Below are 144,179 nucleotides of genomic sequence, written 5' to 3'. Positions count from 1 at the left end.
TCGTAGGATTTGAAACAACAAAATCCCTCTTGCTTTATTTTGTTAGATTTCAGATAAATAGTCTAATCTCTATGGATACGACTCTACTTGCCCTATCTACAAGTTTTCATTGACAGAGTAGAAAATTTTATTTTTGGTGGATTCGACACCCATCACATATCATCAACATAAACTACTACAATAACAGATCTTAATTTTGATCTTTAGATAAAGACACATTGGCATATAGGGTCATTCATATAGCCCTTTTTTTCAAATATTCATTGAGGTGTTTCTACCACATTCTTTCAAATTGTTTTTAGTTCATATGATGATCTTTGTAATTTAATTGGGTACATATCTCTTACATTGACCATTTTTTGCTTCAAGTAATTTAAATACTTTAGAGAATTTCATATAAATTTCAGTATCTAAATTTCTATATAAATAAGCAATAACTACGTTTATTAGATGCATATCTAGTCTTTTAGACACTATTAAGTTGATCAAATACCTGAATGTGATTATATCCATCACAAGTGCATATGTTTCATCAAAGTCTATACTTGGTCTTTGAGAAAGTCTCGAGTTACAAGTCTTTCTTAATATCTAACAATCATATTTTTCTCATTTTTTCTCACAAATATCCATTTATATCCAACTGGTTGTACATCCTAAGACGTTAGGACTATAGGCCTAAACACTTAATGTTTTACAAATAAAGCTAATTTTGTTTGAATTGTTTCTTCCCATTTAAGCTGATCATTTCTTTGTCTACACTTGTCCATAATACATGATTCAAAATCATTATCATTCATAATTATAGTAGCTACTATAAACAAGAATACATTATTAATGTTAACTGTTTCACAATTCTATATCGCTTTTATATACACATAGTTTATAGATATTTAAATATTCTCATTTTCTTGTTCTTCAGGAGTTTGTGCCACTTCAGAGGCTCAAGTCTTTTTAAGCACCATAACCTATTTTAGAAGAATATTAGTGAGTGTGGATTTTTCAATCATTTTAGAATCATCATGATTGATATCTATTTGATTCTTTATCCTTTGTTTTCAAGGAATAATGTCCTTCGATCTAGTAGATCTACCACGCTTCTAGCATACAGCAGATTGATTAGTCATGGCTCGAATAGACTATTCAATAGTCACATTAATTCTAATTGGTATGTTGGCAGCTAGTACATGTGATCTTATCACTTTTGTCGTATCTACAAATGCATCAATCATTTGATTTATAAATGCATTATCCTCTGTATTTCAATTTCAATTTAGGATGTGCAAGGATATATATGAGACATAGTAGGTAAGTGCCAAGTTGGCTTATATCTAACTTTCAAAAGCGTTTTCTTTTCTCCCAAATATGGGAATGTTGTCTCATCAAAGTGACAATCTGTAAAGCATGTAATAAAAAGATAGTCTATTAATAGTTCTAGATACTTGATAATAGACGGTAAATTATATCCAATATAAATTTTTAAATGACATTAAGGTCCTATTTTTGTGTATTAAAGAGATGCAATAAAGACATATATAACACAACCAAATATCTTTAAATGAGATATACCAAGCTAGTAAGTAAGAATCAATTGTTGAAGAGAATTTTTACGATAAGAAGAAGGTTGCAAGTGAATTAACACTGCAGCATATAATATAACATATCCTTACATAGAAGTTGGTAATTGGGTTCTTAGTAATAAAGTAATGCAATTACTTGGAGTCGTTTGATAAAAGACTTAGCTAATTCATTCTGAATATGTACATGTGGGACTGGATGCTCAACATCAATCCCCATAGACATGTAATAATTATCAAATATCTTGGATATAAATTCACCAGTATTAACTAGTTGTATTGACTTAATCGGATAATCTGAGAAAAATGTAACATTTTAAGTTGACAATAAACAAATATGAGACCATCGTATAGATGCATCAATTAAGACTATAAAAAATGAAATGACCTACTTGATGAATGAATAGGTCCACATATGTCCCATTGAATCCTTTGTAAGAATGATGAGAATTCAACTCCAACTTTAGAGAGAGATGCTCTAACTACAAATTTTCCTTGTGAACAAGTAGTGCATAATTTTTCACTAGACAAAAAAATCTTATAAATCTTTAGTGTATGTCCATGTAATTTTTCAATAATTCTACATGTCATTGTTGATCTTAAATAACCTAAATAGTCATACCAAAACATAAACACTTTTGAATCAGAGAACTTTTAATTCGATACTGCGTAGGTTTTAATTGTCTTTATAATTGTATAATACAATCCAGATAATAAAGCGGACAATTTTTCTAGTACAAGCGTTCTTCTGGAGGCATTAGCAGTTATACAGAGGAACTATACACCATTTTTACTTATGGTTTCAATGTGATAACCATTATTTCTTATATCTTTAAAACTAAGTAAATTTATTCTAGATCTAACTGAATATAATGCATTATGTATATTTAATTTGGTCTCATTTTTCAATAAAATTATGGGTCTTCTAAAGCCTTCAATTAAGTTTATTGACCTTAAAATTGTGTTTATTTTAGTTTCAATCGGTACTAAAGTTAAGAAAAAAAATTTTCTTTAAGAATTGTGTGTGTCGTTGCACTATCCACCAAACGCATATATTTATCATCAACTTTTGAAATTAATGCTTTAATTTTGGAGTTCATTTTCTTTCATTTAAAAATTATGTTAGTTAGAATGCACACAAAATAGTGAAAAAAATGAGAATATGATAATAAAATACAAAATAATATTCATGACTCCAAAACAAGCATATATGATGAATTTTAATTATGAAATTTTTTTGGGGCATTCACGTCACCATTCAAATGATTTATATTCTTGCTTTTGAAAAACGTTTTGAAACATCAAAATTCATTAGATAAACAAGATCTAAATCATCAACAAATTTGACTTTATCTTTATGGAAGCTTAATATAAATCCATCGAATGTTTGTGCATATTACACGTATGCAACCGATGACATTTATGACTATGTATATTATTTTGTGGTTTACTCTACATTATTCTATATTTTGCTTCAATCTTAGTGCACTTCTAGTGGTATGATTGAAATTTTCTTATTTTAACCATATTTGAGTCGAAATTATTTCATCCATGACTTTACTCACTCCCACGATAGCTACTACTAGTACTCACACTCACTTTAGGGAACGGTATTGTGCTTGTGGGGTAAGTTTAATGGTTTTTTATCAACAAGTAAATATAGCATTAATTTAGATTTTCCTTTCTCGATATTACTACTATAGGAACATATTATAAAAATGAAAGATAGAGAATATTTTTTCTTCCACACTAATTAAATCAGAGAAAAATTCTTAACATCACAGAATTGTACTAAATTATAGACCCATTAGAAGTATTATGAATCTAATGTTCAAATCTATCTTTCAAATTTCTCTACGAATCTAGTGGATTTACCACTATATCCAGATATACAGCTCATAATCCTTCAGAACATTTTATTTAATTACTTTTTCAAGACTCATAAAATCCTAAGTAGAGAATTGCATTAAAAACTCATTTAATGTTATCCATCCAATTTTAAAAACTTCATATTCAAATATTATCTCATATTCACAAAACTTTTAGTTTTGTAGAGAATATACTAAGATTAATCTTTGAAACTTCATGTTCAAATATTATCTCATATTTACAAAACTTTTGGTTTTGTAATTAATATTCAAAATATTATAGTATTTAAAACTTTAATTCTGATTATATTTTAGACTTTAAATCCATATTTTTCACAGTTTATATAAACTTTATGTTACAAATGAGATATAGTTAAAATAAAATAAATAAATATTTTAATGAAATTTTGGACTTCAACCCCTTACATAAATATATATTTTCACGATTTTGCAAACTTCATATTGTAAATCAAATACAATTACTATAATACAAATAACTATTCTAATAATATTTAAGACTTCAGGTGCATATTCGTGATTTTGCAAATTTTGGGTTATAAATAAGATACAATTATAATTTGTATTTACAATTAAAACAATTATAAAGATTAATATAACTATAATTTGCTTTTGCAAATAAGAAAATAAACAGAATATAAAGATTAAATAGAATAATAATAATTGAAACAGTTATAGTTTGCATTTTGTAAATAAGACAATATTATAATTAAAATATTTATATCTATATTATACAAATAAGATAATAATATAAATAAATAATAATTAATATTAAGATATATCTAAATGGATAGCGTTGATAACATTTTATAAATTTAAATAATTGAAAAAAAAAAAAGACGAAAGAATTGGAGATAGACCACCGGGCAAATGAAAGGTTAGTATGTCTATTATTGAAGGAGAGAATGATGTGAATGCATTATTAATAAAATTATACATTGAATACATAAATAAGTATATATTTTATATATATTATCAACTGATTATGTGATTTTGAATTATAGATAAACTAATATATAATTATATGATGACATATCATTTATGTATTTAAAAGTAGGTACACATAGCATTACTCTTTTAAAAATAAAAAATTTATAATTTATGAAACCTTGACATTACTATTGAGAAATTTATAGTAAACCACAAATGCTTTAACATTAAATGATTAACGTTATATGCACAAATAATGAGCACAGTTTTGTACACAAATAATGATATATCATTATGTGACTTGACGTTATTTTATCTCTAATTCAAAATCACCCAAAATGTGTATGATTTCTTAAAGTGTGTTAAAAGTTTGAAATATGCAAGTGTACTAGTTGTTTGAAACCACAAAAGTAGATATGTTAAAAGGGTTAGATTGACTCATGATGTGGTCCTCGCCTTCTTTTTTTTGGCACAACCTGAGAGACACGATCTATAAATTTGTGCATTGTGTCGAGGGACTTGGGTATAGCCTGATAAAAAATAAAAAATAATTATAATAATTAAAAAATAAGCAAAATATAAAATGGCAGACTAGCGTGCAAAAACACACGAACCAATTCACTAAGAGTTTGCAAAGGCATAACCTAAGGGGCTCTAGATTGTGTCACAAGTTTTGTCATGCTTGTAGTCGACCCAACCCATAAGGCCCATCAATTAGTAGGTCTTGACACAATACGACCCTTGGGCACAATAGGTTATGCTAGATTCAGTCCAATACAACCCATTGTTATCTACTTATAGGTAAAATAAATTTCCTTATATAAAACTTACTAGAAAGCACAAAAACTTTTTATTATATCTTTATATAATAAAATGTCAAATGATTATTTTCCACCCAAGATTTGATGAAACAATAACTTTTCATCTTTTAAGTTTTAAAAAATCATATACAACCATTTTCTTACTTATGAATGACTTCTATTAATGAATATGTTAAGTTTTCCTTAAAATGATTGTTTTGTTATTTTATAAAAAATTACAAAATTATCATTAACACTCAAAATAAATATCAAATTATCAATATATATTTATCAATTTAAAAATTTATCACTTAAACTCTTAAAAATTATCAAAACTCTTAACAAATTTAAAAATGTTGTATTTTGGTTAATTATTTGGGATGTAACTAGTATTTTTGAAACTACAGAAGATTATATTAACTTTTAAAATTTTCAAAAACACCCTTACACTTTTTCATATTTGTTAATGGCCCCTAAAAATTTTCATTAAAACACCTAATATTTAAAATTGTAGTTTGGGCCCTATATATATGAAAAGGGAAAATAGGAAAAAATAAAAAAGAGTAATAGAAAATGAGAAAATAGAAAAAAATAATGAGGATAGAAAAATTTGTGTAAAATGATTTTACTACCCTTTTACCAGACATACTTTACTAATAGAAGTGGATAATACGTGAAAATTTGATTTTTTAAAACATAAAAAATGAAAATTTGACAATTCAGTAAACTTTGGGTGGGAAATAGTTTTTCTAGCCTATAATAAAATTAGTGATATTAATTAAAGCAACAAAAAATTATGAGGTCTATATGAGAATATACTCACACCTCAAGCTTTTACAGTCATATAAGTTGTTAACTGAATTAAATACAATTTTATCTTTATTCGTAAACTTCCAACAATATCCAAAACGTGTTGTAAAATGTTAACATGATTCATGAAATAAATGTGAAAAAATGTTAAAAAGTTGTATTAGTTTAGATTTTACGTAACCCTGTAAAAATTTACTCGATCTTATTGGAATCGAGATTTTACATAACTTGTGTAAAAATTACACGTCATGTAAAATTTACTCGATCTTATTGTAATTTTGATTTTATTATAATTATATTATTATTTATTAATATTTTGAGACAAAAATAAATTTATTTTTAATTAATATGACAAATAATATAAAAAATATTTAAAAATAATTATATTCAAAAGCATTTAAGTAAAATAATTTACTAATAATCTTTTATTACTTTTAACCAAACACAATAATTATTTATAATTATCAAATTTTATCAAACATAGTAATCATTTATACCCAGTAATTTTTTAAGTAATTTATCTTTAAGGTAATCTTTCTATTTTGATAATAAAATATTACCCAAACCAAACGTCCCCTTAAGGTATAATTCAATAACCCTTTTTTTCTAAAGCTTTGAAAGTAACATGATTTCTCTATGCATTAAGTTTTAGGTATTAAACAATCAACTATGTACGCTTACCATAGACATCAATTTGAGTAGGTGATTTTAATTTAAAAATAAATTAATACTCAATCACATGATGACACATTATCATTTGTGTTTATATCAGTACTCATTATCCTAATTAGTAAATTTGTGTTTTATTAGTGTATTATACTCATTTGTCGTATTTTACAGTTTTAAACACGTTCGATCATATCTTTAAACCTAAAATGTATAAACTACATATATTATATATTTATTGTATTAAACCCGTATAAATATCCTTAATATACATTATCGTATTTTTAATTGTTTTTCTTTAACAAAGAATAAAATGATATCGTTTTACAAGACACAAAATAATGTCATTTTACATAAAGTATATAGTTGCCAACCCAAACAATGACACATTGCATTATATTTATTTCAAATTGAAAATCTCTTACAATTCCATATATTTTCTTTTTTATTTTTGTTTTTCACCATCAACTCATCATTTTATTCTTCAATTTGTTAATTCTTGGTGTTGAAATATATTAGACGTATAAGTGTGGAGATTGAAACTCATATTACACAAAACTGATTGACTTATGTTAAGGTCCAATCTACAATACTTATATACTACTTACTTATATTGTTTTTATTAAATATATGACTCTTTTTAGTCTCCAACGCTTTCTCTCAAGTGTAACAACTATAAGCTATTAGAGCTATCATTTGGCTAAGTGTGTTATCACTTGATACTTAGATCAAGTTAGACTATTAGACCCACGCATTCGGCTTTTGTACCACTCATTTATATTGTTTTTATTAGATGTAGGACAACCAATTAGCTTGTGTTAAACCTCAATCTACCACATTTATATATCTCACACTTATATTGTTTTCATTAGATGTATAACTCATTTTAATCTTCAATATTTTCCCTCAAATGCAATCTTTATAGGTTGTTAGACTCACCATTTGGTTAGATGTGTTGCCACTTAATACTTGGATCAAGTTAGAATGTCAGACCCACCTATTAGGTTTTTGTACCACTCATGTATATTGTTTTTATTAGATATATGACTATTTGTGCAACCACTATAGGTTGTTAGGCTTGCACATTTGACTAGGTGAGTTGCTACTTAGTACCAAGCTATTAGGTCCACCCATTTGGTTTTTGGACTCTAACACTATATCGAAATATACTGGGCGTATAAATGTGGAGATTGAAACTTATATTACACAAAATCAATTCACTTGTATTAAAGTTCAATCTACCACACTTATATACAACTCACTTATATTGTTTTTATTATATGTAAGACTTTTTTACTCTATAACACTTGGAAATGAGAATTCATATCGAGGACCTAAGTATGGTGAAAAAATACTTTGTTAGATTTATACTATAACAATCTTGCAACAATAAATTTTACATTTTTATTGTTCTAGATATAAAGAAAATTTAAACTTGATTGAGAATAGTGCGATAAATCATTCTTTGTCTCTATCATTTGACATTACAACACAATCTTGATCTATATATGAAAATAATAAAAAGCCTAATTAATCCTATTTTGTAACTCAATTACTAGAACTTAAAGTTCTTTTCAATTAGAACAAATGATGCAGGACATTATAGAAATTTTGTAGATATAATATAATTTCTTTAGGTTTTTTTAATTTAGAGTTTCAGAGTTTTTTTTTAATTAATATTTACTCTTTTTTTTTTTAATTTGTTGAAGAACATCTTGAATCTGGCTTGATTATAAATAATAAAGGTGGTATATAAATAATCTATTATTGCTAAACCTTTCATATAAAATAGCAAAATCATCTATTATGATTCATTATTTAGCCATTTTATATGTTTAAAGACTATAATTGAATTTCGGTTATATATTATGTTTGAAAATGTTAAGAGTATAATTTGAAAACTGATTATTTATTGTGATATATTAGATCTAATGACCAGTTAAATAATTTGATTTGAAATATTATATTGACTTTAATTAATTATTTAATAAAAAGTGTTAAAAGTATTATTGATATTATTGTATTTGGAAAAAAGTATTATTGACGATGTGTCAAATTAAATTCATATATATATGTTCTATATTTTTTATCTGAATTTTTTGATTATATTTTTACAAATGTATTTTTCATAATTTGTTATGTCATATTTGTATAATTCCTATACATTTTCTTTTTATTCTCATATTTACTAATTAGACTCGTTATAAGTGTACATAACATTACACTAAAATCAATTCTATACAAAAAAATTTGTTATTTTCTAAGAGTGATGTTATGTGTTTTTTTGACTTCTACTAATTTGAAAATAAATTTATTCAATCATATAGTGATGTATCAATTATAATAATACTTGATTTATTATTTAATTATAATTTATGCCTGAGATTATTGTCAATTAACTCTATAATATAATAAAATATATAAAATTTTCCTTATTTTATCACTATATCTAATATATTTTAAATTTGAGGTAATACTTTGAATAAAATAAAATAAAAATAAAAATTGAGAAATAGAAGAAAGTCAAAACTAGAGGGGTTAATTCGGTCGAATCGAATGGAAATCCGATCTAAAACTTGGGAATAAGGTTGGTTCAAAAGAGTCGGCCGGACACTATAGCGTGTTTAGCCCTACCAATAGGCCTTTTGAGTTAGGTCATGGGCTAAGGTGTTAGCCCATGCACCAACCGATACGGTTTATTACTATTCATAATATTTTTAAAAAATTATAATTAATTAATAATTATACTATAAAAATTATAAATATTTATAAGAAATAAAAAAATTTAGACTTAAAAAAATGAGTTTGAGTTCTTTGTATTAATTTCACATGTATGAGATAACCCACTTTTATTTATAGTAAGTGAATGAAGTGAAAGATTTTATTCTTTCAGATGTGAGACTTTTTGTAAAGTGCAAAAATATAAGTATAAAAATTCCACATTTAAAAAAATACAATTGTTCATTCCTTTCATGCATTTTAAATAAATGTTAAGTAAAGTGTAACATCCCTCCCTAGTAGTACTACCCACCGAAGGAGAAATGTTACGAATTAATATTCGTAGCGTCTATTTTTTTTTTCTTTTTAAAAATATTTTACAATAAACGCATCATTAAAAGTGTTTAGAAAGTATTCCAAGAAAACTGAAAATCTGGAAGCGAACAAAAGATGTATATACTCATATGAAAACTCATCTGAAAGTATCTGAAAACAAAGAGTAATCATATGCAACTGTACCATAATCTCAAAAAGTCAAAAGTTGATAAAAACATGCCACTGTATGCATGTAATATAAATCAGAGATAACCTGCTCCAGTCGGATCTACCTATGCTGACCTGACCCTGCCTCGCAGCTACCTCGATCACCTGTACCTGCAATCAGGAAAGAAAAGGGAGTGAGTGATAAGAACACTCAGTAAGGGGAAAGAATCAAGTAAACTATCCTCTTTTTTTTTCTGTTCTAACTCACTTTTGAGACTCAACCTCACATCTTAACTTCTACAAGAAATTGAGGGGATAATTTAATTCACTCTTTACTATTTGGGTCATACTTTGTCCCATCTGGTGTCTATTTAATACTTTCTGGAAGTTAACTATAAAGATTTGGCACTTTTCTAAGCTCAAGCTCTTTTTCTTTTACTACACTATTTCTGAATCTGAATTGAGCTCTACTGCGAGCATGCTCTACTGCGAGCGGACCCTACTAGGGGTCTATGTCCTACTACGGACGTGTCCTACTGCGGACATGCCCTACTGTGGGCGGTGTAGTGTAAAGTGCCCCCTCATAGTTTATAGCATGCATGCGGGTCTTATATCTTACAAATTTTGCTTCCATTTAAATTTATTCATAACTCACCAGACATTACTCTTGGGACGACTCCTAAATCTTGAGCTCCAAATTCTTTTTCTTGCTTTTCTTTCTTTTTCTTTTCTTCTTTTCTTTCCTTTCCTTTCCTTTCTTTCCTTTCTTCTTCCTTTTCTCTCTTTCTTTCTTTCTTTCTTTCTTTCTTTCTTGCCCAGAATTAAGAAACACTGTTCACAGAACAGTCATTTAGCAGGGCAGCCTTCTTTTCATACAATTTAACATCTCAAACGGTTTCTAATTCATACAAGCTATATATCGTTGAAAAGAGGATTCAAAGATCTTTCCAACGAGCTATAATAGCACTCATGATTCAATAGATAAGACAGTCAAAACGTAAGCTAAATTCAGTGATAAAATTACGAAATACTGTTCACAGAACAGACATTTGGCAGGGCATCCTTCTTTTCATACAATTTAACTGCCCAAACGGTTTCTAATTCATACAAGCTATATATCATTGGAAAGAGGATTCAAAGAGCTTTCCAACAAGAAATAATAGCGCTCATAATTCAATAGATAAAGCAGTCAAAACGTAAGCTAAATTCAGTGATAAAATTACGAAATACTGTTCACAGAACAGACATTTAGCAGGGCAGCCTTCTTTTCATACAATTTAACCGCCCAAACGGTTTCTAATTCATACAAGCTATATATCATTGGAAAGAGGATTCAAAGAGCTTTCCAACAAGATATAATAGAGCTCATAATTCAATAGATAAGGCAGCCAAAACATGGGACGAACTCAGTGGCAAAAACTGTAAATATCATACAACTTTCTGCCTTAAACCAAATCACACACATAGACATCCCAGATGGCAAAACAACATTCCTCAACTTTCAAAATCAACATTTATAACATAGATCCAAGGAATCAAAAGCTTAAAACATGCAACATATCAATAATGATTCCCCTTACCTTGTTTCAAGTCAGATCTTTGCAAATTGGTTTCATTCTCTTTGTTTTGCTTCCTTTATCACCAAGACCACTTTAAATCAATACCAAAACACACTAGCATAATCACATAATATGCATATAAACATAGATAAAAGGGAAAAGAAGGAGATCTTTGGTTACCAAAACTTCCAAGTGCTTCCTTTTCTTTTTCTTTCCTTATTTATCTTCCAAAAGCCTTCCAAATTACTCACTGTGCAGTAAAGAAAGGAAGAAGATTGTCTTCTTCTCTGGAAGAGACAAAAGAACGATGGAAAAAGGAAAAGGAAAGCAAAAGGTGAAGGGAGCAGGTTATTGACTTTTCTCCTCCTTTTCTTTTTTTCAATATATTATTATTATATTATTATTTTACTTTTATATATATCTCAAAACACACATATAATTGGAAATATCTCCAAACAGGGTCAAAAGACGTAATTATCCCTGAAACATATCTGAGGGTATTACATAAAGTAGATAGTTCAACTAATCTCATATTTTAAATCTTACATTGATAAAATTAATCATGAAAACTCAACTCACCTATTATAAATAAGTTTATTTTTTAATCACAATTTAATTTTTTAACATGTTTTTTAATTAAAGAAAATGTGATTAAAAAAATTATTTAATAAATTTTTTTTGTTAAAGTTAATGGAATACCCTGATCTGAATATCCATTATTGTATAGATCTAAGATCTGGCCTATGAACTTGATGCGTTTAGCTAGAGCCAATTTGACCAATTGCCTCTTTTAGTTGAAACTAGATATAACAATTGGGTCGAGCCAAATAAAGGTCTGATCCAAAATTCAAAATTCGAACTTAACCCAAAAGAGCCCACTTAGTACTATCGCATAATGGGCAGAGCTCATGGTCCTTTAGAACCAGACTATAAACTTTAATATTAAACCTATGTCTAATACTGCTTGTAAATTTAAAAAAAAAAAAGAAAAAAGAAGGGCAGAAGTCTTCAGCTTCTATGGCTTCTGTGGCTTTGCTTGCGGGAATTATTGTTTTTTTTTTATTTTCAATTTTATTTACAAATTTCTCAATCTCAATTCTTTCATTATATTTTTAATCTCATTTTATCTTATCAATTCTCTTTCAGAAACTGTCTGAATTTGTAAATAATAATTTCATTTTAATTTTAATTTTATCATTACAAAACATTACAAATAGATTCAATATCAAATAAATCTAATACCAAATAAATTCAAAAATTTAGATATTGAATACGAGTAAATAAATAGTATGGTATATATATTTTATTTATATTTATAATTATACATGATATAAATTAATTTATTTGTACTATGTTATAAACTTATAATATTTTTGAGCGTAAAACCATGGTATTCCTCCGTCGTAAGTGAGAAATTATAAATAAAATGTTTGAGATATTGTTATCAGTTTTAATAATTAAAAAATAATTTATGTTTAAAAATTTAAATTAAAATTAAAAATTGTGTTTAAATAGATCGATCCAATTAAAGCCGATGGGCCAGTTTGATTAAAGCTTGCCGGGCTTGACCTTATATATACGACCGCAGCTTGGGCTTTCAAAAATTCATAAGCCCGTCCAATCCGAAGGTTTCTTACTGTATAAACCTAAGACTTGATCCAGTTCATGAGTCCGATGTGCTGTGCCGGACCCAATCCGGCCCATTCACTCTCCAGCCGGGACTGTAGAATACCAGGAAATTCTGCGACATTGATTGCAGATATAAAAGATAAAAGTTAAAGATTTCATTTGAAAATCATTTTTCTTAAGCCAGACCAACAATCAGACCGGAGAGAGAGGGGGCAATTATCTTTACAGCACACCCCTCTCCCTCTTCTTCCATAGTCACTTCCTCTCCAATTCCCAATTTCAAACTCATTCTTTAATTGTCTTTGTTTTGATTTTTTATTTGGAAAATAATTCATACTATTGATGATTTATCTTTGTATTCCGCTAATTTCTCCTTATTTTTGATGCGACGTTCGCATGCCCGTATACGGAACAATTCCAAACCAGACAAAATGGATCCGATCAAGCTTCATATCCGATCCAACGCTAGATCCACCAATCTCTTCTCCCGAACTCCGAAGAACGCCAAATCAAATCTCCTTTTAACCCTCACCCTTACTTTAACCGCTGTTTTTCTCACTTTTATTCCCTGTTATTACTTATTCATCTATACCCCCAAAACGTCAAATCCCAATTCAGACAAGTACGGCGTCGTTATTGACGGAGGGAGCACCGGCACCAGAGTCCATGTTTTTCGGTACAAAAGAGAGAGTAAGGAATTTGATTTTGAGTTGGGAAGCATGAGGGTTAACCCGGGATTGTCTTCGTATGCGGAGAATCCAGAATTTGCGGGAGAGTCGTTGAAAGAGTTGATTGATTTCGGGAAGGGGAAAGTGCCCGCTGGGCTTTGGGATGAAACCGAAATTAGGTTAATGGCGACAGCTGGGTTGCGTTTACTGGATATGAAGGTTCAAGAAATGATTATAAGGGCCTGTAGGAACGTGCTTAGGGCATCTGGGTTTAGGTTCAGAGATGAATGGGCCACGGTCATCACAGGTGAGAATGTAATGCTAATTATCTTCTGAAATGTAATGTAGGGAATTTTTAAGTTAGAAAAATGAAAATCGGGGTTACTATCTTGCAGATGAGAATTTAAACTTGATAACGTGTTTGTGTATGTTTTCTAAACTGTGGAAATTGATTGTTGGATACTGACCCATTTAGGTTCTGATGAGGGTGTTTATGCTTGGGTTGTTGCAAACTACGCACTTGGTACTCTTGGAGGTGATCCTTTTAAAACAACTGGGATTATTGAACTTGGGGGAGCTTCTGCTCAGGTTTAGTTCGTTCTTTCTATTTTATTTACTTGATTTTTCCCACAGTAGGATTGCAAATGATGAATCTTTCGAGGTTGTTAACTGGGAGTTCTTGTTGTGGATTGCAATTGCTTTCCACTGGAGGTTCTCACCATTTAATCTGTTCATCAAGAGATAGGATTTGACAATGTCTTCAGAATATGATCTCACAGAACAATTAAATATCCTCTTGAACCTTCTGACTTGTAAAAATCTAGTTATTGGATTCTGGAAAGTGAGGTATCTAATTCAAAGAATTAGAAACATAAAATTTGTGGGTCAACTATGAATCGATTTGATAATTATTGTTGATCTATGACCTTTGTTTACTGTATTTGTGCTTCTACAATTGGTGCAGTTTGGACTCAGAGCACGTGAATTTGTATTTTAAATAGCTGCTATACTTTTGTTTCAGGTAACCTTTGTTTCAAATGAGCCTATGCCCCCTAAGTTTTCACGTACTATCAAATTTGGGAATGCCACTTACAATCTCTACAGCCACAGCTTTCTTAATTTTGGCCAGGTAATCATCATTTGAGTTGTTAATTTTCTTTTCGTGGTAGTATCATTTTTGTTTGTTCTGCTTCTGATACCTGTTTGCTGGCATGGAACTTAGCAAATTACACTTCATTATTTAAGTTTTCATTGATCTATGCACAGTGTTGGTGTGTTTGTCATGAAGACAGATTGAAGCACTGCCCTAGTGCCTTACTTATACAACTCTTACGTTTTTGCATATCGTTCAGTTTGTAAATGAACGTTAGCCAGCTTAACATTCTTCTTCCAGAGCTCAGCATCGAGAATTATAATTCTGCCAATGTATTGAAAGTTTGAGGTACTCTTGGATGATGACAAGAGAATTAATTCTAATGCTGAATTCCACTAAATTTAACTGATTTGTGAGTTTTGCTGCTTAAATGATCTTGTTGAACTAGGGGATTGTGAAATTCCATTTAGGTTACTTATTGGCACTTTTATAGCAGTTGTGAACAATTATATATATATCTCTGTTGGCTAGAATGAAAACTAGAAGAATGGCTTTCATCTCTTGAGTTTGCCTTTAACAATATATAATTTGTTATCTTAATTGTCTGTATAAACTCCTTTTTATTTTTGATTTTTAAAACTGTAAAGTAAACCATTCCACATTTCAGTGTGTAACTTGTGTCATTTTGCAGAATGTAGCATTTGAATCATTGAGGGAATTACTCACCTCAGGTGGCTTTAACTCGAGTATGTATACTTTAGTTTCTGCATGGTTTAAAATGAACTTTTAAATATAGTTTACTGTCGTGAAACAATCCATGCTGAGGTACTTAATCATCTTTTATAGTCTTGCAATGTTGCCCTGATATTAAATATTTTATGACTAGAGGAATGAAGTAGTGCCACTGCTTATGTAATGTGCTCTGTTGAGAATTTTGAGTCATTTTGGCTTTCCTCAGTCATGCATATTGGGTTAACATTAGATGAAGATTGTTTTTACTTTCTCAGTTTTGCTACACTTGACACTAGAATTTGGCATGCATAAAATGTCAATGAGGTGAAGCACCCTATTTGGCGGTCAGGTTTCCATGGGTTGTGCTTGATATTTTATTGTTGCCACAAAATAAAATGTCTGCATTTATAGTATGTGTTAGATCTAAAGATCATTGTTGCGGCCTTACCTAATAACTTAAGAGTTTGGGGTCAAATGATTACTTATATGGAATCGAAGCCAATATTTTTGGTCAGTGTTACTCAACATGTTCCTATCTATTTAGATAGTTCAGATTTTGGAGAACTTTTACTTAAAATCTCTTGTGGAAATGTGATATTCTTTTATTGTTATTTAATAATTTCCACTATTGCAGCTGTAGAGTCACTGCAGAAGAGAATGCATATAGATCCTTGCTCTCCTAAAGGATACTCCCATGATATGCAATCATGGAAGCTCTCAGCTGATTCTTTGGATGAAAATAATAATTATATATCTGCTCTTCAAGCTGGGGGTAACTTTTCAGAATGTAGATCTGCTGCATTAATGTTGTTACAAAAAGGAAAAGGTTAAAAATTCTCTCGGGAAAACCACTTCCAAGAGTTTATTCTGACTTCTTTTAAGCAGCAATAATGGCATTTATATTATTTTTTGTGTGCAGACAAATGTTCCTATAAAAACTGCTATCTGGGATCAACTTTCATGCCAAAGCTTCAGGGAACATTTTTGGCCACGGAAAATTTCTTCCATACGTCCAAGGTAATCCTTTTATTTGATATTTGAACATGTTCTGGCGTCATTTGATTTCTGTTTTAAATGTATTTGCATGATCCACTTGGAAGAAAGCATTGTTCTTTTCCATGATCAGATTGAGCATGGTCATGGAATTTTTACACTGTTTTTTAAAGCCTTTATGCTTACACTTTGCCATTCTGCTTGATTAGTTCTTCAGGTTGCATGAAAGGGCATTTCTTTCTGATTTGCTGATAGCTGGAGAACAATTTTGTGGAGAGGATTGGTCAAAGTTGAAGAGCAAGTATCCATCAGTTGATGATGAGGATCTGCTGCGCTATTGCTTCTCATCTGCATATATTGTTGGTTTACTGCATGACAGTCTTGGAATTTCCTTGGATGATGAAAGGTATGTTTACAATGTTACTTGTTAACATGGTAGTATTGTTCAATAAAAATACCTTTTTGATTGTAATTTTTTTGTACTTTAATAAATCAAACTTTTGCATAACTACTAACGAATTGTATTACTAGTTACCAATATTTGATAATCAGTTACTTTAGTTTTATTTTCTCAGTCATCTCTCTCTTTCCTTTCTAACCGTGGGCACTTGAAGTCAGTGAAATATTATTGACTAGAATTATTATTGACAGGATTGGGTTTGCAAACCATGTTAGGAATATCCCACTTGATTGGGCGTTGGGAGCTTTCATCTTGCAGAGTAAATCAGAATTGGATTTACATAACTCTGGCTGGCTTGCTGCCGTTGTTAGTGATGACTCACCTACACTGCTCTCCCTAATTGCCATTTCAATACTGTTAATGTTTATAGCATGGTCTGTATCGAAGTGGAGGAAACCCCAATTAAAGACAATTTATGATCTAGAAAAAGGACGGTATATAGTTAGCCGTGTTAGTAGGTCATAGCTTGGAAAAGATGAACCAATTCCCTTGGCCTTGCAGACGAGGAAGTGAGGACTTACAGCTGGGAGCCATGTCATAGTACTTGCATATTTGTATGCTTCCTTAATTTGCTACCGAAAGTTACCCACTTAATGCTGCGATTGTGCTGGAATGGTTTGAGCACAGAATGCAGTGTAAAATTTTTGTGGGGGAATTAGGTCAAGAAGATTGTTGTCTTATGCACTCAGTTTTGATTACCCAATTGGATATTAAAATGATATATTATTATGTGATTGAGTAATTTTAAATTAAAGATAAAGTTTATTCAATCATATGATAATATATCATCTAATTATTTAATTGAATACTCAAACTAGATGCACGCAAGATTGCTCATTTGTATTTAGTGTGAATACTGATGTGTTGACCAACTGCTTCTCATAGGAAGCGAACCTGGTTGAGCGTGGGAAATTATATTATTGTTTGGTTCCAGATGTTTTGATCACTCACTTAATGGCACTGGCGGTCTGTTTTCAGTATGTAATTTATTTTTTATTTGATTTTTGTGTAGTAAACTGGGGAAATGACTATAATTCATCACGGTTTGTCCAGGAATTTATGTGATATGATTATGGGTGTGTACCTAGGGTTGGATTCGAGCCGAGTTCGAGCTCGGGAAAATGTGGTTTGATTCAATTCTAATTATGGTTTAAACCTATTAAAATGATATACTTTTAAATATATGTTATTAAATAAAATTAAGTTTTAATTTTTTATACAATACTATAAGCATGTAAAATAAGTATGATATATATGCAACATACATGTAAAAAAAGATAAAATTAGTATAAAAAAACAAGTTAAACATCTAATTATTTATTAAAAAATTTTGTTAAATATATTTATATATATATTTAAAAAAATACCATTTACGGTTTAGTTTGAAAATCACCTAAATCACATCTAAGCTAAAAACTATTTTTCAAAAATTTATTAATCTAAATAAAATCATTTTACAAATTAAATCAAATCAAATCATAATTTTTAAATTATTCAATCCGATTTTATAGTTTAGATCAAATTAAGTACCCCTCTAGATGAGACCTTTCTTTCTTAGTTACTATTGGGCTATCTTTCATCCTAAAAGCGACTTCTAAGGGCTATGATTTTTCTTCACATTTATATGATAACACTTTTCTCTTAATCAATGTGAGACACTCCAGAGTTACTTTAAGGCTTTGATAACACTATTAGGGGTTGTTTGGTTAAAGGTAATAAAAAATTATTTTAATAATCTACTTTTATTAGTAAATTTACTTTGTTTGATTTACAAATAATATTATGGTAATATTCTACTATTAATGGGGATGTGATATGCAATATAAAAGACAATCTAATTATCAAAATAATATTAAATTTATTACAGTTATATCTTTTCGCATTAATTTTTAGGATTAAAAAAAAAATTATTTTTAATTAATATAACAAGTAACATAAAAAATATTTAAATAAAATAATATTTTAATTTTTTTTTACAATATTTAATCAAACATAATAATTATTTATACATATTAATTTTTATCAAATATAAATATACAATATTGAAATAAATTGAAAAGGCTCAAATGACCAAAGAAGAGTAAATAGAATGGAAGAGATCGTTGTTCATGGCAATTCATCCATTTTCATTTATAAGAGCAAAATGTATGAATCCCCATGAACACCATCCATTTATTGTAATATTATAACCATGCCTCCACCAAAATCATTGTTTTATTTTATGAATCCCCAAAGCTTATTTATAGGCCAAGGCAATTGGTTTTTTACCAATGAAATGTTTGTATTAATTTAGTTTCTTTTTATGAAATATTTTGAGATATTGTTGATACACTCATTTATTTGTGATTACAAATTGGATCAGCCACCTTCCTATTTACTCTTTAACAAAATCTGCAATTAATACTTACCCAAAAAAAAAAAAAAAAATCTACAATTAACAAATCACCAAATCTTACGTCCAGATATGCCACTGAATTTGTCATGATTAAACAAAGAAAGTAAAAGGCCATTGACAACCCTTCCCACTTTTCAATACAATTTAGACCCAATGTCTTTAGTTGAGCAGGATGTCAGAGTGATGCTTTGACCATTTTGCACTGGTTTTTAAAACATGTTTGCACGCATTTGCCTTTTAAAATTAATATTACGTTTAAACAATATATATATATATATGAAAATTAAAATTTTTATCACTATTTTAATCTATGTATATAAAAATATCACATAATTTAAAGCTTAAATAAATATACCATAACAGTAATTAACTTTTTCAAAATACCCCTCTTTAATCTTTCTTGCAGATATTCTCTTTCTTCTTTTCTGTAATTTTTTTTTCTCTTCTTCCTCTTCTTTCAAAGTAATAAAAAAATCATGCAGAGAGATCTTTACTTTCTTCATCCTCATCTTCAAAAATAAAAAAAATGAAGGAAAAAACTGAATTCTTCAGATTAAAAATTCTTCAAAGTGAGGATATAAAAAAAAAAGAACAACCCATAAAAACTCAATCACATCCACTTTAAACCCTAGAAGAAATAACCATCGAATAAGATCATTTAATAGGATTTAACTGAAAAAAAAAATTAGCATTTAAGGATTTAAACTGAAAAAAAAAAATCGTTGGCGTGAAAGTTGCTAGGTAATAAGGGTTGGCGCTGTACATCAGGGTTGGCGACGACAACCCTTATATGTATATAATATTATAATATATAATATTAATATTATAATATATTATATTAATATTATAATATTAAATAATATTATAATATTAATATAATATAATATATTAATATATTAATATTATATATTATAATATTATATAATATATAATATTATAATAACCGAGGTTGGCGTTGACGCCAACCATGACATTATTGTCCATAATATATATTATATAATTATATAATTATAATTATATTATATATATAATTATAATATATAATATATTATATATAATATAATATATATAATATAATATATTATAATTAATATAACACTATCTTATATTATATTATAACATTATATTATAATTATAATTATATTATAGTATAATTATAATTAAATGGTGGACGACAACCATAATTTTACTATTATTAATAATTTTTTGGATATAAAATATATTATATTATATCAATATAGAGTTCAACATTTTCATAATTTAGACATGAAATTCAATTACTACGACCAACTTCCGAACCATCATTGGCTTGAGATTTGTACGATCTAAAACAAGGCATCTTGATAATCAAACGCTCTCCATATTTATAAGGATTCGATTTCCACCAATCAGATTGAGAAAAGACATTTTCTCTATCTCTAACAATATTAAGAGTAACTTTATATAAGATAAAGTTATTATAATGCTTGCAATAGCCTACATGCGTCGCACTTCGTTAATTTGGGAAAATAGAGAGATGTTGACTTTCTTATATTCATTACAATTCTGTGTTCTTCAGCGAGCTGTAATTCATTCACACATTGCCAATAATTCTTGAATTTCTTATCTCGGACAAGATCAGAAATTATTGAAGTCCAATAATCTGGTAATGACCTTAGTAATCTAGATATCCTCTCATTTTCAGTTAATTTTATGCCCTTGTCTTTTAAATCATAATATCTCTCATGCATGACACTAAAATGAGTGAAAAGGTTGTGCACCGGATTCATCTTATAGTTTAGATAGTAGTCCTTAGTCAACATGTTCACTTTATATATGACCACTAAATAGAGAACAATAATTAATACATGCATAACAATATAAATATTTACTTTAATCAAAATATATATTTTTATTTAAATATAAAAAAATTAAGCCAAAATAAAAATTGTATTTTTAAAATATAAATAATTTATTTATTAAGCCAAAATTCAATAATAAGGTGGCGCCAACCCCTTATTTTTTCCAAATCATTCAAGCCAAAATCAGTTTTCTAACAGTTTTTTCTATTTTAAAATTTAACCAATAGGCTAATCAACAATATTATGAAAATTGTAATATTTTACAATATGTTGATTTACTTAATTGAATTCCGATAGAATTAATTGAAGTGATTTAGAATGAATCCAAATTGATATAATTTTGGTACAATACAATACACATACATTTATGCTAAGGTTTTTATAACTTACCTGTTGTCCTGCCATTATTTCGTCTCTGCAAATCCAACAAGTTTCGTCCGTCGATTGCTCAATGAAAATTTTTCTCGTGTAAAGAATAGATCTCTCTTTCTTTTGTGGTATACTTAAGATAGATGTGATATATATATATATATATATATATATATATATATATATATATATATATATATATATATATATATATATATATATATAATATTAAGACATGTTTCACGTGAATACTATTGCTAAAATGCATCCCTGCAAGTCAATTTATTCTCTGCAAGATTCTTCTGCAGAGAATCCCTCATGCGTCTGCAATAAATCTTAACAAGGATTTAGGGTGGGCTCACCTTTGTATAAAGTAAAAGAAAATTGGTATAAAAAAATGCTTGTTAGCATTAATTTAGGGTGGGCCCAACCTTTATAAACTAAAAGGTTGGTGTAGGAAAGGGTTGACGTTAACTTCAATCCTTTTTTTATTTTATATTGCAGGTCGCTAGCTCCCTTTTCCCACCCTTTAATTATTCTTCTGAATTTTTACTATTATGCAGAGTTTTTTAAAAAACTTTTTCTAGATGAAATAATGAACCCGAGCATAAAGTTGAATTATTGGCATAAATAGTACGCAATTTTATTAAGGAATGCATGAATGTGGAGTATCCTAAAGAATATATATGAATAATTTACTGACATGAATAGTACCCATACTTTAATAATTCACTGGCTGCCATGTCTCAATAATTCACTAGAACGTTTTGCTTGATTGGAAATATATATGTGCAAGTGTTTTCATTTTTTTCCCACAAAAGTGTTTAGTTGCTTGCTTCGGGTTATTTTCTCGTTCAGAAGAAAATCCAGCAAATAGCTTCATCGACCATCGATACTATCAACGTAATGACAGGAAGACAGGTTAGGTTTTATTATATCAAATTTAATAAAATATATTTGCAAAGGTTTTAATTTTTTGGGTTGGATTAATATGATCAAAGATTTTTGTGGGTTAGATAATGTATTTTAGCATAATTTAGCCATCACGTTGGGTTGGATTATAGCATAATTTTGTGGGTTAGGTTTTATTATAACAAATTTAATAAAATATATTTGCAAAGGTTTTATTTTTTTGGGTTGGATTAATATGATCAAAGATTTTTGTGGGTTAGATTATGTAGTTTAGTATAATTTAGTAATTTTGTCCTTTTTCATTTTTTTGGGTTAAATTCGCTGCAGAAGTAAATTGTGGGTTGATGGTTTAAGCTAAGGAAACAATTTTATAATTTTGTCTATGCTTGCTGAGAATGAAGTCGAGTTGATTGGAAGGGTTCGAATTTTGCATTTAGTTAGCTTTTATTTTTCTTCTAGAATTCAATTATTCTTTCTCTCTGTAATGTGAATGTAAATTATTTCTTAATTGACTTTAGTTGTATGAAATTTAAGTTCGTTCAACGTGCATTTTCTAAAGATACGTATATTTAATTATGACTAATTTAGTTTAGCGTGAAATTTACAGTTTTTTTAAAATGTAGAAGAAAGATATAAAAAATTAAAACAGATAAAAAATTAAATTGATAACAAAATTGATAAATTTGTTGTTTTATAGGAAATTAACTAAAATAACCTTCCCCCTTTTTCTTGTGTAAAACATTTTTGCCCATTTTTTAATTATTATTATTTTTTTGGTTATATATTTCTATCTATATAGTTTGTGCATAATTGATTATTGTAGTGATGTGAAGAAGAAATTGTGTTATGGTAAAGCGGTACATTAATTTTTATACATGAATCTCGTGAGTTATTGCTTTTGAAATTTTTAAGACATGTTTGTTTAGTTTACGTTGTTTGCATTCATGCTATGTTTAATTTACTAATAATAATACAATTTCTTTCATTATTGTAATTTAAGGAATTAATATATTTTTTCAGGCATTTGCAATCAACCATCAAGAGGGGGCGTACAGATTCCATGATGCATACAGATTCCGTGTGCATATGACACTTCAGACAAAAATGGGCACTCTGACTATAATTAGGAATAAACTAACGTTTAGTCAACGAGCCATTTTTCAGACAACTTGTTTTGGACATTTATTAGATTTGGCGGAGCCACGGTTCAGTGTCGTTTTTATTCAAGCAATGTTATTACGTATGATCAACCGTGGGAACCTAGACAAAGAAATGTGGTTCAGAATAAATGGTGTTGAATTCTGATTTAGCCCTGTTGAGTTTGCACTCGTGACTAGTTTGATTTTTGGGGAGAACATAGACGTGTCCAATTACATTGATTGCATGGATACGCCTCGATTGAGAGAGGAATATTCTCGAACATTCACAGGTTGTTGTCTCATGGGGAGATCGAGCAAGCATTTGACAATGAAGTTTGGGGAGACAATGATGACGACGCAGTGAAGTTTACGGTATTGTATTATGCATTTGCAGGATTATTAGGGGCGGACAATAGAACCAAAGTACTTGATCATTTTTTGCATTTAACGAATAATTTAGATGCATTTAGTCGATACCCATGGGGAACACTGACATGGAATAAAACAGTTGACTCCATACGAAAAAGTATACATAACAAATATCAATATTGTGTTGAACATTACCCGCCGTACACAAGTCCGCTCCCACTTCTCAGTTACAGTATTTTGGGATACCCGATTACTTTTCAAGTAAGTATCATATAATAGATAAAGTTTACATTCATATTGAGTATTGTAAATACTAACCATAAATGGTGTACATTGTGTAATATTGGATTTATGAGACAATTCAGAATCTATCGCCTTATATCCGTTTGGAAGCAAATGATCCAATCCCCTGTATCCTAAAATGGAAAACAGTTGTACTGCCTACATAGGATGACATATCGATACTTTGGGTCGCTTCTTCGATATGTTGCTCATTTATATTTTATTATTCCGTTTTGTATTTCAATAATTTTTATAAATTTCTTTCATGTTGTAGGAAGAGATTACAACTACATTACATCCGACCGAGATTGAGCGTTACTCTGAGTGGTATATTCGAGCTTTGGAGTTTATGGGAGAATACGCACCATCTACGTATTCAGATGATGATAATGCCACCCAATCGAACCGTCCTATTACCTTTCAGACAGCCCCCAGAGGGTCTTCTTTGTCTTCCACTACTTTCGTACGAATTTCTTCATCACGAGGTGCTAGACCTGTGGTTCCTAGGACATCTCCTATTGGACATACATCTCTTCCACAGGTGTCATCCTCCCGCACAACATACCCCCGAGAGTCACATGGGGACACACCTAATGTACCTGCTTCCCTACCACAGAGGTCTACTTCCCGTGCCTCCCATTCTCGAGAGCATCCGGTAAACAAGCCTGCAAGACACTCGATCCATGGGACATCATATAATGGTGTTTCATACGACCGTCTTCAACAAATATTAATGGAACATGGAAGAGGCATCAGCTCTCAGATGTAGCAGTAATTGGACTAGCACGCTGTAATGATACACGCAGAGTGGGAGCGACAGTCATCAGCGTTTCGTGAGGAGATGCAATCCTATTGGCAACAACAGACATCGACGTATTGGGGGGAGATGTAGGACCAATGGCAACAACAATAATCGATGTTTCGGGGGGAGTTACAAGACCAATGGCAACAACAAACATCAATGTTTCGAGGGGAGTTACATGACCAATGACAACAACAAACATCGATGTTTCGGGGGGAGATACAAGACCAATTGCAACAATAAACATCGATGCTTCGGGGGGAGATGTAGGAAAAAATGTCATCATTAAATAATCGTATTGCAGGACTTGAGGATTCTTATGTTTAGGCATCAGAATCAGTATAGGTTATTAGCCACCATACTTAATTTTTATTTTCAATTGCTTAATTAAAAAATAATGATAAAAATAAATTTGTTAACTTTTTCCAGTTAGACGAATCATCAGACGATGATGTCCAACAACAAGTGCAAGACCAACCAACAATTGTTCAAAAGCCGACGACAACTAAAAAAGTGTCAGCTTTCGGACGTGTACTACGAAAAGGGAAACAGTTGGTAAGTCCATTCACAAATCCAGATAAGGAAAAAAAGAACAAATAGCTAGTAACTAAAGGTCGTCATTCAGACTCGCGATTGGCTGAGTCATATTCAGAGTTCACATTATGGTACTATCAAGCGTCTGATAAAGACACTTGACGTGTCTTCCTCAGGGGACCATCCGGAATGACCGCCTATATGCCCAAACCATGGTGGACCCAAATTGTAACACTATGACAATGGTTGGAAAACACGGTATGTACCATTCCTTTGTATTTGTTCATATTAGTTATCACGTTCAACTTATGATGTGATTTATCTGTGTACATATCATATCAAAACTTTTATGGGTATACTCCGTAAATCTTATCCAGATGGTAACTGGACGACTGTTTCGACCCAATTTGTTGGACTTCTCCCACAGTGTTATAGTGAGTTTAAACAATTGGGTGCAAATATGGAGTGACCCATGTTTTTTCTAGATCAAATCAATGACATCTCACACTTTCGGATAAAAGAATTCTTTCGGCTATGCAGTAGTGTTGACAAGGTGGTGTACAACTGTTAGTTATTTATGATAAAATTGATTATTGATACTTATTTCTCTTCATTGGTCTGCAGGTATTCATTCCGCTCAACTTTGATAACCAACATTGGGTGTGTGGCGTATTGGATATCAATGATTGGAGGATGTATATATACAACTCTACCCAATATACTAATAGCATAGAGAGGGTGAAGAAGTTATTGATGCCATTTAGGACACTACCACACCTAATGAAGGCGAGTAACTTCTATATCAAAGGGAATTCCATCGCCAGATACTCCACCGACATTACAATACAGGTGTGTTCGTGATGTGCCAAAATAGGATATTGGAAGCGGAGACTGTGGCATTTTTTTACTCATATTTATGGAATACCTTGCCCAAAATCAACCATTTAATTTCACATCGACACATTCCATGAGGTTAAGAAAGCGCGTGGCTACAACCATATTCCAAGGAAGGGCCCTCAGTAAGTATTTAGTGTTTATTTATATGTCAGTAAACTTTACTAAATTAGTTGTATTTATTCAATTCAATTGGGACGTCATACAATGCAGGCTTCGAGGATTTCGATTAAGGCATGGATGGACGGGCATGCATATGAATTGGATGTCATTTTATTATTGTTTGAAAGATGTATTTTATTATTGATTGAAAGGTGTATTTTATTATTATTTGAATGATGTCATTTTATTATTGTTTGTATGGTGTATTTTATTATTGTTCGAATGATGTCAATATATTATTGTTTGTATGGTGTACTTTCCATATTGTTTTATTGAAATACAGTATGGGAAAAAATTCAAATATATTCATAATAAAAAATGATAGGCTAACAAAAACAATAATAAAATGCAATACATTAAAAATTGTATAAAACCTAATAGATAAATTACATTAAATTAAACATGCAATACATTAAAATCCATTGTCATCGCGTACATGTACAAAACCCAATAGAAGATTCAACATGATAACCTAGTCGGCCGTATGGGTTGCACCGTGAGTACGACGACCTCGGGTTTGTGTGTTACTGGGTGTGCGGGACGAGCTAACCACAGACACTAGTGTTGGACTCTGACATTTCAAACGAGTATGACCAGATTGATGACATCGACTACAGTATTGTTGTCGAACTTCCTCTCCTTGTGAAGGTCTTCTTGCATGATTGGAAGGGCGATCGAACCTTCGTTGCTTTATCACTGGAGGATAAATCGTAGACATATTTGATGGTGCCCAAGTTGATTGATCCCCTAGTGGATTAATATCTTCCTCGTATACCCTACATAAATATTCAGTAGAGTAGTATGTACTGACCCAGCCTACACAATCCGATAGGTTATTATACCTTGCGATAGCAGCAGCGTGTGCACATAGAATCTGGGATTGTTGAAATTTTCCACAATCATACGTTCGATATAGAAGATTCACGATGAACACTTGTTGTCGTGAATCATGAGCTTCGTATTGTTGCATGTTGATTGGTTTAACAACCATGTTGGCAGATTTGAACACATGTCGAACAAGCTTGTCCTCAGCCCATGGTGTTAATGGGTGAGATCTCTCACCTACAAAAAAACAACTAAAATAAATGCGTTGAAAAAACAGAAACATCAGAATAAATTTTAGTCATACGCACCAGCCATGTTTCGTCTATTGAAAAACCAATGTTGTAACGTGCTTCGAAGAAACTCTACCAATATAGTGATAGACAAAGTGCGAATAGTCCGTGTCAAAGCATTGAAGGACTCAGTAATATTGGTCATCATAATATTGTACCGCTATCCTCCAAAGTGGGCATGTGCCCATCTGTCATACCCAATGTCAGTCAAATAGGCTACTGCAGTGGGATTTACTCTAGCAATTCTACTCATAGCAGTTTGAAAGTCCGTGAGACGATATGCCTTAGCAGCTTTCCAAAATAGTCCTTCAATATGTTTAGTTTTTTTGAACAACGAATGCATGTTACCCTTTATGTGGTAATTACAAAACCCATGACGAGCGTGAGGCATTACGTTCGCGACCAACATAATTATTGAATGATGACGATCAGAAATAATGGCCAAATTTGGTAAATCACCAATACACATGCGAAGGTATGTCAAAAACGGCATCCATGTATCTATTCCCTCTTTGTGCCCAATACCGAATGCGAGTGGGTAAATTTGATTATTACCGTCCTTCGCAACAACAATGAAAAGAGACTCAAGATACTTTCCTTTTAAGTGTGAAGCATCAATGCATATTACCGAATGACAAAATTGTTGGAACTCTTGTATAGAACACCTCATACACATGAAAAAAACTTGAACCTATTTTTCAGATCGACATCAATACATGTCATAGTTCCTGGGTTCTTAAGCTCCAAATTATGACAGTACTCACGTAATATACCTAAAGACTCTTTCGGAGATCCTCGTAATGCATTTATTGCATATGTTTTGGCACGCCATGCTTGTGTGTAGGATATGTCAATTCGGTACCTATCTACCATGTCTGAAATAATTTTGTTTGGTCGATAAATACGATCAACCACGAACATGAACTTAAGTATGTTACCTAACGATTCGGCACCAGCTTGTCTGTGATGTGGCAATATTTGATCCCGCGGACAAGTGTTGGTCTCATCCATATGTCGTAAGACCCAATAGTCTCTGTCTTCCTCTCTTGTCGCTCGTGCCCACCATTTACATTGTGGGTGTATGCACTTAAGCTCATACCATATGTTATCAGAGTGACCAACCTTCTATTGAATTCCTATCTCTAAGACATACGTTCGAAATAATGCTCTTAATTCAGCCTTGAAGTTATAAAAACCCATTACTTGTAAATTGTTGCCTCTTTGTGTTGCTCAGTTAGTAATACCTGCATTCTCAACATCAATAGCAGACTCAAGAACCCATTGAAATAGATTTGGATTATGGATGTGACTTGGATATGCTCTAATATTCATAAAACCATGACGTCTTGTGCTACATTCAGCCCCATCGTAGCAAACATGACTTTGACTTCTACCAACGTCTTGGCTCTGAACACCGTATATGTCGTCATCAAACCCCGAGAATTCTTCGTCTTCATCATCATCATCCTCCTCCTCCTCATTACCTTCTACTTCATAATCCTCATCCATGTTGTCGTCATTATCATCATCAATACCATAATTCCCTCCAAACTCTTGAAAACTTTGTGGATGTGCCCACTCATCTGTCGGATGATTTTCCCTTTCTTCATCATGAACATCTTCGCCTTGTTGATTGGCCCTTCCGTCAATTTGACTTTCGGTAACAAAATTTTTTGTGTAACCTTGTAAACTTCTTGCTACAACCATCAAAAACTTCACATCATCATCGTCTACAATCTCCATTGGACCTATATCACCTATTGTAAATACACGCGCAGTTGACTGTCTTTGATCGAATCTTAGACGATAGCTGATTCTTGTAATGAATCCATCAAAATCAACATTTGTGTCAATACAAATCCCTCTCTCATTCCCACCAACATATCTTATGACATTATCATCACCTTCAACCCATTGGCCTCCATATCGAATCTTAAATGCAACTTTTTCCATCATAACTAAAAATAAACCTAAAAAACATAAAAACTTCAAATTACACTATGCTTCCATTTTTTCAAATTAAGCCCCAAATGCAATACCAATGCAATCAAACTTCATATATATGTATTTAACTATCATATCATCAACTGATGTACAAAAATTTATCAAGGCAAAACAATAAAAAATATGAAAAAAATAACAGTGGCAATTTTGTAATAATTATGTAACTATCTATCAAGACAAGGAAAACAACACACACATGAGCTCCAAATTGGAATAAACAAACATAAAAAATAAAAAACATTCCGTGCAATAGAAGAAAACAGGAAAAAATAAATAAATTCAGTGGAGTACATCTGGTTGGCGTTAACGCCAACCTGTTCATCATCTGAAATTTTTTTTTGGTTGTATTTTGGTTTTTTATAGCCATCACAATATCATTAAACAATAATAAGAACTTTGAACAATAGAAACAACATGAAATAATAGCATTAAACAATCTAACAACATGAAATCATAATAAAGTTAAATTTTACATGAACATAAATATACCATACTTATTTCATTTTCAATTATTTATAAAGAAAACACATAACATACGGGGTTAAGTCAACACTCACCTAGACGTGGATGATTTTGCTATGAAGTCTTTATAGTAGATGTTAATTCTCTTAATAAATTTAGCAATTTTCGTCTCTCCCTCCCTTTTGTCCAATTTGAATCTTTTATAATGGATTCTCATGAGTTTTATTGTTCGATCATATATCTTCTTCCTTCCATTAATACTAATATTTTATTGTCATGCTGCTGGGATTCCTTCCTAAGTTAAGGAAGAAGAGAGAAAAAGTTACAAAGATTCTCTGCATGGGTCATTTCAAGAGCGTTAACCATTTAATTATACTATAATATAATTATAATATTATAATTAAAAATATAATATAAATATAATAATATATTATTATATTATATATAATATATTATAATATATAATATTATATAATATTATAATATTAAGAATTCTTCAGATTAATATATTATGATATAACATATTATATATATTTAACATATTATATATATTTTATTATATATAATTATATAATATATTATAATGTATAATTATATTATAATGTATAATATAATTATAATTATATAATATTATAATATATAATATATAATATTATATTATATATAATATATTATAATATTATTAATAATATATATAATATATTATATATATAATATAATATAATATAATATAATATATTATATTATTATAATATTATATACATATAAGGGTTGGCGTTATTACCCAGCAACTTTCACGCCAACGATTTTTTTTTTCAGTTAAATGCAAATTTTTTTTTTTTTAGTTTAAATCCTTAAATGCTAATTTTTTTTTTAAGTTAAATCCTACTAAATGATCTTCTTCGATGGTCATTTCTTCCAGGGTATAAAGTGGATGTAGTTGAGTTTTTGTGGGTTGCTTTTTTTTTTTTATATCCTCACTTTGAAGAATTTTTAATCTGAAGAATTCAGTTTTTTCCTTCCTCTTTTTGTTTTTGAAGATGAGGATGAAGAGAGTAAGGATCTTTCTGTATGATTTCTTTATCACTTTGAAAGAAGAGGAAGAAGAGAGAAAAAAAGTTGCAGAGAAGAAGAGAGAGAATATCCGCATGAAAGATTAAAGAGAGGTATTTTGGGGAAGTTGATTACTGTTGTGGTATATTTGTTTAAGCTTTAGAATATGTGGCATTTTTGTATACACAGATTAAAATAGTGGTAAAAATTTCAATTTCCCATATATATATATATATATATGTGTGTGTGTGTGTGTGTGTGTGTGTGTGTGTGTGTGTGTGTGTGTATCTTTGTAAAATGATTATGTGTAGTGGCAATCTATTTTTTTTTAGATATCTTTTTACTTTCTATAATCAATAATTACTAAATGCTCCTAATAAAAAATTTCAATAAAAGAGATTAATTAATAGAAAAGAAAAGTTGAACATTAAATCCAAATATAGAGAATTTTGATTTAGAGGCCATTCTTAACACAAGAATAGTTCTCCAACAAAATGAAAACTTGAGTCGTGATCTCGTGACGTGACAAGGCTTAGTGGATTGTGAAACAAATTGGTAATTCGAATATTCACTAGGGCATATTCGAATAATTAAGTGAGTAAAATGTCACGTGTGATTCAAGCCCATGTCCATTCAAAGTCCTAAGCAAAGGATTGACCTAAATTTGACCCAAAAACATTAAAGAACATACTAAACAATCTTTCTAGAAGTTTTTACAATATTTTCTCCTAAAAAGGAAAGTATACCTTTTGTAACACTCTAAGACACAATCACGCTAGTGTTAGGAATCCTACTTTTGTAAGGCAAATTCTAGTCGTCCATTAATGAACGTGTAAATTTTTGGACCATTGAATCTATTTGTAGACTTGTATGCATAACTATCTCTAGTTGATGCATTTTCGTTCATTCCAAGCATTGAGAGAAATATTATAGAATTTTCTCTCTATTTGTTTTTGGTGTTCTTAAAATTTCTTTTGAGAGTTATGGGTTTGGAGACTTAATTAGTCTTTGAGCTTGAGCTTGTCCACTAATGCCGCATGATGAAAATAGGTATATTTCCTTCATTGTGATAAAATTTGAGTTAAATATTAATTCAAATAACTAATCTTGGATATTAGATTCAATAGCTACATTTCACACACACATATATATATATATATATCATTGTAGGACTTGTAAAATAGTTTAACACTATCTAAGAATGAAGTTGTTTTGAAGATGGTAAATAGGGCAAGGGTTGTAGCTGAAGCCATGGAAAATTATTCTCTTATGCTTCCATTTGGACATATTTTGAGATTGTACAGAGTTTTGTATTTTGTCAAAGTTACTAGAAATATTATTTTTGTATCTGTTATTTATAAAAATGGTAATAATGTGCAGTTTAATGGAAATAAATATTTGATTCATTTTGGAAATGTTTTAATTGGCAAAACAATAAATACAAATGGTTTATATGTTTTAAAACTAAATGATCTGAGTATTATGAATGTGGTCATAAATAAAAGATTTCGAGAAAAAATCAACCCAAGGTTACTTTAGCATAATCGATTAGGTCATATAGGAGATAATGACATAATGAATGAGGTCAAGATTTGGTTATCCAAAACTTTCTCAATGAAAGATTTGGGAGATGTTATATACGTACTTGAAATTCGTATCTAAAAAGATAGAATGAAAAAGACAATGAGATTATTCGATAAGTTGTACATAGAAAAATTGTTAAAGAGATTTAACATGTAAAACTCAAAATAAGGACTTTTGCCCTTCATTCACGATCTTCATCTTTTTAAATATATAAGTCCAAAGACTGATGAAGAGTGACAATGGATGCATAATATGCCTTATGCTTCAGTTGTAGGTGGACTTATGTTCGCAATACTATATACAAGACTTGATATAACTTATGTTGTAAGTGTTATGAGCAGATATTAGGTCAATCTAGGAGAAAAACATTGGTTGACTGTAAAATCAATCATTAAGTACTTAAGAAGAACTAAGGGTATTGTTTTAAGTTATAAATGTTTAGAGTTAAACATTTAAAGATACTCAAACTCTGATTTTTAGTCGAACATTGATGATAGAAAATCTACATTGGGTTCATTTTTATTTGTAATAGGGGTACGGTTAGTTAAAAGAGTTTCAAACAATCAACCACCTATAACTCCACTATAGAGACTGAATATATCATTGCTTCAAAAGCAACAAAAGAGGTCGTATGGATGTGCAAGTTTGTATTCGAACTTGGTGTGGTTCCAAATATGGCTTATTCGATAATTATATTATGTGACAATATTGATGTTATTACATAAGAGTATTAATATAGAAGTGTCACATTTTGAGAGAATCCATTGGAACTAGAGAGATATTAATACAGAAGATATCGTTAGCAAAAAATTTTGCTGACCCACTAATTAAGGCAATGACATTGAAACAGTTGGACCATCATCTTGAGAAAATGGGTATGAGATATAACAACGAATGACTCTAATGCAAGTGGGAGTTTTATTAGTATATGCCTTAGGAACCATTTGTGTTAGTGGTTTCAGGACATTTTATCTTATATAAATATGTAATGATTTATTAATAAAAGAAAGAGCTCTTTTGTTCATATAAGTAAATTGTTTCCTTTATTTGCATTAATATGATGTATGTGAACTGTTTGAATGATTCACTTAATATATATAAACTAAATCATCGAATTGTTTCCTATGAACATACCATAAGTTGGGCAATAATATCACATAGTAGACATTGAATGTCATCGTTGAATATAATGAAATGATATTAGTACGAGTGATAATAATAGTTATGCCATTAGAGCATTAATGTATATCAACAGTTAGTAAACTGTTTTTCGAACAAAACCAATAACGATAAGTTACATGGTCATTAAATCTTAATCAATGACTTATCGTGTGATTATACTGGTGTATGAAGTAATTCTTTGACTTGAGACTTTATGGTCGAATCTGATATGGATGTGTATGCTTAATATGGTGTACAAACATGTGACTAATCATATTCTATACAAAAGACCATATTGGTTATACATTGTTCGTATCCAAAGATGAATGATGATCAAGGTGAGATCAGCTGACTCAGAATATTGGATTCAGGATCTCCATTGTTTTAACTCAAATATGAGTTTTTGAACAAATATCGATAAATATTAGAAACAAAAATCTCTAGTCAGAGTATAATGTAAGCCATACGAAATGCTTGCATTAAGTGCAGTTTCATGTTTAGGACTTCAATTTGGCATTGTATTTCCAGGAATTTTTTCTCTAGTATATGCATTGGTGATGGTGAGGGAGAAGGTTTAAGGGGCTTTTTTGCTTGGGGCTCAATATTGGTGCTTGTTTCACCTTTTTTTTTTTTCCTTTGGCTCAAGGTTCCCTTCATTCTGTTCAAATACTATGGCAGTAGGCTCAGTCTTCGAGGGTACAGAGATAAATGTCCCATCTTTCATAAGCTTGCATATACCCATGTTTCTTAGCATTTCCAAGGTCAAGAACATCTCATCGGGCACAACAAAAATTTGGTTATAGCAATCTTGAAGTCAATAATCTTTTATTGCAAGTGTCGTGATAATGCTACCGCTTAGAATACGAGGCTATTTGTTCTTTTTATTAAGTGCGACTTATGTGAGATGGGCATATACATCCTTGCTCGTGTTAATAAGGATATGGCCAATAAGACAACTCAAGATAAAGAGGTCTTGTTTCGAGACTATGACATCACTTCCTACTCGAGCAAGAAAGTGATAGGAAATGAAATGGTGAAGGACACGATGGACAAGGTCCTAAAGCTAGGGTTGGATTCAAACTGAGTTTGTTTGAGCTTGAGCTCAGCTCGAACTAGCCTAAAATAAGCTAAACTTAAATGAGCTAGAGCTTGAGACTAAAAGTTCAACATTTTTTAACTCCAACTCAAGCTTGAGCTCAAGTTTTGAGGTGTTTAGCTTGTCAAGCTCGCGAGCTAAAATTTTTGATATAAAACGATGTCATCTTAACTAATATGTATTAAAATGATGTCATTTTAACAACCAACTAGTTCAAATCTTGATTCAATTTGAGTTCAAACCGAACTCAAGCTTGACTCTTTTAAAATGAGTAGAACTCGAGCTCATTTAAAGTAAGCTCGATGAGCTTGAGCTTAATTTGACTTAAATCCAACCCTACCTAAAACATAGAAACCTTACCTAAAGCATAGAAACCTTAGCTATTTTTGTATGGGAAACTAGTCAATTTAAGCCATAGTTTAGGGTAGTCAACGGTTGAAATGTTAATGGGGGAAATGCCATCTTGGGAGAAACTGAAATACTTGTTAATATAGATTAAGGTCATGGTAAGATCTTGGTTTCGTATATGAAAACGAATAACTTGATATGTGGTGTCATAGGAATAGGTGCTAAGGAATTTGAAAGTTAAATCTAAGTAGGAGGGTGAGGTCATTTTGGCAAACTTATCCAGTTTACAAAATGTGAACAACTTGATGATTTCGTCATGAATGTTGAGGTATTTGAGGGCTTTGAAGTCGAATAGATAATGGGTTCAAGGATTCATTCTTTGAGTTTCAACTAACAACCTTCTTGAATGAGGTTAAGGTATTTGACATTGATGATTTCGAGAATGGTGTTAAGGTTAACCATGAAAATGGTTAGGATAGATGAAGTGCATGTGGTGGAATGGGTGACTCATCATTTTGGTGGAGCTGCCTCTGTATCAGAGGAGAAAGGTCATTTAAGAGCATTGAAGGATTTCTTAGTCATGTTTAGGATTTTTAGGTAAAGTAAAAATGAAGTGGTGAGAAGTGAATGGTGAAAACACACTTATATATAGGCTTGTATTAGGGTAAAATTGAAAGGAAAAAGGGTGCGTTGAAGAGCGATCTTAGGTGCCAAGATTGATAGAGGTGAAACAATGCACTAATTGATAAGGACGTGACTGACGTTGCAATGATTTTATTTAGACATGTACGTTTATTTGATTCCTTAATTACTCATGTTAAATCCTAAGATTGCTTTTGTTGACCTATTGTAATCCAACAATTTGTAAGGTTTAGGGACTTACGTGTGCACTGATCAAGGTGTTACCCCATGAAATTAGTTGTAAACCTTACTTTCCCGATAGTTAGCACTTATTTATGGTCCTCAGCTTGACCCCTAATATCTTGATGAAATAAAATAAAAGGAAACAAAAATATACTATAACAGGAAAAAAAAAAATACTTGGGTTAACTCTCGACAACGCTTGTTTATGGTCTTTACCTCGACCTATTTTCTTTAGCTCATGTTGGTGGTGGGTTAGACAATGGTCGTGATCCTCTCACTATTATTGGTTCTTTTATCAGATATGGCTTGAGACGTTGTCCATTCATTTTAAAAATGCCTGTATTTTCACTTCAGACCTCTATGACTCCATGAGGATATACTTGTATAACCTTAAATGGTCTCGACCAATGAGATTTCAACTTCCTTGGAATGAGTCTTAATATGGAGTTAAATTAAAGAACGAGATCTCCTTTTTTGAATTCCTTTTTCATGATGTGCCTATCGGGCCATTTCTTCGTTCTTTCTTTATATATGTGAACATTCTCCTATACGTCCATTCTAAATTCTTCAAGCTCATTTAGTTGTAAGAGCCTTCTTTCTCTGACTAATTTTGCATCAAAGTTTAAGTATCTAGTGACCCAATACGTCTTATGTTCCAACTTGACAGGAAGGTGGCAAGATTTCCCATATACTAGTTGATATGGCAATATGCCAATTGGAGTCTTGTATGTGGTGTGATAGGCCTATAGTGTGTCATCCAGTCGCATACTCTAATCCTTGCATGAACTATTGATAGTTTTCTCCAATATAGATTTAAGTTCTCCATTGGATATCTCAACTTGGCCATTAGTCTATAGATGGTATGACATTGCAATCTTATGGATCACATTGTATTTCTTTATGATTCGTTCTATTAGGTAGTTGCAAAAGTGTGAGCCTCCATCATTGATTAGTGCTCTTGAGACTCTAATTCTAGTAAAAATATGTTTTTCAGGAATTTTACTATGACCTTAGCATTGTTGGTTGGACTTGCAATAGCTTCAACCTATTTGCATACATAGTTGATCGCTACTACGATGTAGTAACTCCCATATGATACCAAGAATGGCACCCTGAAGTCAATTCCCCATACATCAAACATTTTGATTTCCAGAATGGTGCTTAGAAGAATTTCATCTTTTCACGAAATATTCCTGATTCTTTGACAGTGATCTCATTTCTTCACAAAGTCTCTTGTGTATTGGAACATGGAAGGCCAGTAAAATCCACATTGCAATATTCTTGCTATAGTTCTGGGTGCACCGAAATGTCCTCCTCTCTCTGATGAATGGTTGTGGGTTAGTATGTTTTGGATTTCATCTTCTGGTACACATCGACGCATTAACCAGTTATAGCATCATTTATACAATGATGGTTCCTCTAAGAAATAGTTCTTGGAATCGACTAAGAACTTTTTTTGTTGGTGAAAACTGAGGTCTAGTGGAAGGATTTCGCATACCAAACATCATCAAAAAGATGAGAAAGATCATAGAAACTCTCACGGCTTCGACAATCACAATTATGACTGATCTACGCATTTCGGTCGCTAATTGGTTAATCTAGTCTAAGGATGAGGGAGGCAAGGGTAGGATTGACACTGTCGGTGGTCAGCCACCTCTAATTTCGCCGGAATTGTGACAACAATTAAGAAGACATTTCCCTGCTACCATTTATAGCGAATGGGTAAGATTTTTTTTTTATAATTTAGAAATTTCAGATCTGATTTTGGCTAAAAACAATGCCGAATTTAGAAATCAAATTAACCAAACTGAAATTCAACTTTTGAAAAACAAACTTATAGATTTTTATACTCTGACTTTAAGGTTCAATTAATCAATTTAAAATCCTAATTTTAAATAAGAACCCTAATATAAAACCCTAATCTCAAAATAAACCAAAACCATAATTCCTAATTTCTAGAGTTTGATTTATACAAAAATTTAATGCTCTAGCTTGAAATTCATTTTTTAATTTCTGTAATTTGGGATTGCATAATCCAAAAATCAAGATTTGATTCATCAATTAAAACCCTAAAATTGAAATTGAATCAATCTATAATTTAAAAATTTAAGTCATAATTCCGATTAAAGAACCCTAATTTCAGAATTAAAAATTTCTGATTTAAAAACATAAATATCCAAATTCTATAACTTAATACGTTTTGTTTTGATAACGCATGTAAGATTTATTTTATAAAAACAGAATAAAATAAATCAATCATAAATAAACCTTTGGAAATCACCTGAATTACCTGTTTAGATCACCTCTTGATATGACTTAGTCTTCTACTTTAGAAATCTTTATGAATGACAACTTTTTATGAGTAAACTATACTGTACTCATACTACATTAGGTTTTGAAGTAGGGACCTCAGCAATTTATAGTAGGTTAATTGACCCTTCATCAAGGTCCAATAAACCTCAAGACTCACATTAATGCTTTCCATCCAAATTATAACATTTAAATATATTAGACTTATCTTTTTTGATCACTTAAACTCATCTGTAAATTGACATTAGACTATCCACTTATTCGATTTTATTAAACCCAAAAATATAATTAATGTTAGCCTACAATAGAAAATTTCTAACACTTTTTATATCTCCCTTTTCCTTATACGCTTAAGAATCGTTGTAGATCTTTTCGTGATTCTTCTTTAGCGCCAAATTGGAGTTCTCTAATTCTTTGATGTTGACGTCGCTGCATTTTTTCCTCTTCACTTTTATCTGCATCAACTTAGTTCGTATGCAATCTGGAAAACTTTTTTTTGAAATCTTCTTAATTTCTTCAAGTTTCCCATAGCAATCCTTCTTATTTCCAAATTATTTTCCTACAAAACGAAATAATCTAATAAAATATATAATTAATAATAATAAATAAAAAGAATCTTAATTTAAATTATTATTAAATTCAGTATTTTGACACCTATTTGACCCTATCTATGAGTGTGTATTTTTTATGTAACATTAATCCACACTAATGCCCTAATGGCATGACCATTATCATCACTTGCATTTATATTATCTCATGATATTTAATAGAAGGATTTAGTAGGTCTATTATGTGATGTTGTTGCCTAATTACTGCCACATCTATAGGGAATAATTTAATAATCTAATCATACTCATTAAGTGAATTATCCAGACAGTTCGCATTTATACTTTATATTTAAGTAGATAAAGAAAACAATTTATGTATATGAATAAAAGAACTTTTTCTTTTATTTATAAATCATTATTACACATATATAAAAGATAAAATACCCTAAAATTGACAACACAAATAGTTTTTAGGGCATACACTAACACTTGAATGATTTTGGATTATGTTAAGGTGAATGTTAATGGTTTTAATACTTGTGTCAGTGTTTGATCATCGCTTGAATAATTTCATATGTAGTTTTGAGACAAAGAGGCATAACTTGATGTCTAGTTTTGAGACCGAGAGCATATAAACTAGATTTAATATCATTTTTTTTATCATATATTATAAAGTAAAATTGACTAGAGATAAAATTAGATTTTTTTGTATGGCTTATAGCTATAAGGTGACGTACATGTCTTATCATAGCTAGGAATTTCACAAATCTTAGAGTGTTCAATTTAACACAATTTCATATATATTCACGAGATTGTTAAACATGAATAGTCTTGTTATACCCTAGAGATAAGTTAACAAGTTCATTAGGAAATTCCATCATTGCATATTATAAAATTATCCATTTAATTTCATGAAATATATAATATGCATTGCACAAAGGTTTGTGCATGTGCCTATTGATCTATACCACCAATTTCATATGAACTAGTTGTCGATACATGTAGTTTAGGTAGTTTAATTTGATTTAATTAGTTAGTTAATTCAATTATATATTTTGTTAGTTTTAATTTAGGATTGGTAAATACATAATTTTGATACATAGGTCAATTAGTCTCTATGGGATTGATATTTAGACTTTTGTCCATTATATTACTTGATACAATATTGTATACTTGCATATTAGGATCATGGATATCTATGACCCTTAAGAGTTAATGTCCACCACCCCATATTATATGTGAGTTGTTTAAAATCATATCACTTGGACATAGAAGTACCTAATAGAAATGAGCCTACATGAGTATCATTTAGTTGTCACTTTTGAACACAAGGATGTAAAGGCCATTCTCAATGCAATGATAGTTCCCCAACAATATATAAACTTAAGTCGTAAGTATCTCGTGAAGTTGTGAGGTTTAGTGGATTGTTAAACGAGTTGGAAACTTGAGCATGCACTAGGACAATTTGAAAGCAAGATTTTGGAGTTGCACAATGTGTTGTGATAAAGGCATCATGTAGTTATATGGGGAAAATGTCATGTTACGTCTAAGCCCAAGTCCAGACGAAGCCCTAACTTATTTGCAAAGGCTTGATCTAGACTTGGCCCTAAACACCCTTTCATACCCTTGTATGTCTATGGTTTCCTTCATGTGAATGAGTAGAAGACCTACTACTTTTAGGAAGTTATGAAAGAATTTAGAATTAAATTCAAGGCAGATCTCGACATGAAGGAGCCTTCAAATGTTGGTTTGGCCTCGTTTTCTCTCTTTTATTATATGTATAACATCGTTAGATCTTAAGGGGGGTGGGTTTTTGTGATCAAAACATATTATCTTATATTGCTTTTGTTGCCATATGTATGTTATATAATTATCACAAAAACCTTACATATGAAACCATAAAAGGCTCATAAATGCTTAGGATGTGAAAAATTGAAATAATTTGTTCTCCTTTTATGGTCAAATCAAGGCAAAGTAAGAATCGATCATGATCATCCAAGTCAATTCTAAGACATGTATCTTCCAACATACAAGACAATGATTATGTCAACTAAAGAGTCTTTATCATAAACTCTCACAAATCTTCACATGACACCTATTCAAACAGATAGCTAAAGGAGATTTGAAGTCCTTCTCGCACTTAAAAAATTAGGGGTAATTTTTATAAATGGTCTTCTACCTATAGAACATATTTCCAAAACACAACCAGCTGTAGAAGTAATAACTAGTGTCTAGACCTATAGATTGATGCTAATCACGTAAAGGCCTATAGAGTGTAATCTACTAGTTGGCATAACTTTTGTATTATATGTTTATGATGAAAAGCAATAATTACCTACATTATTAGCTCCCAATCACGATCCTATTCTTTAAATGTAATTGATTAGGATGTTATTATTTAAATTTTAAATATAACTGATAGGGCTTTTAATTGTTATATCTCATTCTTTAAATAAAGAAGATTACTAAGAGAAGGGAGGGCACACATGATTAGTGTAAAAGATAGGTGAAAAGCATAGATATTAGATATCTAATACTTAGGATTAGATAACCTTCATCCTAAGTTAGATAACGAGGCTTTCATAAAATTTAGTAACTCTCTTTCTTTTATCCAAAACCAAGAACCTCTCAAATAACTTCTCCTTTCATTTCAATTCGCACTCTACAGAGTATTTGCTTAAAGTTGCTAATGTTATAATTGTGGATATATGTTTTTGAATAACAAATTAAATTACGTTAAAAATCCACTCAGTGTTCAACTCTTTTTATTTGCTTTTCTCTATAACATCATAATGGATGTCAAATTCAATAATGGATCTTCAACACTATTATTATAGTTTATTTTATACAAATTCTAAATTGTATATATCAATTAGTCACAAAAATATTCATAAAAAATTTTAAGAACAAATTTGAATAGGTGAATGCATATAATTTTTAAAGAAATCATCTATTTTAGGGAAATTATAATAAAAGGCCAAAATTAAGGGGGTCTAAGTGAAATTGCCCAAAACAACCAGGTTAAAGCAAAAATGCCCAATATTTGTAAAATGACCAAACTGCCCCAATATATAAACAAGGCAAATTTTCATATTTTCCACGGTAAAACTGCCACGGTCACTATGCAAATCTAAAGAAAAAATCACGCTCTCTCCACTGTCCCACTGTCCCACTGTCAAGCAGATTTTCGACGATTTTCTTGCTTTCTGACAACCGAAAATGATCAAAAAGGTTAGTATATCTTCCGTAATCTTGTTTGAATGAAGTTATTGTTCATATTATTGAGATTTGAGTGAGATTTTGCGGTTTAAAACTTTAAGGTTTCGATTTTGAACAATATTTAAAATGTTTTGATTCTTGGCTGTTTTCGTTGAATTTGTTGAGGGGTTTTGTGTTATAGCCTATGTAGATTTGATTTGTGTTGAAATTGGAGGCCGAAATGACGAATTTTTGGTCGAAAATAAGTCCGAGGCAATCGACAGTCCTACCGTGGGAACAGTGGATCCCACGGTTATGCCGAACACTCCCACTGTCAAGACACATTGACAGTGGGTTAGGGGGTTAAGTGGTTTTTTTAAAACATTAGGGAGCTGGCCATTATAAATTAGTCCACTGTGGGTGTTTTGGAAATTTGTTATGTGACAGTGGGCTGCTGCCGTAAATACCGTGGGTTGGGGGGAAAATTTACTTTTTTAAAACTACAGGGGCGATAATGGATTTAAAAATTACTGAGGGCGTAAGAGATAAATTTGGACCTGTTTTAATAGAAATTTTTCCAAGGGGTAAATTGATATTTTTCACATCTAGGGTTTTTCAATATGTAGTTTTCGAATTTGACATTCGGTTTTTTGATTTTTGTGCCTTTCAGACACATTTTACGATGTAATGACCTAATTTCACTCAATATTTTAGTTTTTTCGTTTATAGGATATATCGACTCGTATTTTTGAATTTCAGTTTCGTTTTTCCGAATTTTGCTGTTTTATGATATATCGATTCGTATTTTTCAGATTTTCGAACGATTTTTTCGATTAGTGACATTCTTTTATATTTTAACTGATAGAGTTTGAACTTCAATTCCGTTTTTTCAATTATTCACATTCTAAGGTATATCAACATATAGAATTCGAATTTTATTTTCGTTTTTTCAAATTTCATCCTTTTAGAATATATCGACTCGTATTTTGAAGATTTCCGAACGATTTTTTGATTATCGACATTTTAAGGTATTTCAAAGTATAGAATTCGAATTTCAGTTCCATTTTTTTCGATTTTTCTCCTTTCAGGATATATCGATTCATATTTTCATATTTTCGATTGATTTTTCGATTGTTAACATTCTATGGTATTTCAACGTGTAGAATTCAAATTTCATTTTCGTTTTTTCAAATTTCACCATTTTCAGATATATTGACTTGTACTTTCCAGATTTTTGAACAATTTTTTGATTGTTAATATTCTACGGTATTTCAACGTTTAGAATTCGAATTTCAGTTCCCTTTTTTTGATTTATGCTCTTTCAGGATACATCGACTCGTATTTTTTAGATTTTCAAACGATTTTTTGATTATTGACCTTTTAGGGTATTTCAACGTTTAGAGTTCGAATTTCAGTTTCGTTTTTTTGAATTTCACCATTTTAGGATATATCAACTCGTATTTTGAAGATTTTCAAACAATTTTTTAATTATCGACATTTTAGAGTATTTCAAAGTATAGAATTCGAATTTTAGTTTCGTTTTTTTTTTATTTTCATCATTTAAGGATATATTGATTAATCTTTTAAGATTTTCGGCTGATTTTTTGATTGTTAACATTCTATGATATATCAATGTACAGAATTTGAACTTCATTTTCGTTTTTTCGAATTTTGCTGTTTTAGGATATATTGACTCATATTTTTTAGATTTTCGAATGATTTTTTGTTTGTTAACATTCTAGGGTATTTCAACGTATAGAGTTTGAATTTCAATTTCGTTTTTTTTATTTTCATCGTTTTAAGATACTGAAATCTTATTTTTTAAATTTTGTCATATCTTTTTTGATTGTTTTCTATTTTTCATCTTTTTATGTTTTTTTTCATGAAGACATTTGTTTACATATTTGCTATTTATGAATGTCTTACGAAATTTTAAAATTGTTGCAGGATATTTCTAGCAAAGAAAACGTGTTGAAGGTAAGCTGCGAATCCCCAATGAGTCAAAAAACTTCCGTGTAGATCTGATATGTCATGCATAGCGCATCGCATTATCTAAGATTACTTCTACACTGACCCCGGATCAGCTATGACTATTTGAGAGGACATGTTTCGGGTATCTCCTTCGTTTACCCGAAACCAAATTCTCTGGGATATTGGTTCATGCATTTCTACTACGACAACTACATCGACCCTCTGCTAGAGACGAGTTTTGGTTTATGATTAGCGGGGTTGATGTGAGATTTAGCCCGTTTGAGTTTGCTCTGGTGACGGGCCTTTCGTTTAGTCGATGTACTGATATCTTTTCATATATTCCTCGCTCCTCCAGACATAGGATCAGGGATACGTACTTTCGAGGTTGTTCAAAGGTGCAGTATCATGACCTAGAGCGTGTTTTCTTGTCTAGGCCATGAGGGGATGACGATATTGATGCCATCAAGATGACCTTGTTGTATGTTCTTCACATAGCTTTGTTGGGGAATGATCAACGAAAGAAGGTGTCTCCAGAATATTTACAATTGGTTGATCATCTAGACGAGTTTAATTCCTATCCCTAGGGCATTGTCGTGTGGCAGATGACATACGAGTCTATGTCACAGGCGAGTGACAGAGTATGCTCCAGACGGATGCCTAAAATGCGTAAATACGACCTCTGCAGATTTCCTTTTGTATTTTAGGTTAGTTTTAATTTATTGATTATATATATTCAGAGCGTGAGGAATCTTTCCTCACGTGGTACACCAGAGTTACAGCTTTAGACACGCATGATGTTTACTTCATTGGGTCAAAGTCAAAGGATAGTTTTTGGCGGCTTGTGGTAGATTTGCGTTAGTGGCTGACCGACGATGTAAGTTGTCTATACTATAAAATTCGGTTAAAAGTTTGATATATTTGCCAATAACTAACACATTTGAAGTTTTTAATACCATTTTAGCATGTAGATTCCTTTTTGGCTATATTATATCGGCACCAGGATGACCACCATGCGATTGTTTCACAACGCTAGATGACTACCCACACATTCTTCGAAGGCCATATTGAGATGACTTGAAAGAGTTGGCAGACCATACCATATGAGGAGTTCAAGTTTTCGGCCCTTTTCATGAGGATGGTTGAGGTAGCGTACACCCCAAGGTTGTTTTACAAACCATGGGGGATGATCGATAAGGTATAGTATATATGTATTTTCATAACATTTTACGTTGAATTAGTTTATAGTCAATTGTATTTTGTCACTGTTTATAGGTTTACATCCCTATAAACTTCAACTGCGTACATTGAGTGGCCAGGGTTATAGATTTTGTGAGTGGTCGATTACGATGTACGATTCAGAGGAATCATATCGGGGAATATGGGGTGTCTGGAGCAGCAGATGCGACTATACATGGCATTCATACCCGCATTATTAGAGGTGACGAGCTTCTCGACATCTTTTGGGTAGACTCCATGACGTGATCCCCTTGCATTATATTGAGCAATAGATGTCTCTCAGTAGGGGGAGGGCTTCGGTGACTGTGGCGTTTTTATATTACGATTTTTTGAGTGTTTGGCGTTGTCACGGAATGTCAATTTTTCCCGAGAGTCGTCTACCTCCATGCGTTGACGTTTAGCATCGCAGTTGTATTTTCACTGTATCGAATAGCTCACGGGTGTATATTTAGTTAGCTTGTTGTTTATTTATCGTTTTTTATATGTTCTTATGTATATTTTTATTGTATGTGCGTATATGTACAATATACTTTATCTGCCATTATATATGGATATGTATTTAATTCATTTTGTATGTGATTTGAGTGATGTTACTATCAAACATAAGTTGATATATCCCAAAACGGTGAAATTCAAAAAAACAAAAATAAAATTCGAATTATATACGTTGAAATATCCTAGAATGTTAACAGTAGAAAAATTAGTCAAAAATCTGAAAATACGAATTGATGTATCCTGAAAGGAAGAAAATCAAAAAAACAGAACTGAAATTCGAATTATATACTTTCAAATACCATAAAATGTCAATAATCGAAAATCGTTCGAAAATCTTCAAAATACGAGTTGATATATCTTAAAATGGTGAAATTCGAAAAAACAGAATTGAAATTCGAATTCTTAATATTGAAATACCCTAGTTAGTCAACAATCGAAAAATAATTCGAAAATATGAAAAATACGAGTCAATCTATCTTAAAACGGTGAAATTCGAAAAAACGGAAATGAAATTCGAATTCTATACGTTGAAATATCCTAAAATGTTAACAACAAAAAATCAGCCAAAAATCTAAAAATACGAATCGATATATCTTGAAAGGAAGAAAAAATAAAAAACGAAACTGAAATTCGAATTTTATACTTTAAAATACCATAAAATGTCAATAATCAAAAAATCATTCAAAATACGAGTCGATATATCTTAAAACGGTGAAATTCGAAAAAACGAAACTAAAATTCGAATTCTAAATGTTGAAATATCCTAGAATATCAACAATTGAAAAATCGTTCGAAAATCTGGAAAATACGAATCGATATACCATAAAATGGCGAAATTTGAAAAAACGAAAATGAAATTTAAATTTTATACGTTGAAATGTCATAGAATGTGAATAATCGAAAAATCGTTAGAAAATATGAAAAAAAGACTCGATTTATCTTAAAACGGTGAAAATTGAAAAGCGGAATTGAAATTCGAACTCTATCAGTTGAAATACGTAAGAATATCACTAATCGAAAAATCGTTTGAAAATCTGAAAAATACGAATCGATATATCCTATAAACGAAAAAACTGAAATATTGAGTTGAAATTATGTCATTACATAGTAAAATGTGCCAAAAAGCATAAAAATCGAAAAAACAAATCTTAATTTCGAAAACTACATATTGAAAAACCCTAAAACAGAAAAAATGGATATAAAATTCAAAAACTACACATTGAGAAACTTTAGGTATGAAAAATATCAATTTACCCTCTGAAAAAATTTCTACTACAAACATGTCCAATATTTTTCCTTGCCCTTTAGTAATTTTCTAATCTATTAGCGCCCCTATAATTTCAAAAAAGTAACTTTTACCCCCAACTCAATATTTATTTTCTATGAATAGTCTTTTTCGAGTCGAATTTAATGAGTGAAAAGGTTTATATATACGAGGAGAAAGATAATTTTGGTATTTTAAAAAAAAACTATGGGTATTTTTACTTAGTAATAGAGAATTTGAATATTTTTACTTAAAAATAATAAATTTGGGCAGTTTTACTTAATGGAGGGTATTTTGGCTCATTTTTATAATTTCCATTTATTTTATTTGTTTTTAGATAACAACATAAAATAGATGAATAAATTCGATTCCATCAGCTTCATCTTCACCTTATCAAGAAACTGACAAAGTCAAATTAAATCAACGGTGGATGCCAACTCACCCAGTCATCATTGGTAACGTTAAAAACGAAGCGGTCGCTTTACGCGGCAACCGTACAAGGAAATGACCATAACACCCTTAGAACACAATAGTCAAGCGAGGAGCCTAAAATTGAAAAAGAAAGAGGCGACAAATCCAGGTCGTCTCTTAGAAACCGCGGAACGCCAACAAAAAAGACAATCAACCACTGATTTTACGCTATTTTCTCTCCGATATTTCTGCTCTCAACGCACAATTCAAGTAATAATCCTACACCACTTTTTCCTTGTAAGATTTTCTTTTTAAGATTTCATTTTTTCTTTTTTTTCTTCTTTCTTGTTCTCTTTCTCCCTCTTCGATTCTTTTTTTCTTCTCTCAGAAAACCCTCCGATCCGCTGCACAGAGCAGGGGATCGGTATCCAGTCTCTTTGTTTCTGGAATACCCACTTCCGTCAATAGTTTTAACGACGTTAACTTTGTGGATTTGCTTGTTTTCAGTTTAGGTGGTGGGTTTTTTTTTGTTGGGAAGGAATTTATTACGAAAAGAAAAGGAAAAAAAAATGAGTGATCAGGTGGTTTTGTGTGTGGACCAGCTGATGAGGTCGGAGGCCGTACAAGAGGAGGGTGGTGGTGTTGTTGTTAATGTGGCCTATGGTAGTGGGGAAAATGAAGCGGGGCCGTCGGGCTCGGCGGTGGATGATGAAATGGGAGAGGAGGAGCCGTTGATTCAAGTGGGTGAATGTCGCATTTGTCAGGAAGAGGATTCTGTCACCAATTTGGAGATACCTTGTGCTTGTAGTGGCAGTCTCAAGGTATATTTACACAATAATCATCCTTAATTAAACTCTTTTTTCTTAGTTAGGTTGTTATTGATTTTACATATTAGATTTGGATTGTGCAAATCGATGATTTTCCTTTTAGTGTTCAAAAGGTGTTGCAGCTTTGTGTTTGTTTTGTTACTCCTTTTTTATTCAGTTTTTAGCCCAAAGTTTTGAATGGCTAGGCTTTTAAGTTTTCTTTTTTTAGCTGATGACCATTGTCCATCGTGTAAATCCTCACTCTCTTTTTAAACCCCCCAAAATAACCCTAAAACTATACGGTATGCATTGACAATTATGCAAGTAAAACATAATACGATGATCAATTGTTTTCATGTTGCCCCTTCTTAATTGTCTCATTTTTGTTAAGGACTTAAAGGTTGTTGTAGAAACAACCCTGTTCCTATATCGTCCAGCAGTCTGATTTGACAAAAAAAACTTCTATGTCATGGGGATGGCTAGGATTGGCATCAAATCATGTTAACATAGGGGAAAAGTAAACCTTATACGGTTGTAATGTGATAAGCTTTACTTGTGAATATATTTTATTTCAACAGGCTGTTATAGAAGATAGCAAGTTGATTCACAATTCCCAAGTGGATGTTTCTAGAATTTCTTGTTCTAACATTTGGGTATTATTACTTCAGATGTATATTAATAAGTTCTATGTTTTGTCCAGTATGCTCATAGAAAGTGTGTTCAGCATTGGTGCAATGAGAAAGGAGATATAACTTGTGAGATATGTCATCAGGTATGCTCACTGATGTCAATTTATGTATTGTGGTTCTATAAGCTATATAACATAAATGTATTCACCACTGGGCTTTTGTTTGACTTGGACTTTTGGTCTCTTTTTCGTAATCATATGCACTGCCGTTATGCATGGCATAAATAATCTGATAGTAACAACATCCAAATCCTGATATATGTGATAATAGAAAAATATCATGCAATGTGGCATCAAGTGACTTTAGCTTCTTCTCTATGTACAAGAAATTTTTTTTGAATAAATTATATGTAATCATGCTAATCCAGTCAAGAACAACCGTGTAGGCTGCTCTTTTTTTTTTTCCCTTAAAAAGAAACCATGTCTTATTCATTGTTAAAATTTGAAGTTACTTGAAACAATTTTGACTTTTAATTTTGGCCTTCTTTATGTGTTTACAGCAATATCAACCAAATTACACTGCTCCACCTCCTCCTCACCGCTTGGAAGATACTGCTATTGATATTGGGTAATGCAAGACTTCTTAATCTTTTCTGATATTTCTTTCTTAAGTTGCTACTTCTGTGTTAGAAATTTTTCCAGGTTTATTCTTCTTCTACACATAATAATAGCTTTTTAAATCTGTTTTGGTTCATTGGATCCTTATTTTTAGTGGAGGGTGGACCCTATCTGGCACCCCTCTGGACTTGCGAGATCCTCGCCTCTTGGCCATTGCGGAGGCAGAGCGACACTTTTTGGAAGCGGACTATGATGAGTATGATGCTTCAAATGCAAGCGGAGCTGCATTTTGCCGTTCAGCTGCTTTAATTGTAAGCTGTTAAAAACCTAACTCATCAGCATTCAAGCCTTTTATAGGCACATTTTTTTTGTACCTTGATTTCATAACATTTGAGCTATAGGTCTTTGCTTAGAAGTGTGTGATTACTCTAAAGCAGCCACACAGACACTACCTGGGCCATTCATGGTTGCATCATTTATTATTACTCTTAAGTGGAGGCTATCTTTCTGTTTTCTATGAATGGGATTAATTTTGAGTATAAGTTTTTATCATTTGTTTTTACAGTTAATGGCTCTTTTACTTTTGCGGCATGCACTGACCATCCCAGATGCTGATGGAGAAGATGATGTGTCTACCTTTTTCTCTGTAAGAAAAACTTGAATTTTCATTTCTTTTATCAACTAAATTAATTTATTAACTTTGTCCGATGGTCGTTCTTAATAAATTTTTGATGCTCTGCAGCTTTTCTTGCTTCGGGCCGCTGGATTTCTTTTGCCCTGCTACATCATGGCTTGGGCCATCAATATATTGCAGCGTCGAAGGCAAAGACAGGTTTGTATCTTGCAGTTCTTGCCTCAATTTCATTACTTTCCTTTCCAACGCTGGTCCCCAGTGGAATTTATGTTGCTTAAATAATAAACATCATTTTATGCACTCGTCCACATTAGTGGTATCTTGAGAACTCTAATCTATCCCTTCTAGAAAGGGGAAAAAATAAATTTGGAGCAGAGTGTTTGGATTGTGCTTCAGATATCAAGTTTTGTTGAAGTTTGTATTATTTGATGAAGCAGGAGGCGGCTGCATTGGCTGCGACACAAGTAGCATTTGTACTACAATCCGGACAACGGAGGGCTCTGCAGTTTGCAATAGCCTCAGGACCACCTGCAGTGAGTCAGCCACAGCCCCAGGAACCTGTTTGATATGGCTGACATAAATTGATGCAATATTTGTTATGTCATCTGAATTGAGTGACCAACCAAAACTGAGGGGGAAAACACGGAGAAGGTTCTCCTAATAATTGGAGTTTTAAAAAGGCTAATCGTGTATTAATTTACAGTATTTTGTTTTAACTACGTATGAATTTTACATGTTTGTTTTAGGATGAGCGTTTCTGTAAACTGGGTCAATTTCTTATTTCAGTTGCCTTGTTGAACCTGTACAAATTCTTTTACTTGCAAGTATGTAAATCTCACTAGTTGTTCAAGTATGATTCTCCAAGTGCTTAATTACTTGCCGTATTTTGGGGTTTTCATCTAAGCCACCAAAATGTTATTTTTTTGCCAAATAAAATTGAGATCTGTTGCTGAAAATCATTGGATTGAAATTATGGACTATTTATTATATTTTCTTTAATTATATATAAATTAGAGAAAGAGACTTGATAACAAGTTGTAAGTATGCTAGCCATAAAAGGAGAAGAAACTAAGAAAGCCATGATTTCACATGATTTATTTTAATAATTCTTATGTTGTAATAAGAAAATAAGCCATTAGGGATTTCATGATAAAAGATGAATTTTCCAAGTGGAAGTGTAAAAACCACAAACTTGGACTATTATTTTGTTATAACCAGAATTCCCAAAGCAATTTGAAGCTCTGATATTTATCGTTATTGTTCTACAGATTATCGTGGTGGGGTGTGACAGCTTATACTTGCAACAAAATTTTAAAAATATGTTCAATATTTGACACGATAATTTGGCTAAAACATGCCATCTTTAGTCTCTTTCCTTCTAACTCTTAAATATTATATATAATATTTTCTTATGCAAAGAATGCCTTGCTCTTGTTGGTTTTGGTTGTTTGTTTTCTTTCTTGTTCATTGTATAGTTCCTTTTGTCCCATAGTAAGACTCTTTTGGTTAATAAATTTTAATTGTCAAAAAAAAAATTGACAAAAATTTAAAATCAACTATATAGTAAATTAGATCTAAACATTTTAAATTTGACAATTTAATTCTAAAAAAATTATATTGAAAACTTACAAATTATTCCTTAAAATTTTTTGAAAGCCCTAACATTGGTATTGCTTCATCACTACTTTCGAACTCTTAAAATATTATAATGGCAACCCTTTTGAATTGAACTATTAACAATTTTTTGCAATGTAAATGTTAATTTTAAAAACGTTTGAAGGCAAATGGATATTTCCCCCTTCCTTATTTAAGAAATTATTATATTCATCAAAAATATTATTATTATCCCAACTGTCATTTTTGAAACTACTAAAAGATATTATTGAATTTAATACTATTATTAGGCCGTATTTGTGAAAATAAATCTGATATGAATTGTTAAAAACAAAATCAAAGCTAAAGAAAGTATTACAAATGCAGATGTAAATCCCATTTACATCATTTTGTAAATACATTAATATAAAAAATATGTAAATTCGTAAGGTAAAACTTATTAAAATTATTTATGCAAGGCCATATAATAGCCGAAGCCCTCTACCACTCAATTATTTGGTTTAATTTTGCCAAATAATAGTATATTACAACATACTAAACATATAACAAGAGATGATTCAAAGAAATATAAAAGATTTAGTTCATAAAATATAATGTTCAGCCATTTATAATGGTTTTGGAGCTTTGATCAACAACCTCCCACATTCACTTTCTCAAAGGCAATGCCCCCAAGATTTCACTATCATTAATTGTTAATATTTTAATTTTATAAAATGATTTAACATAAACTTAATAATCACATCCATGTCATCACAATAATTGTAATGACTTGTATAGAAAAACCCATATTAACACCAATAACCAAAAAAAAAAAAAAATGCTAGATATCACTTCATGATATGCTAGGAACTTTCACTCATACCTCTTTTAAAAGAACGCAATGATGAAGAGGTTGGAATTGGTGTGGTACTCCTGTAATTTAGTCTCATGTAGTCAAGTTGTTGTCATTGACTGCAAAACCTTAATTGCACATCCTCATCAAGAGAAGGAATTTTGTTATAACTTGATGGACATCTAGCTCATCGATAATCAATCATAGATGGAAAAATAATTTGAATATCCTCTGCATAAGTCCAATCTGACTAATTCTCTAATGGATCAACATTTTTGACATAGATCTTCCAACGAGTTGCTATAGTGTAATAGGGATACACCTATCGATAACAATATAATAAATTCATAACAATTATTGTTGCAATGACGTGTGCAAAGAATTTGTAAAAGTTGAAATTTTTAATATGTACATATACGCATTGGTACATCTACCAATCGTGTCCTTTAAACCACTACCAAGGACTTCATATTGATGCATAATAATTAGATGAGTAACTATGTTTGTAGACTTTTACAATTGGTTCATGATTTGTCTTTAGTTTAAAAGTTATTTGATTTGTACAAACAGTTGTAAGTATGAATGTCATTAAAAATGGATGCACAATGAGTAATTATAAGTTAATAAAATTAAAATCATAATACATATGAAGAATGATATATTGAAAATGTAAGCACAATCGGTAATTATAAGTTAATAAAATTAAGATCATAATACATATGAAGAATGATATAAATGATAGGCTAACAGACAATGTTTCTTTTTTCATTGAACTATCTTTGTAAAGTGTCTTTAATAGGGTTAGATTTGAATTGAATTAAGCCCAAACATAACGAAACTCATTTTTGGGTGGACTTGACTCATTTTTTGTTCAAATTCGTCAAGTCTGGAGAATAACTCGTTCATGTTTGACTCACTTTGTGAGTCTCAGATTCTTGATCAATGCATTTAAGACTCGAGTTTGCTCCTAGAATGCCAATTTATTCATCTAATTTTAACAATTTGTAAATTGCTAGTTTGAAAACTCACCATAATATAGTGAATTGAAATGACGTGTAAGGAATCGCAACCACTGGCATAGAAGTCACGGTAGCTGAATAGGAGAATTAGAGGACGTGGAGTTGCGACATTTAACACCCATTTTCAAATATATACCCTTACACGAAGTATGCAATCGAAGAGACATGTCTAATTAAAACTTTCATGTATAAATATTTAAATTAAGCGTGTAACAATATTGAATATTATCCCATAACCTTAAAAGTACATTTATTATTTTATAAACCAAAATAACAAGTTAAATATGTGTAATAAATAAATAAAATTTAAAATAAATAAAAAGTCCAATAATGAAAAATGACAATAATGCCTCTGCGCTCTTGTGCCACCATTAGTTGACCCATTGGCTCCCCTGTTGTCGTCCCGTTGCTCTAAAACTCTACTTGCAAAGCCAAATAAACAAAACACATGAGTGAAACACACTCAATAAGTAGGTAATCCATAAAACACAATATATATTCTCATATATATATATATATCGTGAAATTTATGTGTCCTTATTTTCTATTTGTGGTCCATGGATGATTTTCCAACATCTTATATGCTTATCCATATTATCTCAGTGCCCAATGCCCTTTTCTCAATAACGATGTCATCTCAGATGAGTAGTACCAAATGATGTACATTAACATCATAGACATTGAATGAAAGTAGGTGACATTCTGAATGTCATTCCTAAGGTGTACCTTGTATACATGTTGGTCAGGCTGTGTTAGGGATAATATATCAAAAGAGTAATGAGACCCCGACCTCTCCTGTTATTGCACATATATTCCAAACGTTACGACACCCATTGTTGGTGCAAAATCATTCAAATATATCAAAATCACACAAATTAGCCTGTTGTTTTTACTACTATACTACACATAACTTAGTGGGTCAAACTAGTATAGTACATCGTTTCTAATTTTTGATCAGGAACCACTCTGATCGGATTACGTGTCGTTATCCATATAGTTAGAGACACCCATAATGATTTTTCTCATTAATAGCCTTCGTTAGGGTTTTATCATTGATTTTCCTCATAATCCTCCCTTACTAGGGTAAAATAGTCATTTCCAAACTCCCCAAATCATAATTGAACTCTATATTTTTCTAGTTAATTTCTCATGTCTTTAACCTCAAATTTTCTCAAAAATACATGGTGTGTATTTTTTACACACAGGGGTGTGTTTCCCTTCACACGGGAGTGTGTTAATTAATCCACATGACAAAAACCCTAAGCACACAGGTGTGTATATTTGGGGCAAGACACATAATCACGTGTCTTGTATCACACAGACGTGTGTTTGTTCCCAAATTCACACTCCCATGGTATTACCCTAATATGAGAAGAAAATTTCCTCAAATATGCACGACCGTGTGTCATATGACATAAGACATGTAACGTAAATTTCCAAAAATTCGTGTTCACTTGCATTGCAATTTCTAACAATGCAAACCCAGTGTAATGTACAAAAGATGTCTTTAAATCACGACAAACCTATTCTAGCATATTTCTAAATCACCATATCAATTAAATGCGTCACCAATTATCCGAATTGTATAAGTGAAGTAAGGAGTTTTCATGGGTTAGCTACATTCTATAGGAGTTTCATTCGTAATTTTAGTGGGATTGTATCACAAATTGTTTGAACAAAGGTAAATTTCAATGGGGAAAAGATGCAAACTGAAGATTTGACTTGATAAAGGAAAAGTTAACAACAACTCCCATTTTATTGTTACCCGATTTTAGTAAAAATTTTGGGTTAAAGTGTGACACTAGTAGAATTGGGATTGTTGGAGTACTTTCACAAGAAAAGAGATTGACTACTTTCTTTAGTGATAAGTTAAGTGAAGTTAGACAAAAATAGTCCACCTACCCATAAGAATTATATGTTGTATTTAGATGTTTGAGGACATAGGTCATAGGAACCTTATTTGTTATCGAGGGAGTTTATCATCTATTTAGACTACCAAACCCTTCAACACTTTAAGACCCAAAAGCATATAGACCGAATGTCAGCAAGATGAGCTTTATACCTTGAGAGATTTAATTGTGTGATCGTCCATAAATCAGGTGCAACCAATAGAGCGGCGGATGCATTGAGCAGAATAGCAACGTTGTTAGTCACAATTGCCCTTAAAATTACCGGTTTTGAGCAACTTAAGGAGCTATATGAAAAGGATAAAGATTTTAGCAAGGTATGAAATAATTATTTACGTAATCTTTCCATGAGTAATTTCATTGTTCAGGATGGGTATTTGTTTAAAGGGAGCCAATTATGTATTCCAAGGAGCTCATTAAGAGATAAGTTAATTAGAAAGTTGTACTCAAGTGATTTGAGTATACATGTGGATAGAGACAAAACTATAGCTGGAATGGAGGACTTAGGAAAGAGGTGGTAGGGTGAAAAACATTCAAAATCCAAAAGAATGTGGATGATGTGGCACAAGATGTGACAACTTATTTGGCGACATGGCATGATGATATGAATGTTCATGATGATGTTGAGTTATGTAAGAACTCTTATGCATGTGGAAAAAGGATTTCCAATTGAGTAAAATTTGGTTTAAATTAAGTTTCCTTGTAGAGTTTGGTTTCAAACAAATTTCCTAATATTATTTAGTTAATTGAATATTTTATTAATATTAGTTTTCCTAATAGTTTAAGACTCTTACTTTAATTTAAGAAATAAAGAGTTTTAAGATTATTTGTTAAGAACAATTTTAATTAAGATTCTATTAATATTATTTCCTAAAATCATAGTTTTCTAGAATTTAGAATTAATTAATATTCTTAATTATAGTTAATCCAGTGTTCTATTTTAATAATTTTTTTTATTCTAATAAAGTTAAGATTTCTATTTTATTTAAGAAAGTCATTAGCATATATAAAGGGCTTAAGTCAATGTAAACAAATTAATCAATTTATCAATAAAATTCTTATTTGAGTTTTCTTAAGAATTCCTTTACAAATATTGTAAGAATTTTTGTTATTTTTTTGCATATATTATACGATATCAACTCTAAGTGTCATTGTAAACGATATCATAACCGCATCAATGTTTGTCCTATGTTAGGTGGTATCAAAGGCTTGTCTTGAGATAACTAGACATGGAGAAAATCAAGATTGGTGTACTAGTATGAAGCAACAAATTGCAATATTAGTTAGAGCCATAGAGGGACTAACTACACAGATCAATGAGATATGAGCTAACTTATCCACACCACAAACCGCTTCAAATCTACAAAGGACAGTTTCAATTCTTCTTAAACATATGCAACCAAGAGAAAAGAGGTTTTTTCATAAGCCAAACTCACGTTTGGAGAAGAAATCCATAAGCCTAAAAAAACAATGAAAGAGGAAGAAGAGTATGAGGTAGTAAAAGAAGAGAGAGAAAAGATTGTACTATTAAAGGAGAATGACTCTCTTGAAACCACTTTAAATTTGGCGATACTACCTCATTTCCTTGAAGAAATTCAAGAATTTGAGGTGAAGAAGGAAGTGCAACTTATGGATGATGAAGAAACTAAAGAGATGAGCAAAGTACCTTTAATTCAAAAAAACCTTCATTCTCTTCAAGGAGAATTTGAAATTAATATTGTAAACAAGAAGACTATCAATCAACTCAAGAATGATATTTTGGATTATGGAATCAAAAATTTCATCCTCAAATTAACGCAAAATTCAAATCTTAGTTTGATCATTTTCTATGTTTAGATAGTACATTGCATGATGCCAAACTCAAAGGCAAGTCTTTTTTTTTTTGTTTTAATAAGGGAGAATGATGGGTGACCAAGACATTCTAATTGAGCAAAAAAATAAAATAAAATAATACGAGGGAGGTTAGGTTAAAAAGACAAATAAAGACATTTAAAAAATTAGTCAAAGGCAAGAGAAAAAATTGGTAAATGATGTGGCAACATAGTTGGTATGACAGGGCAAAGTGATGTGATATACTTATGTGGCATGAGGTGGCATGATTTATGTGGCAAACCATGTAGGGACAAATTTTCTAACCCAATTTAGTTAATTGGATGTTTTTATTAATATTATTTTTTTCCAATAATTTTAAGAGTCGTATTTTAAGTTTAAAAAATTATTAAATATAATAAAGAGTTTTTAAGAATATTTGTTTAGAAAAATTTAATTTTAGTAAACTCTATTAATATTATTTTCTAGAGTCATAGTATCATAGAATTTAGAATTAATTAATAATTCTAATTTTAGATAAACTAGCATCAATAAGTTTTCCTAGTCTAATTAATAGAAATAAGTCTATATAAAAGCATGAGTCTTATCATTCAAATCAATCAATCAATTTGTTATATTATTAATAAAATTTAATTGAGTTTTCTTTAAGAAACATTACTTTTTAAAGCATTGTGTTTGTCTATCTCTTTGTCAATTGAATGATATTAACTTTTAATTATTCTTATGCACAAAATCACAATCCCAACTATGTGCTTCCTGTGTCAGCCTAACGTAAGACAAACATAGTAGACTTATGTTCTAACACCACCTGACGTAGGACAAGCGTTGATAGAATTGTGATTTTGTTCACAAGGACGATTAAAGATTGATATCATTCAACTGACAAAGGGATAAATAAGAACAATATTTCATAAATCGATGTTTCTTAAAGAAAACTCAACTGGATTTTATTAATACTCTAATAAATTGATTGACCAATTTGAATGGCAATACTTACACCTTTATATAGAGTTATTTTTTTAACTAGAGTAGAACAACTTATTGATACTAGTTTAACTAGAATTAAAAAGATTAATTAATTTCAAATTCTAGGAAACTATGACTCTAAGAAATAATATTAATAAATTTTACTAAAATTTAGTTTTCCTAAACAAATATTTCTAAAAACTCTTTATTATATTCAATAACTTTTTAAACTCAAAATAGGACTGTTAAAATTATTAGGAAAAATAATATTTATAAAATTCAAATAACTAAACTGGAGTAGGAAACTTATCCCCATATGGTTTGTCATATAAATATATCACCTCACACGACATAAACACACCTTATCACTTTCCCATGTCACACCAAAGACCAAACACATTGTCATGTCATTCACTCATCTTTTCTCTTACTTTTGACTCATTTCTTCAATGTCCTCGTTCATCTTTTTCACCTATTTCCTTACCTCGAATCTTTTGTTGACTTTTTTCCTTCCATAATTTAGTCTTATTTTTCCTTTTTAATCATTTTCTATGTTTGAGTGGTAAATTACATGATGATGACTCGAGAACGAGTCTCTTCTTTTTAGTAGGGGAGAATGATAACGGATCAAGACATTTCAATTGTGGAGGAAAAATAAGACTAAATTATGGAAGGAACGTGATCGACAAAAGATCCAAAGTAAAAAAGTAGTTTGATGGAAAAAGTGAATGAGGATATTGAATAAACAAGTCAAAGACAAGAGAAAAGATTAGTGGATGATGTGGGAGCTAAGGGTAATGTGGCAACATATTTGACGTAACATGAGAAAGTAATGTGGTGTACTGATGTGTCATAAGATGGTATGTCTATGTGGCAAATCATGTGGAGACAAGTTTTCTACTCTAGTTTATTAAATTGAATATTTTATTAATATTATTTTTCTTAATAATTTCAAAAGCCTTATTTTAAATTTAGGAATATTTTGTATTTAGGAAGTTATTAAATATAATAAATAATTTTTAGGAATCTTTGTTTAGGAAAATTCAATTTTAGTAAAATTCATTAATATTATTTTCTAAGGTCATAGTTTCCTAAAATTTAAAATTAATCAAAATATTAATTCTAGTTATACTAGTATCAATAAGTTTTCCTACTCTAGTTAAGAAAATAAGTCTATGTAAAAATATAAGTTTTGTTATTCAAAACAGTGAATCAATTTATCAAGTTATCAATACAAGTTCTTATTTGAGTTTTCTTAATAATTCATTTGCAAAGTTTGCAAGAATTTTTATTATCCATTTGTGTCTATTGAACAATATCAACCTTAAGTATCCTTGTAAATAATATCACAACCCATCAATGTTTGTCCTGCATCATTGTAGTTAAGGTTGTAATTTCGTTCACAAAGACAATTAAAAGTTAATATCGTTCAATTGACAAAGGAATAAACAAGAACAATACTTCAAAAAGTAATGTTTCTTAATGAAAACTCAACTAAATTTTATTAATAATTTAATAAATTGATTGACTCATGTGAATGACAAGACTCATGTCTTTATATAAGTTTATTTTTTTAACTAGATTACGAAAACTTATTGATACTAGTTTAACTAGAATCAAAAATATTAATTAATTCTAAATTTTAGGAAATTATGACTCAAGAAATAATATTAATAAATTTTACTAAAATTGAGATTTCTTAATCAAACATTCTTAAAAACTCTTTATCATATTTAATAATTTCTTAAACACAAAATATTCTTAAACTCAAATAGGATTATTGAAATTATTAGAAAAAGTAATATTAATAAAATATCCAATTAACTAAACTAGAGTAGGATCTCTACATGATTTACCACATAAATATACTACTTCATGTCACATAAACACACCACATCACTTTGTCATATAACGTCGAATATGTTGTCATGTCACGTCAACATGTTGTCACGTTATCTTTAACTATTACGTTATCTATCTAACCTCCCTTTTGTCTTTAACTCATTTCTTCAATGCATTCATTCACCTTTCCACCCAACCTCCCTCTTTTTTTGAATTTTCTGTCGACCTTTTTTCCTTTCATAATTTAGTTTTATTTTTTCCCCACGATTAGAATATCTTGGTCCCCCATCAATCATCCACAACCTTGATAAACCTCTTATTGTTGATATTTTATGGTTCATGCTTATCTAAATATGATTTTGTTTACAATCAATAAGAAGATATTTGCTCGTTAATCATACTAATCCCTCACATTTCATGTTCGTAAGGATTTTTATCACTTTCTCTTTATTTCCAACTTTTTTTATTTTATTACCATCCGTCCTCATCCATTCCCCTCCATACTAAACCAAAACAATAACCAAACTCAACATATTGATCACATCTCCTAATGGTAATATATAAATTTTTGTAACTTTTATTAACCAGAAATTTCATAATTAAATGTACAAAAATAATATTAAAAAATGCAATTGTTTGAAAAATTCTCATTTAAGTTTAAATTTTCAGAATTTTTCACGTTTGACACTAATGTTAGAAAATATTAATTTATCCCGATACAGTGAAATATTAATTCACCCCCACATAATAAAATATCATTTAACTCCCTCCCCCACATATAATACAGATAAACATCGCATATATGTAAAATCTTAGTTCATCCTTGCGTTATGTAAAATATTAGCTAACCCTCCTAATGTTTTTCTACCGAGTACATATCAATTCAGTCTTTCTATCATTCGTGAATTTGAAATACATTTCAAAATTATCAAATCAATCAAACACACTAAAAACAATACATAATCATCAAATAAATAAAAATTTAAGTTAAAGTTCACATAAAATTTTTGTTGTAACAAAATTCCTCTTTTGATTTTGAAATCATGATGTAGGAATCTGAGTCTGAATGTGAAAATGAAAATTTTAAAAGTTTGTAGGGTGGGGTTATAATGCTGATTTGTTTAAAGGTTTATATAAAAGGAGGTGATGATATTTTGGTATTTAAATTTGGGTTTTGATTATAATGGCACAATCCTAAAGAATTGATCAATTTCATATACACCCTTTAATTTTGGTTATTTTAATAAATTTTTCTTATATTAATCGGTAAAGTACAAAGCATATATTCTAACATACATATCAATCCATAAGAATAATCTTAAAGTAGAATAAGGGAAGCATCTTCTTTAGTAACTTATAGTTTTGATTACATTCTGTTTGCAGCTCTCACTTTGTCTTTAAATTTTGGAACAAAAATCCACATTCTCAGTTTAATATGGGACCGCCTTCCAATCAAATCCTGTTCAAACCCTAACATTTGACCAACCAAAAAAAAATGCTACTTCTAGTTACATCCCCTAAGCTTCTAAATGTATTTTAAAGTAATAGAATGACCAAATATGATTCCATCAGTTAATTTTTAGTTTTTGAGAGAAATCCATAAACATTTTTGAAAAGCCAAATAATAATAATAATAATAATAATAATTTGGCACATTATTTATGTACTCAATTGTATACATAATTTCATTGAAAAAAATCAATATCTACTTCAAAAAACTACTAATATATAATTTTCAAACAATCTAGTAGAAACAAGTAGAAAACTGAAAGACAGATTTGCAGTAGATCAAATAAAAATGGTTTTGAAAATAAAGTTGAAATGAGTAGAATTTAAAAAAAAAAAAATTAAGATGAAAGATGGGTATATGATCTGTAAATTTACAAACAGGGTTTGCTTTATCATCTTTAAATTACTTTGTCACTCCGCTTTTGTATATACAAATAATATAAATACATTATTTTATTGAATATTAAGAAGGTACCTACGGATGTAGTGACTAGAGAGGACTTTAACCAAATGCAGCCTTTAGTTTTAAATCAAAGTACTAAAAAGTCACAACTTTAAGACCAACCTCGAGACTGTACAAAGCCATTTGTTTAAAATTTTCACAGATAATGTTTCCAAATGGAAGTGGGGGAAGTGTCGATGGCCCATTTAAGATTCTAATAATAATATAAACTTTAACAGGTGACCCTCCAATTAAAGTACAAGTTAATATTTACCTTAGCATAGTCCTCACATCATAATCTTAGCTGCTGGACCCATCTGCTATTTTCTCTATCAGCTTCAAAAATGGACTACTCCAACAAGACTGCAATACCCAGATAATTACTATTATTGTTCATGGATGAATAAGTTCACGTAGTCCTTCCAAATGACTGAATTATTTTATTTCTATTTATTTTTCAGTTTTTCAAGAGTATGCATGTGAATGGTCAAGCCAACATAGACTATGCCAACTGATCAATATTTACCTTGGTGCTTTAAAACATGAATAGTACAGTTAATATGGCAGACAGAAGAACTTTTTGTATTGCATGAAAACTTTACAAGGAGAGAAACTTGATGGAAGGCAGCAATTCAAGTAACTCTTACTTCAAATGGAATGCAAAAACAAGAGTATAGGCAAATTATAAGGTTCCACTGCTAGGATTTAGGCCACTGACATCAACCTTAATCATAAGGCACCATCAAGATCAAATCTTATCATCCAGCAAAAAAATGTGAGAATTTATGCTTTAGAATGTTCCTAGTTGCATGTGATGTTACTATATTGTAATAACAGTAAAGTAAAGAGAGGGAAATAAAGGAAAAGATGAACAACCTCAATAAATTAGAAATTAAATTACATTTAAAGGGCCCAAGAGAGAGAAAGAGAGGTGGGCCTTCTCTGATCATTGAATGGGGATTAAGAGCTTGGGAGACCAAAGATGAGCAAAGCAAAGCAAAAGAAATACATGTAGCACAAGAAACTAAGTACTGTTATTTTTGTTGCATAGGGAAGGGAGCTTAGAATGCTAAAGTGTAGAGATCTTAGAATGGTATAAAGCAAGCGTTTGTTTCCTTTGGAAGCTGTTCTATTCTATATTCTTTTCCCTCATCCATCTTATTCTTTATATAACTTGCTTGCAACTGTAGCAATGTAGTAGTTTTTAAGTGGTCCATATCTTTTGACTGCCTCGTCAATCCCATTAAAAAGAGACACAAACTTCGTTTTCTTAATAACAAAGAAACTATAAGTGACCAGAATACCCAGCCAAAAAACTTTCAAATTACCATGTGAGCAAATTTTTATACGCAAACATCAAATCTGGGAACTTGAAGTAGATTAAAATATTAGCATGACTATTAACCAATTATGAATATCTGTCTCTAGTGCAAGTCCATGTAAGCATGGTCTGGTGATGTGGCAAGATGGCCATCAATCCAAGAGACTGAATTGGTCCTGTTTAGTAGACAAAAGCAGGGCAAATGATAGAGATGTAGGGAAACAAATGAAAAAAAAGATACTTGGCTTCTCAAGGGCATATTTCCAACTTCCGACCACCTTTTTTATCCTTGTTAGATTCTTCGTAGCAGCATTAATTTTGCTTAGAATGCAGGCTTATGATTTGAATGAATCTAAATATCTGTGAGTGCTCTGGGCCCCTCCCTGCTTTATGCTTTTAAAACTCTCCAAATTCAATAAGAGGATAAATAACAGGCTTATGACTACAGGGACATAGCATAAGAACAGCGGAACTACGATCTCCAGCCTGCTTATTCTCTCATTGTTCCATAAACAGACGGAGATACTTCTACTCTTCTTGTTCGAGTTTAGAGAGAATAATGGATTTTTGTGCTCAAAGAGTGCTCATTCTTTTGCTCTGTATGGGGTTATTAACAGTTCAACCAGTCCAAGTTTATGGCTTGCAAAGAATAGACCTCTTCAAACAGAACCAACACAGTCAAGGGTTGATGCCACAGAATCAACGTATCCCCAAGGCCACCACTATGGAGGAACTCAACACACAGAAGAATTCAACACAAATAAATAGAACCTTTGATCCAAATCAGTCAAGCAAAAGAAGAGTACGAAGAGGATCAGATCCTATCCACAACAGGTCATGATAAATTCAAGTTGTATGCTCAGCCAAAGAGAGGATCAGCAAACTAATAATTAAAGGTGGATACAGGTTCTTGCAATGCAGAGAAAACTAAAGGCAGTGAGTTGCGTCTGTTTTATGGAAGAACATTTACAAGGGAGGGTTGATTGATTTCTCTATATCTTGTTTAAGAGTATTTTGTGTAAGGAAATTTGTATAGTGTCAATACTAGAGGATGGTTGATGAGGACAATTCAGTAAGCTGGTCTCATATCTATAATGTCAGCTAAAATCATAATCTATGATTGAGGGACAGAAACATATAGATGATGATGGTGCAGGCTTTTATGAGAAACATCTATAGTGTTTTCCTACTATATATCATCAATTTTTCTTTCTAAAAATGTAATATTTATTTGCATTAGCACTAAAGCTTCCGCAGATAGTAAAATTCTTTTGTATTGCTCCATTTCTAATATGTGTTCTTTGATTTGTTTTATATACTGTTTGTTTTTCTTCACATGTTTTGTGTGTTTTTTGCAAAGTTAGCCACATGTCCTATCCTCTCTAGAATTGCTCCACCTCATCACAGTACACCAAGGTCCTAACATAATATAGTAAGTTTTTTCCAAAGCAATTTAGTAGAAAGCAAGAATTAGGATTGGGTTAGAGGAAGACAGAAATGATTAATCTAAAAGGTCACACAGCAGGATTCAATGGAAAATTTTGATTCCATGTCATGTCCGTGTTGGTCTCATATTCAAGGACCATATCTGTTAATGATGATAACTCTTAAGCTCAATGATCTACTTGCTTAATACTCCCCCAATCAAATTGATTATTTTAAAGGAATTCACATTATGGCAACCACAATGAACAAATAAGTCTACCCATCATGATTTATTAATTCATTAAAGTTAGGAGCAATGAACAACAGATACCTAACTTGTTGACCCATGTGATTTAGTAAGTCTTGATTTCAAAAGGTTTAAAAAATGAAACAGATGAGCAAATAGAAACCTATGGCAGGATGTATCAGTTTTAATCATTCTTAAATTGTTTTCCTTCACGCTGGAATATATATTGACAAATTATTCAATCCATTCATTCCTTGAAACAGCAACATGAGGCAAAGATAAATGTTGTTCAAACGTCATCTCTCATTTGTTTATCTCCCCTCTTCACTCCGGAAGTAGAATGCCAGTTAATTGAAGGGTGGCCCAAATTTTGTACTGCACTTTTTTTTGGGGCAGCCAAATTAGAAATTTCCATGCTCAAACATAACATAAAATACTATACAGAATTTTCATTATCAATCAGCATAAGTGAAATCCAGCAACATAAATAACACCAAATGATAAAGTAGACTGGTTTCATTAATGTCATATTAATAAACAAAATCACAAACTACAACATATGAATAAAAGAAACAACTCACACTCAGAAACTGCAAAGATTAACTTAAAAAACATTGAGTTGGAAAACAGAGAAAACCCATTTCCAGAAACTGAATTAAAATCAATTCCTTCATATGAAAGTCTAGAATTATGACGGCAATCTACGAGAAAATGGATAGATTTGAATATACCTGATTGTATGAACACGATCAACAACAGGAAATATTCAACTCTTGCACATAGCAGAGATCAACGGCCACAATCAGTGTGCAGAATAGATCATTACGGTTAGATAAATTCAACTCAAGGCTTGGTCATTGAGGGATACAAGGTCCCTTCTGATAAGACGGCAGCGTTTATTATGGGCTTTTGTGTCTTGAGTACAACCGGATCGGCGTTCTGTGGGCTTACAACGCTATAAAAACATATTGAACTAAAAAAAATTGGGAAATTAATTGAACCAGACAAATATATTTCCGTTTATACGTTTTTAAACTAAGTTTTATATTTTTTATCTTTATAAACAAACTTATATTTTTATTATAATAATACCTATTTTTTCACTTCACTTAACTAATCTCGTTTCACCATTTTCATCATATTTTTATTATTATCTCTTTTCTCAACACTTCGACGACAACACATCATCATCATATTTTAGCTGTTTTGCTTGTCATTCATCATCATCATATACCAAATAAGTTTCTTTTGTATAAATAGTAAGTTGTATTTAAAAAAAATTGTGAATCGAATAACTTTTTTAGAGATAAAAGTAAAAAAACTTTAATGATAGTTTCTGAGAGAGGTTGAATTATTTTTGTAAATACTTATATTATATGGTAAGACGATAGTTTTGGTGCCCAGATCTATGAAAAATGGAAATTGTTGTATTTTCTGGTAAATTGTGGGGTTGGCAGGGTCTGTGTTTGCGGGTTTTGCATTTGCAAGATTTGTGCATTTGCGGGGTTTGAGTTTGCGTGATTTACATTTGTGTGATTTGCATTTGCATGGTTTGCATTTTGTGTGTTTTGCATTTATATGATTTTTTGTCTCTTTAAAGTTTTTGTCTTTGTTTTTGGTTGTTTTATTTCTAGGTTACTTAATCAATTAAAATTTTGTGTACAGGGAAAATGGGTAAACTAATATATTTGCTTGGATATGATAGATATTAGGTTAACAAAGGTGACAACAGTTCAAACTATGTTGGTGGAGTTCAGACATTTGTATCAATTAATAAAAAAATAAATTATGATGGATTTGTAGAAATAGTGTGTTCTTGTTTGTGCATTAATCGAAGTTGCAGTATTGTAAAAATTTATATGCAAAATCCGACCACCTATAGTGATGTACTATATTTGTTAAAAAATGATTTTGATATTCGGATTAGGATGAGATTATCTAAGACATATAAAAGGGATCCATTATTTCTTATAGTGTTTACAAGGCCTACAAAAGTCAAAACCAACATGCAACAATAGCAAATCGAACAACAACCAAAAGTTCAATCATTTGAAACCATGGATGATGCGATTAACTCTTTGAATAACATATATGGTGAGACACAACCTGAATATATGCTCGAAGGTGATGGCATTGAGGTTATGGTACATGATGAAATAACAGGGCAGCAAGACCCTTTACAAGGTACACCAGAGAGATGTTATGAGATGGGTGATATTCCAATAAATAATTTTCAATCGAATGAAAAAGAATACAGTGGTTATGATAATTAGGGTGATAATGTTGGTGATGATGAGGGTGATGATGGAAATGATAGTGATGATGGTAGTGATGACGAATGTGATGATGTTGGTAATAATGATGGTGAAAATAGAGGTGATAACAAGGATGGTCATGAAGTAAGGGTTGATCCAAGTGGGTTAGCTGGGGGAAGTTCATTTCATGACATTCCAACAATGCATGATGAGTCCATTCCTATCAATGTATAAGCTCCAAATTTATTTATTAGTAGTCCAAAACCTTATAGGGATATGGAAAACGAGGGTATTGCATTACATTCAACTTCACCATGAGTGAAAGAATCAAAGTGCGTGGTCAGTTTACATGTAAACAGGCGTTGATAAATACGATGTATGGGGATGCTTTGGAAAAAGGTTATTAGTTCAAGATGGCAAGCTCAAACAAAAAAAGATGGGATATTAAATATGCACATGCTCAATGTAAATGGAAGGCAAGAAGGGTAAAACTACAAAACATTGACATTTTTATGTTACAAAAGTTGGAAACTCATATTTTCCCTCGGGATGTCATAATGTCCCACCATAGATAGGCAAACAAATGAACACTTGTGAAAATATTGTAATCTGTGTTTACCACGACTGAACATATCTATAGGCTAAAAAACATCATAATAGATGTTGTAGATCAGTATAAAATAAATATCTCCTATACTCAAGCTTGACATGCTAAGAATTGGGCATTAAATGAGATTACAGATTTTCTTAAGGAGTTATTCAAACAATTATCAGTATATTGTTACAACTTGGAACGAAGAAACCTCAACACTATTACACAGATTGACACTGATATTGATAATCAGTTTTATTTTATCTTTATGGCAATAAGATGCTCAATTAGAGCATTTTGAGAATATTGTTGTCCTGTTATTTGTATTGATGAATTTTTTTAAAAGGACGATATTGGGGTATATTGTTTGTTGTTATGGGCAAGGATGAAAACAATCAAATTTATCCTTTGGCATTTGAAGTGAGGGGAAAAGAAGAAACTATTATGGCTACCCTTTTTCTAAGAGCATTACATGGGTGCATAGGTGATTTTCTAGATCTGGCCATCATTTCAAGTAGACACCATACTATCATTCATTCCATAAGAGAAGTGTTCTCAAATGCATACTGTAGTTGGTGCAACCATTATATAAAAGGAAATATGTGCATTAGATATAACCAAACAAAACATATAAATGGGTTGTTTTGAAGAGTAGTGAAAGTTTATCAGAAACCTGATTTTAAGGACGCAATATGCATGATCAATGATGAAAATCCATCAGCAGGTGCTTATTTACAAGGTATTGATTATCAACATTGGGCTCGTGCTTACTTCCCTGGTCTTTGATATAATATAATAACGACAAACATTACGAAGTTGTTTAATGTCTTGGCACGACACACACAAAAATTACTAGTTATGATATTACTTGAGTTTTTGCATTCTACCATACAGAAATAGTTTTATTCTCGACACAAATTGGCAGGTCCGTATAATTTTTCAAATTTTAATTTTTCAACTTTTATACAGAGGCTTCTACTAATCAACTTACTCCGTGGGCAAAGGAAAAATTAGCAGGTAATATCCTTAAATCAACTAACATGGTTGTCAAACCAATTACTATGCATAGATATGAAGTACACAATATGGGTCAGTTAATTACTATAGTGGATCTATGTGCAGGGAGTGTAGTTATAAGAAATTTTAATTGTCATATATTCTATATACACACGTTGTAGCTGTGGCTATGTTCTAACATCTTTCTGATTGTTATCAATAGGTGAGCAAACACTATTCAACTTAATATTGGAAAGTGGTATACAGAGAAAGTGTTGAACCATTAGGAGATTCTTCTGAATAGGTACATTCAGAGGAACTTCCCAAGGTCCTTCCACCCCCAATGCAACGTTGATGTTCAGGTCAATCATCGAAACATAACAGGAGACCATTGCAAGGGGAAGAAGTATGTCAATATATTTGTAGTTGATGTCACGAGCATGGACATACTTGAAATACTTGTACGAACCTTTTATCCGAGACAAGTAAAGGACGAGGGACATCACGGGCTGGTCTTCCATAGCCATTTAGGTATCAATTTGTTTATTATACATTGAATTTGAAATTAGGGTGTTTTGAAACAATTATGTTCTATTTGTGTTGTTATAGGTGTTGAACATGTGCAAGGTTAGGTGAATTTGCTATTCGTCGTTGCCATCACCTATATATAAAAAACTATGACAATGCGTTAGTTATTTTTATTTTTTTATTATAAACTTGTTAAACATTTAATGGTTATTGTACTGTATTTTAATGTTTTAAAAAATTTTTGGCATAGTCTCCCCTATATTATTTCCATTATCCATTGTATATATTATTCATGTTTACATTGTATGCAAAAACACACTCCAATTTATATATTCAATCCATCCAAACTTTATTTCATAGCATGATAAAATAACATGATAGCATAATAATGAACAAAATAAATATACATTGACCATTCATCATGCAACAATAAAATTTATAAATATACATCGAACATGAAGCAATAAAATAATAATAAAACAATGTATATAAATATCGTATATTAATCATTGCATCCATGAGAAAAAAAATCTTAGACACGCTCATCCTGCGTGAACGAATAGTGTTAGAGGCTACATAGTCAAATAGGTGACCGGTGGCTAAGTACTTTATCATCATAAGTGTGAAGACTTCACAACTAACAACCCTTTTTAATAATTCTACCTCGTAATGTCCTTCGGGTACCCAACCAAGGCTATATTGGTGTCTCCATAGGTCTGCACTCAGTAACTGGTGTGCTGTCATAGGCAACCAAAAATTAAAACCTATACTTCTAAAAATATAATATGATAGTGCAAGTAAAGGATCGTCCCACGAAGAGTGTCTAATCTAATTTTTGTGCTAATGTGAATAAGATTAAAGAGAGGGGGTTTGTTTATAACAAAATAAAAGTAAAGAAACAACTAAGCAGCAAATTAAATTAATTATCAAAATTAATGAGAAAACACGTCTTGGTCCAAGTCAACATTCACCATCAGAACCTCAACAACTGATCATTGATGCACGAATAGATTTATTCATACTTTAAATATTCACCGTTGATATTACTTTCCTATCTCTCCTTAGTTATAGTTAATTAGAAACAAGCGATCTACTTAACCCTAACTGTCAAACAACCTAGGTCAAGCACTATAGATTTAATTTGAGAGCAGCATTAAAAATTAGAGAGATCAATGAAGCTAAACAACACAAGCACAAGCGATTGTATTTAATTTAGTCGAACGTTCTTCTTAAGATTTAATAATCGCTAACGTAGCAAATCATTAACCCTTAGTTGCTTCATAGATTAGAAAAATCAAACAATTACGGATTTGATATCTAATCTAGCAGTAGGTTATAATGAATAATTAACTAGTAGGCCTCCTAGCAATCAAACAAAATAACCATTAAAATAAATCAAACACAAAAGAACAATCGATACTCAAAGCATAAATTGAACAATAAAACTAATTAGATCTCACAGTTATGAATTTTGAGGTTTCAGTTTCCTTTGACTAAGCCAAATAATCAGCCACGCAAGGCCATGGAAGAGCACGCAGAGAAGAGAAGAGAAAAAGAAAAAATAGTTGTTCTGTTTTCCTCTCCTAGAGTCCTCTAATAATAGAATATTCCCACTAATTATGGGAAATATTAAAAATAAAATAAAAGTCTTGATTTAAATAGGAAAGGACAACATAGCAGCTGTGAAAGTCATCCACAACCTGGAGACTTCTGAAAGAAATATCATGCATCTGATCTGCCATTAATATCACAGAGCAGGAAACGTTCCAGTTCAGGTGCAGCAACTTAAAGCCCGATTTCGACCCTGATTCGATCAGTTCTAGACAAATCCTAAACATGAAAGTTGTATATCTCTTTCTTGGCTTTCCATAGCATCTTGAATCGTCTCATTTGGAGCTCGGATGGGAAAATTATGCCCAAAATACGGAGACACGTCAAGACTGTCCAGAAATTGTGACATTAATTCCGTTTTTATTCAAATGCCTCCAAATGTTACCTAAATCAAAATTTAAACTTAATAAGTATAATTGGGCATAACATAAACATAAAAGACTAAGTATTAAGGAGTAAAATTATAGCATTATGCAATCATATCAAATTCCCCCACACTTAGTTTTTGCTCGTCCTTGGGAAAACTCTAAAACTACTAAGTAAAAAAAAACAAGGTTGCAACATCACCAACAGTAAACAACCAACCTTTTCGAAACTCACAACACATCATGAACAACATTCTTAAACAACTTACAATTACTGATAAGCAATTTCACTTGAAGATGGAGCAAACTAAACAGGTAGACCCTCACGGAAATAACACTCACTCTTATGTGTTTCACTCAAATTCTTTCCAATGGAAATGATCTACCATAGGCTTGCATATCTTCTCATTCTCCACCACTGGGATCACATGCATGACACAAATCATAAGGACTTTCCATGGGTTGTAATGGGGTTAGGTTTCAAGGCAGGAAACAATTTGGGAATGTAGCTCAAAAGCCATCAAATCTAGTAGAGCAAACACTTATTTAATGTCAAGTTTGGCCATACAAGATATGTAAGACCAAAAATCTCCTTCAATAGCTTCTACCTTTCCATAAATTATATATGAATAACCTTTTTTCTCGAAAATTTAGGAGGAATTAGTAATTTTGAATTCATTGAAAACATTTTCCTCCAACACTTTCCTTTCTTTTTTTTTTTTTTTTGAACAATGACGACTTCATCAACCATGGAGCTCACATATTGAAAATGAAAACATGCTCCATTTCACTAGTCATAGCCATACCAAAAATACGAATACCCCCACACTTATTTATTTATTTATTTATTATTTTTTGCACAACCATTCAATAACAATGATGAACAATGCTCCACTAGTCCTCCAGCTAGGTATAAACATTGTGTTTCAGTTTAAAGGCTTGTAATGTGGGTTTATAACAAACAAAAATGGCCAATAAAGCTCAAAGGAGTTCAACAAAGGGAAAATTAATCACAAGGTAGGCTATTTGGCTAATGTAGTTCAATGTCAAAGAGGGCCTTAATCACATTCATGTCCAATGCATGGGTCAATGTAGCCTCGAGGAGAATCAAGGCAAGTTCTGGAGAAACAAATCCATGGAATAATATCACTCATGAAAGGAAAAAAACTGATATAGATGTGTCAGTCTATGGCTCAAAAATCTCACAGGTTAATGCCTACCAAATTTAGTCACTACCATTCTCAAAGAAACAAACTATACCAATTAATCACAAATTGCAAGACTACTTGTTCAATCATGTTATAAATCTCTCAAGCTCAATTGAACTTTGCTCATGATATCCACAACCACAAACTATTGACACATGCAAAAACAAAAACAAAGGCTTATTTTTTTTTTAATTTTAATTTTTTCATTTTGAAAAAAAAAAACAAACATAAAACACACTCTTTTTTTAAAAAAAAAATTAGTTTTAAAAAAAATAAAAAACAATATTTCAGAATAAACAAAAAAACATAACCTAAATCCCTTCCCCTACACTTAAAACTGACGTTGTCCCCAACATAAGGTTAAATGCAAAGAAAAGGCAAATAATAACCAAAACAAGAATGCAAAAATAAAAAGAAAATGGAATGAACTCCCCTTGGGTTGCCTCCCAAGCAGCGCCTTTGTTTATTGTCTTTGGCTCGACTCAATACTTCATTCTTCAATCTGAATAAATTGGATCCTGGAGGTTCACTTCTGCCATATTCTCTACTTGGAAATCGTCATAAAAAAGTTTAAGCCTATGGCCATTCACCTTGAATATCTTGGAAGTTGCTAAGCTTTGAATTTCAACTGCACCATGAGAAAAAACATTAGTAACAATAAAAGGTCCAATCCAACGAGAACGTAACTTACCAGGAAATAGACGAAGTCGTGATTGGTATAGAAAGACTTTTTGACCAACTCTGAACTCTTTCCTAGAAATCATCTTGTCATGAAAAGCTTTCGTTTTCTCTTTGTAAATTCTTGCATTTTCATAGGCATCATTGCGAATCTCCTCTAACTCTTGTAGCTGCAACTTCCTGTGTTCTCCACTTTCATCCATCTTCATGTTTAAACTTTTGATAGCCCAATAAGCCTTATGTTCTAACTCAACTGGAAGGTGGCATGATTTTCCAAACACTATCCGATAAGGTGACACACCAATAGGTGTCTTATATGCAGTCCTATATGCCCACAAAGCATCATCTAATCGCAAACTCCAGTCCTTCCAACTTGGGTTAACTATCTTTTCAAGGATGGACTTGATTTCTCGATTTGATACTTCCGCTTGTCCACTAGTCTGCGGATGATATGCAGTTGATGTCTTATGGGTTACACAATGCTTCCTTAGCAATGCCTCCACAGTTCTATTACAAAAGTGAGTGCCTCGATCACTTATTAGAGCTCTTGGAATTCCAAATCTGGAAAATATATTAGACTTTATAAAATCTGTAACAACTTTAGAATCATCAGTTCGGGTGGCTTTAGCTTCCACCCATTTCGATACATAATCAACAGCAAGCAAAATATAGATAAAACCATAAGACATAGGGAATGGCCCCATGAAATCGATGCCCCACACATCAAAAATTTCACAAAATAGTATGGGGGTTTGTGGCATCTCAGTCTTTTGAGAGATATTACCTGTCCTTTGGCATTGATCACATGACTTACAAAAAGAATATGAATCTCGAAATAAAGTCGGCCAATAGAAACCACATTCAAGAGCTTTTCTCGCTATTCTTTTTGCTCCGAAGTGACCTCCACAAGCATAAGAATGACAAAAGGTTAGAATGGAAATAATTTCATTATCAAAAACACACCTTCTTATCACTTGATCTGCACAATGCTTCTATAAGTATGGATCATCCCACACATAGTGTTTGGCATCACTCTTGATCTTATCTTTTTGAGCTTTAGACAAACCATGAGGAATTATGTTAGTAACCAAATAATTCACAATGTGTGCATACCAAGGTAATGTCGCACTTGTGGAAAATAACTGTTCGTCAGGGAACGTTTCTTGCAGAGGCATTTCATCTTTCCCATGAACCAAACGACTCAAGTGATCAGTAACACGGTTTTCTGTTCCTTTTTTGTCTTTAATCTCCAGATCAAATTCACTCAAGAGAAGTATCCATCTTATTAATCTCGGTTTTGACTCTTTCTTTGTCATCAAGTAGCGAAGTGCATGATCAGAATAAACAATAATTTTAGTACCAATCAAATAAGATCGAAATTTTTCTAAAGCAAAAACAACGGCTAAGAGCTCTTTTTCTGTAGTAGAATAATTTCTCTGGGCATCATTTAATATCCGTGAAGCATAATAAATGGCATGAGTTGTTTTTCCAATTCTTTGACCCAAAATAGCGCCTAGTGCATAGTCACTTGTGTCACACATTATCTCAAAAGGAGTGTTCCAGTCAGGGGGCTAGAGAACTGGAGCAAAAATGAGAAGTCTCTTCAGCTTATCAAATGCTTGTTTACATGCATTATCAAACTCAAAGACTACTTCCTTTTGTAGCAACTTGCATAGGGGTGATGCTATTTTGGAGATGTCCTTGATGAATCTTCTGTAGAAACCTACATGTCCAAGAAAAGAACGAACTTCCTGCACACTAATGGGGTAAGGTAGAGACTGGATAATATCAATTTTAGCTTTGTCAACCTCAATTCCCCTAGAGGAAACAATATGACCCAAAACAATACCTTGTTCAACCAAAAAATGACATTTTTCAGAATTTAATACAAGGTTAGTTTCTATGCATCGTTTAAGAACAAGTGTAAGGTTATGCAAACAATCATCAAAAGAATCTCCATAAACTGTAAAATCATCCATAAAGACCTCTATGATTTGCTCAATATAATCAGAAAATATGCTAACCATACATCTTTGGAAAGTAGTTGGGGCATTGCAAAGCCCAAAAGGCATGCGACGATATGCAAATGTCCTAAAAGGGCATGTAAAAGTCGTCTTTTCTTGATCTGCCGGTGCAATAACAATATGAAAATAACCTGAATAACCATCAAGAAAACAATAATAAGAACGACCAGCTAACCTCTCAAGCATTTGATCAATAAAAGGTAAAGGGAAGTGGTCTTTGCGGGTTACAACATTTAATTTTCTATAATCTATACAAACCCGCCACCCATTCTGAACACAAGTGGGTACTAACTCATCATTCTGATTTTTCACCACAGTTATCCCAATCTTTTTAGGAACCACTTGAACTGGGCTAACCCAATTGCTATCTGAAATAGGATAAATCACACCAACTTTGAGAAGTTTGAGAATTTCTTTCTTCACTACATCCATCATAGGCGGGTTTAATCTCCTCTGTGGTTGACGAGATGGCTTTACTCCTTCTTCTAGCAAGATGCGATGCATACATGTAGATGGACTAATTCCTTTGATATCTGCAATCGTCTACCCAATAGCCATCTTATGCTCTTTAATAACCTGCACAAGTTTTTCTTCTTGCATTGCGGTGAGTTTGTTTGAGATAATGATGGGTAATGTTCCCCCGTCTCCAAGGAACACGTACTTAAGGTGACTAGGTAAAGACTTTAATTCTGGAATGGGAGCCTGCAAAACAGAAGGTAAAGGTTTGACGTTAGAGACTAGTAACGCGATATAATGAACATTACCTTACTGTCGTAACTCCGAGGATTCATTCAATGTTGCTACTGTTTCCTGCAAATCAATACTCAAAGCCAACTCCTCATTCTCTTTTTCAAGATGTTTACTAAGGGCAACTTCTAATTCATCCTTTCCATCAAATTCAAAAATCTCCTGTGCTAAAGAATCAATAACATAAATAGAATAAACAGGATTATCATCAGCAGGGTATTTCATGGCATCATAAATATTAAATTTCATAATTTCACCATCAAATTCCATGGTAAGTGTGCCACTATGGACATCTATTTTAGTCATAGATGTTTTTAAGAATGGTCTTCCTAACAAAATAGGAGCTGTTTGATCATTATTCTCCATATCAAGCACATAGAAATCAGCAGGAAAAACCAAATTATTAATTTGCACAAGCACATCCTCAACAACATCTTTAGGATAGGCATTTGATCTATCAGCCAATTGAATCACAACACCAGTTTCATTCAAAGGTCCAAGTTTTAAATAAGCATATATAGAGTATGGCATGACATTGATAGATACTCCTAAATCTAACATGACCTTCTCAAATCTAGTGTTCCCTATCATACAAGGAATAGTGAACGTACCTAGATCCTTGCACTTCGCAAGAAGCTTTCTCTGAATAACTGCAGAAACATTCTCCCCCATTCTTACTTTTTCACATCCTTTGAGTTTTTGTTTCCTCTTAATTGTACATAATTCTTTCAAAAATTTAGCATAACGAGGTACTTGTTTAATAGCATCTAAAAGTGGAATATTTACCTCACATCTACGAAAAGTCTCATATAATTCTCTATTTTGCTCATCTTTTCGAGATTCTACTAAAGCTTGAGGAAAAGGAGGTACCGGTTTATAATCAAAAAGAAGAGGAAACTTACATTTAGGTACGTTGTCACTATTAGGAACTTTTTTTTATCGACAGGAATAAAACTATCTGAAGTGACATTTTTCTCTTTTTCTTGGTCCGAAGGTGTAGGGGTGTTTTTTATTGGAATCTCAACCTCTTTACCATTTCTCAGAACAATTGCACTTGCATTTTCTCTTGGATTTACAATTGTTTGAGAGGGTAACTTTCCCGAACTTTGTGCCTCTAATCGACTAATTATAATTGCCATCTGACCCATCTGGTTCTCCAAACTTTAAATACTAGTTCTTGCCTCTTACTGAAATTGTTTTGTCTCCTGTTGAAATTGTAGAGTGTTAGTAGCAAGAGACTTAACAATATCTTCTAAAGACATACCAAAATTAGAGGCTTGGGGTGGTAGTTGTCTCAGAGGATGTGATTGCTTATATTGTTGATTTACTTGTGAGTTTCCATAGCTAAAATTGGGATGATCCCTCCATCCTGGGTTATATGTGCTTGAATAAGGATCATACTTCCTTTGTGGTTGTCCAGGAAATCCACCTGCCACATTCACTTGTTCTATAGGCTCTTCTTGAAGGGTTGGGCACATATCAGTTGGATGCCCTGCTACTGAACAAATCCCACAAGCTTTCACCGTTTGCATGTTACCTACAACCATTTGACGAACAAGAGAGGTTAGACTAGCAATTTGTTTTTCAAGGGAAGAAATATTTACCTCATTAACATGTTTAGAAGGTGGATCAAGCCTAGTGTCGAATTGTTGAGAATTGGCAGCCATGTTTGCAATCAAATTTCTTGCGTCTTCAGAAGTTTTATCCACCAAAGCTCCTCCACTTGCAGTGTCAATCATACTCCTTTCAGTGGGACAAAGGCCTTCATAGAAATATTGAATTAAGAGTTGCTCACTAATTTGGTGATGAGGACAACTAGCACACAGTTTCTTGAAACGTTCCCAATACTCATACAAGGATTCCCCATTGTATTGCCTCACACCACAAATTTCTTTTCGAATGTTAGCTGCCCTTGAAGCTGGAAAATATTTCTCTAAAAATAATTTTTGCGACTCGTTCCATGTGGTAATACTTCCAGATGGCAAATAGTAAAGCCAATCCTTAGTGGTGTCTTTTAAAGAGAATGGAAAGGCTCTCAATTTAATTTGCTCTTCCGTCACCCCGGTGGGTTTCATACTTGTGCACACTACATGAAACTCCTTTAAATGCTTATGAGGATCCTCACCTGCAAGACCATGGAAAGTATGCAACAAGTGAATTAGTCCTGATTTTAACTCAAAAGTAGTAGTAGCATCTAATGTAGGAAATTGAATGCATAGGGGTTGTTGGCTTAAGTTAGGGGCAGCAAGCTCTTTCAACGTTCTGGCCATGACTTCCTCTTCTGAATTGCTAGCAAATAAAGCTAGGTTGTTCTCTTCCAAATTTTTTTGTGCTTCCCTCCTTAATCGATGCACAGTCCTCTCTATTTCTGGATCAAACTTTAAGTTACCTTGATTAGAAGATTGAGTTACAATCATACACAATCAAAGAAATTCTAATAAACCACAAAAAAAAATAATAATAATAAGAAAAAAATTAAGAAAATAAAATTAAAATAACAAAAATAAAATTAAAAGATCACGAAAAAAAAATTAACTAGATCACTCCCCGGCATCGGCGCCAAAAATTTGGTGTGCTATCGTAGGCAACCAAAAATTAAAACCTATACTTCTAAAAATATAATGTGATAGTGCAAGTAAAGGATCGTCCCACGAAGAGTGTCTAATCTAATTTTTGTGCTAATGTGAATAAGATTAAAGAGAGGGGGTTTGTTTATAACAAAATAAAAGTAAAGAAACAACTAAGCAGCAAATTAAATTAATTATCAAAATTAATGAGAAAACACGTCTTGGTCCAAGTCAACATTCACCATCAGAACCTCAACAACTGATCATTGATGCACGAATAGATTTATTCATACTTTAACTATTCACCGTTGCAATTACTTTCCTATCTCTCCTTAGTTATAGTTAATTAGAAACAAGCGATCTACTTAACCCTAACTGTCAAACAACCTAAGTCAAGCACTATAGATTTAATTTGAGAGCAGCATTAAAAATTAGAGAGATCAATGAAGCTAAACAACACAAGCACAAGCGATTGTATTTAATTTAGTCGAACGTTCTTCTTAAGATTTAATAATCGCTAACGTAGCAGATCATTAACCCTTAGTTGCTTCATAGAATAGAAAAATCAAACAATTACGGATTTGATATCTAATCTAGCAGTAGGTTATAATGAATAATTAATTAGTAGGCCTCCTAGCAATCAAACAAAATAACCATTAAAATAAATCAAACACAAAAGAACAATCGATACTCAAAGCATAAATTGAACAATAAAACTAATTAGATCTCACAGTTATGAATTCTGAGGTTTCAGTTTCCTTTGACCAAGCCAAATAATCAACCACGCAAGGCCATGGAAGAGCACGCAGAGAAAAGAAGAGAAAAAGAAAAAATAGTTGTTCTGTTTTCCTCTCCTAAAGTCCTCTAATAATAGGATATTCCCACTAATTATGGGAAATATTAAAAATAAAATAAAAGTCATGATTTAAATAGGAAAGGACAATATAGCAATTGTGAAAGTCGTCCAAAACCTGAAGACTTCTAAAAGAAATGTCATGCATCTGATCTGTCATTAATATCACAGAGCAGGAAACGTTCCAGTTCGGGTGCAGCAACTTAGAGCCCGATTTCCACTCTGATTCGATCAGTTCTAGACAAATCCTAAACATGAAAGTTGTAGATCTCTTTCTTGGCTTTCCATAGCATCTTGAATCGTCTCATTTGGAGCTCAGATGGGAAAATTATGCCTAAAATACGGAGATATGTCAAGACTGTCCAGAAATTGTGACATTAATTCCGTTTTTATTCAAATGCCTCCAAATGTTACCTAAATCAAAATTTAAACTTAATAAGTATAATTGGGCATAACATAAACATAAAAGACTAAGTATTAAGGAGTAAAATTATAGCATTATGCAGTCATATCAGTAACCACCTTATATGCATCTTGATATTTGATTGCATCATCATCTTGAGCCACCTCAATAATGACCTCAGTCAACTCATCTTGTGTTATTATAAAAAATTATTTCATTATCAACGTTGCATTTTCAATATTAAACATATGTTATTTTTCAAATTGCATCTCTATAACCTTTATTTCAATCAATGTCTATCGCTTTTCAAATTGTCTAAAACGTTGTTCCACTGTATCCATGAACCCATGTATCATTTCCTTAAAATGAACATTTTCAGTTGTTGATATAGGTCCAGTATAGGTGGCATTAGGGGATCTTCTAGTGGTCTGTCGAGGGGACATCGACGATTGATGTGTAGATCAATACTCAGACTTAGCAACCTGTGGCGCAGTCCATCCAGACACGACTAGACTGTGCATAAGTGTGCTTTGACATGCATAGTAAGGAGATTGGATTGCATTGCCAAATTGAATCACTATCAGATTTGTCTGTGTACCCCATGTAATCCATGACCTTTCTATACCGTACTAATTGCTTTTCCTCGGCAGATGGAATCAATACAAGAGTGACAACATCCTAATAAATGTTTAAAAAAAATGTATCAATTTTTAAGATATAACAAATTTATTAGTTTTTTATGTTCAATATAAATTAACGTACCTAAAAAGCCCTGAATATATCGTTAACAAGGTCTCACCTTGATCGCTCAAGTGACTTCAATTTCAACATCCAAGAGATCTTGTCTTTGGACTTGCAAGCTATGAAACCCCCCAAATTACTAAGAGTTTCATATATCCATAACTGCATTCCATAAAAAAAAAAATTGTGAGATGAAGTATATAAGCAAACCAAAAAACTAAAGGTAATATAACTCTAATTTAACCTAATATTTATTTCTAGGGGTACTTGAAATGCAACTGTATATCCTATTAATGCATAACTTTGTATTGGAATATTTGGATTGTATGCTCCATGATCATTTATAACTTTTTCATACCTTTTCTCCACTGCTCGACTCATTAATTTTGCTATCAACTTCCAAACCATAGTCCCCCATGGAAATCTATTGAAAGCATCTCAATCATCAATTAACTGCAATATATGTTCTTATACCACCTTTTGATTATCTACTCCCAATAATCTATAATGTATTAAATACAATAAAACTACTTTGACAGCATCTTCATCATTATTTCCCAATGCCTTAGATATTAAAGTTTTTACTGAGAGCACCATGAGTCACAAATTTGCCACTTAGAAAGTATTTGTTTTTAAAATTTGATGAATCTGTTGTTATGTATTCAGTTATATATGTTTCTCTACTAAACCTCAGTCCAATTATCATAGCAAACTAAATCGGATTAAATCTACAATTGAACTCATTTAATCTAAATCAAAACACATCTCCCAACTCACATTTATTCACTTATCAAAATAATACACTATGTAATAAGGTCGAACTATATTCATGCACTTCAAGATTTAAAAAATGTCCAAAACATATTTGTCTAAACAATATCTTCTATTCAAAAACTTAATTTTGCCCTTATATGTTTCATCGTATCTTTATGACTACGAATATTGATTGTAAGTCTAAAATCATAAACATTATAAAATCGCTTCTTCCCAACCTGTTCATTAATTAGAAATTTCTGTAAAAACAAATTTAAAATGAAATGTTATTCATTCAATAAAGTTTAAACCAGTTAAAATTCACAGGTACAAGCAAACATGACATTCTCTTAACAATGTTGGTTTGTGCAACATTACGCGGTTTACATGTAGTTGCGTGGTTGTGGGCCATTGTGTGGTTTACGCATCGTTGCATAATATTGCAAGACATTGCGAAATGCGTCAATTTGCTTAGTTGTGTGACATTGCAGGTTTTGTGGGACATTGCGTAGTTTATGTGACATTACAGGGTTTGCATGACATTGCGAGGTTTGCGTGACATTGCATAATTGCAAGATATTACACGGTTTGCGCGATTCCTGCAAATTTGCATGATTTTCAACTGATTTCCTTTCAGTCGACGGTTACACTTTCAGACATTTATGTAACACTATTAACGACAAAACTACAACTCTATTTATTATTTATAACATTCAAAACATTCATATACATAAATTGACAAATTTAAGGTTCTAATCTAAAAACCCTAATCGCCATAAGAACTACCACAAGCAAATAACATTGTCTAAAAATACTATTTCATTCAATCCAACAACACTCAACGATCGATACCCACAATGGGTTTTTACATCCATTCGATAAAAACAAACATAAACCAAAAAAACAAAATAGCAAATGCTAACTGACCTTTAAAGCCATTGTTGATGTATTATCGTTTCTCAATATTTTACTACTTGCCCAATATGACTACTAGGATGTTTGCCAGTGATTTCTGGTTTGTGGTTTTAGATTTTAGATTTTGGCTTTCGCTTTTTCTTTTTCAGCTAAAGTAATTTTTCTTTTTTAACTTTCTATTTTTAGTTTAAGGGTAAAATGGGTATAAAATTTATCATTTGTTTATAAAGGTAAAAAGTACGAAGGTTAGCCTAAAAACATATAAACGGAAATATATTTACCTATTTTAATTAATTTCTCAAAAAAATTGCATAAATATTTATTTTTAGCAAAATTTTTGACAACTCACCTTCCAAGCTTAAAAGATAGCCTAATGAATAAAATAAAAAGTAATATAAAATTGTGAGTCTTTTAAATTTATATAATTTTTACTATTTTTAATTACATGTAAATTTACTGTATCTTTTAGATGTCAATAGCTATTTGTATTGTTGAATTGTAAGTGTTATTTCATATTTTCAACTTAGATAAATTATATATATAAACAAATTATTAATTTATATATTTAAACTAAAGTAGTAATATATGATGTGTAATTTTAAAGTGAAAAAATCATTAATTAATTAATTTACTTAATCACATATTCTCACATCAATTTATATAAATAATTTATAAGATTTGTTTATGTATATAGTTTTATTTGAATTAATAATGTGAACTACTACAATAAAAATATATGCAAATATAATAATTAGGCCTAAAGACTTATTCCCACCCAAGGTTTAGTGTAAATCTAAACTCATACCTATTAACTTTTGAAAATTCAAATACATACTCATCCATTAAATTTTATTATTACTATTAAAGATAAACTTGTTATTTAGAAAATTTATTTGAACTTATATTTTATGATTACACATAAGTTTTGAAATTTTTATTTCTACCTTTTAACCTCTTTTTTTCCAGGTTTAAAAACTGACTGTCCCTCCTCCCCCCCCCCCCCCCCCCCCCCCCCCCTCTCCAAGTCTAAAGTTTTAAACTCTCATATTTTTTCCATATGCAGCTGTCCCCAGCTTTTTAGAAAATCTCAATTTCACCTGCTTTAGTTTCCAAAACCATATATTTCAGTGACCATTCGTCGCCTCTAGACATCAACTCTCTCCCCCCAATCACTCTCCCTTCACACACACACACATGCACACGCACACACACACGTGCACACACACACACACACACACTCTCTCTCTCTCATTTTATTTTGTTCAATTTTAATAATTAATTTAGTTTTTATATAAAAAACTAAATTAGGCTTGAATATAAGCCGACCTAGTTTAGCTCGGTATAATTTGATTCAAATTCATTTTTAATAAATTTAGATTGAATTTGAATTATTAAATATGACTCACCTAAAAAATAAGTTGAATTCAAACCAAACTAAGTTTGACTCATGAACCAATCATTAGTTTGATTTAAATCGAACTAAGTTATGACACTCAAGTGGCCAAAAGGGATGCATTTTGGTCTCTCTCCCATAGATTTTTCTTGTTTAAATTGATGGTGAAAATAATTTAATCTCATTTAGACAGAAATAAGTCTAATCTTATATAGTTATTAGGAAAACATTAATGACACTCTATCAAAGTGTACCGTATTACATAAATCATTCTTGATTGAGTAATAACACTTTAGCCTATAATTCATTATTAAACTTTACTTTATTTTAATTATACATAGATCACATTAATACAAATATTCTTACAATTAAAATTTGCTCCCAATGGGTTGTCTATGAATGATAAGAGTTCCAGTTCAAGCTCTTTTACAATATATCAAAATTATACTTTTAATTGACTTGATTTAATAGTTGAGGCTGAAAATTAGAGGCGAGATTTTATTTATTCAGAGTAATTGATTCAACTCTCAAATGGATTCCATTTGAGCATAATTTCTCCTTTAAAAAAAAAAATTAAAACTTTAAAATGGGGTACACGAAGAAATTAAGGTTTTGTTAGTTCATTAATCAGGTGTCAATAACTCTACTCTGTATTTTATTGTTAGTGTATTATATAAAATTATACAATAATTTGCTTTTATATATATATATATATATATATATATATATATATATATATGTATTATAATTGTTATAAACAACCCAACAGATATTGTCCGCTTTGGGTTTCAGGCCCGCATGGTTTTGTTCCTAAAACATGTCCGTTGAGTTAAGGGCTTCTGACCCCTGCCTATATACACGCTCAGTGGACTGCACAAGAGCGATGTGGGACTTCAGGGCACAACACACCCTCCCATCGCGAATCGTACTGATAACGTGTTATAAACAGCAACATATATTGTCTGTTTTGGGCTTCAGGCCCGCACGGTTTTGTTCCTAAAACGCGTCCATTGAGTTAAGGGCTTCTGGCTCCTGCCTATATACACGCTCAGTAGACTACACAGGAGCGATGTGGAACTTTAGGTCACAACAATAATGTACCTTATTATATGAAATATTTTAATAAAATTTTTCGATTCAGATGGTTAAAATTAAAAAAAAGAAATTCATAATTAGAATAATAATAATAATGGAATAAATTTTATTTATATATTTTCAATGTATTTATTATTTTTGAAAACTCTTATTATATATGCAGTAAAATTATTAAACGAGTAGCTTGAAATTACTCCTTTGTCCATCGCGCATGTTTAATGAATAATGATGGGCATCTGTCAAATCTTTGTTTCTCTGTGGTTTTAACCCCCACTCCACTCCAATCCACTCTTACGTCTTCCCCAGAGCGATGTCTCTTTTCGATTGTCTTATCAAATTCAATTTTACTTCTTTTTTTTTTTTTTTTAGGTTAATTGGATTCTATTAACAACATGATTGAAGAAATTCCGCAATCACACCATAGAATATCACATCTACAACTTTTAATGGTTAGAGGCATAGAGGATTGCCCCTGTCCCTGTCCCCATTATGAATTGGTTCATATTTTCTTCTATAGGTTAAGTGTTTTCCCACCTATTATGGATCTCAATCAAATTATGGGTGCCTAGTTGTTGAGTACCCAAAATTAGGTGTAAATTGCTTTGCTCTTGTTCTTATGAATCTTCTTCCTGTACTTGCAGTGGTTAAAAATGGAATTCATGAATTGGGTATTTATTTGATAAAACTATTTTCTTTAGATATGGGAAGATGGATGATTATACATATTATACATGTGGTCTTAATTGTTATAATTAGTGATAAAAAAACAAAAGAAAATGTCATTAAAACTTGGATATTAGTATCCAAGCCTAGATACATTGCTACCTGCAATGAAGTCTACTTTTTATCCCTCTTTCACAATCTTTTCTTTCAATCTACTCAGCTTAATTTTTTCACTTAATTGTCATAAACCTGTTAATTAACAATATATATATATATATATATATATATATATATATAAAAATAAAATTAGGAGAAAATAAATACAGCTAATTGTGTTCAAAGCACGTGGTCTCATTTTGGGTTCTAATTTTAATTATAATTATAAGCAAGCAACCTGTGAATTCGGTTCCTGTAAAATCAAGTTAAGTGCTTGTCAATGCAGCACTACAATCATCATTAATTCATGCATTAAGATTATTAATGATATTTTTTATAGCACAATTAACGTAATAATTCAAAACCCATGCTAAATATAAACACATTTTAAATAATCAATAAAATAATGCTAACATGTATTTTTAATTAATATAACAAAAAAAATTCTAATTCTAAAAATTCAATTAGGTAGACAAGAGAGATATTGGAAATTTTCAATGGGAATATATTCTTTGGGTCACTGTTTGTCTTTTAATATAACAAATTTGTATATAAATAATAATATATGATTAAATAATTTTAAATAAAAAATAAAATAATACATTTATACGCCTATGTTCACTTATTAATAAGCACATAGTGCTACTCTTCCCCTATTCCCATAATCACAGGATAAATACACTTAAACTCTCTACTTAAAAAAACCCTAATTTCCAAATCCTTTGTATTGTTTTACATATAAGCCATGAAGTTAACTGATAACAGCAACCCAAACGCGGATACAGAAACCCAGTCCCCACCATCAAAGTCTTTGTCTTTTCTTCAACCTCATCAAATGGTGGTTTCTTACAAAGAATGTCTCAAAAACCATGCTGCAAGTCTAGGTGGGCATGCTCTTGATGGCTGTGGCGAGTTTATGCCTAGTTCCACTTCCGACTTCGCCGATCCTACCTCCCTCACATGCGCCGCCTGCGGCTGTCACCGCAACTTCCACCGTCGTGAACCTTATGATCACACCTTCAGTCAATATTTACTACCACCACCACTGCCGCTATCATCAGCCGTTGCGCTTCCGAGGAGCCTAAGTCCGAGTACTGACCCGAGCACAGCGCCGAGTCCCGACACAAACTCACCTCAACAACACGTGGCATCGCCGGCTCCTTGTTCTTACTACTCATCGGCGCCCCACATGCTGTTGGCTCTGAGCACGGTCGGGCCGTCCGATGAACACTATCCTCACCATCAGGGGTTCAATCGAAAGATGGAGAACGTCAACCCAAGTGGCAGAAAGAGATCAAGAACGAAATTTTCGAAAGAGCAGAAAGAAAAGATGCTTGCTTTTGCGAAGAAACTGGGGTGGAGGATAAACCGAGGCGAAGAAAGATTAACACAGGAGTTTTGCAGTGAAGTTGGCGTCAGTAGAAGTGTGTTCAAGGTGTGGATGCACAACAACAAGCAGGCTTTTGAGAAGAAAGGTTTGGATTTAAGTACTGAAATCAGCAACAAGCATGAAATTTTTGTTAATGGTTATGCAGAAAATGGCAACAACCACAGTGAAGAAAATGTTTCTTCTCCAAGCCAGAAAAATTAAGAGTCGTAATTAAAGAAATTAATTTAATGATTATTATGGTTAAGTAATTAATTAACTTATTATATATGTTGTGTTTTGTATAAATTTGACTTGAATACTGGATTGCGTTTTGGTCAATAAATATAAATATATTCTCCAAAATCTATAGAAAGATCCATCAATCCCCATACTTGCTTGTCCAAAATGGTGAGGGTTATCCAAAATCGGTGTGGAGGGTAAGATTCGCTAAGATATGTCATGTGCAATTCTGACTCCATTCATTAATAAAGATGCAAAATCACTTCTACTTTTGCAGAAATGTGCACCCTTGTCTCTACTTGGGACAATGCCTCTGATAATGTTTCAATTTGTGTTATATAATTTTGGTCTTCTAGAGCAGTGTGGTTGAAGTTGAAGGCATATGAGATATGAGGTTTAATGGCAAGAAATAAGCTATGGGTAATGGATGTTTGGTGACATAAATAATGTGCTTTGAACACTGCTCCCTTTCCCTGGTTGGTCGGTTGATTAAAGCGGCAAGTTTTGTTTTTTCTTATGCTTGTAATAATTATACCATGAGATAAGCAGGAATGGCAGATATGTATCATTAGCTCTCATCCGTCGGTTTGTCACTTTAATTTGTAGTATTATCTCTCTCTTATAGTATGCGGCAGCTTTTCTGAAACAGTCACAGGACTTATTCTCACCCAAAGAATATCATCTAATTCCAAGTATACTCTTATTTATAGAAGATAAATTTATTAATTTTATAGATAAAATTTTTTTTTTAAAACTCTAAAAATTAATTATTTTTTTTATAAATAAAATTTTAAAAAATAATATTTTTTTTTCTAGAGTTTAGTTTTCAAACTTCGATACCATTATCAGTAATCTCCTCCTCTCAAAACTTTTTTTCTTTTTGAAGATCTCTCTCATTTTAATTAGACATATGATCAATATCAAATCAAGTCGGAGAGATGAGGTTCATCTTCCTAACAAAATTCTTCATCTTTTCGGTTTGATTTGATGTTGATAGGGGATTCATCTAAAAAGAGAAAGATCGTTAAAGAGAGAAGAAGCTTCGGAAGGGAGATACCGCAAAAAATGATATCAGAATTTGAAAACTAAACTTTAGGGGAGAAATGTCATTTTTTAAAATTTTATCTATAAGAGAAATGACTAGTTTTTAGGGTTTAGGAAGGAAAAAAAATAAAATTTTTAGGGTTTAGGGTTTCATTAATTTTAATAGTTTATGAGAGGGTAAATGAGATTTTTAAAATTAAAAGGTGAAAATTAAGATTAGAGGATATTTTGGGTGGAAATCCTTTGGCCTTCAAAGATTGAAGAAAAAAAAGGTTCCTTTTTCTATCTGGACCACTGTTTCTGAAAACTTCCAAGAGAAAATCACCCTCCCTAGTTAATCATGTCCTTTGATAATTCATATATTATATTCTCTACAATTAAGTCACTTGAATCTTACAAATAATAATGCATATTTAAGAAAAAAGTACAAAAATTAAAAGTTTACGAATTTAGACAAACTTTGTATCATAATTATATAGAATCACAATTTAATTTATTTATAAACTGATCTTCTTTTCCAGTGATGATTGGCGTAATGATTATATTTTATAATAAAATTTAAATTTATTATAAACCCAATAAATTTAATAACTATATTTGTTTCATTATAACTTAAATTTATTATTTATATATGAAGTGTATTGAGCATTCAAAAAATTGTCACATTATGCCAATAAAAAAGTTGTTAAACTATATAATTCTTCGAGTTTTATTAAATTACAAAATAATTAATGTTTGCATATATTCAAATTAAAATTTCAATATTCTCTTACTTGGGTAAATATTAATTGTTTTTTTAAGAGAAAAAAATATGTTTTGTCTTATAAGTAAACAACGTTTTATTTTAAAGATAAAAGTTTTACCAGCAAGTTTAGCAAGAAAAGACAACCTACAAGTTCTATCAACACTCAACAAGAAACCTTATTAGCATGTTTCTACCCTAAAACAAGGCAAAACCTAAAGCCTACTCGAAAACCACATTAAGATACCACAACCAAAAACCATTCAACCATAGAAGTAAGCTACTAGAGAAAAACACAAGTACAAGATTAGAAATTGAGAGAAAGCACCTTATAGGTAGTTTGCTAGGAATGTTTTGGTATAGTTCTTGTTCAGGTGTAAAGAAAGTACTCAGATGGTGGATGCATGGTGGCAAGTGGTCATGGTCATGGTGGTGGAAGGTTGGTCATGTGGGTGGCGGCAACTGGTGGTGGTCATGGTGGTAGCAAGGTGGTGGGTGCATGACGGCAAGTGGTTGTGGTCATGGTGGTGAAAGGTTGGCCAGGTGGGGGTACCTTATTGGAAGAAATTGGATCTAGGAAGAGTTGAGGAGATTTGAAAGGTCTGTAATATTCTAAGGTTTTTAAAAAGATTTACAAATGCTTAAATTTAAAAAGTTTTAGGGAAAAGAAATTAAATCATGATTATAAAGATATTTTTATAAGTATAATTAGATTAAACAAGAATAAACCCCAATCATCCAAGCTAATTCAATAAAGCATGCCTTGATCTAATGAGGTAGATAAATCATGCCCAATAAGACATCGTGACCATTTGAATTGCCTAAACAAAACGACATATGCATGCAAAACATTAAACGCAATACTTCATTTTCACAAACCTAATGCAAAGTAAGAAATCTTGATCATTTACATGTCCTGACTAGGGATAGTTGTTGTGCGATCAAACTTTGAAATGACACCAAAAGCCAATTAGCTACACAATCTAACCACGTGATCTCCCTACTAATCAACTCAAAGCACAAACATAAGCTTCTTCACCAAAAACAACGAAAAAGACAAATCTTGTCAATTTCATGGCGAGTGCAATCATATTTTATCCTTATTTCTTGTAAATATTAGATAACAATCATGACACTATTATATTCTATTTCAATAAGGTAATATGATTTGAAACTTCCATTTTTAGATTATTAGATTCAATATACTAGGATTTAGACATAGATCCAATGTAATTTAATCAATTAACTCTTTCTCTTATCCTATAAATTAAGAATTTTATAAGGACAAGAGAGGTTTGTAAGGTAATATTCACAGTTATTCTGTTATCTTATTACCAAAACATCTAATAACGTAATAATGGATATAGATTTCCGGAGTAGTGGGTCCAACATTTAAAAAATGTCTTTGCTTTCTTTATTGCACCTACAAAATTACACCACTTATTTTTATCATCATTGTTTATTTACAAAAGTACACACCACTAGTTTCATGTATTTCTCATTAGTACACATTTTTGCCTCAACAATAGGTAATAAAAATGGACCCCTGGTTGTGGGAAATTACTTTGCAAAGCATTGCATGAAGGTTCACCAACTATGACAGGGTATGACAAGGTAGGGGCAAATTGGTTTCTAATTTAAGGGTTAGGCAAATAGCTAGGGGTTTAGTTTAGTAAGAAGATTCATATTACGTGACACAACACCAACTAAAATGAAGAAAAAGCCTAATTCCAATGATTAGATAGATCAGGGCTGTTTTTGTTAGGCTTAGAAGAGTGTTGGTGGGGGCCGATTAGATTTAAAATCTACCCACATGACTATAACGACTTGTCTTCTTTAATAAACAAATGTAATATTGCATGGTTTATGAGATAAAAAAGGCTCTTTCTGTACAAGGAAACTTGCCATCTATGGTTATTATTTATTAAATTAACGACCCTAAAACCTAACTAAATTTGTTAGCTTTCTGCTTTCGTTGAAATATAATAATATTAGAAGGTCCATATCTAACAATTCAACAAACACCCACCCCTTTCTCAGATTTAAAATATAATATTTTGACCAATATTATGATATTTTGAGCATATATCTTAATAGTAAATCGAGGTGTTACAATGAGAGCAACAATTATGATGTTTCTTGTCACTTATGAAGCTTGAAATAGATGTGGTAAGTGGTATATATATTTATATTATATGAAAAGACCAAAAACTAATCTCATTCATTTACAAAAATGGTGCGGGAAAAACAAAAGGGCCATTGATGAACTTAGGAATAAATAGCATTATCATGCTTTTTTGCCAACACGTTCAATGGATGAAGACATCCTAATTAAGAACCCCAGAACTTTAATGTAACAAACTTGCATTACCCAACTTGTTCTCAAGTTGCAAATATTCGGCTGGGCAATTTCCAAAAGTACCAACTTCCCATTTCATCTTATTGCTTCTTTCTATCAAACTCTATGCAATAGATTACAAGGGACAACGATAATTATGATAATTGAGAAAATTTCTGCAAGCGTGACCCTGACATGCAATTTGTGATTTCTTTAGCACAGGGAAAAGTGTAAATGGATAGATGGATAACGTTTATCTTTTCAAAGTGGGATGTGAAAAGATGGTAAGAGCAAGTTGTTTTATCCTAATGTATCAGAAATTTTCGTTCTTTGCATAAACCATCATCATGAATTTAACAATTTGCTGCCTCTCAGATGATCTATATCATAATCAAGACCATAGATCAATAATCACAGATGGACTGCACTGCTTCTCAACAAACCTACCATTTTTTAAATAAATCAATAAAAAATGAAGCATAACTTAATTCATAAATCTCATACAAACGAAAAAGAAAAATCAGTGCACACATGCACCCACTAAGTTATGTCTCTCAACTACAACAGCCCAAGGAACAAGAAGTGGCTCAGTAGAAGAATAAAAACATAAGCTCAATATAGAATTTTACTCATTTCATTTATTCAAGTTGATAATTCAATAAAATAATAATATTTGGATGTATCGAAATACTTTCTTCTTTTTTCTAATGAAGGGATTGAATTTTTTTCATCTTGAAATGATGAAATTTTTTTATTATCTTATTAAAAGGACAAAACTTATATTTTGCCATATAAAAACAAATTTAATCTCTAACACTATTAAAAATTTAATGATGTGAATTTTTGTTTTAGTTTAGAAATGATGACTAAAATAATTTTTGGTTCATCAAATTTTGTTTTTTATATTATGGGGATTTAACTTTCATACTATTATATCGAAGGAACAAAAAATGTATTATGTCACACAAAATTAGGCTTAACCTATGAATGTACATTATATTTTTCCTACAAATTGTTTATTATATATCCTATTTGTTTGAAAATTTTTTAATTAGAATGATGTTTATTAATTTTAAACCTTGCTTTTTTTAAAAAAAAATTGTATCTTATTTATTTAAATTTTTTGGACCCGAATGATATTTTATTGAAATCTATAGAAATATTTTTTTTTAAATCATTGTCCATTAGTTACTTGGTAAGTACAAATAATAAAGAAACTTCTAACTTTTAACTTAAAAAATTATACTATCAAAAAACAAAACAACAAATTATTTCTAATTGATTTTTGCTTATTCGAGATAGATTTTGTGGTTTTTGTGAAAATAAATTTGGAGAAAGGGTACAATCTAAGATTTTTTATAAATTATAAATATCATATCATTATACAAATTGTCTACGTTATTACATAAAATGTTCATGTCAACACACCAAAATAGTTATGTCAATAATTTTTTAAAAAAAATTTGTCAAGTAACTTCTATATATCGTTTGAAATTAGGTAATAATTCACTTTAATAGGAAATAATAAAAATTTGATCGTTTCAATAAAAAAATTAAAAAATTTAATCTATTAAAAAAAAACTGAAAAACATAGTAAATCAAATAAAAATATTAAGTATGATAATTTTATTAGAATAAAAAATGATAGTTGGATAACTTTAAATATGCTATCTCATAATTCAATTGGAATATGAATTATATTACGGTTAGGGTCATTAGCAGTAACTTCTAATATGCCACTATGAAACTCACAAGAAACACTTGGAGGGCACAATTATTTTCCAGCCAAGCTAGTCTCCACTTGAAACTCAACACTACAAAATTCATAATTCGATTGTCAACTTGGGCAACCTTATCACAAACACGAAGCAATATGTAATAATTTGCATCTGCAACATATGTAAAGGTATCTTCATCCTTCTTCCTCGCATAACAAAACCTCTTCTCTTCCATATCTAATTTCAACCGTCCTATGTCTCTCTTTAAGAGTCTCTACTGAAGCTTTATTCTTGGTTTCTAAATTTGGATCTCCTTGTGAGCTCTGGAAAGAGTTATCGTCAGTTAAGTATTTCAATTATGATCTCCATGGAAGGTTGCATAATGAGCTCCTATTACACCCCTTTTCTATGCTTCTTTTGTTTTCCTTACAAGTGAACGCTAAGAGATCCATTACTCCCTGTTCTTTTTAGGTTAATAACGCTACCAAATTTCATTCCAGTGTCTTATGCAAGCTCAGATTCCTAAAATCAACAAAAAGTTTTACAATTTGAGAACACTAAAATTTATACTAACTGACATAATTCACATCCGATCCCCTTCCAAAGAGGCCAAGACGTGAGCCCACAATATACTCCAAACATGATAGGCATGGGATAATGAAATAAAAAAAACCAAGTTACCACTAGATTCACTTGAAACAGCAATATAACATGGAATCTAACGTATCCTTCAAAAGGTGAAAACTGAGAAGGGGTCAATGCATGATAGGCAGACAAAGTGTAATGAAATGCAGCTCAAGCTTCGCAAAGCCCAGGGTATGGGCTTTTGCTATGACTTAATTGAACATTGATGCCAGCCATAATTTTTCAATTCAAGTACGAAGATATTTGTTAATTTTATTTTATGTGAAATTTCATATTTAGAAATAATAGGAAATGTATCTTAAATTACACTCCAAGATTCTAAGTATGCTGTTAAGAAGCATAGCCACAATAATGAATTTGATGCTATTCTTTCATCATCAATTCTTCTGCATATTGAAAGAAACAGTTTCTAAGTATTTTTCAGATACAGTTATTCTTATATTCTACAAAAATTTCAAAATTAGATTATCTCTCAAAGAGCAGCATACAGTTGAAAAGGAAAAGTCACAAGGGGAAAAAAAAACCAATTTCTAACATGAGAAAAAAAAAGTGTAGTATATTTAACCAAATGTACAACAGAGAGAATTTCTCATCTTACCTATGTGAATTACAGATTTGACTAACCTTGTGATTGAAATACTGTAAGATGATAGTATTTAATTCATCAACATACATCTGTGAAGTGGCAAGGTTGCCACCAGCATTAAAGCTACAAGTAACCTTTTCATCATGATATAAATTCTAAAATTGCTCAATCGTCCTTGTTCCCTATCATGCGGTGGTTTTAGTATAGCAAAAACAACATATTTCATGTTAAATGAATTCCTATTTGATCTGACTCTAATATTGATTTATTGTGTATCATTTTTCCTATTTCATAGCCCTGCTTTCTCTTCAGCACTTGAGTTGCCTTCTGGCGCAAATCATGACGCGATTGCCCCCCAGTTTTGTCATTGTCAGGTCTCTCTTCCTTTCCCATTTTACGTCATGATTTCCTCCAAGTTCGCACATGTCTATATCCTTTCTTCACCAACAACTGTATCTCTCTATTTTGTCTATGTTTCTAGCCTCTCTTTTGCATATTTTCAACCTTTCTTTCATGTGCACCCTCCTTATGTTGTTGCGACTTTCTTCAATGAAATTGCTACATCTCTAGCCATTCAACGATGCTCTCCATGGCTAACTTGAAGATTACTCTGATTCCAATACCTCCCGGTAGTCCTCCCCTTAGATTCTCACAATAGGCAACCTTTGTTTACACCACAAATCTGTGGAACTCTAAACCAAATTGCCTCGATCAAAGAGTATCAAAGTTCCATGAATACTAGTCTAGGTACATCTCATAAAACACAAGTTCAATGTTAGCACAACTTCATATTCAATGTTCATACATGTTCATGTATTCACATGATTCATGCGCAAATTTATGTTGTGTACAAGTTCAAGGTTAATGTATTTAGAATTTTTAAGAGTCATCCTTGTACCTATAAATACCCTAGTGGTTTTGTATTTAAATATGAAGAAAAAATAACAAGTATTTTCTCATCAAGTATTTTATTTCACTAAGTTTCTCTCTTTGCTTATATTTTTTTCTCTTATTCACAACAAATTGGTATCAGAGCCTCGTCATTAAAATGGCAACAAGAAATATAACCACTCCATTTCCATATGTATTCAATGGAGAAGATTATGATTATTGGAGCAGTAGATTTGAAGTTTGGTTGAAAGCATTTGACTTATGGAATATAGTCGATAAGGGCTATGTTAAACCTGAAAATGAAGAAAATGAAAAACTTAGGTGGAAAATCGAAGGAAGAACACGGACGCTCTCAATCAAATTAATCTTGCCGTAGAAAAAGTGGTGTATAAGAGAATTAGCAGAGCAAAAAAATCAAAACAGGCTTGGGAGATTCTACAGAAGGCTACAAAGGCGACGAACAAGTTAGAAATGTTTGACTTCAGATTTTGAGATTAGAGTCTGAAAAACTGGAAATGAAAGAAAATGAAAAAGTTGCAGAGTATTTTACAAAAGTTGGTTCTATTGTGAATCAAATGGTCTCGAATGATGAAGCTTTGGATGATCTCAGAATTGTTCAAAAAATTCTACGTTCTCTTCCAGAAAAATATTTTAATTTGGTAACTGATATTGAACAGACAAGATATCTCAAGAGTTTGACTTTGGAAGATTTGCAAGGAATCTTAAAAACCCACGAAGTGAAGATCAATTTGTTGTTTCCCCCATCAAAACAACCTAATCAAGCTCTTAAATCTCTCATGACTGGAGGTCGCAATTCATCAAATCGTGCTATGGGTGCAAATTTCAAAGGATGTGGTGATTCCAGTTCTCGTGGAAGAGAAAGAAATGGTCAAAACAATAATATTCATCAGAATGCCAACAATGGAAAGTTTCAAAGCAGAGGAGGAGATTGTGGTTATCAAAGAGGTCAAAGACGTGGCTATATTGAGTGTAATTTTTGTCACAAACCTGGATATAAAGTTGCAGATTGTTGGCACAAACAGGCAAATAACAAGAAAAATGGCTATGTTGAGTGTGATTACTGCCATAAGCCTGGACACAAAATTGCAAATTGTTGGTATAAGCAAGCAGATGATAAGAAAAATGAAGCAGGCCTTATTCACCAAAGTGAGCATAAAAAGACTTTATTGCTTGCTTCTCATGATAGCCAAGTTGATGAAGTATGGTATCTTGATAGTGGTGCTAGCAAACACATGACAGGTAACAAAAAATTATTTTCGAATCTATCTGGAATTGATCATGGTGAAGTAATGATTTGTGATGCTAGTACTCATAAAATTGAAGCTGTTGGTGAGATTTCTTTTAAAACAAAATCTGGAAGTGTTGAGAAAATGTCCGAAGTTTATTTTGTTCCTGGTTTAAAAAGTAACTTACTTAGTGTTGGTCAACTTATGAAAAAAGGGTATGATTTGCATATGTATAATAATGCTTGTACTATATCAAAAGGAAATCAAGTTATTGCCAAAATTGGTGTGGCCACTAATAACTTATTTCCTCTCAAACTTGAGACTATAAATTTATCTTGCTTTGTTGCTATTAACAAAAATGTTGCCAAGTTGTGGCATGACAGGTTTGGGAATTTGAATTATGGAAGTTCAGTGTTGTTATCAAAAAAAGGGATGGTTAGAGGGTTACCTAAAATTGATCAAATTGAAGAGATTTGTGAAGCTTGTCAACTTGGAAAGCAGCATAGAGATCCATTTCCTCAACAATCCTGTTCAAGAGCAACAAGGCCATTAGAACTTGTTCATTCTGATCTTTGTGCAAAGATGCCAACCAAGTCTCTTGGGGGTAGTTGGTACTTCATTACTTTCATTGATGATTTCACAAGAAGGTGTGGATTTATTTCCTTAAAGAAAAATCACAAGCATTTCAAGCTTTCAAAGATTTTAAAGCTGAAGTTTAAAATTATACTGGTCTTCGCATCAAAACATTGAGAACAAATCGTGGTGGCGAATATATTTCATACAAAGCTGGAAAATATTTCAAAGAACAAGGCATAAGGCATGAGTTGACAACAAGTTATACACCACGGCAAAATGGTGTAAGTGAAAGAAAAAATAGAACTATTGTTGAAAGCATGAGATGTATGCTGAAAAGAAAAAACTTACCAAATGAATTCTGGGCAGAGGCTGTTTCTTGTGTAGGTTATCTTATTAATCGTTCTCCAACAAAGTGTTTGAAAGATTGCACACCACATGAGGCATGGTATGGAAGAAAGCCTAATGTTCAACATTTAAAGGTGTTTGGGAGTATTGTTTACTCATTCATTCCACAGGTAAAAAGAAATAAATTTGATGATAAATCTGAAAAATGCATTTTCATTGGATACAGTGAAAGAAGCAAAGCCTACAAGTTGTATAATCCAAAGACGACAAAAGTTGTAATAAGTCGTGACGTTTGCATTGATAAAAAGTCAACCTTTGAAGATACTAAAGACAAAACAATTGAGCTGCATATTTCTTCAAATAGAGAAGAAGATTTAAATCTTTCTCATTTACCAAGAACTTTATCAAGTTATTCATCAAATTCTTCATCTACATCTTCTTCAAGTTCTCCAAGAAGAATGAGAAGTGTGTAGGAACTCCTGGACTCAACTGAACATGATGATTCTATATTTTTTGCTTTCTTTGCAGGAGAAGATCCAATTTCCTTTGATGATGCAAAAAATGAAGAAGCATGGAAAAAAAACCATGAAGGAGGAAATAACAGCTATTGAAAAAAATAAAACTTGAGAGCTCACTAATCTTCTTCCAAATAAAAAACCCATTGGTGTTAAATGGGTAAACAAAACAAAATTGAATGCAGATGGCTCCATTAATAAGCATAAGGCAAGGTTGGTTGCAAAGGGATACAAGCAAAAGGAAAGAGAAGATTTTACAGAAGTATTTGCTCCAGTGTCAAGATTCGACACAGTTCGATTGATGGTTTCTCTTGCAGCTCAAAACAATTGGAGAATTTTTCAAATGGACGTGAAATCAGCATTTCTAAATGGTGTACTTAAGAAAGAAGTCTATGTTGAACAACCTCCTGGCTTCATGAAAAAATAAGAAGAAGATAAAGTCTACAAGTTAAAAAAAACGTTATATGGGCTGAAGCAGTCGCTAAGAGCTTGGTATAGTTGCATTAATTCTTATTTTGAGAAGAATGATTTTGAAAAATGTCTTTTGGAGCACACTCTCTACACAAAAGTCAATTCACATGGAGGTTTCATATTTGTAAGTCTTTATGTTGATGACCTTATCTTTACTAGTAATGATTTAAAATTGTTGAATGATTTTAAGCTCTCGATGAATAATGAATTTGAAATGACTGATTTGGGTGAATTACATCATTTTTTTGGGATTGAAGTTCTTAGATCCAAACATTAGATTTTCATTACTCAGGAAAGTTATGCAAAAGAGATTTTTAAAAAATTCAGAATGGAGAATGCAAATCCTGTTTCAACTCCTTCTATTACAAGATTAAAATTAAGTAAGGATGGTGAGGGAAAGTTGGTTAATTCAACTATGTTTCGAAGTTTGGTTGGAAATTTAATGTATTTGACAACGACAAGGCCTGATATTATGTATGTTGTAAGTTTTGTAAGCAGGTTTATAGAAAAACCATTTTCTAATCATTGGGAGGCAGCAAAAAGAGTCTTGAGATATATGAAAGGAACCCTTGATTATGACATTTTTTATCAACCAAATGTGTTGGTTAATCTTATTGGCTATACAGATAGTGACTTAGCAGGAAGTGTGGATGATAGCAAAATCACCTCAGGTTATGTTTTTGATCTTGGAAGTAGAGCAATAGCGTGGTGTACAAAGAAACAACCTATGATCGCACTTTCTACCACTGAAGTCGAATATATTACTATTTCTTTTACAGGATGTCATCTACTTTGATTGCGCAGTATTTTGGAAAAGCTCAAACATGTTCAAATAAGTCCAACAACTTTGTTTTGTGACAACAGGTCAACTATTTCAATTTCAAAGGATCCAGTTCTACATGGAAAAATAAAACACATTCGAATGCGGTATCATTTCTTGAGGGAACTTATGAAAGAAGGGGTTGTACACATTGAGTATTGTAGGACTGATGAACAAAAGGCTGACATTTTTACTAAACCACTTGGAGCTCAAACTTTTACAAATATTGCAGCACAACTAAGAGTGAAAAGCAAGTTTGGTTTAAGGGAGGCATTGTTGGAACTCTAAACCAAATTACCTCGATCAAAGAGTATCAAAGTTCCATGAATACTAGTCTAGGTACATCTCATAAAACACAAGTTCAATGTTAGCACAACTTCATATTCAATGTTCATACATGTTCATGTATTCACATGATTCATGCACAAATTTATGTTGTGTACAAGTTCAAGGTTAATGTATTTAGAATTTTTAAGAGTCATCCTTATACCTATAAATACCCTAGTGGTTTTGTATTTAAATATGAAGAAAAAATAACAAGTATTTTCTTATCAAGTATTTTATTTCACTAAGTTTCTCTCTTTGCTTATATTTTTTTCTCTTATTCACAACAAATCATGGTCTTTTCTGTTTTACCATTGCACAAACGCCCTCCACCCCCCATCGGTGCCTACTTACAATAATTAACATTAGAAGCTATTTTTCTAATTTCTTGGTTTGCGATACTTATCATGCTTAGCAATCACAATTTCTTGGTGTTCTTACATTCACAATCTACAAAATTTTGTTGTTAGTGATGCATGACTTCCACCGCCTTTCCTTCATGATGGTACTTCTAATTCAACTCATTCTCATTAGCTATAAGTTGACAGATTGGTTTTGACTTGGATTAAATTTATGGTATCACCCATAATCATTTAGTCTTTGTTGCTACCTTGTGTTACTACTGCTAAAGCATGGTCTTTGCTTGATCAATTTTTGAATACAATTTCTGGGATTCATCTTCGATCTATCTATGATAAGTTGTGCACTCTTCGAAAAACTTCAGATCAAAAAATGATTGATTAACTCATTGATGCCAAGTCCATGTTTGACTCACTTTTTATAGTTAGGTTTCCTATTCTAGGTATTGATTTTGTGGAGTATGTTATTGATGGGTTAGATCCTAACTACCAATTTTTCATCACTTCCTTGCATTTTCGTCCATCCACTAACTTTACTGAACTATATGATCTTCTCATTTGCAAAAAGCACCTTCAAAAGAAACTTGTAGACATGTCTTGTCTAATTGTTACTATGATTGCTACTTGATCCTCCTTAGAATCATTTGGTTTATCCAACTCTTTTGGCAATCGTAACTCCCACTCCCATAGTTGTAATAACTGTGGGCATGGTTGCATGGTTGTAATGGTTAATATACTCCTCGACAACAATCATAACCCTTATATCAGTCTTTTCTGCTATCGACTTCGATTGGTGTAAATCCTTAAGGAGCTTGTCAAATTTTTAATAAACATGGGCATACCGCTCATGTTTGTCCACAATGAGGAAAATTTGCCTATACAACAGATTTAATAACTATCCCTTTTGTCATTATGTTCGTGTTTGATTCGTCTAACTTAAATTGGGTTCTAGACTCTAGTGTTACACGTCATATGACATCTAATACTTTCGTCTTGTCTTTTCCTTAACCTTACACTGGTATGTCTTTTATGATTATTGAAAATAGTCATTTACTATTGATTTCGCATTAGGAGTTTGAGTGTCTATCTAGATCTCCTCATTCTCTGGTTATCTTATTGAGTTTTGTGTGTCCTATCATTACGTAAAAATTTATGTAGTTCCTCTTGCATGGCTAAAATTTAAAACTCATCATTCAATGCATATAAAATGTTTTTGGTTCAAACTATAAAAGAAATGCAAAATTATTACAAATATTGAAAGATGATCTAGTTTAACACCTTGAGTTTCCTCACTAATTATCAATTCTTTAGGATAAGTATTTGCATATCTCCAAGCCTTAGGGAGATTTTTATCTTCATCATGTTTTGTCTCATCCTTAACCTTATTTGGGAAATTATGAATTTTCGTCTAGTCTCCATTTTTAACTTGATCGTCATCAATATCAACTTTCACACTAGTTAAGAGATTAGTTTAATAAAAAATAACATGCATGGATTTCTTGACTACTAGTTTCATTTTGTTAAACACCTTATATGTTTTGCTAGATAATGAATATCTAAGAAAAATACCAATATCTAATTTTGAATCAAATTTTCTTTTGTATTCATAATAAAACACTTGCATCCAAAATCTTTAAAATAACTAATGTTTGTTTTTTTTTTCCCAAAGTTCATAAGGAGTTTTATCCAAACATAACACGCGATGTTTATGACTTCTGCCCAAAAATATTAAAGTAGAGCTTTTTTATTTAGCATGATGCTAGTCATCCCTTGAATTATCCTAATCTTTTTTTCAACTACACTACTTTGTTAAGGAGTTCTATAATAAGAGAATTGATGTTTTATGTCATACTCATCACAAAAGTTTTCAAACAAATAATTTTCAAATTCTCCTCCATGATCACTTCTAATGTAATAAATATGCATTTCTTCTCTGTTTTTTTGGTATTTTTTTAACAAATCTTGAAAATGCATGGAGAGATTCATCTTTAATGCAAGAAAAATTACCCAAGTGAATATTGAAAAATCATCAACAATAACAAAAATATAATGCTTTCCACTTGGGCTTGCGGTTCTTGAAGAACCAAAAAGATCAATATAAAGAATTTGTAAAGGTCTAGATGTGGAAATATAAGTTTTGTTTTTGAAAAAACTTTTTGTTTGTTTGTCAAATTAACACGTATCATAAATTTTATCTTTAACAAAATATAGTTTTGGAAGATCTTTGACAAGCTCTTTCTTGGAGATTTTTGAAATTAAATTCATGCTAGTATGATTTAATCTTCGATATTACAACCAACTATTTTCATGTAATACAGAAAAATATAGATTTTTATGATATGTATTTTCTATATCTATAGTATAAATATTTCCATCTATGTTTCCTACAAAAATTGGCTTCTTATCATTCATATTTTTTATAATGCAACTATTTGTCTAAAAAATAACTTTAAATCCTGTATCACATAGTTGACCAACACTAAGAAGATTATGTTTAAGGTTATCAACCAAGAGAACATTTTCAATAATAGTATGAGAATTGTTATCATTATCTCAAATGCCAATAATTTTAACTTTTATGTTGTCTCTAAAGGTGATATGTTCTCCATCTTTCTTGCTTAGTGTTGAGGATTGAGGGATCTCTCCAGTCATGTGTCTTGAGCAAACACTATTAAGATACCATTTGTCCTTCCTTCTTTTGTTTTTCTGTTCCTATAAAAACAAAACATTCAAGAATTTATTTTAGGTACTCAAATCATGTTGAGTCCTTGAAGGTTAGTTTTTGTTCCCTTAGGAACCCACACTTTTTTAGTGTCCATGTGGTATTTCTTTTGAATTGGACAAGATGATAAGACATGACTTTTTACTCCATAATAATTACAAGTTATATTAGATTTACTTGAAGATAAAACTTTGATAAAATAATTTTTTAAATATTTTGCTTTGATAAAAAGTTTATAATCAAGTTTCCTTTTGTTTAAAACTCCCTTTTATACACTAAACATTTTATCAAGAACTTCCTTTCTATTTTTTAATTTTAAAACTATTTCACTTAAATCTTTTGCTCTCTTTTTTAAAGCTTTAATTTCATTTTCTATGATTTTTTTCTTTTTGAGCTATGTAAAGATTATTTTCAAACTTAAAAAAAAAAAAAATGGAATACTTGTTTTTTTTATTTTTTTTTTCCTTTAAGCTTAGAGAATTTTTTGTTAAGAAATTTGTTATCCTTCTTTAAAGACTCATTTTCTTTTTCCAAGTTTAAATTTTTCTTTCTAAGGGTTGCATTTTTTGACATACAAAGAACAAATTTTTTATTCATCTCTTCAAGTGTATCTTATAACTTTTCATACAAAATATTTTCATTTATCTTATCATCTATATTATCTAAAGCATCAAAAGTATTAGATGAGCTAAAGTTAGTTATCTCATCATTTGTGATTGCCATGAAACACATGTTGGCTCCTTCATTGTTCTCTTTTTCGGATTCACTTTCATCGTTATCATCCTATTTAGCCTTCATTGTTTTCTTTTTCGATCTACCAATTTTAAAGAGAGGGCAATCATATTTGATGTGTCCCGACTTTTTGTATTCATAGCACACAACTTATTCTCTTATTTGCTTTTCTTCTCTTTCACTTTTAGCAGCCTCCCTTTTTATGAAGTTTTCATTTCTTCTTAGTTTTCTATTTCTTATAAACTTTCTAATCTTCCTAGTCAAAAGAGCAATATCTTCATCTTCATCATTTGACATCTCCTCTTCTTCTTCTAGGAACTTTTCACTCTCTTTGATGGATAATTTGAAGGCAATACTTTTTTTCTCCTTTTTCAATCTATCATTGTTTCATAATGAGCTCATAAGTGAGAAGTGACCCTAAAAGTTCTTTCAAAAGATAAAGTCTTGACATCTTTTACTTTTTTTATTGCCATCACTTTGGGATCCCAGGAAAGAGACAGACATCTAAGAAGTTTCTTGACATTTTCTTGGTTTGGGTAAACTTTACCAAAATTTTTCAATCTATTTACAATGGTAATAAATCTATCAAACATGTCACTAATAGTTTTATCTTCTTTTATTTTGAATAACTCACATGAGTGTATGAGCATTCAATTTTTAGTTTCTTTGACTAGTAAAATTCCTTCATTTGACACTATCAATAATTCTCAAATTTCTTTAGCTTAGGTACATACCTTATTACATTTATATTCATTTAATGCATAATACAAAACATTTATAGCTCTAGCATTAATAGTAATATTTTTCTTATCTTGAAGGATTATTTTTTCCCTAGTTTTGGGCATTTGTATTTCATCTATTTCTTTGATAGGAACAAAGGTCTATCTTACATTATATCCCACAACCCATAATCACTTTGAAAGAAAATCGACATACGACTTTTCCAATTGACATATTCAGTGTCATCAAACAATGACGGTCTATTGGGGGTAAGCTTTTCACTAACGATATGAGATTTTCTTAAGTTCATGGCCATTACACTAAATGGTTAAGTTTACAAAAATGAACAACCTCACTCCGATACCAATTGAAGGATTGAATGACCTAAAAGGGGGTTGATTAGGCGATTTAAAACAATTTTTAACAAGTTAAATAATTAAACCAATTTATGCAACTTAATGAATTATGACTATTTTTAATATAATTTGTGAAAATGTCAAGAGATATTCCAAATAATCAACACAACCAAAACAACCTACAATACAAAATATGAGTTTAAGGGATGGGAAAATCAAACAAATGATATATAGTGGTTCGACATAACCCAACCTATGTCTATTCCTCCAAACTATGTCCCTTTAAGTATTCCACTAATTCATAGTTGACAAAACCCCAACCAAACTTTTCTTTACAATACAATAGCTTCCAATTTGCTATGAACCTTTACAAGGGCTAGAATCCACTTTTTCTCTCTAGAAATCTCTAGTTTCACTAAGAGTCAAAAATGAAATTTTAACCTAAAATTTTGAAAGACATGGAAAAATATCAATTTAACATATTTTTGAAAAAATTATTCAAACCCTAAATTAAGATATAATATTTCAATTTACAAAACTTCATAATTTCAAATAAAGCATTGAAATTTGATAAAAACCAATTTAACTCATTAAATTGAAAATTGATATTTTAACTTCAAAGTGTGAAAGATATGAAACAAATTTTGGTGAGAACTTTCACACGCAAATAAATATTCTAATCAAAGTAAATGTTTCAAGATTACAAACATATCTATCTAAACTTGAGTTTTTCTTCAAATATTTAAGAATTCTTCATTTAAGTCTTACATTTTATTTTCATCATAATACCCCTTTAAATGTATTAGGTAAATTCTTACAATTTAAATTCACATTCAAATAAAATCATTAGTTAATATATTTAAAGAAATATTAGTTTATTATCATTAAAATAAAAATATAATAACTGATTGAGTCAACATTATATACCTTTATTCTTATTCCAATCTCATTTGAGTGTGGACCTATATACATATTCTCAGCATATAAAAAGGGGCTCAAACACATATTTTCAATTTTTTTTTTTTTTTTTTAAATTTGTGAGTGGGTTTGAGTCTACCCACACAAAGACCCAAATTCCCCCTTGTTTTCAACCATACGAAACAGAACAGAACATTACATTGAAGTGGATTGGTGAACCTTACGTCGTAATATGTTCTCTCACAGTTTTCATTAATTGAAATTCTTTAGTATTTGCTAGTAATTTTTATTTGATAATCACCCATTTTATTTAATCTTCTATTCTAGATAAAGTTAAGAGTAACATAAAAAAATCACAAAGAACTTCAAATTTGAGGATGTAGCAAAATTGACTTTTACAGTTTCAAAAAGGGCATTTCACTTTCAATTTTGATTATTTTTAATAAGGGATGTGAGTGATGGGGAGTGTAAAAATTTAATAATACCTCGGATCTTATTTGTATAGTGAAAGAAAGTTCGAAATTTGACAATTAAGAGATAATAGAATAATCGAACGAAAAGAGATTAGATGTCTCTTCGATGAAGGCCAATTTGAGTCTTATATAATTATACAATATTGATTTATTGACAAATTACGTATTTATTATAAAATAATATATAATATCTAAATTAATATTAATTATAAATACACGTAGTTTTTTCTTTATCCTGTTAACTTTTTTTTAGCTTTTGTGCTATGTTTATTTGTTGCGTAATTAAATAATTGCCACAGTGACCAATTGTATTAGAAAATTTAAAATTATAAAGAATTTCATATTAAATGAATTGAATTTTCAAATTTTGTTATTAAATCAACCAAATTATTATTATTATTATTTTAAAAATAAAGTAAATCAAAATTAATAATCTTAATTTTATTTGTTTGAAAGTTTTAATAAAAAATAACGGAAATTTATTTTTTTTCAATAGAAAATTGGAACTGGGAGGGAAATGTCCAATAGCTAAAATTCAGTGCGAATGGCCGTCTTTTACGGCGGACGAAAGAATTTTGCTTACGCTTTGGGTTTGACAATTTAACAAACCGACACATAATATGAGAGGATGAGAAAGATGACTTTTATTTATTTAGGTCCGATGGCTAAATAATTTCTTAATTAATATATTTTTTATTATTTATAAATAATTAAAACTTTTAAGAATTTTTTTATTATTAATGATAATATAATAAATAATATAAAAGTAATCTAATTATTATTTTCACCTTAAATATTAAAATAATTTTATTATAATTATATCTTTATTTATTAATTTTTTAAAATAAAATAAATTAATATAACAAATAATATAAAAAATATTTTAAAATAATTATATTCAAATATATTTAAATAAAATAATATATTTTTTTTATTATCTCTAACTAAATATAATAAATATTTTTATTTATTTATATTTATCAAATTTTATTAAATATAGTAATAATTTATATCCAATAACCCTAAAAAAACTTTATTTTAAAAATAATTTTCTAATTTTAATAAGAAAATATTTTCTAAACCAAACCCTTCCATGTGATTGAATGTTAATCAAGATTAGAGACTTAACTTTCATTTATTATAATAATAAATTCTTAATCATATTTTTATGCCGCATGCTCAATTTTTATTCCTTTCCTTTGCACAAGCTTTATAAAACTAAACAATTATTTCTTATCTTATGCTTTGCTGCCCCAGGATATACTTTCTTTTTTCTTTTTAAATATTACTTTGAAAATTAAAAAAAAGGGTAAATATATCATTCACATTATCATATTTATTATTTTAATATTATTGTGAAGCATTTGTTATTTAAAGGGTAAAGCTTTTCTTTAGGAACAAAAAACCTTTCTTTTTTTAAAGTAGCCCATTTTCCAACCCAAATCCAAAAAAAAAATTATTTAAAAAAAAAAAACAATAGTTTAAACTGAGAGTTGTGAGAGCAAAGGCTAAATTTAAGAGTTTTCTCTATCTATTTAATATAATTTAAAATATAAAAATAAAATTATTTATTTAATATAATTAAAAAAATCCCGAATGTTTAAACTAAGTCGGTAGGATACACTATCCAGATCACCAAACAACTCTCTTCTAAACCAACGGACCTAGTCCAACCAAGAAAACTTCTTACAAAAAAACAAAACAAAATCACGAACTGAGTCTAAACTGAATCTAACTTTGAAACGTGTCAGTAAACAAAGGCAACATTCCAAGACTTAAACAGAAGTTCTGAACTGAGTCTTGAAAAATCTTGCGCGAGTACGATGCCAAAAGAATTCGCTTTCTTTTTGTCTAAATTTTCTATTCCATAAATTGCGCCATTTGGTCACCGGTGCTAACCTCTGCCACCCCTGATTTCGCTTTCTACAAGTGGAGACTCCACTATCTCCAATGCTTTTGATACATAAGTTTTAATTCTATTTCCCTTGTAAAAATCACATTCCTCTTCATTACCTTTGCTTACGATTCAATATTAGTCACCCACAGGTTGATTGAATTGATGGGTACCAAAAAATATTTCACGCTCACTACCCATTTAGATTTTTTTGTCAAGGAGTTTTTGTGCAGAGACATGTTTAGCTCTGTTGATTCTTTCAGGGATTTTGTTTCCAAGTTCTTGCTTTTTGTTTTTGGGTCAGTAGTTTCATATATTTTCAGGTATGATATGATTATGATCAATCTAGTTCTTGTTTTTGTTAATTTTATGTTTTTGGTTGGTTGAATTACTGAGTTTGGTTTGTGTTTGGCAGCTTCAGGCAGTCGAGTGGTAATATTCGAATTGATTCAGGGGTTTGTAGGGATTCAAAGATTGATGAATTTGTGGGAGAAGAGAATAGTTTGCAGGTTCAAAATGAAGATCGTGTTGATGAATCCGCTCAAGTAAACGACAACTCTGTTGTCACGGAAATTACCAAGTATGAGTTCTTGTCTGGGAAATATGTCAGTGGCTTCATGGAAGAGCCAAAGAATTTTGTCTTTTCTGTGCAAGAATTTTATGTGGGTGGCTTCTGTGATCATACCGACACTCATATTGGTGGAATTCTTCATACTGAAGAAGCTTTTCATCAGGAGAAAACAGAGGACTCTGTTAAAGATTTTTCAATGAAACAGGAGGAGGGAACTTTCAGTGGCGTTGAAGGGAGGGTTTTTACAGAATATAAATTTATGCAAAAATACGATGCTTCAAGCAAAGTTGATAATCTTTTGGAAGACAGGTCCTTGTCAGTTGATTCAGAGTCAGAAACGACTGACTCTGATTATGTTTGTGATTCAACTGAAAGTCCTGAGGCCAAATTTGAGAAGGCAGAAAATATTGAAAGCATGATGGATCAAGCAACGTCAGTTATGCGAGACCAAGCAAATTATTCTGATGATGATTATTACAGAGAATTGAAATTTGTGTCTCAAAATTCAAGTCTCTTGGATGAGGATATGTGTTCTATTCAGGATTTGATGGAACCCCACAATAAAAATGAGGAGGAAGATTTTGTTCATTTAGAGACAGTCCCATTTGATCTTAGTACTAGAATTTCTGAAGAACCCCAGTTGAATCAAGAGGAGGAAGATTTAGTTTACGAAGGAACAAATCCTGTTAAGGGTTCAATAGAATTTGAAGAATCTGGGTTCAAGCATAAAGTTTTCAACTCATATGATGATGATGATGATGATGATGATTTTGAGTTCTTCAAAGAACATGAGGATATTGTAGAGCAGTTGAGAATGGAACTGAGAAATGCCAGAACCGGAGGGCTTGCAACCATCATGGAAGACTCAGAGTCAGAGTCTTGTAAGATGGTTGAAGAACTAAAACCTTTGAATATTGATAAAAAGTGGGAGCACAAAGATCAAATGGTTGAAATTCACAAGTTCTATAAGAGCTACTTGAACAAAATGCGAAAATTGGATGTTTTGAATTCCCAGACCATGCATGCAATTGGTAAGATAATCAACAACCCTCTTTCTTCTCTAATTAGTCCGCAAATCTCGGCTTCTTGAAAAATGTTATTACTATTTTATCCGTCTTTGAACCATTCAATCTATTTACTTGAGTGTCATTTACAAGTGAGGTCCACTGTTTCTTTATTTAGACTTTATTGGCAATAATCAACTAATTTCTGGCCCTTTTGACTACTTGGGTTTGGTAAATTTCCTTCTTTGTATTTAATATTGTAGAATAAACTTGTTTTTTTCGAAGAGATCTCCTTAAAGTATTATAACTTGGTGGGTCTCATCTCATTCCATTATTTATTCTCACCCACAAATCACTAATTTCGTATCAAAAATAAAGCTGAGAGCATTTGTTTGCCAGGCCTCAAATTCATGATTCAATAATTAATGGAAGTCCATATCAGTGTTTAATATCTTTCAGTCTCTTGACACGTTCATAACATTACTACAGTCAATTTCTCTCTGCGGTCCTGTAACATAGCATTCATTATAGGATTTGACATACTTTCTTAATGTTATATTGTAGGTTTACTTCAACTGAAAGAGCCAGGTCAATCAATTAAAACCCAGAAGTCTTCATTTCCAGTAATTAAGTCTCTTCTCTTACATAACCAATGGTGTTACAAACAGCAGAGGTCTGAATCCAACTCTGCACTTAAGTTCATCAGAGAACTGCACAGGGATTTTGAATTGGTGTATGTGGGACAGCTGTGTCTTTCCTGGGAAATTCTCCATTGGCAATATAGGAAAGCCTTTGAATTGCTCGAATATGATTGTCAACAACTTTTTCAGTATAATCAAGTCGCTGATGAATTCCAAATTTTTCAAGTGCTTCTGCAAAGACTTGTAGAGAATGAACCATTCCAAGGCCAACCCCGTGTCCAAAACTATGTGGAAAGCCGGCGTGCTCATTGCAATCTTCTTCAAGTTCCTGTCATTAAAGGTGAATACATTTTGCTTAACATATGCTTTTTAAATTTCTTACATTGATTAGATAATGGTTGATGCCATCAAAACAATTGCAGATGATAATTTGAAGGATAAAAAGGGAAGAAGAGGAGATGGAGAAGGCACAATTACAAGTTCAATGTTAACAGAAATAATTCACAAATCAATGCGTGTGTTCTGGGAATTTCTTCGTGCTGATAAAGATGAAGCCTATGTAACATTAAAGGGTCCTGAGCTCCAAGACTCCATAGATTCAGAGCTTCTAATAGAAATCCGAACAGATTTTCAAAAGGTTCGCTTCTACATTTTTTTGAGAACCAACTCAATATTGGTAAAGTCTGGTCTATCCGATTAGGTAATGAATCTTTTTATTCTTATGTTATGCAGAAGGAGAAAAGGCTAAAAGAAATATTAAGAAGTGGTAGCTGCATAGTCAAGAGAATCCAAAAGCATCCTGAAGGGGGATTAAATTACGCGATGTTCTTCGCCCAGGTTGAATTGAAGCTGGTTTCAAGAGTGCTAAATATGTCAAAATTAACAAGAGATCAATTAGAATGGTGCCATGAGAAGCTAGCCAAAATTAGCTTTTGCAATAGAAAACTAGTCTTAGAACCCTCATTTTTGCTCTTCCCTTGTTGACAAATATTGCCAACATCTTCATTTTTCTTACTAGATACATGCTTCTCGACGAGGTTTATACAAACAAGTGCAAACAAAAGTAGATATAGAATTTAGATTATTCTGGGTTGCTGGAATTATTATACAGTTGTGTATAAATTATAATGTAGAAAAATTACTCATTCAATTCGGGGATGGTTTATAAATTTCCTGACATATATGTGTTATCTTTATCTTTTTTCTCTTTTAGTATGATTTGCCAGACTCAAAGGGAAATGTCAGTACAGATCATAATATTTAGGTTTGACTGGCTTGATTATGTTTTTCCTTTGATATTCTTTTCTAAAGGTTCTTGCTTTAGGGCGGATGTAACAAAAGCAATTCTAGCATCAATCAAGACGTGATAATTTGGCTTGACTAGAATCTAATGAAGCAGTAAAATACCTGTTTGGTTAAATTTTACCTGATCTTTGAAAGATCTAAATACACATTTTTTAAACCCTTGAATTAAATAATGACATTTTTTAACTTTTCATATGGGATATTATGCTACCTAGAGTTTGTTGTTTGATATGGACAAAAATACCCATTCCTACCTACAAAACCTATTCAATCCCTTAAAATCAAGTCTCTCCATCTTTTCTCCATCTTCATGAAAAAAAAAAAAAAAACAGTAGTCACTCCATTGTCGAATGCAAATCTCTCCATCTACTCACCTTATTATCTTCATCTTCTTTCAATCATAGGTGACAATCATTTCATTTTCTCTTTTAAGGTATATCACACAATTTGATTAATTGATTGATTTAAATTGTTGAGATGAAAACCTTTAAAGGTGTGTTGTGTTTTCTTATTAAAACCATGTGTTTCAGTGAGATCTATGAGGTCTCTGAGACAGTAAAATATGTTAATGAATCTTTGTTGATATTAATATGTCAAATTAATTGTTGTGTGGATAATAAAATGGATGACATACATACACAAACTAGTTTATTCAAATCTTGTTGGGATGAAATTCTTTAAACACTAGTTGTATTTTCTTGCCAAAACCATGTTGTTCTACAAGATGAATAGGGTTTTCATGATAGCAAGATTTGTTTGGTAAACCTTTGTTGAAATTCATGTGTTAGATTGAATGTTTGTGGAGATGGTGAAATGGATGTCACACTTATATAAACAAGAAAACCTAATTGAACCTTGGGTTTCCTAGTGACACACGGGTATTTGTAAAACAACTAGGTTTTATTTACGATTTCTGGTTTCTAATTTCAACAAACTACTTTGTTTGAATGTTGTGTGGATAGTGAAATGGATGCCATACATATACAACCAAAAACCCTAAATGAAGTCTAAGTATATTAACTGACTACTTTGTTTGAATGTTGTATGAATGGTGAAATGGGCATCATACATATACAGACCATAAACCCTAAACCTAGACTTCATTTAAGGTTTCTGGTTCCTAATTTTGACGGACTACTTTGTTTGAATGTTATGTTGATAGTGAAATGGATATTAAAACTAGAAATCGTAAATGAAGTCTAGTTATCTTGTTGGCATCCATGTATTGGCAAGATACCTAGACTCCTACAGGGTTTTCTATTGGGTTATTGTTTTTCATTATTAGTAATGGCAACAGCAGCATTCAGTGAGTTAAGCAGTTTATTCATTCATTTAAATATAAGAACTATTTAATTTGTTAAAGTTAATTCCATATAGCCATGTTCTAATTCAAACATATTAAAAATTATTCTATATAACCATGTTCTACCAAGTCTTGGTACAATAAATTGACGTCATAAAACACAATAATTGTTACCACAAAGATTGGTGACTCATTGCAGATGTGCGTTATGCCTCGATATTGTGTTTACCACCCATGTAATTGTCACCATAAAACACCTGTTATATATCTCCAGCTTATTATGTCCATCATTCGCATACTTAATGACATTATATTGAAACTATGATGCACTTGATTTTGCTGAAGTATTTTGTTGAAACATCTTATTGACACTCTCAATTATGACCCTAGTTAGTAAATACAAAGATTATTTGTGTATTATTACCGTATTAAACATATTCAAAAGAATTTTTGAATCCAAAATATATTAAACACGTATTTTATATTCTTTTCGTATTAAACATGAATTATATATCATATTTTACGTTTACCGTATTTTTTAATTTTTTGGCTAAATTTAAAATTATAAAATTGTTCTTTTTATTTTCAATTATTTACGAAAATGTCATTATCATTTAAAAAAAATCCAACAACATTTTTTTCTTAATCCTCAGTGTAATTTTTTTTTTCTTCCTTGTGGCCTATAAAAAAACTCATTCTGATCTGAAGTTTAAAATCCAAAATGATTAATTTATTTGTTTTTTCTAATTGACTGGTACATTATTTATTATATACAGAATTTTGATTATATATTATATTATATCAAGTTTAAAATTAATTAAATATTTTATATTTGAATTGTTATATTGATTTTCAATAAAAAATTTGTGAAAAGTACTAAAATTTTATTTTTTTTTATGTTATAGGGGTTATGTGATTTTTAGAGGTATGAAGTTTTTTATAAAAAGATACTTTAGGTGGAATAGGTCCTTTGGCCTTTAGATTATGAAGTTCTTCTATTTGCCTTTACTACTCAACAGCATCTACTATTCAACGTGATGATTTCAGCAATGATCAATTAGGACAATATATTAAAATGGAATAAAATTTAAGGGGTATTAATTAAAATAGGTAAAATTGTTTCTGCTTAAACGTTTCTAGGCAAATGTAAAGCAATTTTACTTTTATAGACAAATAAATTTTTAATTTCAAAAATACCCCCTCAACTTATTACTTATGCTTAATTTAACGAAAGAATTTTTTTCCGAAAAGCTTTTAAAATCGTATATTTGTTACATTCGATAATTCGAAGGTTGAAAAACTTATTCGAAAGATGAATTCTCAGTTCAATCGAAAATATTAACAAAGTGAAAAATTAGGCAAAACAGGGTGCGTAAAGTGCGTACGGGCGTAGAGTACGTTGGGTGTGTGGGTGCGCATGGTGCGTTAGTGCGTATGGGTGCGATTTGAGTGCGGTTTAATTGAGTTATTCAGCCCATTTGGTTGCCAACTTACTGTGCCGCATTATCCAAAACATACTAAACCCACTAATCTGTTATCTATTTACTTTGGCTCTACTGAGATCGACATTGTGATTGGCACTGTGAGATCATGGTTGTGATTGAGAATGTCGTCAGATTCGTTTGAGGTAAGTGGATCTCTGGATGCATGCTTTTAGTTTGAGTTTAGTATTTTGGCCGGATTTTATTCTTTCTGTGTTGCACGTGACGGAGAGGAAAAGTATGTCATTCATGCACCCACGCACGTACCCCATACGCATTGTTACCTATATTGCAAATTTTCTGTTTTTTCAAGATTCTGTTCAGGCAATTTCAGTTAATAATGAGCCTAGTGAACGACGTTTCAATTATGCCTATAATTTTACTGCTATAATCAAAGTTAAAAGCCATATTGAAACAGTAAAGCATATTAGGGTTGCACTTACTGCTTGACAAAAACAAATGTTTAAAGAATGTTGTTTGGGGCAATTTTTGAGTTTAGAAATTCTGAAATATAGTTCTCCTCTTATGCATTCTGTATTATTCCAACAGATTAATAAGGGAGTATTGGGTGAAGAGTTTTAGTTTCCACTGAATGAAGTAGATTGTAGATTTGGTCCTGTTGAATTTGCTCTGATAACAAGATTAAAATTTGGTGAAGAGATAGATAGAAGTGATAGGATAATAGGAGATTTAGAGCTAAGGAATAAGTATTTTTTAAGGGTTAAACATGTAACCTATAATCATGTGGTAAAAGTTTTTAAAGAAAAAGCATGGGAAAGTAATGATGAGGATGTTGTAAAAATGGTTGTTTTATATTTGTTTCACTATGGGTTAATAGGAGTAGATAATAGGAAGGCTATTTTAGAACGTACATTAAGTATTGTCGATGACTGTGATGTTTTTAATAGGTATCCATGGGCGACACCTATTTGGAAGATGACTGCACAATCTATGAGCCAAAATTTACAGAAAAAATACGAAGAAATTTGTGATGCATATCTATCATTTTTAGAGAATATCCCATCATATACGATAATGGGATATGCAGGGGCTTTTCAGGTAATACAATGTTAAATTTATTTTGTATTTATGTTAAATATGTATTTATATTAAAAATATATCTAATATGATATTGTTAATATTGTAGATTTGGATATATGAAACGTTACATAATTTAGGGCGTTTCGTAGTTTGTAAAAGTAGAGACAGTATTCTTCAAATGTTACGATGGAAGAGCTTGGAAGGTCCAAGTTGGGAGGATGTTTATCGAATATTTGAAGCTTCGAAAGTATGTTATTACCTTATATATCTAATTATATAAAGGCCAAACGACTATTTCCCACCCAAGGTATGCTGTAATGACGATTTTCCACCCTTTAACTATGGAAACACCAAACACCCACCCATGGCCGGTTAGATTTAACCAAACCCTAACGGTGGTAAATTTAATTGCATTTCCCCCCCTAAAAGTTTAAAAACTAACATTTTTTCCCTAAGCTAAGTTTGAAAATATTGCATTCCCCCCCTAGGGTTTATTTCCAAACCCTTCCAATTTCCAAACCCTTTTCCGTCGCTTTCTCCGGCGCCATCACCGGCCGTCTTCCCCTCCCGACGGTTTCTCTTCCACCGACGGCGCCTCTCAACTCGACCTCAACGTATCCGACGCAGAGATAAGCCGTCTGGGAAGAGAAATCGTCTTCCCAGACGACGAAGACGAGATCGATCGATCTCGTCTTCGTCGTCTGGGAAGACGATTGTCTTCCCAGATGAAGACGACTCGTCTTCCCAGAGGACGACGAGTCGTCTCGTCGTCTCGTCTTCGTCTGGGAAGACGTCGTCTTCCCAGACGACGACGACGACTGGGAAGACGAAGAACTTCGTCTTCCCCGACGAAGTTCTTCGTCTTCCACAGCTTCTCCGACTCCGATTGGAAGTCCAAATGGGAGGAAAGAGTTCTCTGGAAGGTGAGGATGCTTCGGGAGGGAGAGACCGTCGGCAGTGGAGCCGGAGACCGTCGGCAATGCTTCGGGAGGGTGAAACTGCGATTTTTGAAAACTTAGGCTGGGGGGGGAATTTTAGTTTTTAAAGTTTAGGGGGGCAAAATATATTCTATTTTAGTTTATTTTTAATATTCTAGAGAAAATGACAATTTTACCCTTGTCACCGTTAGGGTTTGGTTAAATCTAACCGGCCATGGGTGGGTGTTTGGTGTTTCCATAGTTAAAGGGTGGAAACTCGTCATTACAGCATACCTTGGGTGGGAAATAGTCGTTTGGCCTTATATAAATTTAAATATTCATTTTTAGAAATTTTGAGACTAACCAATTTATCACATTTTGTAAGATGTTGTGACTACTATTTTGATTTCATCCACAACCGAGCAACAGTTATCATGCTACAATGATGTTATAGAATATGTTGGTGAAAGCAAAAAGCATGATAATGCTTGTGTTCCTATAAGCTCTTCTCCAAGAATCCAATCTCCACATTCAGATCAACATAGGCATCGAAGCACACCTATCTGTAGTCTTATCATATCAACTTCGTCCATGCATAGCCCCGTTATGGCATCATTTCAGCCGACTACAGAAACAACCCCCCATGTCACTACCCTTGCTCTCACTTCGAATATTAAAGATAAATTCGATCAACTTCAACATCTAATTGATGAGTTTATACAAAAAGTTGATGAGCGATTTGGAAACATTGAGGAACGGCAAACTAATCATGAAGCACGTCAAGCGTCAATAGAAGCCAAGTTATCTGAGTTGCAACATACGTATAATGTAATCCCTTCCATTCAGGTAAGTTTTTTTCCATATTAGTCATTATTCAAAATTTCTGGTTATATTTTTATGATTATTGATAATATTTTCTTTGAAATTTCAGGATGATTCTGAAGTGGTGATTGAGTTTTCCAGACAAGAGGAAATGGAACTTCAGCAATCAATAAGCCGTGTGGTAGAAACACCAATTCAACAATGATCTAATACTCGTAAGACTTTATGAGGAAGGATTGTAAAAAAAGGTCATTCGCTTCAGAGTCCATACACTGATCCATTGAGACAGTGATGTGCACGAGAAGTATTCAAACCCTCACACCCGGATGGAGAAAACGATAATATGGTAGAATATTTAAAATGGTACCGGGAAAATCCTGAAGTTGCAGCGAATACCTTTTTGTTTGGGCTATGTAGAAAAAATAACTGATAGAAAACATTATGTGAAGATAATCAGTGGTTGAAGGATCAGGTACGTAATATATATTCACTGATTATTTGTTTATTTATCTATTATAATGTTATTGTATTATTAATGATTTCACTATATATTTACATATCTGATGATACAGCATATTGATTCTTACTTGATGGTGTTGCGACATGTATTTCCATCGGCTAAATAGACTTGTGTAGAGACATCTTTCGATGGGTGGTTGCCACAGGAGATCAAAAATCGGGAAGAAATTGGACCTGATAATTACCAATGGCCACGGTTATTTCTAGACCTGATTGAAGGAATAATGATCCAACTTTAGATCGTGGTTATATCCCATGGGCTCATATGGATAGGGTTTGTCATATTTTAATCTTATTGATTAATAAATCAATTGATTGGTTTAGGGTTGTTTGATTTATTTATTGTTATTCTGTCAAGTTTATATTCCAATTAATTTTGAATGTCAGCATTGGGCATGTGGTGAGTTGGATCTAAATGAATGGATTCTAACCGTTTATGACTCATCATCGACTTTCTTTGACTCTACAGAGAACTTCTCTCAGGCAATGACACGTTATTCTTATCTTCCAGCCATTATCAATGCAACGAGTTATAGGCAGGTTAAGGGTGTAAAGCCTCAGAGAGAGCCTTTGACAATCAGAAGACAGACAAATGTACCTCAACAGGGTGCGAGCTGGGGTGATTGCAGGATATTTACTATTTATATGTTGGAATATCTTGCAACTGGACGTGATTTGATTTTTAATGCCAAAAACGCATCCTACATGCGTTGTATTGCTACATCCAAGATATGAAAACATGGAGGGAACTTATATTCTGAGAGTGATTGATTGAATTATGATTATATGTTATGGTTTATCATTATTATTTTATTTATATTATTTTTGTCATTTTATTAGTTGTTCCTGTTGCATTATGATTGATGCTGCCATAAATTTTTCTATATCTTTGGTTGATGGTTAGATGTAGTGATATTGATAGCAATTGAAGTATCGGTTGAGTAAATATTGATATTGGAGTGTTTGATTTTGATATATTGATATGTTTTAATTTGGTTACAGGTTGAGAAATATTAAATAAACATGGAAAATGTTGTCAAAATTTCTTTAATAATAACATGTGAAAATTATTATACATGGTGGATTTTTCCACCACATATATTTGACTTTGGCCAAATGGTAATGTAAAGGCATTAAATGCCTTGGAAAATTGGCTTTTAAGATAACCTCCTTGCTTCTTTCTACTTGCCTTTTGTTTTCTTCCTTCTGGGTCTGCGTAACCTTGGAGTAATTAACTAAAGATTATAAATTTGGTTTGCAATTCATTTCCTTCTACTCATAAGAAAAATCAATTCTTTCTATTTATAACAAAAATCAATTACTTCTACAAGTTTATATACAATAATCTAACATAATAGAATTGTGTCAATTATGGATAATTCCATTAAAATCTTCTATATAGATAATTTCATACTTTCCCAGAGACTGATACATAATAAAATTGGGATAAAGAATAACATCACCAGTAACAATAAAAAGCACAAACCTGCTCGACAATTGAGTTATCAGTCAATGCAATTCTTCGCTTGTTCAACTTACCATATCCCCTCTTACAGTCAACAAGTGGCTAATTATATTGTAAAAGTAGAAAGATAAATAACGAAACACAAAAGAAGTAAGCGATTTGAATTTAGACCCCTCTTACAGACCCGACGCCTGATAAATGATTTGTACAAACCAATCGAGTATACCCTTTCTCATGACACCAACTGCATTCAATTTGACAAGTTTCCTCCCCTTGCGATGACCTTTTATTGTGTTCTGAAGGTTGACCAAAACGTCGATGTCCCATCTGAGGTTGGTGGACTATACATATTTCTTCTGATTGCACCCATTCCGATGGATTGCCTAATGGTTCAACACTCTCTTTATATACTGCTTGCCAATATTCGGTCGAGTAATACTTATTCACCCATGGATAACAGTGCAAGAGGTTTTGAAATCTGGCAATTACTGTAACGTGTGTACATGTTATTTGTGATAGTTGAAATTTCTTGCAGGTACACTCCTTTGTAGCAAGATCAACTATAGCAACAGGTTTACTCGAACCATGTACTTCATATCAATCAATAGTTATTGGTTTGATAATCATATTGGCTGATTTTCGAATATAACCGACCACCTTCTTTTCAGCCTATGGAGTTAGGAGATGAGTACAATCACCTGCATAATTAAACGAATACAAAAATGTTACTAATTTATAAATTTAGAAAAGTATGAAATAGTAGAAAAAAATTATTCCAACCTGTCATATTGCGGCGAGTATAAAACCATTTCTGTAAAGTTAAACGCAAAAATTCAAGGAGCATTATCACTGGCAACTTTCGCGCTTGTCATGCCAAAGCATTAAACGACTCAACAATATTTGTAATCATGATATTATATCAGATGCCAAGAAAGTATGCATGAGCCCAGCGTTGATAGTCAATACCCTCTAGATAAGCTGTTGTGGTTGGATTTTCAGCTCTGATCATCTACAAAGCCTTCTAAAAATCTTCTATTCGATATGTTTTCGCAACTCTCCAAAATAATCTTTCAATATGTTTTGTTTGTTTATATCGATTTCACATATTTCTTTTGATATGATGGTTGCACCAATCATGATGTGCATTCGGAAATACTTTTCTTACACAACGAATGATAGCATAATATCTATCTGAGATAATCGTTAAATTATGGATATCTTCAATACACCTATGTAAAGCTCGAAGGAATAGGCTCTAAGTTATCGTTTCCTCTTTCCCTCTTATGCCAAACGCTAATGGAAAATTTTGACTATTTTCATCCTTACCCACTGCAATAAAAAGTGTATCCCAATATCGACCTTTCAAGAATGCTCCATCAATACAAATAACCGGACGACAATAATTACAAAATGCCCTAATTGAGCATCCTAAAGCCATAAAGACAAAATGAAATCGATTATCCCCATATGTGTCTATTTGTGTAATGGTGTCAGGGTTTCGTTATTCAAGGTTATGACAGAATGTCAGTAATAGTTTGAATGACTCCTCTGGCGAACCTCTTATCTCATTCAAAGCTCAATTCTTAGCACGTCAAGCCTGCGCATAAGAGATATCAATTCGATATCTATCTGTTATATCCGTGATAATATCTTTTGGCCTATATACACGTTCACCTGCAGTAAACAATGATTGTAATATTTTCCCCAGTGCCCTTTTACCTGTTTGTCTGTGATGAGGTCTAATGATATCAAGAGGACAAGTGTGTGTTCCAAACTTGTGTAACACAAAAATATCATTGTTGCTTAACTTCGCCCCTCCTACTTTCCATTTGCACCCTTCATGCAAACACTTTATATCTCATCTCTTTTTATTAGAACTTGATACTTTGAATTGATAACCATTTTCCAATGTATCCCTACATATGGTGTCAATTAAAACTTGTTTAAAAGCAAATTGATCTTTGATTTTGAATTTGTCATCACGTGGTGCAACTACATGAATTTGACTTACCTCATTTTCTATATCTCTATATGGCTCTGGAACACCAAAAAAAGGATTTGAACCATGATATGTTGAACTTTCATGCACTAACCCTGATGGACCAATCCCTGTGTTATCAACAACATCGTCACCTTCTTCGGGACCATCAATATCATTGACACAATTATAATCAATACCACCATCATCATGAGCACGATATTCATCTTCTCCGCCAGAATGAAAATCATTTGTTGGTAAGTCACCCATTCGATGACATCCTTCAAGTGGATCTCTTTCGTCATGTGCCCAATCTTGATAAGGATTCCAACTAACACCAACCTTAATATCATCACGATCAACGTCGCCCATTTGATAACATCCTTCTGTTTCTGGATGTTATTGTTCATTGTTAGCTTGTACTTCTTCTACATGTTGTTGTTCAATTTGGTTTGCCACCACTTCAAGAAATACAGAAGACTTTCTCTGTGACCTAGACAACTTCATCATCATCTTAATATTATAATCATCTTTTAATAAATATGGTAAATTATTAAATTCTGTTAGATTTAGCATATAAATTTTTATCTCAAAAGAACTTGCATCAATATTTAAACGAGAAGATACTGCTTCAACAAATCTATTGTAATTGATTTTTGTACTTACTGAAACTAACGATTGAACTTCATCAATATATTTTAAATCATTATTACCTTCTTTGTGCCATTGCCTGCCAAATCCAAGCATGAATATCATCTCTATCAAAATTTTCAATTAATTTAACCAATTGGAAGATCAATTGAAACAAGTGAAATGAGGCAAAGATGAATTGAAGAAAGTGAAATGATAAAAGTGAAATAAAGAATGAAAAGGTGAAACTGTGTTTACGGAGTAAATATCTTCACCTGCCTTTAAGCTAACAATTCAATTCATTAATTACTCAAATCAATTTTTATTTTTAAATATGTTTGTAGTTGATTAGAAATAATCAATTTTTTAGTTATGCAGTTCACGCACCCCGTATGCACTATGCACTCCGCACGCACTGCGCGCATTCTGCGCACTCCGTGCGCACCCCGCGCACGCTGCACACACCTCGCGCACTCCGCACACACTCCGCACGCACCACACACCCTATACGCACTCAAACATCCCTTCCCACGCCTACGCACCCTGTATGACCGTACAAGGCCGGAAGGGTATTTTTGGAATTACAAATAAATTTGCTTATAAAAGTAAAATAATTGTACGTTTGTCTAAAAATGTTTAAGAGAATAAAATTTTGTCTATTTTAATTAATATCCCAAAATTTAATATGTTTATAATTAAATTTTGTAATTGTTGGATTGGAACTCGACATCATCCAAATGTACATGAACATGCAATGCCACCATACCGATTTCAATTTTGATTAAATGTAATTCATATTTTATAATTGACAATTAAATATGTAAAATTGTTTTTAATATAATTTAAATGTTTATTTAAACAATAGACTTGTCCAACTGTTAGTTCAATTGCTTTGACAAAATAAAAAAATTGAATGATATAATTATTTGAAATAATGTAAACTCACAATGTAAAAAAAATTAATATCATTTTGGCGTAAAGCAAAGGGTGTCATCAAAATATTGGTTGCATTTGATCTTAATCTGATAAATACGAGAGGGGTCTCATTTAAATTGCTGGAACCAGTAGGGTCTAAAAGAATTAAAATTGGGGAGTTATGTGTAATTTTCACAGGAAACAGATCCTTATTGAATATTCAATTAAAGCCACGTGGCAATAACAAGCCACAAAGGATTACTCGGTGACCCAAAGTCAAGATGAAATGTCGATCGTTAGATCTAGGGCATGGCAAATCACCACTCTCCTTATGTCGTGTCTCACATTTTTTCTGAGCCTCCTCTCTGCTTCGGCTCCGTGACTCTTCACAACCCAAGGAGAGCGGACGAGCTCTAAAAATGGTCCAGCGGCTAACGTATCGCAAGCGGCACAGCTATGCCACAAAGTCCAATCAGCATCGCGTTGTCAAAACCCCGGGTAACATTCTTTTGCTCCTTCAATATAGCCTCGTGGATTTTGATCTGTATGTGACGTTCCTAATGTAGTGGATTTGTTGCGGGTATGCAGGAGGGAGGTTGGTGTACCAGACCACCAAGAAGAGAGCTAGTGGCCCCAAATGTCCTGTAACTGGCAAGAGAATTCAAGGAGTACGTAAATTTTTAGTTTGCTGAAAGTTAGCAATATTTAAATGGAATGAAATTATTGCATCGGAACACGAGAGATACTTATTTGAGTCTTGTTTGTGGATTTACATTCTAGTACCTGCTTTTTTGAGAACTTGGTGGCAATTCCTTCCTGTGGGTTGATAAAACTGAAAATCCATTTTGCATTATTGATGAGTTGGATATATTAATTTGGAAATTTTTATTGCTTTCTGTTTTTCAATATTGCTGGAAGGCGCTAGTCATTCGGCACTTGCTACCTGATTTAAAACTGTAGTTTCCTTTTTAATTTTAGTGAAAGGAAAATTTTTGGTCATATAGTACACATTATGAAATGAGGTTGTGCATTTGTTGTGGCTTGGTTATGATCTCAGGTGGCCTTGAGTAGGGATCTTATTCTGTTTTAAATTTGTTTGGTGTGCTATTTGGGTGTAAATGTGATGATTGGTTTGTTTCATCGGTGATAGAGTGGTTGTTATGCCTGCAGATTCCTCACTTGAGACCTGCTGAATATAAGAGGTCTAGATTATCTAGAACCAAGAGGACTGTGAACCGGCCTTATGGGGGAGTTTTATCTGGAAGTGCTGTCAGGGAACGGTTTGTTCTTTCCAAAACTTAAATCAAAAGGACAAGTTTTATCTCTTGCATGTTTATTGTTGCCTTTAGTCAGGCTATTTCACTCATATTCTCATTTGTTTTATAGGATCATTCGGGCTTTTTTGGTGGAAGAGCAAAAGATTGTGAAGAAGGTTTTGAAGATTCAGAAGGCCAAGGAAAAACAAGCGTCAAAGAGTTAAGACTGAAAGCTTAGTGGATTGCAAAGTACTTCAGAGTATTTGTTACGGCCACTGATATTGAATCTTGGAAACTAATTAGGTTTTCCATTTTGAATTTGGATTTGTATTTCACTTTGATGGTATGAACATGATTTTTGTTACCCCACCTTGTCGACAAATCCGTTGTTTTACTGTTTTATTTTCTTTTGTAATGCTTGTTGATTGACACTCGGAAAATTAATTTTGATTGAATTTTCAATATCAGAGTAGCTGTTTTAACTAGTGTAACATTGATGCATTGATATTTAAATTGACAGACTGAATGAATTTCCTCATACAGCCAGGTCTGAAAGAATTTCCGCTTCCAACTGAAAACAAAAGTTATCTGTTATAAATTATGGGATTGTGTAAAATACTCCGTTTTTTCCAGCATATTTCCTGGTTTTGGATACTTAATTACTCTTTCATTTGTTATTGGTAGGATCCGGGTTTGAATGTCTTAGCATTCTTTTCCATTTTATAGTTGGTGTTCATTGGTCATAGGTTTGCTTCTATTCTGTTTAGACCTCTTTGCTTAGTGTATCTTGAAGATATATATGTGGCTAGCATCTTAATGTTTTACCTAGAACATAATTCGCATGGTAAGTTTGATGCTTCCGGCTAGGGTTGGATTTGAGTCGAGTTTAAACTTGAGTTTCTCTCAAAGTCGTTTGAGTTTAACTCATTTGAGGAGAGTTGAGTTTCAGTTCAATTTGAATTTGAATTGAGCCAAGTTTTAAGCTTAACTGGGTACGGTAGCTGAGTAAAAAATATTAAAGCAACATTGTTTTCGTTTTATTTAATTTGTATTGAAGTTTTTTATATTTGTGAGTTTGGTGAGAACTGAATACCCCTTAAGCTCGAACTCGAGTTAAAAAATTTATGACTTTCAAGTTCGAGCTTGAGTTCGAATTCATTTAAGTTGAGTTTTTTTTAAGTTTGTTCGAACTGGGGTTTGTTTTCAGGCTTGAACAAGTTCGGCTCAAGTCTTATTAGCTGCAAGGAGTTGATGTCAGGGCACTGGTCTTTACTATGACAGGATGTTTATGCTTTAGAGGTTGAACACCAAAAGGACATATGAACAGTGAAAGTGCATACCATTTTAAAGGATCTCATGTTATTGGATTCATGTATGTGTGCATGAATATAACTGTGCAAATTAATCTTACTAGGTTTTAAGCCATTGTTTTAATTGTGAACACAATCCTCTTTGAATACACTTCGTACGGCTAGACTCAAAGCAAGCTTGTTCGGGTTTAAAATAAGTTTTGCTTGAATGAGTCTGAATATGAACATGAACCCAAATATAAGCTAGGCATTTGAATATAAAATGAGCCCAAGTCTGACCCCAAACCCGAAAGGAGCCGAGCATGGCTCACTTGTGTTAATATCCAGATCCAGTCCACTTATTGTAGATGCTTGCTTTCTGGGTGATCAATTGATGATGCTTTAATAGCTTCCCCCTTGCGAATTGTTAGATTCAGGTATGATCCCTACTGGCCTCTTGATTAAGCCATATAAATGGAGCAACACTTATTGGGACCCAGTCATCCTTTTCTGCTAACATCCATGGAATGCATACACTTTCACAGTTTGGAGGAGCCATACTTTCTCGAATCCCCGTCTGCACATATGAAATCAACATCAGCCGTAGCTTCTTACCATTATAAACTGAATTCTGTTATCGATTTGTTCAAGCAAAATTAACTTCAATAAAACTAGTTGTATTCCACCACTTACACAAAAAACTTGTAAGGATATCATAGGCTCTACTTAAGAAATCATTGGGGATATGTATCCACAGTTTCTTCTTTCCTATAACTATTATTAGCCTTTGGATAATGGCTCCAGTAATCTTTAGAAAATCATTATAACCATAGAAATGGAATTAATGATTGGTGGTTTAGCGTGGTTTCGGTGTCTGGAATTTTATCAGTCCTGGTTTTTATTATGAAGTACATTGACTATGTCCCTAGATCAAGGTCTTGGATAGTATTTTAGAAGAAGTTTCTCCAAATAAACAGCTTGCATAAAGATCATTGTACATATAAGTAATCTAAAATTTAAAACGAGTTTAAACTGCGAACTTGAAACTGAGCCCTATAATCGAGTCCAGATAAATATTTTATGCGAACCCAAGTGAGTGCACACAAATCCATTTAATACAAGCTGATCATAAACAGTAAAATTATCAAGTGAATTGAACATAAACACGCGTTCCACTGAGCCTGCCAAGCCTGAGTCTCAATCATCTGAAAACCAGCAAGGCTCTATTTGGGCTCAAATCTAATCCTACTTTATACCTAGTAATTTGAAAACTACAGCATAAATTTGTACCAAGTAATTTTTCAGTTGTACTTGTTGTATGAAAGCATTGGGATTAAGAAGGAACTCGAGTTTCAAGTGGCTTATTGTACCTGTTAAATGTCGAACTAAAACTTGCAGTTTGGGGGAACTGTAAAAAATAATAAATTATTTTTACCCTCTATTACATAATTAATTAATTTAATTTAATACAATTTTACTTTCTCAAAACTTTCAACCTAGTCCTAAATTAAAACTTTCAGCTTTATCAATCTCAAGTGGCCAAAGGACTATTTTCTACCTAAATTTAGTTGCGTTCTCAAAGTTACACCTACGAAACTTAAAAAACTCAAAGTCTCATCTATGACGTAATTGTCATTAGAATTTTCTTTTAGTGATAGAAGTAAAATCATCATTTTTCTAATAATATTAAAAAATATAAAATTTATTATATTTCCTCTCTTAAGTTTTAAAAACTAACAACTTTACTTCTGTCTAAAGTTTTCTAACTTTAAAAGGTCACATTCCCCCCCCCCCCCTCAAATTTTTTCTTCACCCCTTTGACCACCATTTTTGGCACCCACCACCTTCTTTTTTTGTCCTAAACCGTTGGTCAACGAATAAGAAGTAACTTGAAACGGATCTCTTCATCGCTGATGACCTTCTTCTCTGATGAAAAGATCTATTCCAGGTTGTTTCTCGTGCATCAGCCAACTATTTAGGGTAGAAATGAGAGATTGTTAGCATCGGAAATGGTGGTCGGAGAGGAAAAAAAAAACTCTAAGGTTTGGGGGGGAAGGATATATTGTTTTATAAAGTTAGAAAACTTTAAGTAGAGGTGAAATATTAGTTTTTAAAACTTACAGGGAAAAATGTAATGAATTTTATATTTTTTTAATATTATTAGTAAAATAATGATTTTATTCCTACCTTTAACAGAAAATTTTAACCCCAATTGATTAACAGTTGTAATTTTGGTTTTTTAAACCCCATACGTGTGACTTTAAGAATGCAACTAAACTTAGATAGTAAGTCTTTTGGCCATCTCAAGTTATCATATCATTTGCAATATTTTGCACTGAAAAATGAAATCAATTATGAAAGATCATCATTACATTTAAGCATTAAAATAAATCTTAATTTTAGATTGTGTTAATCTTTAACGTTTTTATTATTATTATGTTAATATATAAATTATTATGATATACATAAAAGATTAAATGGTGTAATATTTGTTATTCTAAGTTGGTAAAAGGTTTTTGGGATTAAGAAATGTATTAAAATGATCGCGATGTTTAAATCGGGAAAACAACACGAAGAAGAACAACTAAGAAACAAATGAAATTTTCCAATGTTCTTATGTTTTATATATTATGATTACAAAACTGATTAAAATAACACATATAGTTGTTATGGTGGGTATAAAATACAATCGACAATGACGGAGGATAACCCTATAATTTATATAAGAGAAAAAATAAGTTAAAATATAATTAGTTTGATTGTTGATTCATTATTTATATATTAATTGAGGGCAAAATACTATCTAGATAACCATTGAGACACAAAAACCAAGTCAATAGGATGCATTATAACATTAAGGATGACATGATGTTGCATGTTACATTGTCTTATGTAAAACAACACTAACTCATTCATTATTTTATTTGTGATGGCTACTCTTGATTCCAAAAGGCCAACTTTAGTTCTTGGTGTTGGAGCATAAAATTTAGGAACTATTAGCAACTTTGTGTAACAATCTAATTAATTTGACTAGTGTACACTTTCTAATTCGGTATATCAAGGACAACATTGATTTCTCTCAACGACTAATATTGAAATTAAATACCATCAGAATGATCCAAATGAGGGTAACAAATCTCCTTAGGATGATGAAGAAGAGTGTAATAATAATGTAGATGTTGATGATCTAAATACGATGAATGCTCTTGTTTTAGAAACTATAGAGTGAGTTCATATACACAAGGAAAATGTACTAGATTGAGGGAGCTTAGAGTTTGGTGATGAATTAGATGGTGTTTAGATGGATGAATTTGAGTTTGATAAGATAGTGAACATCAATCAAGGTGTAGATGACATTAGATGTTATCAACAATCAAGTTTGATTACATTGCACTCAACACACAAGCTTGTGATATATTAAAGTACCATCAAATGGTAGAATAGAGTACTGAAATTCTCATAATTCAATTACTAGTTATCTCTCTTCCTTTGTCAACCAATACCACTTATTACCAATAGTGTGACAAGAAGAATTGTCGGTTCGCAAATTATGAATATTTTCAATAATAAAGAGATATTGCAATATACATTACAAAGACATGCTTTAAAGTCTATTTTTCAATTTAAAGTTTATAAGTCAACAAAATATAGAAGAGAGATTAAATATCTTCAAGAACTATATGAATGATGTGCAAATTAAGGCAACATCGATAAAAGATTGAGATTATTTCCAATACTCACCCACACCTATCTTAAAGATCAAATCATATCTCATTATAGACAAGTAGACACCAGTCCACTTAGACAAAACTTGAAAGCAATATTTGTCATGTTAGGTTGGATATATAAGCTTAAGAAAATAATAGTTGATTTTGCTAAGAGGTGCAAGATAGATAAATCTTATATGCAAGCATGATAGGCAAAAACTAGGTACTAAATGCATCATGAGGTTCACTTGAGAAGCCATTCATGCTATTACATGAATTTTGAATTAATTAGAGCTCCACAATCCATATATCAAAACACAAATTGAGACCAATGCAAAGAGTGGGTTTAAATATGTCTTTATGTTGTTGATGTGTTCTACAAGAGCCTTCCCAACACATTAATCTTGTAATTTGTGTAGATGGACCATTTCTAAAAGGAAGGTATTTAGGGACTTTATCTATTATTGTAGCGAAAGACAAGGAATAATCAAATCCACCAATTAGCTTTCAATGTGGATTGTAAGGAGGACATCTGCTCATGGACATGGTTCATTAGAATGATAAAGGATTGCATTGGTAACTTGCAAAACTTGGCAATCATTTTGGACTGATATCTTGGTATCATAGTGGTCGTCGTCCAAACCGTTTTCCTTGATCCACACAATGAATGTTGTTGCCATCACCTAGGAGTAAGTGTAATCTTTTTACATCAGAAGGGAGCTTCTTATAAATGTTTTTTGCGACCTAAAAAAAAAAGTTAAGCAATATGGGAAACGATTTGTCAATTGTCCCATATCATTATTTTTATCCAAATCGTTGGAAAAAAGTGCATGAACATAACAAAAATATTTCTATTGTCTTAAATCCCAACAACATTCACAACTCCACTCACTAAAGAAGCAAATCAATCAAAATCAACCTTCAAAGTAACTTTCTAAAATTATTTTGACACCTTCCAAAAGTGCATTCAAACTAATATTTGAGAATAATTTGGTAAAATGTAGCATGAAAACTACAACGGCCTTCTTTTCTATTTTGCTGACTCAAAAACACTTGAAACGAAGGAATGAACACTGAACAACGAAAAAAGTGTAACTAAATGGCAAAGTACAGAAAATAAAACTTTAAAATGGCAAGAAATGATAGGACAAAAGCTATGCCGACCATAGCTATTTATTCAACATAGTTTAATTTTAGGCTCCTGAAGAAACATTTGTCTGATTAAGGTCACAAGTTTTTCACAAGGAGGCAGTGTCTCTTTGATCAAAGTGCAGCCCTCTAAAGCAGTTACCCATGAGAAAAATGCTTGGTGCTTGTCTAGGCCATAACTGACACCAAGAGCCTCTTCAAAAGATCGGTAAGTGCAAGAATTTGCAGCCACAATAATATCAAGAAACCCCAAGGTCTCACCATTGAAGAAGGGGGATTTTGTAGGGAAGTCCTTTTCTATCCCTCTCTCAAACACTTCAACAAACTCTCCCAACTTCGCCATGGCTTTCTCTCGCTCTTTTCCTTGCGAATTTGCAACGGGGTATGTACTTGGTATAATCTGTGAAAAAAAGACAACTTCATTAGCATCTATATAAACACTGAGAATAAAAAGAGATAAATTTAAACTACCTTTTGATCATAATAATTTGCCCAAAAGCGAATTTTGGCTCTCTCATAAGGATCCTCAGGCAGTAATTTCGGAGCGGTAGTCCAGAAATCATCAATATATTCGAGGATGACTAATGACTCAGCAATGGCCTTCCCATTGTGAACCAATACGGGTACCTTCTTGTGCACAAGATTGTGGTGAATTAGCGAGTTACTCTTGTTTGTTAGATCTTCTTCCACGTACTTATAAGGTATGCCCTTGAGTTTAAGGGCTAACTCAACTCTGTCAGTGAAGGCACTAGCCCAATTCCCATATAACACAACATCATCACTTTTCTGATTTTCCATTGGCTCTGAATTGCTCCTCAAATTTCTCTTGATGGGTTTGATATGCTTTATAGATTTAATTATGCAGTGTTTTAAGGTAAGTCAAATGTATTTCTTGTCAAAGGGTGCATTAGAGACGAATCCTTGGACCAGAAGTTGGAGATATGATAGAATATTAAAAGTTGAATCATTGGAATAGTGGAAGAGATAAGATGTCAGTATGATGAGCCTCAGCTCAGTTCAAGTGCTCAATCATTCCATGAAATGTGGATTCAAGCAACGTTCCTGCCCAGAAAAGCCCATTAAGCCATCCACCGGCCAGCCCAGTATAAAGGTTATCTGGGCTTTAATTTGAAGTCCACTGTTGGACACTTAGCATCAATATAGAAGTTTGGTTTTTCGGATCCATTCAGTTAAACTGATAATAGAATTGATGAATTATTTAAATAAATATTAAAATTAATATTCAAAATAATTGTTTATTATTAATTATTAAATATATAATCTAAATTATATTAATACAAAAATAAACATAGTTTGGTAACAAACACATATGTTAAATTAATGGATGAAGTCTTGGTGGTGATGGCATTAGCCTGTATTAGGCAGGGCCAATGGCAGTGAAGGCCCTTGGGCCTTGTGGTGGGCCGATCAGATAATTTATATTAAAAATATAATTTTTTTTTAAAATAATTATTAAACTTTACCAGTTTATATTTCATTTTAAATTAATATAATTAAAGATCGTAAATTATAAGTCATTCCTTCAAATCATATTTTGTATATATTTTCAAATAATGTAAAATCATTTTCTATTATTTATTGTCATATTCCAATTAAAAGAAACTTTTTATTTTATTGGTGACTAAATTTTTTTATTATAAAAATATTCTAAAGAAAAATATGCCAAGAAGATATAGTTAGAAAAAGTAAGTCTCAATGTAATGTCAATGATAAAATAAAAAGTTTCTTTTAATTAAAATACGACAATTAGAAATAAAAAATAATTTTATATCATTTGAAAATATAAACAAAATGTAATTTGAATGATTGACTTGTTATTTATGATCCACGATTGTATTAATTGGAAACGAAATATAAATTAGTACAGTTTAATAATTATTTTTTAAAAGATATTTTTTCAATAAAAACCGAACACAAAAAAAAATAAATGAAAAATAAAATATTTTTAAACAAACAGAAATTAAGTTGTTAGATCTAAACAAAATTAAAATTTAGTTGAGATTTATGAGAGTTTGTGTTAAGAACTTGATTATTTTCTGGTGAATCTACCATTGCAACCAAGAAGCTTTAGATCAATCTTTATCCACCAAACAACTTCAGGGCAACAATATTTCAACAAATCTATTCCAATCAATCGTAGCACTCATCAATATAGCAGAAATATGGAAAGGAAACAAAATAACAAATGGAATTTATTTTCATTTACTGGTTGCAATATTGATCACACCCCAATGTTCACTGTAAAGCTCACCATAGAGAAACTGAAATTTAGAATATAAAAGACACTGAAAGCTGGCTTTTGAGAGGCTACTACTCTCCAAAATGAAACAAGAATTCAACTGAACAATATTCTTGATAATTCTTTGCTTATTCCTTTCTTCATGTCACTTTTTATACAGAATTTTGTAACTGACTCTTAATTCTCTCCATTCATTGCCTACCACTCCTCACCTGTTGGAGTTGCTGCAATTGAAGACTCTGGACCACTCTTTCCTCTAACTGAATTTACCTTGTAATTTCTTCCCTTAGTCCTTCCAGCATAAACACTGTTAACAGGTTTCTATTAGTTTGAGATTGAAACTGAATGAAAAAAATGTAGAGAAAGATTGAATGAAGAAAATGTAGCGAGAGATTGAGAAATTAGGTTTTGAATGTGTGTGGTTAGAGAGTGGGGGAGAGAAGGCTTTATATAAAAAAAATAAAAAAACCCAACAACTACTTGTCAGGCTAGGCCAAACCGACTTCTATACCTACAAAAGTCATTTTACGAAAGTTCTTAATATTTTTTATAATTTTGTTCAACATAGTATTAGGTCGTGTTGGGCTAACCTATGGGTCTAACAGTAATGGGTCGTGTTTACTCATGTTGGGCCAAAAAATGGGTTTAAGTTGTGTCTCAAGTCAATCTAATCCATTTGTCATGTCTAAGTGTTGGGTTTCAAATCCTAGTAATGAAAAATTTTATATTTTTGTTATAAAATATCGTTGTTGATGTCAACAATCAGATTTGACCAAAGTCAAACCATGAATTGGGGCACTATTAGTGGTTGGACAATAATTCAATCCAATTTGACAACTTTTTGTTTTACTTAACTAGTGGTGTTACAACCAATCTAGTCTAGTTTTTAAACCTTGCTTTGATTTGCAATATTGTTGTTCTTGCATGTTTCAAATACTTAATAACTTATGAGTAATACTATACGTACTAATTTTGAGTATATATATAGGTATACATTTATATGTGTCATTATGTGATTGAATATTATTTTATCTTTAATTCAAAATTATTCAATCACATGATGACATATATCAATATGTATCTATTTGTGTACTTAAAGTAGATATGAATAATTTTATTAATTATTTATTTACAAAGTCTAAAATCATAGGCTTTGCTTGTAAAGTTTGAAATTGGAAAAATATGTTTGCTCAGAGGAAAAGGTAAAAGAAAATTCACAAGTACTTGAGGGCTATTTAAGTAATTTCACTTAATAATTAATTTCATCAAGTAATTCGAATTAGAATATTATCAACCATATGTTAAAGTAAAAGGCTATATATTCATAAAAACTAACCTCATCTCTTTTATATCATTCCCTTTTCAACCCTAACTATTAACTAAGCCCGCGTCTAGATTCAATTAACGCAAATGGGTCCAAATGGAAATTTGCTATTGTTTTTGAAGGGTAAAATTGAAATTTGATATTGTGTTACATACCATACCTTATAACATAAAGTCTCATATCCCATTTCAACTTAATAAACCAATTGGGAGCTATAATGAGTAGTAGGGAAATATATAACTCCATATCTATAATAATACTTGCAAACCATTATGGTAGAAAAAACCTTGTGTTTACTTTAGTTAAACCTAACCGTTTGTATTATCGGATCGTATTTATATCATATCAATTCAAGTTTTGTGTTAAAGACTTTCAACTCTAATCTGACCTGATTTATAATCATGTTAAATTTTGTTAACTATAATTCAACTTTTTAATATTCGAGTTAACCAACCTGACCAAAATCGATATGAAATTATCTATTGTTTTTATTATTCAAAGTGTTTTTATTATTTTAATTTATTCACCAAATTACCTTATCTTACTATTAATAAAACATATAATACAACATTTTGTCTTATTGACAAACAGTTTAAAAATTTATATACTAAAACTTTTAAAACACATCAATAATTTGATTGATTAAATCAAATTTTTACTAATTAATAATAAAATAAAAATAAAAAATAATATGAATATAATTATATAAATATATAACTATATGCAATTTATAAATATTTAAAATTCTTACTATAAAAATATAATATGTAATTATAATATGAGTAAAACTTTTAAACTACATCTATAATATTATTAACCAAATTAAATTCTTACTACTTAATAATTAAATAAAATATTTAAATAAAAATAATAATAATATGAGTAATTATAATTATATAAAGATAAAATCATATACAATTTATAAAGATTTCAACTACTCTTGGTATTAGTATTGTTTTTCAATATTTTTATAATTTATTCATAACAAATTCTATTAAAGTAATATTTCTCTAAAATATTCGATTCAATTCATATCGTGTCATATCAGGTTATTTTTGTGTGAGTCCTAACATTATCTTATTTAATTCCAAATCGTATCAAGTTGACCTAAAATAAATTTCATATAAAAAAACTCAATTTTAACCTAATATTTTTAGTATCGTATCGTATTAAGTTAATAGATTGTTTTAAAAATTGTCAACTTTAGTCAATATTATTGAAATATGTGTTCCAATACCTTTAAGTCAAATAAATGCCTTATTTCTCCTTCAAAATGAATAAAAATTCATATTATAAAGTAAGTTAAAATATCTATAAAAATCTGTTACCTAAATAGTCAATCCTCAACTAAAATCAACAAACCCTAATCCCAAATTGATACTCAAAGCGACATACCCTAATCCCAAATGTTCCAAGTCAACAAGTCCTTGAATTCAAATTAAGAAACCCTAAACCCTTTAACTAAATTTGCAAAAATAAAACAAATTTCAATTCCAAAGATGGAGATGTACAAACAACCGACTCAAACTAAGCTCAGAAAATCAGGCCCACAGTATACATGATCTGAATTTGGGCTTTGTTAGGCCCAACCCTAACTTAGGTGCATGTTATGAAATTTTTTAAAATTATAAATAATCTCAAAAAAAAAAAAGAATTATGGATAGCCCAGACAAAATTACATAACCTCTTTAGAAAAGTCATTTTACAGTTTTTTGTGGGGTGAAATATTCAAAATTCTTTAGAAACTAATCCAAATACTAAAATTGCACTTAGCTCCATACATCCAATAAATTTTCAAAATGACTCTTTAATTTCACCAAACCCAGGCTTTAAGCTTGAGTGGAGCCCGCCTAATCTCAGCACCAGTAAGCTTGACCAGGTTTTAAAACCCAAGCGTCTCACCAGGCTCAAGCTTGCATATTTTTAAAGTTGACGGCGACCTTAACCAAGACAAGTCCAACCCAGGCCTGAGGTATTTGCATACCTAAACCACACTTAGAGCCACAAAGTAGCAGCCTCGAGTTGCCCAACAATGCCACATTCATAGACTGGTCGTAGCGGTGATGACTACGTATATCACTACAGTTTTTGAGGCATACTAGTATTGGGTCACACATTCGACTTAGCACAATAAGCTACATATTAGAAGAACATGACAGACATTAGGGGTGAGTAGACTTAGTATCTTATAAAATTTTGTAAAACTAAAATCGATCGATTCCTAAAAATGAGAATTGAAACTTAAAACTTGTAAGGTCAATTCTTATTTAGAATTAACCTTGTAGGTTTCGATTATTCTCTGAAACTCCTATTATATCTTATATTTCAATATTTAGAATATATATATATATATATATATATATATATATATATATATATTTGTAAGCAATTATGTATATTAACAAAACAAGAGGCCACTCAAGACAATATAAGCTTCAAACCCAAATAAGGCCAGCGAAAAATCTACAAGTGGAAAAACAACCATAAATTAGACAAACCATGAAAACTAGATAGCAGCCCAGACCACAACCCAGCAAAAAACCAAAAAAAATAACAACCAAAATATTGTTTAATGAATTTTTTTTTTATATTTCAAAATCAAATATAAAAAAAAATTCAGGATAAGCCACGCTGCCACCAAAATTTTCGTGCAATGAAAATTTCATCTTCCATGTTTCTGTCAACAGGAGCCAAAGAAACAACCATGCTGACAAGAAACCCAGCAAAACAACGAGAGTTAAGGAAACAACCATGCTACCACCAAGAGAAGCGAGCAACCGCTCCAACTAGAACCGCAAATCGGAAGACAGAAACAAGAAGAAAGGCTACGAACAAGCAGTACATACCAGCAAGAGCAACAGGATAAGCCAGTGAGCAGAGTTGAAGCAAAGTGTGGCCCAGCTTAGCAGAGAAATACAGCAGCAGGAGAAAATATTAGAATTTTATCTCTCAAAAATTTTAATTAAAGTTTATAGATTAAATAATCATATTAGAATTTTATATTTAGATTCCGGTTTCGGTTAGGCCAATTATCGGCGATTCCAGTTCTAGTTCGGTTTTTTTGCTCACCCCTGAGATATATTATTTGTCTATCTATATTTTTACAAATATATAGTATACATCATAAAGCTAAAAGGCAGATAATTGTTTTACATTCCTAATGTGAAGGTGGTGGATCATCTTTGTTATTTTCCAATCTAAATTTTGTTCAAAGGAGTAATCAAGTGCTTTGTCTAATTAATATATTTGTATAACCAAATAATTTCGTGGCTTCTAAATACCCTTCTATTCAATTTTACAATATTAGGATTATGGGAGAGCAGTAATTATTCAATTCATCACACACCCATCACAAAAAAAACACCAAGCTAGCAAAATAATAGTAATAATAATTAATAAATAAAAACATACAACCAAAAACAGTTAATTTTTTACAAGACAACAATTTGATACAACCCAATTCAAAAGCAATTACTTGAACAAGAACAGTTAAAGCTTCTTGTTAAATGAATTCATTTAAACAAAAATAATGTAGAAGATTGTTCTACCTAAAAAGCAAAGATTAAAAATAAGGAAGGTTTCAATCTCAGAAACATGCCCTTGGGTTCGAATGAAATGAAATTTGTTTTATAACAACTCTTTTTGAAGCTTTAGTCAAATGGAAGACGGTGGTGGTGATATATGACATCCAACAATGGTGGTGGACACAAAGGATATAAATTTTCTCATGAAGTGAAATGTGGTAGAGAGGAGTGAGACAAGATGCAATTGTTAGACTTTAGGAATGAAGAAGAATGATTTGATTAAATGAAGTGAACTGCATAACATTTGGGGAGAGTAAGAGAGTCGAGCTACAATCTTTAATTTGGCAAAGGAGAAGAGGTTTCAGTATATGAATTTGGGATTTTTAATTTTGGAATTTTTTATTTTAATGATACTGATGTAACAAGATTTCCACAAGGCAGATTAAATGGCATCTATCATGTAACTACCACGCCAATCGATTCACTCCATCGTTGCAAAAGGGTTGTGTATATATGGCAATACTGATTTATAAAGTTGTACATTCTAATTTACAAATCAATGAAGCAAGTTTGATTTGCAAATAAATGATACGAGATAGTTAGACTAACTATCTAGATGGTCAAGAAATAATTGGATGGCCATCTTAATCCTAAGAAGCGAGGTGTGGTCATTGTGAAAATCAAATAGCCTGGTTTTGCCTTATGCAATCAAAAGATTAAAAGAACAAAAATAGTTAATTCTCTTAACTAATAAAAGGAATTCAATGATAGATAAAAAATGAAACAAAATATTAAATGCACACTGAAAAAATTAGTTGACCCGAGATTTTACTCATCTCAAATATTGGTAAGCCAAGTGGCAAATCACTAATCCCTCCCTTGGTTTGAAATTCTTACATTTACCCTTATGTAAGGCTACACAAAATGCTAGACCGTGTTTTCTTTTTGTCTGTTGGTTGTCAAAAACAAAGTTAGAAAGATTAAGCTTAATATTTGAAAAATGGAAGAGAATGGGTCATTTTAGCTAATAACCCAAGTATAGACAAACGGTTTTGAGCTATATATGTTACGAAAGTTTTGAGGGTAGTGTGGATTGATAATAGTTTTAAATTGAAATTTAGGGTTTGAGAACTAAAAGAAGGTCTTGTGATTTTTTTTGTTTTTTTTAATTTCAAGGAGGTTTGCAGAATTTCCCTAATTATACTAGAAAAGATTAAATAATATGAGACTTGCTAAACAAATTATTGAAGATCTATCACACAGAGCTTTAATAGGTTAAGGTTATATCACATTAAAACTCTCATGTTAAAATTGGGATATTGGATCTTGAATGGTCGTTTATCATGTATGCACGAGTGCATAAATTAATCAACAAAATAGTTTTGAATTAGAAAATATTCAAAGGCCTACAAAAGGATTCTAACATGTTAAGAGTAAATACTAATAAACATTTTAATTTCCTAACATGAACAAATGAAATTGCTGCCTACATCAAACTTCGTGTTTCCACATCGTTTAATTATATCAAGTCTACTAAGTGTAGCACTTTGTGGAAACACATGTGGGCATATCGCTTGGGCACGATGAAGAATCCCACAATATGCTAGGCTTCCAAGCTTCACCCATACTCATTGGCAAACTCAACGGAAACCCAATGGATCGAACACTATTCGTCCACTGATCGTCAACTTGCTGCATCACATTTTGATTCTTTGCATAAGCATATTCCTCTCCATTATTGTTCATATTCACAACTTGCATTTCATGTGGTAAAACACTTGTTGAGAACCCACTACACTGCTCTTGTGATCCTCCAAAATCTAAACACTGCTCTGAAGTCTTACCAATATCTCCGAGCATGGGTGAAAATATAGCGGGAGTGGGCATTTCGAAAGGTGAAAATAAGTAGTTAGTGGCGAGATCTCCGGTTGAAACGGACAGTTGTTGAGGTTTATTAGGCATTGGATTGATGGGTTTGAAGGGGACGATATGATCGAAAGTAGAAAATGTTGTAGTAGTGGTAGGTGATGAATACTGCATATTGTTGTTAATGTAATCAAAATGGAGAGATGAACGCGTTTTACCCGTCAATAACATATTCTCTGAACCGATCTGAGTGTTGTATGAACCTTTAACCTGAATATCATTAGTGGTGGTTATGGTTTCAGGTAAGGAAGAGACCCATGAATGAGAGAGAGCTCTTTGTGCATTAGAATTTGTTTTCTTGAATATCCGGCATATCGCCCAAGATTCCTGCAAATAAATTTATCGAGTTATTAGTAAAATAAAGAAAAACAAAATCAATCTATAATAATAAAAGTTTCGGGATACTTTACATGGGCAGGAATGTTGCTTTTGTCCATGAATTTCTTTGGTGGCGCCGAGTCAGTAAGAGAAGGTAACCGGAACTCATGCATCATCCAGTCAGTTTTAATACCTTTGGCCGCTTTTCCCTTGTAAAAAACAAGTGATTTCTTCAAGCCAATGCACTTGGAGCCTTCCGATGAGTAGATGGGTCGATCGGTTCCGGTGGCTTTCCAAAACCCAGCTCCGGTTACTCGGTTAGGCCTTGCACTGTTTCTGTATTTCCGGTCCCTCGGGCAGTAGAAGTACCATTCTTTCTCCCCCGTAGTCGCCAGTTCTACATATTGAAGAAGCTTGTCAAAAGAAATCATTTCGCTTGTAATGATAATGTATGAAAAGATTTTTGTTAACTAAAAGTAAAAATATATATAGTGACGTATATATTTTTCATTCATTCAAAAAAAGTTGAAATATAATCTTACTTGGAAGATCCCATGGATCGTATTTATATATGTCTATTTGCTTGATGAGCTCAATAGAGAGAGGGCGTTGTTGAATCTTTCTCTTGAGATAAAACCCTACAAGTTCTTCATCAGTTGGATGAAACCTAAAACCTGGTAGGAGGACTTCATCTAGCTTCTCACCATCATTTCTCTCCTCCATTTTTAAACCCAAACCCAGTATTTCAAAACTGAAGAGCTAATACTTTTTGCACTTTTGAACCTTAAAAAGTGTTTGAAGGAACCCTAAAAACAAGAAAACCTATAAAACACAACCCAGAAGAGAAGTAAAATGTAAGAAATAAGCAAGTTGTTAGCAGTGAAGTAATTAAGTCAAGTTAGTTAATAAGAAGGCAATATATGCTTCCTGAGGAGGGGTCTGCCTCCGAAGGATCAGCCGCCCTTTCTGGTGACTTTTAAAGAAGTGTGTGTTTTGCGAGGAACGGGTTGGCTCAATCAGACGCTAATGGCAAACCTCTATACAGAACAACTACCAAGGAAGGGAAATTAATGAAATTTAGTGAAGACTCTTATTTCTTACTTGTACATTAACGAACCTATTTTGGGTTAGTTTAATCCAATTTGAGGAATCTCAAGAAGCTACAAAATCAGCAGCTTGTGGGGATTATGAATATGTCTTTAATTTCTCATTTATCATACTAATCCCATGAATTATTTTGTTGTATCCACTACAAATGAAGACAAAACAAGCTTCTAAAAAAACAATTATTTAATGGTCTTCTGTTTGAATTATTATTTGGAAACGTGGACCCTAACCAACTTCCAATACACAAGCTCAAAATTATATTCAACTGAAAAATTCCCATCTGACCTCTTTACATTAAAATAATGATGTTAATTTTCTCAGAATCCGAAAATCCCGTTTCTATTCCATTCCCCAGAGCTTCTATTCCACTGACTTTGTCAGATTTTTATGGTTAATTTTATGAAACCCTAAAGTCTAATTAATGGGACCACTAAGTATCCTCATTTGTGAGTGTTGACTCTTAACCTTTCTTTCATTCAGAGTTGTCAACAAAGGGTAGCTACCTACTATAGTTTTCTGGGCTTGTTTATTATAATTGGGGCCATACTATCCGGTTCGAAAGCAGTTCACTTTTGTTCATACTTTATTGTTTGGAGAAAAATTATCATCGGGTCTGTTAAGTTTTCATGAAAAATTTTGGTTCTCCAAAATATGAAAGTGACACTTTCGTCTTTATCATTCGATGTGATGCCATGACAAGTTAAAATATTATTTAAATGTGTTTCAATAATCTTTGATTTTTTTTTTTTTAAGAAGGTAAAAAGAGGGAAAATAAAATAGTGTGTTTATCAATATTTATGATATATATTTAAAAAAAAAAAATTGAATGCTTGTAACTAAGGGTACTTAGAATTTTGACCTATTTTTTAAGATCTTTTTAGTCTTATATATATAGTTTTAAAAATTAAAACAGATCTTGAATTGTCAACTGCTAATCAAATCGATTTCAATTTACATAAAAATCATTTTGTCTAATCACTGCTTAGAGCAAGCCACCTTCTTCATCACATCGATATGCTATCTGATAGTAAAATCATTACTTATATATTATGCTATAGTTACCCTTAAACATAAATAGCATCCATATTCTTAACCATATGCCCTCATATAAAAAAAAAAAAAAATTAGTGTGCATGTGTAGTATTTCTCTTTTAGAGAAGAAATGTATATCTATTCCTAATCACTCATATGCACATATTATCTATATATAAACTCAAGTTTGTTTTCATCCACTATTGACAATAAAATAATTATCACTAAATTTTTCATCATAATAACACAATAGTCGCAACATATAAAGACGGTAAAGAATATATTAAATTATCACGATTAAAATTTATTAACTTCACGATGGAAAATATCATTTTTAAATTTCGAGAGTAAAAAAGTACCATTATGTCAAAAAAGAAGGATTGTAAATAATTGTTCTCCCAATGCAATAACCAAATGTTCATGCTAAATTTAGTTGAGACCATTGCATGTATAACTATTTCAAAAACATTAATGGTTTTTATTTTCACTTAGAAATAAAAACGGTGCTTGCAAGACTAAAATTAGCTAGTGTAGAGTTTGGTTTGACGCATGATTAATGAAAAGCAAGTGTCAATCATCTCTGATTTTGGAGGGCTTTGGAAAACAAAGTATAGGATTCCTCAATGCAAAAATTGATAGAAAATTTTCATAATTGAAATTCTTTGCATGGTTAATAAAAGAGACATTGTCTAGTTATTGGTGAGCAAGTATAGTACAGTGAATTTAATGGTGGAACTTGAAGATGAGTGAGTCAAAATCCAAAACTTGGAACTCCAAATTCAGTGAAACTCCCCAAATCTAGCCCTCGGTTTGAACCCTTCTTGTCTGTTCCTTGACCTAGGGTTTGCTTCCCATGCGTGCAACCAATTTTGTTTATCTCTTTTATTTTGAAAAATAGAGTCAAAACTCTTTATTCGAAGCTTCCATACCTCTTTCTACGTGAAACTTGAGCCCACTTACATAATTCCGTCTTGTAATCAAAGCGAAACCTTATTAATTAAATTTAAATTTTCATAACAATTCCAGTTTATACTTTAAAACTAATATCAACTATGTATGCTATTATAAAATGCAGAGGCTTTTTGTGGAATACTGCTCTGGCGTGTCTATATATTATATTATATTATATAATGGTGTAACTTATTTATCATGGCCAATACACTCTGAAAATTTATAATATAGCTTTCCATTTTAATAAAAAACATAATATACTCAGTTCATATAATAAGTGTTGTATGATTCATATAAAGTTTCAATTGTAGCAGAATGTATAAGTTGTCACATTAATTAATATATTAGCTGATTTTAAAATGTATCACTCTTGACTAGTAAAGTTTAAACTCATATCAAGTATTGGTAGGTTAAAATCTAACTTAACTTACACTAACTTTTTGACTTTTGGAAGTGTGCACATTTTTAATACTTTATAGGGCAAAAGACTATTTCTCACCGAAATTTTAATATAAAGATAAATACAGATTTGTAGGGTTTTAAAACTTAAATACTCACTTATGACCTACTTTTTATTAAAAATTTTAGTTATGATTAGATTTAAAACCGTTATTTACTAAAAAAATTTAAAAAATTAAAATTTTATCATATTTTTCTTTTCATGTTTAAAAATCTCACAATTTTCCTTTGTCCAAAGTTTCCAAATTTTGAAAAGTAACTATTTCACCTCAAAATCCCTAGGTTTTCTTTCTCCTATCTCTGGCAACTATTTTCGATAATGATGACAATCTGAAAATGAGAAGGAGAGCTGACTATTATCTTCGATAGATGAATCTTTGTCAAAAGAGAAAAAGAGACAAAGAGGTGTCGTCTGTTTGTCAGCGAAGACGAAGAGACAACGTCTCTTCGTTAATGTCTAGGAAGAGATGACATCTCTTCGTCGATGTCTAGGAAGAGATGCAATCATCGTTGCAGATGGTTGTCGAAGAAGGAAGAAAGAAAACCTACGAATTTAAGGGTGAAATGATCACTTTTCAAAACTTGAAAACTTTAAGTGAGAAGAAAATTGTAAAATTTTTAAACTTGGAGGAAAAAATATGATAAAACTTTAATTTTTAAAATTTTTTAGTAAATGACGACTTTATCTCTAATTCTAATTAAAATTTTTATTAGTAATTTGGTCGTAGATGGGTGTTTGAATTTTTAAAATTTTATAGATATATATTTATTTTCTTTTTAAAACTTGAGTGAAAAATAGTCCTTTGCCCTGCTTTATATTTGCAAATGTTGTTGGCCAAAACGAGGCATTTTCTCATCAAATCATAATAAATATTATTGTCTACAAAATAAAATGCTTCTTATTTAATATATACTTATACAACTCTTAATTTATCTGATTTAATGGTTGTATAGTTAATAATTAAATATAAGATTTGACCTATTTGACGTAGTTAATTCTGTCCTAAAGAAACGATCTAACTCAAATAAGATTTTTTATTACAAAATAATAATAATATGAAAAAGAGAAATCTAAACTGGATTTCCTAATTCACATAATCTCAAATATCCCAAATTTTTAATATCTAAGATATTTTTTCCTGTTCATAGTTAGGATATCTTGTAGATACAGAAATAGAAATGTGCAATACTTTAAGGGTACATTTGGTTAAGAGGGATTAAAAATTATTCTGGTAAT

General features: G+C 31.5%; 7 protein-coding genes, 1 long non-coding RNA gene and 1 pseudogene across 11 annotated transcripts; 5 read left to right on the top strand and 4 right to left on the bottom strand.

The window, feature by feature from the left end:
- Positions 1-13,216: 13,216 nt before the first annotated feature.
- Positions 13,217-18,057, top strand: LOC123217128 (probable apyrase 6). Its single transcript, XM_044637909.1, has 8 exons — positions 13,217-14,030; positions 14,199-14,311; positions 14,745-14,852; positions 15,508-15,562; positions 16,183-16,374; positions 16,468-16,565; positions 16,751-16,947; positions 17,193-18,057. The coding sequence occupies exons 1-8, from the start codon at positions 13,439-13,441 to the stop codon at positions 17,464-17,466; spliced, it is 1,629 nt and encodes a 542-aa protein (XP_044493844.1). The 5' UTR covers positions 13,217-13,438; the 3' UTR covers positions 17,467-18,057.
- A 29,904-nt stretch (positions 18,058-47,961) lies between these two features.
- LOC123217416 lies at positions 47,962-51,356 on the top strand. 3 transcript variants are annotated; one of them, XM_044638446.1, is made up of 8 exons: positions 47,962-48,090; positions 48,328-48,641; positions 49,327-49,398; positions 49,815-49,882; positions 50,027-50,183; positions 50,438-50,518; positions 50,615-50,704; positions 50,941-51,356. In XM_044638446.1, exons 2-8 carry the CDS (start codon positions 48,390-48,392, stop codon positions 51,070-51,072), a joined length of 852 nt encoding a protein of 283 aa, XP_044494381.1. In that variant the 5' UTR covers positions 47,962-48,090; positions 48,328-48,389; the 3' UTR covers positions 51,073-51,356. The 3 variants fall into 3 exon arrangements, with proteins under 3 accessions (XP_044494381.1, XP_044494382.1, XP_044494380.1); XM_044638447.1 differs by having other exon boundaries at positions 47,962-48,117; positions 50,944-51,356; XM_044638445.1 differs by having other exon boundaries at positions 47,962-48,117.
- A 2,785-nt stretch (positions 51,357-54,141) lies between these two features.
- Positions 54,142-66,419, bottom strand: LOC123215620. 2 transcript variants are annotated; one of them, XR_006502122.1, is made up of 3 exons: positions 66,192-66,415; positions 62,742-62,830; positions 54,142-54,390 (listed from the first exon to the last, which is right to left on the bottom strand). It is a non-coding gene; the product is annotated as an uncharacterized LOC123215620 (long non-coding RNA). The 2 variants fall into 2 exon arrangements; XR_006502123.1 differs by lacking the exon at positions 54,142-54,390 and adding an exon at positions 57,124-57,337 and having other exon boundaries at positions 66,192-66,419.
- Positions 66,420-76,260: 9,841 nt separating this feature from the next.
- Positions 76,261-81,625, bottom strand: LOC123216329 (annotated as a pseudogene).
- A 5,034-nt stretch (positions 81,626-86,659) lies between these two features.
- LOC123216119 (zinc-finger homeodomain protein 11-like) lies at positions 86,660-87,892 on the top strand. Its single transcript, XM_044636483.1, has one exon. The coding sequence runs from the start codon at positions 86,749-86,751 to the stop codon at positions 87,592-87,594; it is 846 nt and encodes a 281-aa protein (XP_044492418.1). The 5' UTR covers positions 86,660-86,748; the 3' UTR covers positions 87,595-87,892.
- Positions 87,893-107,887: 19,995 nt separating this feature from the next.
- LOC123217643 lies at positions 107,888-111,460 on the top strand. The gene is made up of 5 exons (XM_044638733.1): positions 107,888-108,371; positions 108,464-109,650; positions 110,188-110,604; positions 110,687-110,901; positions 110,997-111,460. Exons 1-5 carry the CDS (start codon positions 108,214-108,216, stop codon positions 111,246-111,248), a joined length of 2,229 nt encoding a protein of 742 aa, XP_044494668.1. The 5' UTR covers positions 107,888-108,213; the 3' UTR covers positions 111,249-111,460.
- An 11,518-nt stretch (positions 111,461-122,978) lies between these two features.
- Positions 122,979-124,363, top strand: LOC123215812 (60S ribosomal protein L34-like). The gene is made up of 4 exons (XM_044636059.1): positions 122,979-123,138; positions 123,229-123,308; positions 123,811-123,920; positions 124,027-124,363. The coding sequence occupies exons 1-4, from the start codon at positions 123,060-123,062 to the stop codon at positions 124,118-124,120; spliced, it is 363 nt and encodes a 120-aa protein (XP_044491994.1). The 5' UTR covers positions 122,979-123,059; the 3' UTR covers positions 124,121-124,363.
- A 5,445-nt stretch (positions 124,364-129,808) lies between these two features.
- LOC123217623 (glutathione S-transferase U10-like) lies at positions 129,809-131,026 on the bottom strand. The gene is made up of 2 exons (XM_044638713.1): positions 130,513-131,026; positions 129,809-130,441 (listed from the first exon to the last, which is right to left on the bottom strand). Exons 1-2 carry the CDS (start codon positions 130,837-130,839, stop codon positions 130,070-130,072), a joined length of 699 nt encoding a protein of 232 aa, XP_044494648.1. The 5' UTR covers positions 130,840-131,026; the 3' UTR covers positions 129,809-130,069.
- A 7,656-nt stretch (positions 131,027-138,682) lies between these two features.
- Positions 138,683-140,116, bottom strand: LOC123215308 (protein FEZ-like). The gene is made up of 3 exons (XM_044635349.1): positions 139,936-140,116; positions 139,486-139,790; positions 138,683-139,402 (listed from the first exon to the last, which is right to left on the bottom strand). Exons 1-3 carry the CDS (start codon positions 140,114-140,116, stop codon positions 138,683-138,685), a joined length of 1,206 nt encoding a protein of 401 aa, XP_044491284.1.
- Positions 140,117-144,179: the final 4,063 nt, after the last annotated feature.

The sequence above is a fragment of the Mangifera indica genome, chromosome 5 (genome assembly GCF_011075055.1).
Source record: "Mangifera indica cultivar Alphonso chromosome 5, CATAS_Mindica_2.1, whole genome shotgun sequence".
Taxonomy (NCBI): domain Eukaryota; kingdom Viridiplantae; phylum Streptophyta; class Magnoliopsida; order Sapindales; family Anacardiaceae; genus Mangifera; species Mangifera indica.
Note: the sequence above shows the minus strand (reverse complement) of the source record. Positions and strands in the feature narration are given on the sequence as shown.

Excerpts from the sequence above, each read along its gene's own strand:
- LOC123217643 (XM_044638733.1), top strand. The coding sequence starts at position 108,214 with ATGGGTACCAAAAAATATTTCACGCTCACTACCCATTTAGATTTTTTT. Across the intron at positions 108,372-108,463 it reads GTAGTTTCATATATTTTCAG|CTTCAGGCAGTCGAGTGGTA; the intron begins GTATGATATGAT and ends TGTGTTTGGCAG. Across the intron at positions 110,902-110,996 it reads TCCGAACAGATTTTCAAAAG|AAGGAGAAAAGGCTAAAAGA; the intron begins GTTCGCTTCTAC and ends TATGTTATGCAG.
- LOC123217128 (XM_044637909.1), top strand. The coding sequence starts at position 13,439 with ATGCGACGTTCGCATGCCCGTATACGGAACAATTCCAAACCAGACAAA. Across the intron at positions 15,563-16,182 it reads CTCAGGTGGCTTTAACTCGA|CTGTAGAGTCACTGCAGAAG; the intron begins GTATGTATACTT and ends CCACTATTGCAG. Across the intron at positions 16,948-17,192 it reads ATTTCCTTGGATGATGAAAG|GATTGGGTTTGCAAACCATG; the intron begins GTATGTTTACAA and ends TATTATTGACAG.
- LOC123217623 (XM_044638713.1), bottom strand. The coding sequence starts at position 130,839 with ATGGAAAATCAGAAAAGTGATGATGTTGTGTTATATGGGAATTGGGCT. Across the intron at positions 130,442-130,512 it reads CAAATTATTATGATCAAAAG|ATTATACCAAGTACATACCC; the intron begins GTAGTTTAAATT and ends TTTTTTTCACAG.
- LOC123217416 (XM_044638446.1), top strand. The coding sequence starts at position 48,390 with ATGAGTGATCAGGTGGTTTTGTGTGTGGACCAGCTGATGAGGTCGGAG. Across the intron at positions 48,642-49,326 it reads CTTGTAGTGGCAGTCTCAAG|TATGCTCATAGAAAGTGTGT; the intron begins GTATATTTACAC and ends TGTTTTGTCCAG. Across the intron at positions 50,705-50,940 it reads AGCGTCGAAGGCAAAGACAG|CAGGAGGCGGCTGCATTGGC; the intron begins GTTTGTATCTTG and ends TATTTGATGAAG.
- LOC123215308 (XM_044635349.1), bottom strand. The coding sequence starts at position 140,116 with ATGGAGGAGAGAAATGATGGTGAGAAGCTAGATGAAGTCCTCCTACCA. Across the intron at positions 139,791-139,935 it reads CGATCCATGGGATCTTCCAA|AACTGGCGACTACGGGGGAG; the intron begins GTAAGATTATAT and ends TTCAATATGTAG. Across the intron at positions 139,403-139,485 it reads AAAGCAACATTCCTGCCCAT|GAATCTTGGGCGATATGCCG; the intron begins GTAAAGTATCCC and ends ATTTATTTGCAG.
- LOC123215812 (XM_044636059.1), top strand. The coding sequence starts at position 123,060 with ATGGTCCAGCGGCTAACGTATCGCAAGCGGCACAGCTATGCCACAAAG. Across the intron at positions 123,309-123,810 it reads CTGGCAAGAGAATTCAAGGA|ATTCCTCACTTGAGACCTGC; the intron begins GTACGTAAATTT and ends TTATGCCTGCAG. Across the intron at positions 123,921-124,026 it reads GGAAGTGCTGTCAGGGAACG|GATCATTCGGGCTTTTTTGG; the intron begins GTTTGTTCTTTC and ends TTTGTTTTATAG.
- LOC123216119 (XM_044636483.1), top strand. The coding sequence starts at position 86,749 with ATGAAGTTAACTGATAACAGCAACCCAAACGCGGATACAGAAACCCAG.